This window comes from Cupressus sempervirens, chromosome 2 (assembly GCF_028749045.1).
Source record: "Cupressus sempervirens isolate cs-2001-9-10 chromosome 2, ASM2874904v1, whole genome shotgun sequence".
Taxonomy (NCBI): domain Eukaryota; kingdom Viridiplantae; phylum Streptophyta; class Pinopsida; order Cupressales; family Cupressaceae; genus Cupressus; species Cupressus sempervirens.
In genome coordinates this window covers 393,444,026-393,588,204 of record NC_143119.1, presented here as the reverse complement: position 1 = coordinate 393,588,204, position 144,179 = coordinate 393,444,026, and the positions used below count along the sequence as shown (strand labels likewise).

General features: G+C 35.3%; 1 protein-coding gene across 4 annotated transcripts; it reads left to right on the top strand.

The window, feature by feature from the left end:
- Positions 1 to 57,666: 57,666 nt before the first annotated feature.
- On the top strand, positions 57,667 to 129,120 carry LOC149572790 (protein DETOXIFICATION 16-like). Of its 4 annotated transcripts, none has more exons than XR_016359976.1 (10): positions 57,730 to 58,324; positions 59,288 to 59,832; positions 60,078 to 60,164; positions 60,277 to 60,333; positions 60,468 to 60,706; positions 60,836 to 60,954; positions 124,037 to 124,123; positions 124,447 to 124,510; positions 124,724 to 124,792; positions 128,979 to 129,120. XR_016359976.1 is itself a non-coding variant. In XM_089813862.1 (9 exons), the coding sequence occupies exons 1-9, from the start codon at positions 58,022 to 58,024 to the stop codon at positions 124,726 to 124,728; spliced, it is 1,506 nt and encodes a 501-aa protein (XP_089669988.1). In that variant the 5' UTR covers positions 57,667 to 58,021; the 3' UTR covers positions 124,729 to 124,913. The 4 variants fall into 4 exon arrangements, 2 of the variants coding, with proteins under 2 accessions (XP_089669988.1, XP_089669989.1); XR_016359977.1 differs by lacking the exon at positions 128,979 to 129,120 and adding an exon at positions 76,588 to 76,667 and having other exon boundaries at positions 124,724 to 124,913; XM_089813862.1 differs by lacking the exon at positions 128,979 to 129,120 and having other exon boundaries at positions 57,667 to 58,324; positions 124,724 to 124,913.
- The last annotated feature ends 15,059 nt before the right edge of the window (positions 129,121 to 144,179 follow it).

Below are 144,179 nucleotides of genomic sequence, written 5' to 3'. Positions count from 1 at the left end.
GAGCTCTGATACCATGTAAGAATTTGGCTTAGGCCAAAATTCACCCAAGAACTAAAGAACTCAACACAAGTACATAATAGACCAAAATAGATAGAGTATGATTAGAATAATGATATTCATTCAATATGATAGCTTAGCCAACTTGAGAGTACACTAGGAGTGTCTGTATATAAAGGCCTCAAGAGAGCTTCTAGAATGCATAGAAGTCAACATCATGATATGTCATACAACCAGGCACATGTCCACCAGATATGGGTTATCCTCTATTGAGCACAGGATTAAGTGTGATGATGTGAGGATAAGCCTACAATGGTGTAGCATGCAAATTAGTGGTGTAGAAAACATGTGCTAAATTAGGAGTGTGAATAACTGTGTTGTCAACATGACAACTCAGTGCATACTCCTATGTTGTAGACACCATGTGCATAATTAGAGTTGCATAACTCAATGAGAGTACACAAAATCCTAAGTGTCTCACCTAAATAATAATAAAATAATGCAAGATAATTAAACAATGCATTAACCTAAGTAAACTTAAGTAAGTGTAATAAGTAAATACTTATTTACACCAACAATAACTAATGAAGATCATAGAGCTGTGAGGATATATGAGCTAGAAACCCTTGATGAGCACCACAAGGCTTCTTTCGACCACAAGAGTGCTTATTAGAAAAGGATTTCTACTACCTACAACAAAAAGGTTCATCCCTATGAGTTCCAAGTGGGTGAACTTGTTCTTTGAGAGAACCCCAAGAATAAAAAAAATAGGGAACAAAAGGGTAAATTTGAGCCTAACTAGTTGGGTCCTCACATAGTCACAATGACATTTGGATATGGTGCATATCAAGTCTCTACTTCTAAAGGAGAACAACTTGCAAAGCCTATAAACATTCCACATTTGAAAAATTTCTTTGCCTAAGGCTCTTTAGTCTCATCTTTTTGTATATATCTATTGATCCTGAAAAAAAAAAAAATTAAAAAGGGTAAAATGTCCAAAAAGAATGATTATCTTAGTGAAAACCTCGCAATAGGCACTTTGATGCATCACCAAAAAAATCAAAAAATACAAAAAAAATATTGAAAAAAGTCCTGAAAAAATCTGCCAAGTGGTGAAAACCTAGAAATAGGTGCTACTTGATACCCTCGCACCTATGTCTATTAGTCTCACTCATTCACTCCACAACATATTTCCTAGTTTGGAATTTTCTTTTGTCCTCATCTAGGGGACACAATTTCTTAGCTTATTAGGGTCTTCTTGTGCATTAGGGTTTCTTTGGAAAATCATGCAAAAAAATGTTTCTCAATATCCTCCCCTTGACATTGAGTGTTTTCTCAACACTTTTCAAATAGTCTACCTATAGTCTAGGATGCTACGATATTTCTCACTATCAGATTTAAGTCTTGAAGAAATGGCCATGTGACCACACATGCAAATAAACATTAAACTGACTAAGGTATGATGAAATTTATCTTCTTTGTGTGATTTTTATGCTGATTTCTTTGTTGAGTGTTCCCTCCCTAATAGTCTTTCAAGGATTTCATGGACTAGAAGACTAGGGGCATGGGGCATGTTTTACTTGTTTTCTTCTTGTGGGTATACCTTGTTAATCTAAGGTGTTAAGAGCATCGAGGCTTGTCCTACTTGACACTTTTGGCCTACAATGTATCATCCTTTTCTATTTTTGCAAGACCACACTCAAGGGTTATCCTGTCACTTATGCCTTGATATAGGCGTAATATTTCTATACTAATCTTAGGGAATCTAACTACATTAGTCATCATGACCTACATGTCTTTAATGCTTAGGTTAGATTCCCACATTTATATTTGACATAGATCATATTCATATCCTCATAGTTATATTGGTGATGATTGTATGATATTTCGATGTCCCTAATAATACTCAATGATGAAATTAGAGTCTAAACATTTTGTGTCCCTCACAAATAAACCATTTTGCATACTAGTTTGCATCATAGGTACATTCTAGCTTAGTCTTGCCTTTTGCATATGGGGAGAGCTCTCTCTTCATCTTTTCATGAACACATTAGCTAATTTGATTCATCCCTTCTCAATTTTCTTTCAAACCATGTCTTTCATTCTCTGATTAGCCATATCTAATTTCTTTCTTCTTTTATACCTATCATCACAAGGGATTAATCTAATCATCATATCTAATATATCTAAGTATCACATTTTCAAAACATAATTCTACATAATATACATGAGAGCTAAACTATCCATGAGAGAGATCCATGGGCATATAAGCATGAACGTAAAACATCATATGGAAACATAAACTCAAAATTTGAAACATCCATATACAACATCCATCGCATGAGCATAGAAATGAGATGAGTATACAAATACATTGATCGAATCTCATATCTCATATATATTAAGTGTGTCAAAGTGCATATACAATATGGGATCCAAAATCTGGATGAATGTCTCAAAAATACATATGGTACAAAAAATGTCACAAGGGCACCAACCTAGACCTAGTCCTAGACCTAAGACTAGCTCCCTCCCTCATGAGTAGGCTATACCTAAGGAGGAGCCACTAGTGCCCTCAATGGTGGCTAATCTAATCTATCATCCGTATCTGAGTACATAGGTACCCATCTATCCATAGGAACTATAGAAATGTACACCCTGCGGTAGTAGGTTGCCTTAGCCATCAATCACTCTACCTCTTGCCTAGCCTCTACTAAATCATCCCTCAGTGATCACTCTCTCCTATCAACCTTTACTCAATAATCCACTAGCTTCTGGTCTCTAACCATTATGGTCATCCTCAACTCCTATAGCTTTGCCTCCAAAGCCCAAATCCAAGTGTGTCAATCATCCTCGCCACCTCCCTTAGCAGACTGCTCCTATTGTGGATCCACTCGCTCCATTCTCCTACATATCAATGGACACTCCTCCTCCTCCTCACTCTCCTCCTCTCTCATAGATCAGGCCCACATCTGTCTCACCACAATAGATCAGGAACTGCTCCCAATCTCTATCCATCTCCTACCTCTGCCTCCACCTCTTTCACCATCTCCTCCTATCCTACTACCATAGGTGGTGCATCTGGTTGTGTGAATCATGGAAAAGGATGTCTCTACATCTTATATAAATATGTTGGATCAACCCCTATGTCTGCCAAATTTGGGCAATAGTCCCAAGACTCCCAAATCAAAGTTATATCTCTTAAGGTGGTCTAGTAATCCAACATAGGCAACTAGCCCTATGCCTCCTCCTCATGAAACTGAGCATAGCTGGTGGTCTCCATTGAGATCACCTATCTCTAACCAAACTATCATCATACTTAGCTAATCACCAATTGCTCTACTATATATGAGTATCTCCCCACTAGTAGCTGACTGTATCTCATGTACTTGAACTCCCATGCATCTAACCATTTACGATATTATTAGTATGGCTGCCCAAAAAAGGGTAAGCTCATCAAAAAGGCCTGAGCAGTACCTTACATCCCTATTGTGACTCTAAGGAATGAACCTTGTGTATCTAAAGATGAATGATTCATTCTGCTCTCATGGTTGTACATGTGGTCATATAACTATGATATGCTCTGATGCCCATATCTAGACCAACACTATACTACATGCCCAAGTCTACCCATCTCGGTACACTATCTCATGTAGCTCATTATACATATCTGCTAGCATGGAAGGTCCCCATGCCATCCTCTTAGGCTGCCCAATCAAATTAGCAACCAATCTACCCCAACCTAAAGGGAAGCCCTTCTAGCCCCTGTTAATGAAAAGTGCCTAGGCAACCAATGAACAAAGAAGGAAGGGTAATGGATACTAATATCCATACTCATCTATCAACCTCTACCAACTGAGGTGTTAGTCTAGGATGGTCACATCCTAAAACAACTATTGCATTACCAACCTCCCCTCTGTTGGGGTCTAATCATAATAAAAATGTGACATGCAAAAACTCATATCATCACACCTCATATAGATATTAGAAACTTAAAAAAAATGAGCATCAAAATTTAATGATCATACTCATAGGGTCTCCATGACATGGTACATGAAGGATGAGATATACATCCTCTAAACTGATGGTGGCCTTGCTAGTGGGAAAATGGAAGTTGTTATGCTCATTGTGCCATCACTCAACTAAAGTAGTCAACAACCTATAGTTTTTCTATTTATGGGGCATGCATACCAACCACCTCAATCCCATATTAACTATAATGACCACCTCATCATCCTTTAGATGATGATGCACAAACCCACTACCTTGGGGGCTCTGATCAAAAGGGTGGGAAAGACAATCTACAAGATCAAGTCAAACAAACATTGAAAACATTAGTATTATCTATACATAGATCAAGAACATCATCATTAGATCAAAATGATAGAAAATAGTTCTCACACATGCAAAATTTAACACTAAATGTTCATAAAAGCTCAAAAATAACGCGTGCAATACTTTTCATAATAATCGGACAATACAATTCGTTGAACAACTATCGTGTGATATTTTTTATATTACCCATGCAATACTTTCATTTTGTGTGATAGTTCGCACCATGTCATGTGAAATTTGGGTATGGATAATATGATAGAACTTTCTAAAGCGAGTGATACAATTTGGGTGACAACAGTACTGCACAATACTTCTTAAAGTACCAGTGTGATACTTTTAAAGTATCATAATATTTTTCAAAGACCCTAAAAAATCATTAAAAATGTGTTAAATTCTCAAAAGAGAGTATTTTTTTTTAAGACTCAGCAAGGTCTCATACTTAGGTGGCCAGTTGTGCAACTAACTGTGCTCACAACAGTGTCTGTGGGTCCGGATGCCAAAACAGCCATGATCTCTCTCAAAATCTCTCAAAATGTTTGCAAAATCACAAAAGAAAAATGAATTGAAAATGACCCTTGGACCCCTTATATAGTCCTCTGACATCATTTTTGACCATTTTTCAAACTCCTCTGAATTCCATGAAAATTAGACCCCTAGCTAATTTTGACATCCTAGATCTGTCTTCAAGATTGAAACCAAAATCTGAGTTCATCTTAATAATCAAAATTGCATTTCAAAATTCTACCTTCTTTTATGCAATTAGCTGACCTTTTGAGGTCTAATCTTCAAATCTTTGCTAGGGCATCTTCATTTCTCTGTGTCTTCAACATTTCTACCCTCAGTACCAACTTTAGTCTACATCTTTCTATTCTAAATCATCTTTCTACTATTGGAATTCTTTAGAATAACTGAGAGGGGGGCGAATCAATTATCCAAGTTCCAGATATACAAATAAAACTTTTCACAACTTAGTGAACCCATATCCGTATAACATATTCATCATGCATGCATCCATTAGATCATACAATTGCTTAAACTTGTAGGTTACTGTCAAATAAATTTTGCAAAAATGTAAGCATGAAACATAATAGATTCAATAACACATTTGACACAATGATTTTACATAGAAACCCAATTTGGGAAAAACCACCAATAACATGCTACTTATTCTCACTCTTTTGAATTGATGCCCTATGAAAGGCCAACCCTATTAAAGGTTACAATGCACACTGTTAAAGATGACCTAGTTAGAGGATTTCAATCACCCTGTTAGGAGTGAGCCTTGTTAGAGGACTTTAGATCATTCACTTGGAATGTCACCCAGTTAAAGGGTTTACAAATGACTGTTAGGTCAACTTGAATCCAAAGGATTTATCCTAGACTGGTACAATGATTAGAAAGTAACAGTAAGGCTTGATCTGATAACAACTTACAACACACTTTGTAGATTACATATCTCTATTTTAGTCCTCCATTCTACTTGGCTTTCACACACTTCAACTCTAATAGCTTGAATACCCTTTAACCATCCATACCCTTGAGCCTTCTTGCTTTTCTTGCCAATAGCAGTCTCTTCTCTTTGGTCATTGAATAAAGAAATACTTTAGACTCCTTGTCTTCCTTAGGTTCTCGCACATGACAACCTTTGCTTATAACTAGTTATCTCTATAAATAGAAAATTTAGATCTTTTGTAGTTCATTTTCTATCATCCATTTTAGGGTTAGGTAGGATTATGTAGGATTCAATGAATCTACCCATATTTTCATTTTATTCCCTTCTAGAAACTTCTCCTTCAATCCTTTTTGAATTCACCTCAAAATAGTTTATCTCAAATTTTGTGTTCTAGCTCATCAAGCTTATCTCCCACACAGTTCACACAATCTAAGAAATCAAACTTGTCAGATTAGATTCATTAAATTCATGATATTTCTCATAATGTTGATACTTGACACTAACTTGCTTCTAATGCTTGGCACAAATTGCATCACTCAGCATCCACTATCAAAACACTCAGCATGAACTAAAGTTTATTAGTGTACAACATCAACTAAACTTTACTTGGCTTACATTATATCACTCAACATACACTAAAATTTGACTTTTCTCAGCTCCAACTAATTTTCTAATTGGTTTACACTAACTTTACTCGGCACCTACTATGGCTATTATTACCTCATTTAATCAAATTCTCTTCATCAATCAAACAAATGATAGTACTCAAATCATTTAAGCAATTGTCTTACCAACAAGTAGCAGGTTTGACATTAGTGACAAAACAATGATTAAAACACATTCTCATACTTGTATCAATCTGTTTTCAACAATCTCCCTCTTTGACATTGATGACAAACCAAACTTAATCAGTATAACCAATAGTAATATCAAAAAGAAAATAATTCTTTGTATTGAAATATCTTCCTCTATCAGAAATTTTTCATCTTTTGAATAGGTTACAAAATTTTGTTCTAATCAACAGACAATCAATCAACTCATCCTTATGACTCCCTCTTGATCACTTCTTATATCTTCCTCTCTAGATTTTTGGATTTCTCCCTTTCTTTATCTTTCTCCCTCTATGGATTTCTAGATTTCTCCCTTTCTTTTTCTTTCTCCCTCTATGTCTTTCTGGATTTCTCCCTTTCTTTGTCTTTCTCCCTCTTTGACAACAATGCCAAAGACTTGTCATCTTAATATGTAGATATGAACATTTATAATTTTCTCCCTTTGTCACTTAGCTTGTGACTATTTTGTAGCTTCAGTTCTTTGATTACTTTAGGTAGCTCCTAAAGTAAGATCCACTACATCAATGTGTAACATATGTTGATCATCTTGTTTGATGTAGGGAACTTCTCGTACTTGTTAAATAGCCTTGGATAGGGGTATCACCCCTAGTTTATCTCTTAGATATTCATGAGCATCCTTAGGCAATGCTTTTGTGAAGATATTAGATATTTTCTCTTTTGTATTAACATATTCCATCTTCACCTCTTTATCTTGAACTAACTCCCTCATGTAATGATACTTGATTGCAATGTGCTTATTCTTTGTATGCATCATATGATTCCTTGATATATTTATAGCACTTGTATTATCACAATAAATTATCACAGGTTTAGTGATTTCCTCTTTCATACCTTTGAGTAGTTGTTTGATCCATACAATATTTGTACAATTTATTGCAGCAGCAATATATTCAACTTCAGTAGTAGATTGAGATATGTAGTTTCATTTCTTGCTAGTCCATGTAACTAGCCTTTTTGCTAAGATAAATGCTCCTCCACCCATGCTATATCTATCATCAATATTTCTAGTTCAATTAGCATCAGTGTAGGCTCTCAATTCAAATTTCTCATTTTTCTTCTAGTATAGACCATAGTCCTCTATGCCTTTTGGATATCTCATTATTCTCTTAATGGCCAACAAATGATTCTCCCCAAGATTAGCAAATAATATTGAAACTATCCCAATAGATAATACAATATCAGGTCTACCGTGTTCTACACATTGTAATTTGCCAATCAAAGACCTATACAATGTTTGATTCACCTCAACTGAATCATCATTCTTAGAAAATTTATGTCCTGTTACTATATGTGTGCTTACTGGTTTGGAATCTTCTAATCCAAAAGTTTTTAGTGTTTCCTTTACATATTTTGACTAAGTGATGTATATACCATATTTCATTTGATGTACTTGCAAACCCGCAAATAACTAGATCTCTCCAAACATAGACATTTCAAATTCTTCCTTCATTTCATTTGTAAAAGCCTTACATAAAGTATTTTGTGTAGTGCCTACCCCTAGTTCGCATTTTGTTATCATTGCTGAACTCTTTTAAGAGCTAGTTTCATGTTGATGGTTAGCAACATTGTTTTGAGATTATTAGATATGGTGCTATGGGTTCAGTTTATTATGTGATGAGATTACTTAGACTCTACATTTCATGTATGTATGATGATTATTTTTAGTGTTCACAATTATTGATGATGATCATTACATTGCTTCCAATTATTAATGATGATTAGTAAGATAGTTTATTATCATATGTTTTTTATTATGGATACTTACCCCATACTTGCATGTGTATGGTGTGCGTGTTTGCTTTTGTATGGCGTGTCTGATGTGGTTAAGGAAGGGAGTCGTAGTCACCTGCTAGTCGGGATCTACACGATGCACCACTTCCTACCATTGTTTGTTTAGTTTAGTATATATTGTGCTTGTACATGCATGGTTTTTATGCAAGTTGCAGGTATTGGGTATCGACTTCCCTGAATTGCCAGGATGAGCATACCCTATCACACTATCTCAATGATAAGAGAGGGGAGATAAATTCTCAAGTCCAAATTCCAACCTTTTAAGCCATTTGTTCTAATTGGAAAATTAGGACAAGTATCTGAGTTGAGTACCCTCCGAATACGTTGGATAACGTAATTCGTGATATTAACCCTTGGTTTGATTTTGTATGTATTTTTGGCTATGATAGATTTTCGTATTTTAACTTTGTGAGTCTTTGATGTATTTTCTATTAATTAAGCCTAATTAAAAGATTTAATTAATGGTTTAATTAAATGGAAAAGTAATATGATATTTTAATATTTATTTTATTTAATTAATTGGAAAATTAATTAAATAAAATAATTAAATTTGAAGATAAAAGTTTAAAGTTTAAAATTTGGAATGTGACAATATTTATTTTAATAATAATATATTTGGAGCTCATTTTTAAATAAATGACTTAATAATATTATTATTAAAGCTAATAAATATTTTAGCAATTAAGTTTTGGAAATGAAATTTAAAAGTGGAAGATATATTTAAATTACTAAAAGATTCTAGATTTCATGTGATTAAAATATAAATATAATAAGATTGAAAAGTGGAATTATTAAAGTTTGTGCATGAGATTTAATAAATAAATAAATTAAATACTATATTAATTAATGTGTATTATTTTAATATTTGCTCACATAGGAGTTGGCAAATTCTCGAGAGTTGTCATGTAGATAACACTGGAGTTTGCACTCTAAGTTTGCACAAGTTGTCTACACTTAGAAGTTAGCATTTTTATTTGAGCACATGGTGTCTACAACCTTAAGACTCATCTAGAAGGTTGGAGAAGACCCATGCTTGGTTGTCATGCTTATCTTCTAGTTGTTTCTAGAGACACTCTAGATGCATCTTAGAGGCCTTTAAATTGAGGCTCTCCTAGTGTGTTTGGACAAGCAAAAAAATGAAAGCTTTATGGAAGCGGAAGTAGAAGCGGAATGGAAGCCACAAGCTACAAGCTCAATGGAAGCTACAAGCTACAAGCTTAAATGGAAGCTTCAAAGCTTACATGCATTGAAGAGGATTCATATGCTCGTATATTTTCTATTTGCTTCTATGCTCCTTTTAGCATTTCTAGTCACTTGGATATTTTTGGTTGGCTTGGATCTTGGAAGGATTGCGAATGATGGAAAAGGAAGGGATTTTCCATGGACTTCTGAGGCATGGCGGATTAGCATCAGTGTCCAGGTGCACTCGTGATAATCACATATTCTCTTTGTACCATTTCTCTTCTTGTCTTCATCATGTCTATTTTATGTGTCTGAATACTCTTGTGTTAGAATCTACAATTAAATTGGAATCTAGATATTTTATTTGCTTAAGAAGAAAACATTAGAAAACCCTAGATCCAATTAAAGAGACATTAGATCTAAACGGGTTTGGGTTCGAATTTGAATCAGATTGAGAAAGATGATTTTAAATTTATAGTCAAACCTATTGGATGAATTAATGGATATGTTTAGAAAACAATTATTTAAAAAGGAAAGAATTCTTGTTTAGAAAAGCCTCAAAATCTGAGTGTTTATTTTCCCTTTATAAATTTGCATATAAATAATTATATATATATTTCAAATGCAGTAATAATTGATAGCAATAGTGTATATATATATATACATATACATATACATATACATATACATATACATATACATATACATATATACATATATATATATATACATATATATATATATATATACATATATACATATACATATATATATATACATATATATATATATACATACATGTACGTATATACATATATACATATATATACATATATACATATATGTATATATATTTGTGTAAAGTCGAAATGGAAAACTTTATTTAATAAATCCAAAATTTGCATATGGCTAGATGTTTAAAGAAAATGTTGTTGAAAACGTTTATATATATATATATATATATATATATATATATATATATATATATATTGGGGTGGGCGGGCTTGACCCCGACCGCACCCCCATCCTCCTTACTGTCAGCGGCGGTACGACTTTGCGTATCGCAGGGTACCTACGTACGCAGGGTACCTGCGATCCGCAGGCCGCACGGCTTGCACGTTTAGGCAACGATTAAATCGCTAGCCTTGGGTGTGCTTTTCCCCACCTTTAACTTTAATATGATTCATTTTGAATGATTAGTTTTGTTAAAACAAAACTCATATATTACAAATTCGATATTTATATATATATGGAGTTATTAATATCCATATATAATATTGTATTCAATTTTGGTTAGCATAATGAAGTATTAATTATTATATATATATATATATATATATATATATATATGTATATGTATATGTATATGTATATGTATATGTATATGTATATGTATATGTATATGTATATGTATATGTATATGTATATGTATATGTATATGTATATGTATATGTATATGTATATGTATATGTATATGTATATGTATCTGTATGTATGTATGTATGTATAATATTAATGGAATTGTATTTAAGTTATTAGTCAAGTCATTGAAATCTCAACAAAGCAATATAGTTAGAATTTAATAATTACTTAATTAGTCTAATGACTAATAAGAATGTTTTAAATGAATTAATGGAGATTTTAATGGGAACGATAGAATTGATGGAAAGAGATATATTTATTAAATAATATTCAAAACATAAAATAATTTAGAGATGGTAATTTTATACTACAAAGATGATTTTAAATTAAGAGACTCAAATTTTAATGATATTGGACAATGTGCCATTTCTACATTATAACATCGTTATAACATTGTTATGTTAATATTAATACGTTCGAATTATTAGGTATCTTATTGTTATACCTTAATCATACTAAGAATTAGTTAAATGTTAACTAATGAAGTTTATGTAAAGATTCTCTAGATCGACTATTTATAGTTGTGATTAGTTTATTTATTAATGTTTGTTGGGTCTAACAAACTATTAATAAATAATAAATAGTTTAAATAGATATCAAATAATTTGATTAGAATTAATCTAGAGGAGATTATTTAACGATTGAAGTCTTGTAAAGACATTAGTTTTTGGATTTGGATTATAAAGTGATTAATGAGTTGTCAATATAATTAAATGCAATAGAGATTTAACTAGGAAATGATTATCATAAATACGAAATCGTTAAGAAAGATGATTGTAGTCATTATGGATAAGATTTCTAAAATAACTTTTTAATATTATTATTATTAAAATATTAATATTTGTGAATTGGATTGAAGTTAATTTTGACCTACAAACTATTGTTAGTCAACTAATACTCATTGAGTTGATGGTTTGGTTGTGAGATTATTAATTAAATCAATTAATTAGAGTTAACTGGATTTAATACTTAAGTTATGTAATGGAGATTTAATTAATATAAATTTGTTGACGAGATTGTAAATTATCTATATTGAGGTTGACAAGTCTTATGACTTGAATTATGATTTTAGATATTATATGATTGTCAATGATGAAAAACGATTAATTTAAAAGACTCAAACTTTAGTAACGCTCAATTAAGTTTCTAATTGAAGATTATTAGAATGTTGATAGGTCATGGATGGTATACCTATGTTAATTGATTGATCATTTTAATTAAGTTATAATTCTTCTTATTTGAGGATTGATAATTGGTTCTTTTATAAAAGAATAATGATCCTTTGACTATGTTGAAATGTAGAAATAACATTAAGGAAGAATTAATCAATTAGAATATGGATCATAGATAAATTAAGAAAATTTAATGATGATCAGTTTAATGAGTAAATAATTATCTTTAAGTTATTCTTAGAATGTAATTCTTGATAATGGAAGGATAATACTATCGGGGAACAAATGGGATGACTTGTAGGACAAATGATGAAACTTAGACATTTGAAGTATACTTGAAAATGGAAAATGAAACTCTACACATTTTTCAACCATGAGATTATAGCAAAACCAAAACATGTGTTTGCATCGTGTATTCCATATGCTTCTTGTTTTGAGTTTTTGGGTTGACTAGTGTTGACCAGTCCTAGGTTGTTACCAGAGGCTCGGGGGTTATGAGATGTGATGGCATGTTGATCTTTTTGGTCTTGATATTTATAAGCCCAACCATGGTTATGTGATCGTATTCTCTATGAAATGTTTTTATTTGTTCATCAGTCTTCACGTGTGAAGCTAAGATGTATATGTATCTGAGATACTTGAGCTAATCATTTTTGAGTCATCGATCAGTTATCCTTGGTTTGTTTTCTAGTCACCATGATGGGACTATGATGTGGATTTATTCTTGATGATGTCATGTTGTGACATGTTTGACTCAACCATTTTGGAGTCTTCGATCAGTATGATTTTGAGATATTCTTGGTTGCTTGTTGAGAACCAATGGATATGGTGATTTATTTTGAGATATATCTTGGTTATTGAGAACCAATGGATACTTATGATTATCAGTGATGTCTTCAATTGCCAATAGAGAACTGTTGTGGTCATGATTTTCTATAGATGTTGCTCATGGAGATTTTGATGATTCTTATCTTGGTGATTTGATGATTTTTATGGATATTTGATGCTTTTATCATGGATATTTGATGATTCTTTTTATGGATTTTCTTTACAGTCGCTTGTACAGGACTATGGTGATTTATGATTCCATGAGCATTAGGGTCGAAGCCCTAAGTGGCTGCCAGGGTAACTCATTGTAAGTTTGGATAATAAGTGATAACATTTACACACTAAATGGGGATTAAATGAACCTAAAAAGATAATTGTTTTGGATGTTCTCGCCCATGCCTTGAGCGCTTGTACAGGCTAGGATGGGAGTAGTGAGACGCATGGTTGCGACCTTGCATTCCATAGTATGCCTCGTCAGTATGAGAGGATACTAGTGGTCGCATGAGATCTGTATGGACCCGTGGAGTTTAGCTAACTGCCAGGGTAACTTGTACGAGATAAATGCGATGACACTTTCTCGCTTGCAGAGTAGGTTTCCTACATGTCATTGTGTGCCTCTGGGAATTAGATGTCAGATTTTGTGTGTGTGTTGGAACCTTTGAGTTATTATACTTTTAGGATTCCTGGGTTTAAAGAGATTTATGCTTTGTGGTTTTGATATCCTATTTGGGACTTGAGATTATCTCCTCAGCACGGTGGGAGTGGACCACTTAGGTTCCACATGGTCAGGTGGTAGTGTTTTATCACTCTTATCATTTGAGATCCATTCGAGACACCGTGGCTGGAGTATTCTTGGTTGATATTTACCTTCATTCTGTTAGACGATGTACCTTATGATGGATGTATTTACTGGTATGTTCCTTACATTGATGATTTGCACATGTTAGATGATGGTATCCTATGCTTTACTTTGCATGTTAGTAGGATGTTTTAGGAGTGACATTCCTACTATATTTATAGCCGATGATCTCTTCGGTGCTTTGGAATGTTACGCACAGAGGGATGGCTAGGATCCATGATGGTCTAATGATGCTATTTACGGTTGGGAGGAACCGTGCATTTAGTTAGTTATGTTTGTGATATATGGTTATCTTTTATGATGGATGTTTATATCTTTATGATGATGATGTATCACGTATTGTTATGGTTTCATTATGTCATGGATTAACATTGGATGATGATGTACTTTATTTACATGGATGTTTATTCTTTTAAGCTTTTCATACCTTGTAACATTTATAGTAGATGAATGAGTAATCTAAAATGTACACTTGTATATGGTTTAAGAACATTGGATGTATCATTGTTATTTCATTGTTAAGGATGTAATGTTAGATGAATAAGTTAGGATTTGAAGTAATTCAACGTTAAGGGATTTTTAAAGAATGTAATCTGTTATGTTATGTTATGTTTACTTTCAGTTGGATGTTACTATTGCTTCCACGTATGTTGTGAATGGTTTATCTTTCATGATTAAAAAAAAAAAATTTGTTGGTAAACTTAGTGAAATTCTTTGGATCCCTTGGCGGGGCATTACATTTTGACCTCCAGATATGATATCATCAACAAAAAATTTAGATAGTAAAATACCTTTTTCTTTCTTTGTCTTCAACTATAGATTGATGTTATCATTAGTCCTCTCAAATCCAATCTTCACAAGATAATTATGAAGCCTTTCATACCATGCTCTTGTTGCTTGCTTCAAACCATATAAAGCTTTGTGTAGTCTACATACCATGTTTTTTTTGTTAGCATCAACAAATCCTTCTAGCTATTCTATATAAACCTCTTCCTCCAATATATCATTCAGAAATGCAGACTTAACATCCATTTGATAAACTTTAAAACCTTTGTATGCAGAGTTCTTACTCCTTCCAATATTGCAACAAGAGTGAATGTTTCTCCATAGTATATCCCTTCTTCTTGTGCATATCCTTTACAAACTAATCTTGCCTTGTTCCTTGTGACTTCACCATTTTCATCTAACTTGTTTTTGTATACCCACTTGTTACCAATCACATTTTAATCTTTTGGTCTAGGAACTAGAGTTCATGTCTTATTTTTTTCAATTTGTTCAATCTCTTCTTTCATGGCTTTACTCTAATCCACATCTTCTAAGGAATCTTTCACTATTTTAGGTTCATGCATGCTAAGAAAACATGTATCATTTCTCAACTTGTTCCTTTTCACTGGTCTATCATCTTTGTCTCCAATGATTTGTGTTGCAAGGTGATGTCTCTTGACATACTTTGACAATCTTGGTTATGCTCTATTTTCCTCATTTGGTCTCTCAATTTTTGAATCACTATGTACATATCTATCAGGTAATTCAACATCTATTTCATGTACACTAATCTCAAAATTAGAATGTGCCTCAACTTCATTTTGTAACTTGGCACCTAAATGTAGCTCGATTCTTAAATTCAACTCAAGATTCACAGTATGTGACTTGGCAGTCACTAAAACTTGCTATTAATTTGCAACTTGATTTACAAAATCTTCACCAGTAGGCATACCTTCATAAAAATATACAAATTATTTGTATTCTTCTAGTTCCTTCATAGTTTTAGCCTCATGTACTTTTATATATTCATCAAATTTCACATTTGCACTTTCAACAACTTTGTTAGTGTCAGTATCTAAACACTTACAAGTTTCACTTCTTGAAGAATAGCCAAGGACTATACCTTCTTCACTCTTTGCATCTAATTTAGGATTCCTAAAATCCTTGAGAATATAACACTTGCTTCCAAATACCTCAAAATATTTTATATTGGGTGAGTATCCATACTATAGTTCAAAAGGTGTTGAATGAGTACCTTTCTTGATTTGTACACGGTTCAAGGTATAGATAGTTGTACTTATAGCTTTTCTTCAGTATTTCAAAGAAACATTTTTCTCCATCATGAGTGTCCTAGCATAGTCCATTATAGATCTTTTCCTCCTTTCAACACTTTCATTTTTTGGAGGGGTCCTAGGGGCAAATGTCTATCTTTTGATTCCTCTGTCATTACAAAACATCTCAAACTCATTTGATGTAAATTCTCCTCCTTTGTTAGATCTCAAAAATTTTATACTTTTATTTGTTTCCTTCTCAAATCTTGTTTTATCTCCAGTCATGTGATGTGAACACCCACTATCAATGATCTATCTATCATTCTTGTTCACACAAGACATCGGTGCAGTTACCTCATCCTCATCAGAATCATCCTTCATTGCAACATACACAACTTCATCATCATGATCATTAGATCCATCTTTGGTTTCTTCTTCAAAAATGTAGCAAGACTTCTTGCCTTTGTCTTTGTAATCTTTGTTGTCTTCATCTCTTCTACTTTTGTATTTGTCTCCACCTCTGTAATTCTTCTTCTTTGGACATCTAGCAGCAATATGACCAACCTAATTACAATTGAAACACATGATAAGTAACTTACCCTTGAATTTTCCTTTACCTCTATGAAATATCCTTGCTAGTAGCACTTCAAGTTGTTCTACATCTTCCTCATTTGTATCATTGTCACTAGACACATATCTTACCTTTTTTCTTCTTCTTCTCATTAGGTTCCTTCAATGACATCTTGGCTTTGAAAGTAGATTCAACATTGTCAAATTTGAAATTATCAAAATTAGATAGCTCAAAATTAGTGAGCCTACCTATTAGACCTTTAAGAGTCAGATTGGAACATCGTACACATCTCAGTTCTTGTATAGCAAAAACTCCAATAGCATAGATGGGTAACATTATTCTCACAACTTTTCTTAGTACAGTCTCATCATCTATCTATTAGTAGATCCCCTTATTGTATTGATAGCATCCTTTATCCTAGAGCAATATTGAGAAACATGCTCACCTTCTTGCATTCTCATATCATTGAACTTACCTCTAAGACTTTTAGATTTGGCTCTTAGAACATTTGCATCACCTCCATAGATGGTGTATAGAGCATCCTACATTTTCTTTACATTGTCACAACCATTGATATCATCAAACTCAACATAACTTAGGGTAGAGGCAATCTCCAATATTGCTTGGTTATGTTCTTTCTTCTTTTTCAGATCTTTAGCAGTTAGGGCTCTTGATGGGGAGGATCTTGAACAAGGTTCTAGCCTCAACTACTAGAACTCACTTTAGGCTTTCTCCTAGCCTCTTAGGGTATTTATCCTATACCCTACTCCAAGGGAATCTTCTCTCTATTACCTTATTACACTAATCCTCACCAATCAACTCAAAACTCTATTTCACCATTGGGTCTCCCTAGTGCTCTCATTGCACCATTCTTGACAACTGGCTTCCAGGAGTGCATTCATGGCTATATTGAATTCCAAGGCTTGTATTAGGTCTCATTCAATAGTTTTTAGGATCACTAAGTGAATTGGAGTATTGGATTTCCAATCGATTTGAAGATTGCATAGTTAAGAGGGCTACCAAGACTAATAACAAAATTAGGCCTCCAAAACTGATTTTTGGCTTATATCTCCTCAAACCCTTAAGAAGTACTCAAACAAATTTATGATTTGGATACCCTTTTGGCTCCCCTTGAAGATTTTTCAGGTTTGCAACACCCAGGTCATCTGTACAAGGGATTTCCAAAAATATGTCTATTTACAAGGGTTTCTTGTTTGTATGAACAGAAATATAGAGAGTTCTTCCTTCCACCACTCAAATGGACTCTAAATGATTGAACTCCAGGAATTAACTTCCTTCAATCACCACTCTTGCCTTCCATGAATTTGTATTGCACCCAACACCCCATTCTATGCCCCTTTCAAACACTTATTTGTTGATTTCATTGCCTAGCCGGGTATGCAAACTCGCCTAGGGCCTCTTGGAAAAAACAACAAACCTACTATAAAATCACATGAAAACAGCAACCCTATCAATCCATTAAAGGTGTGGATGAAGGGTGAAATCAAAAAACTGTCATCAAAATGCTCAGTTTGCTCTTCATTCCAATGCCAAAATTTGTACAAAAGCATATGCCAACCCTCAAACTAACTTGGATTGGTCTTAAATACCTCTTACCCACATGAATCAACAGATCCCATAGGTTTCCAACCGATTCTTGAAGCCCTTATAAAGTTTTAGCACTTTTTGTCAATGTTGTCAAGCAACTTTGCAAAGTTGCAAAGTTGCCAAGTGCAACTTTTGCACTATTGTGCATTTAATGACTCCATGACCTCAAACATGGTTAAATGAACCTATTTCCATGTAATTACAACTTTTAATATATTTTCCATGTTTCCCATCCTCCTGGGGTCTTGGTCAGTGTTTGACCATTCTAGGCTCTAACAAGCAATTTAAGCAATTTTGCCAACATAGAAGCAACTTGGAAACTCAAACACAACAAAAACCTATTTACAAACATAACTCACACACTTGGGGCTTTATCACATAGCCCTTATTCATGTGGTCTAGCCAAGACCACTACAAGCCAAAAATGATTTAGGAAACTTGGCATATTTCCTAGGTGCTCCTGCACCATTCTCCCCCTATGACAAAAGAAAACTTAAGGTGGGTCAGTATTCAAGAGATCTTGACTGATACCTCTCTTTTTGAATTCATGTTCAGCTACCCATGTCGCTTCAGATTCAGGCTGGTTCTTCCATTTTACTAAATGCTCCATATAAATTCCATGCCTAGTCTTCTTCTTTACTCTTGAATCTAGAACTTTTTCAGCTTGAGGCTTGGTTTGGAGAGGAATACTGATTTCTGGAATATTCTTATCTACCTCTATGATGTGTTCCTCTTCCATGACATTAGGACCCTTGTATTTAACCAAATCTTGAATGTTGAAGATGGGAGAGATGGCTAGATTGTTTGGCAACTCAATCTTGTAGGCATTTGGGCCATACTTAGCTAGAACCTTACAAGGCCCTATCCTCCTCATTTGAAGCTTGCTTGGAACACCTTTTTGAAGTCTAGCCTTGTTCAAGTGTACCATCACCAAATCTCCTACTTCAAATTGTAAATCTCTCCTCCTTTCATCTACTATAGTCTTTAACCTTTGAGTAGCCTCTATCAAGGACTTCTTGACCTGCTCATGTACCTCTCTCATGGACTGGGCAAAATCATCTGCATGTCCACTAATCTCTTCTTGATTCTTTAATTCTCATAGCTCACAAACTCCTCTTGGGTGATAACCATAAACAACTTGAAAAGGGCTCTTACCGGTAGTTCTATTTGTGCTATCATTGTAGGCAAACTCAGCTTGTGGTAGGACTTGATCCCACACTTGGCCATACTCCTTTGTTAAACACCTTAGAAGGTTTCCAAGCACCCTATTAATTACCTCAGTTTGACCATCAGTTTGGGGATGGTAAGCTGAACTATGTGCCAAGTTAGTACCTAGCCTTCTCCACAAGGTCTTCCAAAAGTGCCCCATGAATTTAACATCTCTATCTGAAACTATACTGATTGGTAAGCCATGAATCCTTACAACTTCTTTGAAAAATAAGTAAGCAATATAGCTAGCATCATGAGTAGTCTTACAAGGAATAAAGTGACTCATTTTGCTAAATCTGTCCACAACTACAAACACACTATCCAAACCTGATGTTGTTCTTGGTAAGCCCACTATGAAGTCCATGCTGATGCATTCCCATGGCCTATTTGGAATGGGTAAGGGCTGGTACAATCCTGCATTTGTAGAAGTTCCCTTGGCCTTTTGACAAATCATGCATTGTTCAACATACTTCCGGATATCTCTTTGCATCCTAGGCCAATAGTAGAATCTTTCCACCAACTCCAATGTTTTGTTCAAACCAAAGTGTCCACTAAGGCTTCCATTATGCTTCTCTTGGATCAGATTTTCTCTCATTGATCCTCTAGGCACACATAATTGATTTCCCCTAAACAACAACCCATTTTGCAAAGTGTAATCAGCAAACTTGCTATGAAAATGATTGTTAAACTCTACACATACCTTGTAGGCCTCTGAGAAGTCTTCATCATCAGCATATAGGTCTTTGAAACCTTCAACTCCAATACTCTCTAACTGTATTTCTTGGATAGTAAGCAGCCTTCTACTTAATGCATTAGCTACTTTATTTATCTGCCCTTTCTTGTGCTTGATGGTGAATGTGTAGGATTGTAGGAACTCCATCCATTTGATGTGTCTTAGGCTCAACTTCTCTTGAGTGTTGATGTAACTCAATGCTTGGTTATCAGTGTATACAACAAACTCTTTAGGTAAAAGATAGTGCCTCCACTTCCTAAGTGCTTGCACCAATGCATACAATTCTAAGTCATAGGATGAGTACCTAGATTTGGATTCATTTAGCCTTTCACTAAAGAATGCTACTGGCCTTCCTTCTTGGCTTAATACAGCCCCAATAGCAATATTACTTGCATCACATTCTACAATAAACAACTTGTCAAAACTAGGTAAAACCAAAATGGGTTTAGTAGCTACCTCTTTCTTCAACCTTTCAAACCCTTCATTGGCTTCTTTGGTCCACAAGAACTTAGTTTTTAGTCCTCCCTTGATGGTGTCTAATACTGGTGCACATATCTCACTAAAACCCCTTATAAACTTCCTATAAAATTGTGCCAAACCATGGAAACTTCTTACTGCAGCCCCTATTTTAGGTGTAGGCCAGTTTAGAATGGTTTCTATTTTACTTTCATCCATCTTCAAGTTACCTTGTGAAACTACAAAACCAAGGTAAACCAACTCTTGTTTCAAGAACTCACTTTTCTCAAGATTAATGGTCAATTTTTCTTCTTGTAACTTCTTTAAAAAAATTGCCAAATGCTTCATGTGTTCTTCTTTAGTCTTGCTGAAAATGAGAATATCATCAAGATAAACCACTACAAAAATGCCTATGTAGTCCTTCAACACTTCATTCATTAGCCTCATGAATGTACTAGGTGCATTAGAGAGGCCAAATGGCATTACTAGCCATTCATAAAGTCCTTCCGTAGTTTTGAAGGCTGTTTTCCATTCATCACCCTCCTTCATTCTGATTTGATGGTAGCCACTCTTGAGATCTATCTTGGAGAAATACTTAGCACCCCCCAAACAATCCATTAGATCTTCTATTCTAGGAATAGGAAACCTATATCTAATTTTTATCCTATTTATGGCTCTAGAATCAGTGCACATTCTCCACTTACCTCCTTTCTTTGGTGCCAAAACAACCGGTACAGCACATGGGCTAATACTCTTCCGAATGAGACCTTGGTCAAGTAGCTCTTGTACTTGTCTTGCAATTTCTTTATTCTGATCTGGAGTCATCTTGTAAGCAGCCTTGTTGGGCAATGAGGATCCAGGAACAAAGTCTATTTGATGACTAATAGATCTTTGTGGAGGGAGTGTGGCAAGTTCTCCATCACTTATGATGTCTTTGAACTGATCCAATAGTTCTTTTACCTCTCTTGGCAATGGTGTTTGTTTGACAGCATCTTTCTCCTTTGGTTTCACAACTATGGCAAACCCAACTTCATTGTTCTCCTTGAAATCATGTAAGAATTCTTTTCCACTCATGAGTAGAACACGCTGATCTGTTGCTGCATCTATGCCTTCCTCAACAAGTGATTGGATTTTGTATGTCACTCCTCCTTTCTTGAATGTATACAAGTTCTTCTTCCCATGATACACAGCATCCCTATCATATTGCCATGGTCTACCCAAGAGTAGATGACAAGCATCCATGGGCAACACATCACAAAGAATTTTGTCTTGATATCCTCAAATTGAAAAATCCACCCAAACTTGTTCATTTACCAACACATTCTGCCCTTTATTCAGCCATGTGACTCTATATGGATGATCATGAGGAATCTTTGTTAGCTTGAGCTTTTGGACAGCCTCTTCAGAGATGATATTATCAGTTGATCCTGAGTCAACAATAACTTTGCAAACCTTACCAAGTATCTTGCATTTTATTCTAAAAAGTGCCCTTCTTTGTTTAGGCTCTTCTTTGCTAGGCTCCTTGATCAAAACTCTTCTAAACATCAGATTTTCTCCCTTCTCAGAATCAAGATTCACTTCTAAAGTTATATTGTTGCTGCATTCTTCTTGAACATATGTTATCTTCTTATCCCCTTGGGAAGATGATGCCTTCTCAGGACATCTATAGGCTGGATGACCAAGTTGTCCAAAATGGTAACATTTCATGTTTGCAAAATGTGAACCCCTGCTGAAATTGTTTGATCTGCCTCTAGCTCCACCACCAAATCCTCTTCCTCTAGTGAAATTACCTCTTCCACTTGTTTCCCCACTTTGCTCAATCAACTTGGAGTCTCCTGTGGCCTTGGGTTCATTGCTTCTTCCCCCATAACCACCTCTATGTCCTCTAGAGTCTCTCCCTCTTCCTCTACCCCTAGAGTTAGAGTCTTGTTTCCTTCTATTCTTATCTTCCACTTTGAGTGCCAATTGAAAACACTTATGAACAGTAGTAGGAGTCCAAAGGCTGATCTCCTCTTGAATACTCCATTTCAAACCACCTAAATATCTAGCCACCTTGATGCTCTCCTCCTCTTGGACCTTGGATCTCAAGCAAAGTTTTTGAAACTCTTCAGTATAGGAGGCCACATCCAAATCTTTTTGCTTCAAGCTTTGTCTCTTCTTGTGTAGCTGGATTTCATAATCTTCAGGCAAATAGTTATCTCTGATTTTTGCCACCATAGCTTTGCAATTAGAGATAGGTTTCTTGCCTTCTCTTTCCCTCTCTTCTTGAATGAACTTCCACCATGTTAGGGCTGGTCCCCTTAATCTTGCTTTGGCAACCTTCACCTTTTGTGCCTCTGATACGCCTTCACATTCAAAATGGTTCTCCATCCCTTCAATCCATTCCATGACCAACTCTGAATTCATCTTACCAGTAAATAGGGGTATCCCCTCAAGAGATTTGCCACCCAATGCCTTGATGGCTTTAAGGAAAGGTTCCTCTTGTAATGGAGGATCAGGTTCAGGCACATAGTCCTCTTCATTCTCTTCCTTTCCCTTTTCTTCATTAATTTCCAACTTCTCTTTCATTTTTCCAGCTGTCTCTACCACTTCATCAAGCTTATCTTTCATAGCTTCTAAGGCTTCCTCAAGGAGCCTATTTTTCTCCCTTTGTTCTGTCACTTCCTTTGCCAACTCAGCATTTGTTACCATGGTGGTTTCTCCCACTGACTCACTTCCAAAATAAGACATACACAATGTCTTGTCCCAAACCTTTCAAGGCTCTGATACCAATTTGATGGGGAGGATCTTGAACAAGGTTCTAGCCTCAACTACTAGAACTCACTTTAGGCTTTCTCCTAGCCTCTTAGGGTATTTATCCTATACCCTACTCCAAGGGAATCTTCTCTCTATTCCCTTATTACACTAATCCTCACCAATCAACTCAAAACTCTATTTCACCATGGGGTCTCCCTAGTGCTCTCATTGCACCGTTCTTGACAACTGGCTTCCAGGAGTGCATTCATGGCTATATTGAATTCCAAGGCTCGTATTAGGTCTCATTCAATAGTTTTTAGGATCACTAAGTGAATTGGAGTATTGGATTTCCAATCGATTTGAAGATTGCATAGTTAAGAGGGCTACCAAGACTAATAACAAAATTAGGCCTCCAAAACTGATTTTTGGCTTATATCTCCTCAAACCCTTAAGAAGTACTCAAAAAAATTTATGATTTGGATACCCTTTTGGCTCCCCTTGAAGATTTTTCAGGTCTGCAACACCCAGGTCATCCGTACAAGGGATTTCCAAAAATATGTCTATTTACAAGGGTTTCTTGTTTGTATGAACAGGAATATAGAGAGTTCTTCCTTCCAACACTCAAATGGACTCTAAATGACTGAACTCCGGGAATTAACTTCCTTCAATCACCACTCTTGCCTTCCATGAATTTGTATTGCACCCAACACCCCATTCTATGCCCCTTTCAAACACTTATTTGCTGATTTCATTGCCTAGTCGGGTATGCAAACTCGCCTAGGGCCTCTTGGAAAAAACAACAAACCTACTATAAAATCACATGAAAACAGCAACCCTATCAATCCATTAAAGGTGTGGATGAAGGGTGAAATCAGAAAACTGTCATCAAAATGCTCAGTTTGCTCTTCATTCCAATGCCAAAATTTGTACAAAAGCATATGCCAACCCTCAAACTAACTTGGATTGGTCTTAAATACCTCTTACCCATGTGAATCAATAGATCCCATAGGTTTCCAACTAATTCTTGAAGCCCTTATAAATTTTTAGCACTTTTTGTCAATGTTGTCAAGCAACTTTGCAAAGTTGCAAAGTTGCCAAGTGCAACTTTTGCACTATTGTGCATTTAATGGCTCCATGACCTCAAACATGGTTAAATGAACCTATTTCCATGTAATTAAAACTTTTAACATATTTTCCATGTTTCCCATCCTCCTGGGGTCTTGGTCAGTGTTTGACCATTCTAGGCTCTAACAAGCAATTTAAGCAATTTTGCCAACATAGAAGCAACTTGGAAACTCAAACACAACAAAAACCTATTTACAAACACAACTCACACACTTGGGGCTTTATCACATAGCCCTTATTCATGTGGTCTAGCCAAGACCACTACAAGCCAAAAACGATTTAGGAAACTTGGCATATTTCCTAGGTGCTCCTGCACCAGCTCCTATAGGATTAGCATGCTCTATGGTGATGGTAGATTGTGTATGATCTCCAAGAACTTCAAGGTGTAGCTTCATCCTACTTTTCCATGTAGGGAAGTTATCTCTCTTAAGAAAATGATTTTGATACCAATTGTTGGAATTCTTTAGAATAACTGAGAGAGGGGGTGAATCAATTAGATCATACAATCACTTAAATTTGTAGGTTACTATCAAATAAATTTTGTACAAATGTAAGCATGAAACATAACAAATTCAATAAGACATTTGACATAATAATTTTATGTGGAAACCCAATTTGGGAAAAACCACTAGTAACATGCTACTAATTCTCACTCTTCTGAAGTGATGTCCTACGAAAGACCAACCCTATTTAAAGGTTACAATGCACACTATTAAATGTGACCTAGTTAGAGGATTTCAATCACCCTGTTAGGAGTGAGCCTTTTTAGAGGATTTTAGATCATTCACTTGGAATGTCACCCAGTTAAAGGATTTATAAATGACTATTAGGTCAACCTTAATCCAAAGGATTTACCCTAGACTGGTACAATGATTAGAAAGTAACAATAAGGCTTGATCTGATAACAAATTACAACACACTTTTTTTTATTACAAATCTCTATTTTAGTCCTTTATTTTGCTTGGCTTTCACACACTTTAGCTCTGATAGCTTGTCCACCCTTCAAGTACCCATACTCTTAATCCTTCTTGCTTTGCTTTCCAATAACACTCTCTTCTCTTTGGTCACTGAATAAAACAATGCCTTAGACTCCTTGTCTTGCCTAGGTTCTTGCACATGACAACCTTTTCTCCTGACCAGTTATATCTATATATAGAAAATTTAGATCTTTTGTTGTTCATCTTCTATCATCCATTTTAGCATTAGGTAGGATTAGGTAGGATTCAATTAATCTACCCATTTTTTCATTTTATTCCCTTCTGGAAACTTCTCCTTCAATCCTCTTTGAATTCACCCCAAAATGGTTTATTTCAAATTCTATACCACCAACTCATCAAGCTTATCTTCCACATGGTTCACACAATCCAAGAAATCAAACTTGTCAACTCAGATTCATCAAATTCACAATCTTTCTCATAATGTTGACACTCAACATTAACTTTCTTTTGATTCTCAGCACAAACTGCATCACTCAACATCCACTATCAAAACACTTGGCATGAACTAAAGTTTACTAGTGCTTGACATCAATTAGACTTTATTCGGCTTACACTGTATCACTTGACATATACTGAAATTTGACTTTCCTTGGCTCCAACTAATTTTTTGCTTGTCTTACACTAATTTTGCTTGGCACCTATTGTGCAGATTGTTAAGCTTGGAAGACATATTTTGTTTTACTTATTCTTCTGAACTTGATAAGTATATCCATCCTTTGCAACCTTAAGTAGATAATCAATTTACTATAATATGAACTATCTTAACTAATCTTTGTACTTCTTTTCCATATCATAACTCAACCTTTCCTCTAGGTGCTATTATTACCTCATTTGATCAAATCCTCTTCATCAATCAAAGAAATGATAGTACTCAATTCATCTAAGCAATTGTCTTACTAGCAAGTAGTAGGTTTGACATCAGTGACAAAAAAATGATTGAAACACATTCTCATACTTGTATCAATCTGTTTTCAACATTGATTTGACCTAATTTACATACTTGGTCAACTCTAGTCAAACTAGGGCATTCTATCACTTCTTTATGGCTACTATGTGGTTCTAATCACACATCTATCATCGTGGACCTTGTTTTATCTCAATTTGATCATATCCTACTCATTTCTACATCTCCTTTATCTTATTTTGATTTCAATACCAAGGGGGCAAAAATACTCTATCATTGCTTGCTTGCTACAACTATCTATTTCTTAGGAGCATATGCTTTATTTTCTCTCGATCTATCTTCTTTGCTTAATGTTATTACTCTTGTTGAGTTTTGATATCATCTCTCCCCTAGTGTTCACTATGGTAGCTACTAGGTTGCACATTCAGGACTTGTTATCTCATCCTGCATCTTGTTCTTTAGAATTAGATCTCTCTCTATATATATTCTTTCCTACTTGCCTTCTGTATTCTTTGACATCATGTGTTCCCTAATCAATCACACATTAGTTAAATAGGGGCAAATGTAATCACCTATAAATGGTAATCTAGATATTAGCCTTCTTCTCAATATTTTGGCTAAGTTAATTAACTATTTGCCTAGGCCAAATTTCTAAAAATCAATTTATTTTATTTTAACCTATAGTTTGACTATAATATCCTAAGTCCATATTTGATTAAAAGAAAATGTCCCCTTTTAATTAAATAAAAGAGCTCATTCTTCCAACCCACTCAAATGTGCACACATAAAGTCTTTTTCCTATTTACAAATTAAAAGAAAGACTTTGTCTCACATGAAAAGTCAACTCCTTTTCATTGGTTGACTTGCTCTTACACATGGATCATGCCAAAATTCAAACCTCACCCTTGATTATCCACTCCTTGATCTTGATCTCAATCATCCATATACCTTTAAAAGAGAGAGCTCTCTTATTCTCAAAGGATCCTATTTTTTAGTATTGTTATGTTGGAGATTTGTTGACAGGTTTCCTTAAGAGCTTTTGTGGAGACCTTCTTACTTCTTGTCTCATTCTCTCATCATCATCCTCGTATTAGCTTAGATTCATTTGCAAGTATTTTATCTTTCTTTTTCAATTTCTTAGATCACCTAGTCAAATTAAAATGGTTGTAATATGTTCATCTTGTTTAGTGTTGTTGTATTCTTGCATTTCATCCTAGTCTAGCTCTATTTCTTGCATTGCATTTTGAGAGTTCTTTGGACACTTGCATTCTTTTTCTTCTCTCAAGAATCTCCCATTTCATGATTTACTAGCAATGACTACATCTCTAAGGCTCATTCAAGAGCTCCTTTCATGCTTATTTCATGCCCCTTGCACTCCATGACTAGGGATCTCTAAGCCGACATTCAAGTATTCTAATTCATGGGATATCTTGGATAGAAGGGTTTAGAGAAGTGTAATTTCTTAGTGTACAGAACTAAAGATTACTGATCTGAAATTGAGCTTGAAGAAAGATGATATCAAAGTTGAGTTAAATCTAAAATCTAAGATTGCAGGTCTAAAATCCAACCTTACAAAAGTTACATTTGAACTTGATTCTGCCAAGTTACAACAACTCAACGACTTTGACCTAGTTTATCTAAGTGGGAAGAATTATTGGATTACATGGTTTTGAGTTAGATGTGATTGGATTACATGCAATCCATCTTTTGCATTGGAAAACACTTTGAAGAAAAATGTTGAAACTATTGATTCTAAATGACTCAATCCTATAGATTATGAACAAAAGCCTTGTACTTCATGATGATTGTGGGATCGGGGATTCCTATATTCTGCACCACTACGTTCTCTTTGATGATTTGTAGTTGTCATTTGTAAGCTTGACTTGATAAAACTTTTTCTCATTCAAATTATTGTGAATTCTCCTTTGTAGATTGGCACGTTCTAGAGTCTCTCACACTTTGAAAACCTTCTCAATGATATCTAGATGTAAACTCAAAATAACTTTCCATTAGAACCTTTAACTCTTTTTTTTCTTTTTTCTTTTAGAAGCAAAGTGCTTGGCGCATTCCCGCATGAACTCAAGTTCTCGGACAAACAATGAGAAAATGGAGAACAAATGAATTAGTGCTTCTTTTGATTCAAAGCACACCTTATTGAAGGGATGTCTCTATTCTTTGAACATATCTTGAAAAGTGCATCATAACATGAAGATGAAAAATTCTTTCAATGAGATTGGATCCATGAAAAAATTGGGATTTTGAGTGTGTATGACAGGTTTGAGAGAACAAGGTGTTCAAAGTATTAATTAGATACTCATGGAACACATGTGATGGCTAGAAATAAACCAAAAAGTATATGGAAAGGGCCAAAGTCAAACTTAAAAGGATGGATTGCATATGGGAAATGATGGACTTTCATTTATATCACCCAAAATGCAAGCTAGGTGCATATGGTTGTGTGTAAATGGAAAATAATGACTTTGGTGTTTAAAGAGATACCTTTTACCAAAATTCGGTTCTCTAGATGTAATTACATGTAAAGTGATATACATGTAATTATTACTTGATGAAAACATGTAGTTAGGTTCAAAGGATGTAATTACATGTAATTGGGTTTGATAGATGAAATCACATGTAAATTTGGATGAAGGATGGATTGTAATTGCATTTATTGGGAAATGGATGTAATATGCCTTGACACATGTTGGTGAAATTTGGAAAGATCTGATACATTTGCATGGAAAGATGGAAAGTGAAAAGGTGTGATATGCTCTTGCATTCTTGGGAAAGAATCCTTAACCTTTTTGAAAAAAGAAAATCAAAACAACAAACAAACAACATGCACAAAGCAAAAAAAAGCATACCTTTGGTTACTAACTCGAACATGACAAAATATCAAGTTTCTCTCCTATATGTAATTTTGAAATTGGAATTTGGGGAAATTCCAAGCATTTGAAAATAGAGGTTTTATCTCATTTAAAGGAAATTTGCAAAATACATTACATATATTTGAACAAGTGTACAATGATAACTCAAAATATGCAACAAAATAGTAAAGTCTTGAAAACTTCAACTTACTTAGAGATCAAAGAGCCAAATGTGGAAGATTGATAGCTTTGAATGATTGACTTTCCTTCGAATTCAAATTTCCAACAAGTCCCTTGACCTTTTCAACACTTGCAAATGATGCATTTGTATAAGGCATTTTTGTATGCAAATGCCCAAAAACATGATCTCAAACCTTCAATATGTCAAACATTTTTAATTCGTGCATTTGGACATTTTTGGAGAAAAGCGTGCCCTTGATTTGGAAAAAAATGAAATATTTCTTATTGAAAAGTGATAAAAATGTGCCTTCTTTTGTATATACACACATCCAAACTCAAAATTGTGTTCTTAAGGTTGAATCAATTAAGCTGGAAATGGAGGTTTTTGCCAAAAATGTGTCTGTCTAATGCATTCAAATGAATCATTTCTACAAGAAAAGCCAATGCTAAATGTATGGAAATGAATCAATTTGTAAAAATGCCCCTTTCTAGATGGATTTCATGCCTTGAAAGGAACAAATATGGTCATTCTCACAAAAAAAATGTGCCCTTGAAGGTGAAGAACATGGATGTTTTTGTTCTTGGAGGCAAAATCATGGTCTCAAATGACAAATGCACAAGTTACAATGCCAAATCACACTCTGTTGGAGGTTTTGCATGTTTTAAAATACAAGTCTTTGGAGTCAAGAGGCAAATTACACTCTCCATGAGCTTTTACATATTTTAAAATGCATATAAGTGGCAAACAATGTAAATCACACTCTTTAGGCTTCATTACATGTTTTAAAAACTTACAATATGGAAAAGGATGCAAATCACACTCTCCATCCTCTGTTACATATTTTAAAAACATGCAATATGTAATATGCATTTGATAATTTTGGCCTTGGAAGGTAAAATTGTGGACTCCAAATGCATTTATATGTTACACTCAACATGTAAAAAACCATTTTGATGCAAATCACACTCTTGGAGGTGTAATACATGTTTTAAAACTTGGCTTTTACTTGTTTAAAGTGTTTTAAAATTGCCTTTCTAGTGCAAATCACACTCTCTCAAGGAAATTACAAGTAAACGTGTAAATAGGTTGAAAGTTGATTTTGCACAACTTAAGTGATCAATGAAGCACATGTTTAATTAGCTTTTGAGAAAATAACACTTAATTGGGTCAAAAATAACGTTTACACTTATAGTTAATATATCATGTGCAAATATTATTCGAAAAACAATATTTACCTTAGATCTTTTGAAATAAAACATAAAGTAACTCAAAAATAAATCAAACTATATAGTTAATAAAGTAACTTAAGTGAAAAATTAAAAAGCAAGTCAACATAAAATGCTCTATAGTCACTTAAGTGATAAAGTAACTAAAAATAAAAACATAACATAGAGTGAATTTATGTTAAATTTTTCAAAAATTGAATGTCATCATTAAAATATAACATGAAATTTTAGATATGCAATTGCATTTGAAGATTCCACCTTTTGGGCACTTAAATGATAATATATTTTGACTGCTAAGTTCAATTAAGCCCTAAGATATAACAAATCAAAGGGAAAACCAAAAGCAACGGATTGACCAAAATCAAAAGACCAAAAGCAAACAAACACGCACTCAAAAATATTTTTAAAAATGTTGAAGGCTTCAAAAATCAAGCACAAACTTATTAAAATAAAAAATGACAACGAATTGACAAAAGCCTTCAGTAAAAAAATTCATTATGCAAATAGGGGTTTGATTGGTTGATCAATATTTTCCAATTAAATAATGAACTATCTTAGAGAAATGTGAAACTAAGTTGAAAATGTTTTATACTATTACCTACATTTTGTGGTGACAAAATGTAGGACAACACTCCTAACATGTTAGATTTCACATATGCAATGTGTCTTTGGGTTAGTAAGGGGACACCCTTCATCAACAAGTTGTCAACTTTCCATTTGCGAGGGCTCAACTTTTCTACCCAGGAAGTTGTCCAATTTTGGTAGTCAAAATTGAACAACTTTATGGCCTTAACAAGTTCCCAAATAGACTCAACTACTTTCTAGATACAAGAGAACACTTGAATGATGGATTTATCCACCCAAAACATTATCTAATTCTAACAACTAGAATTATGTGCATTTGAGTTGGAGTAGTACTAGGATGTGTGGCCTATGGAAAGTCTTAGTGCTTCAGCTCTATGAGTATTACCTAGATAAAATGATTGATGAGTGTCTCATTCATTCTTATAAGAAACATGTGTAGGTTTAATGATGCACAAATTCATAGATCCCTAGATATCCTACATGCAAATAACCTATTACAAGGAAGTAAGAAGGGGGGGGAGGGAGAGAGAGAGAGAGAGAGAGAGAGAGAGAGAGAGAGAGAGAGAGAGAGAGAGAGAGAGAGAGAGAGAGAGAGAGAGAGAGAGAAGTTTGCTGAATAAACAAGAAGATTGAATTTACTTATGCAAAATAGAAAAAAAGAATTTACAACTGATCAATCCTTATGAAGGAGATCAAAAACCTAAAAGGGAAACCCTAAGAGGTAAATGAAATTTACTAATTACTAATTTAGTATTAAATGGAAATGCAAGTGCATAAAGAAAAATCTTAAGAAGGGAGCAAAGGTAATTTAATAAATGAAATGAAATTAACCTTTTACTCTAACACCCCACCTAAAATGAGCAATAATGTAGCTACAAACAATGCAAGGAAACTAAAATGTTGAAAGAAAACTTGGGTCCTAGCAATGAGGTCTATTGAGGTACCCAATTATAATCAAATCTCTTTAAAATGGAGAACTAGAGAAAACCCTACTCCAAAAAGAGATAGAAAAGGATGTACAAATGAAACATGTCAAGAGATTCTCTCAAGACCATAAGTACAATGAAAGCCCCCATGATAGAAGATTGAGACTCTATAGCCGACCCGACCCCCCCACCCCCACAACCTTCCAAATGGCAGAACTCCTATGTCAATGGACATACCATTGTGGCTCCAATCTAAAGGAAACAAAGGTAGTGGACTAGGATGATAAAACCCATGAATATAAGGTAAAGTTGGAAGTCCTAGCTGATGCTCAAAGGAGAATGCATGAGAATCCTGAAATGGAATCTTCAATGGAGGTGGGATAATAGGTGTGCTGAATTTGGCATCTAAGAGGAGATGTGTGTCCTTTGATATATCCTCAACAACTACAATAGGTGGCTCAATGACTGGAGCTCCAATAGTAGGCAATGTTGAAGAGTAATCATGTGCAAGATATGGAATCTAAACGACTTCACCTCAATAGTCTCTCATGAAGAAGGAGAGTGAGTCTCCTATAGTGGATATGGCAGACCAAAATGAGAGGAGGAGGAAAGCATGATCAACAGTCCCTATAGAAACAATATTGTGTGTCTCACTATCCCTAATGTGCACTGAATCCTATGCAAACTCAACTATCTTCCCTATCCGACTATGTGTAATCTGATAAATAGAGAGAAGGTTAGAGGAGAAAGATGGAACACAAAGTGTTGATATAAGATTGTTTTGAAGTGAATAAGGATAATGGAAGAATCATTATTTTGTCAATGATGTCAAACCTACTACCTGTTGGTGAGATAATTTTTTTTTAGTTTGAAAGCTATCATTTAGTTGATTGATGAAGAGAATTTGAAAAGAGGATATAACAATAGCACCTAGAGAAAGGTTGAGTTATTTGGTATGTAAAAGAAGCACGAAGATCAAGTAAGACATTGATGCTATAGTGTATTGTTTATCTAACTAAAGTTTGAAATGAAAGATTACTCAAGTTAAGACTGGAAGAAGATCAAGTATGAAAAGTGTTTTCCCAGCTTTGCCAAGTAGTCAGTGCAAGCTGAGTGATTGTTGGTATATGCCGAGTAAAGTTTAGTTGATGTTGAGCATCAGTAAACTTTAGTGTTTTCTGAGTGAACTAGTGTTGGCTGAGTGATAGAATAGTATAGATGTTAAGTGATAGCATATTGATGCCAAGTGACATCATATTGATGTCGAGTGCCAAGAAATGTGCTAAATCAAAGATTTAACAAATTTGAGATGACTATTCTATTTTCTTCAATTGTGTGAAGTGTGTGGAAGATAACTATGATGAGTTGGTAGCATAGAATTCAAGGTAAACAATTTTGAGGCAAATTCAGTGAAGATTGTAGAAGAAGTTTCTAGAGGAAACAAATGGAAAAGTAGGTAGATTCATTGTATCCTACCTAACCCTAAAATGGACAATTGTGGTTAAGCAGAAAAAGATCTTAATTCTCTATTTATAGAGATAGTTGGTCAGAAGAAAAGGTTGTCATGTGCAAGAACCTAAGGAAGACAAGGAGGCTAGGGTATTGCTTGGCCAAACAAAAGTGATTGTAGTTAGCATACAAAGCAAGAAGGCTTAAGAGTATGAATTCTTGAAGGATGGACAAGCTATCAAAGCTAAAGTATATGAATGCCAAGAAAAATGGAGGACTAAAACAAAGATCTATAATTTGCAAGTGAGTTGTAATTTTTTATCAGATCAAAGCCTTATTGTTACTTTCTTATCATTATATTAGTCTAGGGTAAATCCTTTAGATTAAGCTTGACCTAATAGTCATTTATAAATCCTTTAACTAGGTGATATTCTAATGGAATGGTCTAAAGTCCTCTAACAAGGCTCACTCCTAACAGGATGATTGAAATCCTTTAATCAAGACACAATTAACAGTGTGTATTGTAACCTTTAACGGGGTTGGCCTTTCACAGGGCATCACTTTAGAAGAGTGAGAATTAGTAGCATGTTACTGTTGTTTTTTCCCAAATTGGGTTTCCATATAAAATCCTTGTGCCAAATTGTTTGAATGTTCTTATGTTGTTTCATGTTTACATTTCTGCAAAGTTATTTTGACCTAGGCCAGTAACCTACAAATTTTATGTATTGTATGATCTAATGGATGGATGCATGATAAGGTTTTACAGATATGGGTCTACTAAGCATTGACAAGTTTTATTTGTACATCTGGACCTTGGATAATTAATTCACCCCCCTCTCAGTTATTCTAAAGAATTCAAACAATTGGTATCAGAGCGCCATAGTGCTTAAGAGGACTAGTTTGAAGGTACTAGAAGCAAAAGATCAAGATGTCCAAAAGAGAGGTACCCAAGATTAACAAGGAAAATTTCCCTACATGGAAAAGTCTAATGAAGCTACACCTAGGAGGTCTTGGAAACCATGCACAATCTACCATCACCATTGATCATGTTGACCCTACTGGAGCCCTAACTACCAAGTATCTAAAAAAGAAGAAAGAACACAATTAGATGATGTTAAAAATTACATCTACCCTAAGCTACACTGAGTTTGATGACATCAAGGAATGTGATATTGCTAAAAAGATGTGGGATGCTATAGAAAAGATCTATGGAGGAGACAAAAATGTACTAAGAGCCAAATCTAAAAGTTTAAGAGGTAAGTTTGATGATATGTGAATACAAGAATGTGAGAATATAGTTCACTATTGTGCTAGAGTAAAGGAAATAGCCAATGCTATTAGAGGAGCAACTAGTAAGATCAACAAAGTACTGAGAAACCTATTGCCCATCTATGTTATTCGAGTCTCTGCCATACAAGAATTGAGGTGCACACTTGGTAATGATCTAACCCTTGAAGGATTGATAGGTAGACTCACTATCTTTGAACTCTCAAATTTTGATAATTTCAAATTTGAGAATGTTGAATTTTCTTTCAAAGCTAAACTATCATTAAAAGAACCTAAAGAGAAAAATAAAAAGGTCAAATATGTTTCTAGTGATAGTGATATAGATGAGGAGGATGTCAAACAACTTGAAGCACTGCTAGCAAGGAGATTTCATAGAGGAAAAGGAAAATTCAAAGGTATGTTAATTTTCTTTCAAAGCTAAACTATCATTAAAAGAACCTAAAGAGAAGAAGAAAAAGGTCAAATATGTTTCTAGTGATAGTGATATAGATGAGGAGGATGTAGAACAACTTGAAACACTGCTAACAAGGAGATTTTATAGAGTAAAAGAAAAATTCAAAGGTATGTTACCTATCATGTGTTAAAATTGCAATGAGGTTTGCCATATTACTGTTAGATGTCTAGAGAAGAAGAACAATAGAAGTGGAGACAAATACAAAAGTAAAAGAGATGAGGACAACAAAGATTACAAAGATAAAGGCAAGAAGTCTTGTTACATTGTTGTAGAGGAAATCAAATATGGATTTGATGACCATGATGATGAAGTGGTGTATGTTGCAATGAAGGATGATTCTAATGAGGATGAGGCAATTGTACTAGTATCTTATGTGAATAAGAGTGACAGATGGATCATTGATAGTGGGTGTTCACATCACATGACTGGAGATAAAAGTAAGTTCATTACGCTTGATTATTATGATGGAAATAGTTTAAGGTTTAGTAATGATCCATCCTGTCTAATAAAAGGAAAAGGATCTATCAAACTCATAGAAAAGATCATGTGTGATAATGCTTATTATGTTGAAGGACTTAACTATAATTTGTTTTGTGTGTCACGATTGAATAGTTTAGGTTGCAAAGTTGAGTTTGAGAACAAGATAGCAAAGATCTATGACACTGATGGGAAACTAATTAGGAAAGGTGATCGGACTAGAAGTAATCTATTCTACCTTGATATGAATGATGCTACTTGTCTTGTTGTAGAAATTGATGATGTGTGGTTATGGCACAAGAGGTTATGTCATGTTAACTCTAATAACCTAGTAAGTATCAATAACATGAAAAGAGTCACAGGTCTGCCTAAATTGAAGAAATCTGACAATATGATATGCAAACAATGTTAGTTAGGCATGATGACAAAATCTAGTTTTGAAAGTAAGACACACACCTCTAAAGAAATTTTGGAGATTGATCATACTGACTTGTGTGAACCAATTGATGTGCAAAGCTACAAAGGTGACAAGTACATTATCCTATTTGTTGATGATTATTTTAGGATGATGACAGTTATGTTTCTAAAACATAAAGCTAATGCTTTCGAAATGTTTAAGTGGTACTTAGCTAGAGTTGAAAAGCAGACAAGAAAAAGCTTGAAATGTTTGAGATCTTATAGAGGTGGAGAATTTACATCAAATGAGTTTGAGATGTTCTGTAATGATGGAGGAATCAAAAGAAGACTTCTGCACTTAGGACCCCTCCAAAAAATGGAATTGCTGAAAGGAGGAACATATCTGTAATGGACTGTGTTAGGACAGTCATGGTGGAGAAGAATATTGCTTTGAAATATTGAAAAGAAGATGTAAGTACAATTGTCTATACATTGAACTATGTGCAAGTCAAGAAAGGTACTCATTCAACAACTTTTGAATTATGGTATGGATACTCACCCAATGTAAAATGTTTAAAGGTATTTGGAAGCAAGTGCTACATTCTTAAGGATTTCATGAATGGTAAATTAGATGCTAAAAGTGAAGAAGGTATATTCCCTGGCTATTCCACAAGAAGTAAAGCTTATAAGTGTTTAAATACTAACCCTAACAAAGTTCTAGAAAGTGCAAATGTGAAGTTTGATGAATATATAGAGGTACATGAAGTTGAGCCTATGAAGGAACCTAAAGAGTACAAATCTTTTGTATACTTTTATGAAGTTATGTCTGCTAATGAAAATGATGTAAACCAAGTTGCAAATCAACATTGAGTTTCAATGACTGTCGAGTCACATACAAATAATGTTGAGCTACATTCAAGAATTGAGTTATAGTAAGGAGTCAAGTTGTAGATAGAAGCTGAGGTACATTTTGATTCTAAGATAAGTGTACATGAAAGATATGTTGAATTACCAGATAGAGAAGTACATAGTGATTCAGAAGTTGACAGATCTAGTGAAAAAAGAGGAGCAGAACCGAGATTGTCAAAGTATGTCAAATGACATCACCCTACTGAACAAATTATTGGAGATAAAGATGCTAGACCAATGAAAATAAACAAAATGAGAAATGATACATGTTTTTTGAGCATGCATGAGCCTAAGATAGTGAAATATGCCTTAGAAAATGAGGACTGGAGTAAAGCCATGAAAGAAGAGATTGAGCAGATTGTGAAAAAAAAGACACAAACTCTAGTTCCGAGACCAAAGGACAAGAATGTGATTGTAACCAAGTAGGTGTACAGAAACAAGTCAGATGAAAATGGTGAAGTCACAAGGAATAAGGAAAGATTAGTTTACAAAGGGTATGCACAAGAATGATGAATAAACTATGGAGAAACATTTTCCCTTGTTGCAAGATTGGAAGGAGTAAGAACTTTGCTCACTTACTCTGCATACAAAGGTTTCAAAGTTTATCAAATTGATGTGAAGTCGACATTTTTGAATGACATGTTAGAAGAAGAGGTTTATATAGAACAACTAAAAGGATTTGTTGATGCTAACAACAAGAAAATGGTATGTAGACTACAAAAAACTTTATATGGTTTAAAGCAAGCCCCAAGAGCATAGTATGAAAAGCTTCACAATTATCTTGTGAAGATTGGTTTTGAGAGGACTAATGATAATAACAATATGTACTTGAAGACAGAAGGAGGTAAAGGTATTTTACTAGCTAAAATTTGTGTGGATGATATCATATTTGGAGGTCAAGATACATTATGTAAGGCATTTGCAAATGAAATGAAGAAAGAATTTGAGATGTCTATGTTTGAAGAGATCAAGTTCTTTGTTGGTTTGCAAGTATATCAAATGAGATATGGTATATATATTACCCAGTCTAAGTATGTGAAGAAAATATTGAGAACTTTTAGATTGGAAGATTCCAAACTAGTTAGCACACTTATGGTGACAAGACACAAGTTGTAAAAGAATGATGATTCAATTGATGTGAATCAAACATTGTATAGGTCAATGATTGGAAAATTGCAATATATAGTACATAGCAGACCTAAAAATTGCATTATTTGTTGGGATTGTTGCAAGATTCTCTACAAACCCTAAGGAGAATCATTTGATGGTTGTTACAAGAATTATGAGATATCTAAAAAGAACATAAGACTATGGTCTATACTACAAGAAAAATGAAAAAATTGAGTTGAGAGCCTACACTGATGCTGATTGGGCTAGAAACATTGATGACAAAAATAGCACAAGCAATGGAGCATTTTTCTTAGGAAATAGGTTGGTTACCTAGACCAACAAGAAAAAAAATTGCATATCTCAATCTATTGCTGAAGCTGAATATGTGGCTATTATAGTAAATTGTTCAAATGTGGTATTGATCAAACATCTACTCAAAGGTATGAAGGAGGAAATCACTGAACCTATGGTACTTTTTTGTGATAATACAAGTACTATAAATATACCAAAGAACCATGTGATGCACACAAAGACTAAGCACATTGCAATCATGTATCATTACTTGAGAGAGTTAGTTCAAGACAAAGAAGTGAGGATGAAATATGTGAATAAAAAAGAACAGATAGTTGAAATATTCATAAAAGATTTACCTAAGGATTATCATGAGTATCTAAGAGGTAAAGTAGGTGTGATAACCCTTATCCAAAACTACTTAGGAAGCATAAGTAGTGCCTTACATCAACTGAGCTGAATGTTGAATCTTACAACTTGATGCAATGGATATCACTTTAGGAGCTGCCTAAAAGTAATGAAGGAGTTAAATTAGAAGACTTACAATCACAATGTAAGGTGATAAAGGAAAAATCTAGAATTGATTATATCTGCATACAAAGATGACTAGTCTTTGGCATTGTTGTCAAAGAGGGAGATAGTGTACTTGAATTACTAGAGAGAAATTATTACTAAATGGAGATAGAGTACTTGAAAATAAGAATGACGGAGAAATACATATACATATACCTAGTAAGAGGGAGAAAGTACTGAGGGAGATATAAGAAAAAAGTAGAAAGAGATAGATACCTAAATATCAGAAAGTGGGAGTGATACTCTAAAGAGGCAGATATAAGAAAGAAGATGTCATAGAAAAACTTGACAAAGCTCACATTACCCTACATAGAGGAAAGAAATATACTACACTAACAAAGGGAGAAATTTCAAATATTTTTTTTCTTTTTGGTCTTATTGTTGGTATTGGTTTTTCATCAATGTCAATGAGGGAGATTATTGATATAAGATTATTTTGAAGTGAAGAATTTTAATGGAACAATCATTATGTTGTAAATGATGTCAAACATGCTACCTACTAGGGAGACAATTGCTTTTTGGTCTGAAAGCTATCATTTAGATGATTGATGAAGAGGATTTGAAAAGAGGAGATAACAATAGCACGTAGAGAAAGGTTGAGTTATTTAGTATGTAAAAGAAGCACTGAGACCAAGTAAGACATTGATGCTATAGTGTATTGTTTATCTACTTAAACTCTTAAATGAAAGATTGCTCAAGTTAAGACTAAAAGAAGATCAAGTATGAAAAGTGTCTACCAAGCCTTGTCGAGTAGTCAATGTAAGCCAAGCAGAAATCAGTGGAAGCCAAGTGAAAATCAAGAGGTGCAAAGAAAAGATGAAAAATAGTGCAAGCTGAGTGATTGCTAGTATATCCAAGTAAAGTTTAGTTGATGTTGAGAATTGATAAACTTTTTAGTGTTTTCTAAGTGAATTAGTATTGGTCGAGTGATAGAACAGTATAGATGCCGAGTGATAGCATATTGATGTTAAGTGACAACATATTGATGCCAAGTGTTAGTAAATGTGTTAAATACAAGATTTGATGAATCTGAGCTAACTATTCAATTTTCTTGAAATGTGTGAAGTGTTTGGAAGATAACTATGATGAGATGGTGACAAAAAATTCAAGGTAAACTATCTTGAGGTGAATTCAAGGAAGATTGTAGAAGAAGTTTCTAGAGGAACCAAATAGAAAAGTGGGTAGATTCATTGTATCCTACCCAATCCTACCTAACCCTAAAATGGACAATTGTGGTTAAGTAACAAAATATCTTAATTCTCTATTTATAGAGATAGCTGGTCAAAAGAAAAGGTTGTCATGTGTGAGAACCTAAGGAAGACAAGGAGTCTAGGGTATTGCTTCATTTAGTGGACAAACAGAAGTAGGAGTATGAAAGCTTGAAGGGTGAACAAGCTATCAAAGATGAAGTGTGTTAATGGAAAGCATAATGGAGGATTCAAATAGAGATATGTAATCTACAAGTGAGTAGTTATTTATTATTAGGTCAAAGGCTTACTGTTGCTATCTAATCATTGTATCAGTCTAGGGTAAATCCTTTGGATTAAACTTGACCTAACAGTCATTTATAAATCCTTTAACCAAGTGACATTCTAATGGAATGGTCTAAAGTCCTCTAACATGGCTCACTCCTAATAGGGTGATTGAAATCCTTTAACCAAGTCACATTTAAAAGTGTGTATTGTAACCTTTAATAGGGTTGGCCTTTCATAAAGCATCACTTTAGAAGAGTGAGAATTAGTAGCATGTCACTGGTGGTATTTACCAAATTGGGTTTCCATGTTATATCCTTGTGTTAAATTTTGTGAATGTTCTTATGTTGTTTCATGTTTACATTTTTACAAAGTTGTTTTGACCTAGACTAGTAACCTACAAAGTTTATGTATTGTATGATCTAATAGATGCATGCATGATAAGGTTTTATGGATATGGGTCTACTAAGCATGGAAAAGTTTTATTTATACATCTGGACCATGGATAACTAATTCACCCACCCTCTCAAGAATTCTAAAGAATTCCAAAACAAAGTACATCATGAAATGTACCATCATCAATGGCAATAGAACCTTTCCCACGTACATTCACAACATTGTTATTCCCCATCAAAATGTGTGGTGTAGGAGAAGCCTCAAAAGAAGAGAACAAATCCTGAGAAGATGCCATATGGTGTGAAGCATCTGAATCTAGTAACCATCTAGAAGAGGGTGGATTAGAGTTGTACATAGTACATGACCATTTCCTATATCTTTACCATATGATTGAAATGACGATGATGAAGAAGATCTATGAGAAGAAGAAGGAATATCAATGTTTCTCTTCTAAAGGAGAGCTATCAAATCTGAAACTTTTTTGACATAGCCATCTAATTTCTTCTCATAGTAATGTGACTCATCATGATTAGGCTTGTTACAATAAGCACACTTTAGTATTTCTAGTTTTGGTTTAGCCCCCTTAGGAGGAGATGAACCTGATAAACTATGAGTGCTAGAATCAATCTGAGACTCTATAGAATGAGATTTCTATGTCTTCTCCTTCATTCCTGAAGATGGTCGAGATACCAATGCATAAGTTTTTGAGCCCATAAGAGAATCCAATTAAGAGAGCTTAGCTTTTTGTCGAGTTAAAAGATCACAAAAACCCTTAAAGGATGGCATGGTAAATCTATTATCCAAAGCATCTTTGGTGGAATAGAAGGTAGAAGAAAAAATATTGAAGTTTCCATAAAGCTTAAAAAGAATTAGGTAGATGCACTTAGTGTCAGTCTTGATTTTCCCACAACCCTACAATAAAGATATATGTTGATTGAACTTCATCAAGAATTCCTCAATCTAGAAGAAAAAGAATATGGTATAAGAGAGGTAATTTTTTCCTCAATTTGAAGTTCCCTGAACCCATTCACTATACCCAAGAAGCCATCAAGCTTAGTCTACATAGCTAGAGGAGTATTGCACCCATCAAGATGAAAGTGTAGACTGTTAGATAACTATAAAGAAATCAACCCCATTGCCTCATCCATCTTGTTCTTGTGTTGCATAACCTTAGAAGGCCTCCATAAAATTGGTTGCACTAATCTAAACAAGGCCACAACCCTTTTGATCGGAGAAGCTATGTCATTAAGGTCTTCCATGTGTGATAGTTATGAGGAGTTAGAAGTTCTAGACAAGAAGAGGTCTTGGCCATTGTTTTAGAAGCTGTTGGATTTTTTTTTGAAAATTTTTGGTTTACTGATGTAAATAATAGAAACAATAATACAAAGCACCCCCCACAATACAAAAATCCAAACCCCAACTGCTAGAAGGAATGTGTAAATAAGAAGAGAGAAAAAAAACTTCAATTTGAGAATCACATGTACTTTTGAGAAATACTGATGAAATAGTAGAGAATCTAGATAGGACTCAAGAAGAGTTTTCTATTGCTTTTTCTATATCAAAAAATGGAGCTATAATGAATAAGTTATGCCCCCCAAAAGATTGAAGACATCATCGAACTTCAAGCACAAACATAGGTACTAAATTGGAAAAAAAATCCAAAAAATAACTGTACCATTGTGTCCGTCTTTGAATCAACTTTCTTACACTTCTTTTGGATCGAAACAGACCCCTGTATGTTCAAGTTAGAGCCAAAAAACTAACAAGGCCTCTAGAAGGGAAAAAAAAATTTGAAACCCCCAAAAAAAACTTGGCCCTCGAGCCCCCTATGTGGCCATGGGCTGGTTGGGGAGGAGTGGAGGTGGCCTAGTGGTGGTGCTCGGGTGGAGGAGAGGTGGTGATGACATGTGTTGACTGTCTAGCAGTGGTAGTTTGGCAAAGCCGTAATGAAGCTGGAGCAGTTGGCGATCTGAAGGCCACTGAGGTCTGGCTGACCGTCTGCAGTCACTGTGATGGTTTGCCAGGACCGCTAGCAGTTTCAAATACCGTTGTGGCTTTTTAAAATTGTCGATGGTCAAAAAATGCTAAAAATATAAATTTTTAGATTTTTTTTGTGATTTTTTGTCTCGGAGTGCGTGAAGAGGTTGTACGACCCTATTATGCAAAATATTTTCCTGCCCAGTCAATATTGTCCAAAATTGATAAACTTTATATGAAGCGGGTTTTGATGCCTTCTGAATCCAACTGTGATGTCTGTTTGGCTTCAAAGTGCTTTGAAAATGAGAGACCCCTATATTTTCACAAAAAATAACTATAAAACACTAGATCTATTATGTCAAACCCTAGTTCTTCTTTGCTTCAAACAAGAATAGGTAGCCACAGGCAAGGCATTGATACCATTTAGAATTTGATGATGAACAAATTCATAGATCCCTGAATATCTTGCATGCAAATAATCTGTCACAAGGAAGTAAGAAGGGTAGAGAGAAGGGTTTGCTAAATAAACAAGAAGATTGAATTTACTTGTGCAAAACATAATGAATGAATTTATAATTGATCAATCCTTATGAAGGAGATCAAAAACCTGAAGGGGAAACCCTAAGAGGTAAATGACATTTAATAATTACTAATTAATTATTAAATGAAAATGCAAGTGCATATAAGGAAATCTTAAGAAGGTAGTAAAGGTAATTTAATAAATTAAATTAAATTAACTATTTACTCTAAGACCCCCTCCCCTTAAGATGAGACACAATGTAGCTACAAACAATGCAAGAAAACTACAATGCTGAAAGAAAACTTGGGTATTGAAAATGAGGCCTATTGAGGTATCTAATCACAATTGAATCTCTTTGAAATGGAGAAATAGAGAAAACCTATAATGCCCCGCCTGAAGATCCTTGGAAACAAGGATGAAATACAAGCCTATATATATATATATATATATATATATATATATATATATATATATATATATATATATATATATATATATATATATATATATATATATATATATATATTCAAGTATGAATGCACATGACAACAACATACACGAATCACAAAGATCACAACGAAAGACTTAACCACCATCCTGACAACCAACAAATCCCCAAATGCCACTACTGACCAAAACGACTGATGACGAAGAACACATAACTGAATTTGAATTGAACACATTCTGAATTCAAAGTGCGACACCAAAGGACAAAAGAATGCCTAAGAGGGTACCCCAAACAACTCCTAAAAAGTTTGGATCAAACCAAAAAGTGCCCGATGCCTACCCGCATAGGTTTTTGCAAAAATTCAGGTGATACTTTAATATAGCACTAGAAAGTATCGTGTGACATTCCTAAGCAAGGAAGGTGAAACTTTTAGGGACTAGGCAATACTTCTCTTGGAGGCATGCGATACTTTGAGGGTATCATATGAAAATTATTACAAGGAGGTGTGATATTGGAAAGTATCACACAATACTTCTCCAATAAGCATGTGATAGAATCAAGGGAAGCACAATACAATTTCAATGGGCACGTGATACAATATTGTATTGCACCATGCTAATAAATGGTCACCTAGGAACTCAAGAAACACTTAAAGACAAACAATAGACTAAAATAGAGTTCAAAACCTCCACATTGAGAGTACCCAATGCACATAGATCGAGGAACAAACACTCAAGTGCATAAACAACAAGATGCCATGATCAAGAAGGAGAAACATGTATCCATCTAAAACCACAGTATGAAAAAGAATGAATTGAAAGCAACATCATAGTGAATAGAAGTAACATCACAATGTACAGAAATAACATCACAATGACTGAACAACCAAACTAAGTACACGATTCCTCCCAACCATGAATAGCATCATAAGACCATCATGGATCCTAGCCATCCCCCACGCATAACATCTCAAGCCACAAATCAAATTGTCGATACTATTGTAATAGGGACGCCACTACTAAAACATGTTATAATATAAGCATAAGGAAATATAACATGCTAGTAGTAAAGCATAAGATAATCCTACAAGTAGATAACATCACCAATCACATGTTGATCATCATAATAAGGAAATCTAACATGCTAAACCAATAAGCAATAGATAATCCAATACAACAATTCATATCATCTAGTCATATGCTAAACATCATAATATGGGAATGCATCAAATAAAATAACATCATCTAAACATGATATCTAATCATTCCAATGAAAGCATAAATCACAAGAAAGCATACTCTAGAACCCAAAGTACCAAGTGAAAACATTTAGCAATAGTTGCACTAGGATAAAAGACTATCTCTGTACACCGGTCCCTAGCAGTGGTGAAGGTAGCTATGCCTCCCAACCACGTGGCACTCGTAGGTCCACACCCACCATGCTGATGGAGATAATGATCTAACCACAAATACACAAAAATAACATCCATGGCTAACACTCATACCAAATAGTATGATGGTTGTAACCAAGAACCTAAGACAATGCAAGGAGAACAGGTCCTGGTTAGACACTCAATAGGCTACTAAGTAGGGGCTGACATCCTGGAGAGTCACTTGGCATCGAAAAGCCCAAGCTTGGATCATGTGTGGCAACACTCTCAAGGGACTCCCTTGGAACCATCACATGAATGTGGAATTTTTCTTTATCTTAAGTTTTATTAACACTTACACATTTTAATTTAGTTATCACATACTTAAAACTCCTTATCCTCCACCAACCTCTGGCGCCATGATCATCGAGCTGCAAGATAGAAACCCCCTCTAGATGCTACCCTACCCTACCCATGCTCATCCTATGACAAGTGCCCATGGGCATGCATATTCCCAACCCAACCCCAATGATCATAACTTTTGAAAGTACCATGGAAGATCAGGACTCGCAAGTCCTCTGAGAAATGTACATGCACGTACTCATGTGTGGTGTACCACCATCACAAAGATCATAACAAAAGGACTAGATGAGAACACAATGCAAAGTAAAAAACCCAACCGAAAGCAACTTGGGAGGACAAATTCTACATGAATCCCAAAGCCAATAAAACCATACACCATGAAATCACTCCACCAACCTCAATCCAAGAGTATGGATTCTACACGAATCCCAATAATGTAATAAGAGCAAACATCATGAACTCACTCAACTGGCCTCAATCTGGGAGTATGGATTCTACATGAATCCCAATGATGTAACAAGACCAAACATCATGAACTCACTTAATTGGCCTCAATCCAAGAGTATGGATTCTACATGAATCCCAATGATGTAACAAGACCAAACATCATGAACTCACTCAACCAGCCTCAATCTAGGAGTATGGATTCTACACGAATCCTAGTGTCCACAAAACAAAACAAAAGGTCCAAAAGAAACCATAACACCACGTATAAAATGACTCAACCGAACACAACATCGGGAGTACAGATGTGACATGCATCCCAATGCAACATAAAAGTGTAATAGTGGTCTAACTAATATCCAAATGGATCATCCAAGTCCACAACCCACATTGTGCCAAGAAAACCCAAGAAAAATAGGGCAGCATGCAAAACGAGGTAAAAACCCCAAAATTTTGGAAAACTTTGAAATTAAAAACCATTTGGCCTTTGGGTACAAAAACCCCAAAAATCTAAAAATAATCAAGTTTGAACATTGTATGCAAAAATGGCTAGCATAATAGTGTAAAACCCCAAATCCTCATCTTGAAAAGTAGGGAATTGTTCATACCCACCCAACCAAGTAAAACTAGCATACAAAAACGGAGGGGAACGCTAGTTCTCAGCCTCCAAACAAACGGCTACCAAAAACAAAAGTTGAAATGGAGCAGAAACAATAAAATAGAAAAGCCCTACCTCACAACCAAAAGGGCAAAATGTGAATCTGAACCATAAAATAAATAGCCCATAGAAGTAGCTAAAAATCGTGGCAATCCAAGGTTTCTCTGAGTTGGATCCAATGAGCTCAACCTCGCGACGATCCAACGCCCATAGCTCCCATAAAGAACAAAATAGTAAATTCTCATGGAGAGGATTTTGGGTTTTACTCTCCAACTTCCTAATTCAAAAGTGAGAAGTTAGGAATTAAATTCTTTTTTGGATATTTATTCAGTTTTCAAGTGAATAATTGATTAGGGCAAATAATCAGCTAACCTAGTTAAATCCTGAATTGACCCAAACAAAAATAAGATATTCCTATAAATAGGAATTCATCTATGGAAAAGCTACCAGAAATTAAAATAAATCAATTAAAAAGCCCGAAAACCCAAAAAACATAAATTTCCTTAACACTTTCGTGACAAAGTGAACCTCTAATGCACATACATCCTCACTAGTCTAATCGCATAATGCAAATGAGTTTGGATTTAATAATCACTAAAAGGTTTAATTTTAAACATTTAATTAAGGATACGTGGACCGTATAGGGATGATATTGGTAAAATATGAATAGCTAAATCACTAACTCCACGTGCCACTGCCAGGGATATAAATCCTACACACTAAACAACATGATCAAGTGCAATTGCATATAATAACATAGCCGAAGAAATAAATGCATTAAATCACCTAATTTAACCATTTATTTAACTATATCAAAATAGTTTATTTACATCACTCACGTTCACATAAAATATAACAATGCAGGAATGAAGTAAATAAACATAACATTAAATCCATCACATAACATAATCAATGATATGTCCAACTACCAGATAACTAGATATCATCATAAAACACTCTGTCATCTCAAAATAGCATCATCATGCAATATGATCAATTGAACACATAGTAATCTAACATCTATGATATTGAAATCAAGGTAAAACATATGACCCTTAGGTCATCTCAAATGTAAAACATAAGTAGATATCCACAACACATAACCAATGAATCCAACATGGACAATTTGTTTCTAATTATTTAAGAATTTCTTAAAGGTTGTTAACACAACCAGAAATGGAACTTAAAACACATAAGTGAACACAGTTAGAAACATGACTAACCACTACTATAGGAACCTAGTCCAGTGTAGCATGGTAAAAGTACACAGTGCAATCTCTACACACATCTCAAGGTAATCATAGAATAACCTCATGATACCACATCGATCTTGGTAACCACTGGCACAAACCTCAGTGAACCAAAAATCACATCATAATCTCATAAATCAGTCATAAGCATAATCAAAGAAACTAATACAAAAATAAAAATCCAATCACCTCAATGGTGTAGACCACTCATGGTCACAATCATGATCCATCACAACAAAAGATCAACAAGGTTGCATCCATCAGGATGATTTATAGAAGTCAAATGGGAGAGGCACTACAAAACCCACTAGGAAAAACCCTACTCCAAAAGAGATAGAAAAGGATACAAAAATGAAACATCTCAAATGACTCTCTCAAGATCATAAATATAATGAAAGCGCCCATGATAGAAGCTCGAGATTCCATAGCCCGAGCCCTAGAATAGAAGAACTCTTGTGTCGATGAACGTACCAATGTGGCTCCAATTTAAATGAAACAAAGGTAGTGGACAAGGATGACAAAACCCCTGAATGTAAGGTAAAGCTGGAAGTCCTAGCTAATGTTCAAAGGAGAATGCATGGGAATCCTAAAATGGAATCTCCAACGGAGGTGGGATAATAGGTGCGTTGAATCTTTCATCTGAGAGGAGATGTGTGTCCTCTGATATATCCTCAACAACTATAGTAGGTCACTCAATGGCTGGAGCTCAAATGGTAGACAATGTTGAAGAGTAATTCTATACAAGAGATGGAATTTGAACAAGAGGTGGAGGTGTAGAAGTCATAACACTGGTCTTAGGAACAACACATAAGTTCAATCAACTTGACTTCACCTTAGTAGTTTCTCATGAAGAAGGAGTGATGTAGCAGAATTGAGATTGGATTTTTGTGGATTTATGATTTTCATGGTTAGGGATGTGTTGGAGACACATTGGAGAACCTTTCCTCATGATTGCATAGAGATTGGATGGATTGAGTTGAAGTTTGAGTCATTTTACTTTGCTTCTAGAGATATATTATTTTGGTGCATGTTGCAGGCAGTGTAACTAATTTTCCACAATGATTTAGAGGGTGAAAATTTTAGGGATTGAAGAGGACCTAGATTTATACCTATGGTTTGAAGCACAAAGTCTAATTCAATCAGAGCTAGGAGATGTCACAATTTTACTCAGACATCAATTTTGGGAATTTAATTGTTGTTGTAGGCTGACTTGTGGCATTTAATTTATGTATTTGTATTTAATTTGTGTTTTGGGCCAACTTGTGGCTTGGATTGGTATAAGTAAGGGTTGTGGGGAAGTCTTTAGTCATTATGCATCCATCATGGAGAAGAGGAGTCGCCGAAGAGAAAGTTTTCTTGAGTCTATGAATAGAGTGCCAAATGTGAGGCAATTTACAAAGGATTGTGATGGAGTTGTGAATGTGTGGATAGAGCACTGAATGTGAGGCACTTTATACTTGGATCTTGGATGAAGTTGGAGTAGACCTAGTAGTTGTGGCTTGGAAAACAAGGAGATTTCTTGGTGGGCTTGTGAGCACAAGTTGAGATCTTCCTTGAAGGTTTCTATGAGAGTGTGGACCTAGACTAGCTAGGGTTTGGATTAGATCTTGAGGGATCTTGTAGAACTATTATTTGCTTTATATTTGGCCATAACTAGGAAGGCTTTATAGCTCAGCACATTGTATGTAATCAGTTATATTTTATGAATATATTATTGTAATTTGGTATCAGATCTTGCATTATTGCTTCTTGCCATCATGTTTCCACTATGTGGTTAATTGTTGGCAACTAAGACATCTCCTTTGGGGATACTCCTACCTTGCACTATGTCAGGTGGTATCAAAGTGAAGGTTGTTCTTGAGCGTTTAGATAGATTGCTGAAGTCGAGGTAGTTTGCACCAGGACTTGGGTGGAGAAGTAGATCTAATTTGATCTTGATCTGGTGGTGGATTTTCTTTCTAGAGTCCTAGATATCTTGGTTGTGAGGTGGAAAATCGTAGTTTTGACTTTCAATTGTAGAGGGCTTACAGATGGATCGATGGATGCAAAGATGGAAGGTTGATCTTGTTGAGGCATTATTGTAGAGAGTTTGTGGATTGTAGATCCATGGTCCTGGACTTGTGATGTGGTTCTTGATTGTTCATGCGAGGTGGCAGGTTACGATTTGACTTGCAAATAATTTGAGATTGTTACAAGGAGTGTGGGAAGGATTTGTTGCATAGGGTTTATGAAGATCTTGGGAGATGGCTCCAAGAGGATTGGACCTTGAGACAATTGTGAATCTCCGTGATGTGGTGGAGCAAAGGTTTTTTGAGATGTCTACTTAGTTTGAAGCTAGCTTGGCTAATCAAGTTAAGGATGGGGCGAGGAAGGAATTCCATAGATGTTTATGGAGTTGGAGTCTACCAATCTAGAGGAGAGTTGTCTGGCCAGTTAAGAGACTTGTTCGTGAGAGAAGATGGCATAGCGAGGTTGAGGTTGGTTTTGTTGATTAGTTTGTGGAGTCTGATATAGAACTTGTAGAGCTATTGGAGGTTGTTGCTGAAGATATTCCTAACCTTGTTGATGATGAGATGGACATTGGTTTTCATGATCAGTTGGTTGAGTCTGACATGGAAATTGTAGAGCACTTGGTCGTGGATGATCTGGTTGTTTTTGGTAATGAGTTGTATGTTGCAGAGCATCTTGTTGTGAGAAATGAGATTACTAGTGTTGAAAGTTTGGCATGTGTTGATGGAAATCTATATATTGCTACTGATGTAGAGTTTGTTGTTGCTGATGTGGAATTTGTTGCTGCTAGTTGGATTCACTAGTTGCTAATGTGGATAAGGATTTTCTGATGAAGCATTATGATCAGTTTGTTCCTAGGTGTGAGCATGATGATTGGATGGTTGAGATTCTAGTGTTTTATAGAGTGATGCAGATGTGGATGATGAGTAGATTGGTTTTCTTGTCCTTGTTGGAGTGGAAGCCTTTGGTGAAGATGAAGATGGTTGTTGCTCTTTCTTTAGGCATCAAAGTGTGGGACACACTTTTCTATTTATTTGGGGAGTCTGATGCAGGAGCATTGAGCTTGGATTTTGGTGGATTTATGCTTTTCATGGTTAGGGATGTGTTGGAGACACATTGGAGAACCTTTCCTCATGATTTCATAGAGATTGGATGGATTGAGTTGAAGTTTTTGAGTCATTTTACCTTGCTTCTGGAGATATATTATTTTGGTGCCTATTGCAGGCCATGTAACTAATTTTTCACGATGATTTAGAGGATGAAAATTTCAAGGATTGAAGAGGATCTAGATTTCTACCTATGATTTGAAGTGCGAGTTCTAATTCAATTAGAGCTAGGAGATATCACAATTTTACTCAGACATCAATTTTGGGAATTTAATTGTTGTTGTAGGCTAACTTGGGGCATTTAATTTATGTATTTGTATTTAATTTGTGTTTTGGGCCAACTTGTGGCTTGGATTGGTATAAGTAGGGGTTGTGGGGAAGTCTTTAGTCATTATTCATCCATCATGGAGAAGAGGAGTATCCGAAGAGCAATTTTTCCTGAGTCTGTGAACAAAGCATTGAATGTGAGACAGTTTACAAAGGATTGTGATGGAGTTGTGAATGTGTGGACAGAGCACAGAATGTGAGGCAGTTTACACTTGGATCTTGGATGAAGTTGGAGCAGAGCTAGTACCCATGGCTTGAAAAATAAGGATATTTCTTGGTGGGCTTTTGAGCACAAGTTGAGATCTTCCTTGAAGGTTTCTACCAGAGTGTGGACCTCGACTAGCTAGGGTTTGGATTGGATCTTTAGGGGTCTTGCAGAACTATTACTTGCTCTATATTTGGCCATAATCGGGAAGGCCTTATAGCTTGACACATTGCATGGAATCAATTATATTTTATGAATATATTATTGTAATTTGGTATCAAATCTTGCATTATTGCTTCTTGCTGTTGTGTTTCCACTATGTGGTTAATTGTTGGGGGCTAGGACATCTCCTTTGGGGATACTCCTGCCTTGCACTGCATCAAGGAGAGTGAGTCTTTGATAGTGGAGATGGTGGACCAAAATGAGAGAAGGAATATAGGCATGAAGCATGATAAACAATCCCTGTCGCAACAATATTGTCTGTCTCATTATCCCTAATGTGCACTGAATCCTGTGTAAACTCAACTATCTTCCTTGTCTCACTATATGTAATATGATAAATGGAGAGAAGGTTAGAGGACAAAGATGGAACACAAAGTATATTATGAAATGTACCATCATCAATGCCAATAGAAACTTTACCACATACAGTCACAACATTGTTGTTCCCTATCAAAATGTGTGGAGTAGGAGAAGCCTCAAAAGAAGATAACAAATCATGAGAAAATGCTATATTGTGTGAAGCACCTGAATCTAGTAACCATCCAAAAGAGGGTGAAGTAGAGTTACACATAGAACATGACCATTTCCTATATCTTTATCATTTGACTGAAATGACAATGATGAAGAAGATCCATGAGAAGAAGAAGGAATATCAATGCTGCTCTTCTGAAGGAGAGCTGTCAAATCTAAAACCTGTTTGGCATAGCCATCTAACTTTTCTCATAGCAATGTGACTCATCATGATTAGGCTTATTACAATAAGGACACTATGGTCTTTCTAGTTTTGGTTTACCCCCCTTAGGAGGAGGTGGACCTAATGAATTGTGAGTGCTCAAATAAATCTAAGACTCTGTAGAATGAGATTTTTGTGTGTTCTCCTTCATCCCTAAAGGTGGCCGAACTATCAATGCATAAGTCTGTGAACCCATGAGAGAATCCAACTGAGAGATCTTAGCTTGCTCTCGAGTCAAACAATAAAAAAAAAACATCAAAAGATGGCATGGTAAATCTATTAGCTAAAGAATCTTTAGCAAAACAAAAGGTAGAAGCAAAAATCTAAAAGTTTCCACGAAGCTTAGAAAGAATCAGGTAGATGCATTCAATGCCAATTTTAGTTTTCCCACAACCCTGTGATAAAGATCTCCTTTGATTGAACTTCATCAAGAAGTCCTCAATAGCAGGAAAATAATTTGGTACAAGATAGGTAAGCTCTTCCTTGATTTGATGTTCCCTAAACCCATTCATTGTACCAAGCAATCCATCAATCTTGGTCTACAAAGCTAGAGGGGTATTGCACCCATCAAGATGAAAGTGTAGATTGTCAAATACCTGGAAAGAAATCAATGCCATTGCGTCATCCATCTTGTTCCTATGTTGCATGACTTCAGAAGGCCTCGCTAAAATTGGTTGCACTGCATCTAAACAAGACCATAATCCTTTTGAGCGGAGAAGTTGTGTCATCAAGGTCTTCCATGTATAATAGTTATGAGGAGTCAAAATTTCTAGAAAAGAAGAGGTCTCAGCCCTTTTTTTAGAAGGTGTTGGATTGTTTGTTGAAAAGGTTTTGGTTTACTAATGTAAATAATAGAAACAATAATACAAAACATCCCCCATAATACAAAAAACCGAACCCTAGTTGCTAGAAGGAATGTGTAAACAAGAAGAGAGAAAAAAGAATTCAATTTGAGAATTACACGTACCTTTGAGAAATACTAATGAAAATAACAGATAATCTAGATAGGGCTTGAGAAGATTTTTCCAACACTTTTTCCAAATCAAAAAATGGAACAATAATGAACAAGTTATGCCCCCTGAAAGATTGAAGACATCATCAAACTTCAAGTACAAAAATAGGTACTAAACTAGAAAAAAAATCCACAAAATACCTATATCATTGTCTCCATCTTTGAATCATCTTTCTAACACTCCTTTTGGATTGAAAAAAGACCCCTGTATGCTCAAGTTAGAGCCAAAAAACTGACAAGGCCTCTAGAAGGGCAACACAATTGAAACCCCTAAAAAAACTTGCCAAGGGGCTAAAAACTTTGCTCTCAAGACCCCCACATAACCGCAGGATGGATAGGGAGGAGTGGAGGTGGCCTGGCAGCAACACTCAGGCAGAGGAGAGGCAACGGTGGCATGTGTTGGTTGATCGATGGTGATGGTTTGGCAGACCTACAATGAAGCTAGAGTGGTTGGTAGTTTGAAGGTCGCAGCTGTCTAGTTGACCATCTGTGGTCACAATGATAGTTTGGACTGCTAGTAGTTTCAAATACCCATGTAGTTTTTTTACATCGTTGATGATAAAAAAAATAAAATTGAAAATTTTATTTTTTTTTGCAATTTTCTCTGTCTTGGAGCGCGTGTAGAGGCCATACGACCCTATTATGCAAAAATTTGCCTCCCCAATCAATGTTGTCCAAAATTGTCAAACTTTATATGAAAATAGGAGTTTTGACACCTTATGAATCTAACTGTGATGTCTATTTGGCCTCAAAGTGCTCTGAAAATGAGTGAGCCCCCTATTTTCACAAAAATACCCAAAAATGCCAAATCTGTTCTATCAAACCCTTGTTCTTCTTTGCTTCAAAATAGAATAGCCAGCCACAGGCAAGGCTTTGATACCATGCAAAATTTGATGATTAACAAATTCATAGATCCTTGGATATCTTGCATGCAAATAACCCGTTACAAGGCAATAAGAGGGGTAGAGAGAGAAGGGTTTGCTAAATAAATAAGAAGATTGAATTTACTTGTGCAAAATAGAATGAATGAATTTACAACCGATCAATCCTTATGAAGGAGATCGAAAACCTAAAAGGGAAACCCTAAGAGGTAAATGACATTTAATAATTACTAATTATTTATTAAATAGAAATGCAAGTACATAAAGAGAAATCTTAAGAAGGGAGTAAAGGTAATTTAATAAATGAAATGAAATTAACTTTTTACTTTAACAATATGCTCTTGTGCACCACTATTCATGTAATATGGATAAAAAAATTTGACTGAGAAACTATACAATTGATCCTAATAACAATACCACATAATAAAAACTCAAAAAAGAGAGCCTATCAACTACTATTCTATGAATAAATTAAATTACTTAAAAGGAAAAACAAAACTCTTTAAATTAAGATACATGTTCCCGTTTTTGAATAATTTTGATATTATTTTATAGAATAGGGTAAAAATTCTTTGGACATAGTTAAAATAAAAAAAATCTAAAGCTAAGGCTCCATTAGATCCTATTATTATTAGTTTCGCCCATGGCAGGTAAACTATTGGATTCATTAGGTTCTAAAAGTGTAATTAATCTCACCAATCGAATCTTAAATTTTGTTTGTCTATCATTTGTTATAAGGTTTGAAACATTTCCATATTTATTAAAGTAGAAAAAGACCATTTATCTAAAATCTTATTGGCTCCTTTAAAAATTAGCAAAGAACAAATTAAATTTTGAAAAATAAAATTCTAAAAATTATTGACAAGACTTGTACCAATTGCATTGTTGTGCATTTAATTAATGTTTTTGATATAAAAAGCAACCAAAAACAAGGGGCGGGGGGGCTTACAAACAAACAGTTGGTAACTAGGGCATTACCAACATTGTCCAACAGCAAACAAAAAACTAACTAAAGCTACACAAAACCACATAACCTTAAGAAAGTAACTAACCAGCATAAACTTAAGAACAACTAAACTAAATTAAAAGACCAAAAGATCTAACGACTACTAAAGGTCATCAAAATAACTATTGGCAAATCAAGCCACCCCAAGTCTTAGTTACAATTGCATACTTGTAGAACAAAAAACAATAGAATAACATAAAAGTCTTGGATCCGAGGATCTCATTAAACTAAAAAACTCATTAAACAGAATTTGAGACCATACATCAGCAAGGAATTGAAGAGGAGCTTATGGTCCTCCATATCCATCCCAGTATCTTCCTTTTCCTGTGTCAGTAGCTGGAGGGCGGTGGCTGCAACGTGGGTGACTTTGAGGGCAAATTTAGAGAAGGTAAAGAACCCTTCCTCTAAAATTTTAACCCTCTTATCCAAATTGGCATACACCTCCACCTACTCCTCGGTCTCCTCCTTTATATCTGTTTCTGCCTTTTTTGCTTCCTCCTTTGCTTTCTATACCTGGATATCATCCTACAAAACCCTTGGATTAGTAGAAATCTTAGATTTTTCCTTAGCTGGGGATGAGATAGTTATGGGGGAGGTGTCCACTTTGCTGCTTTCTTTACAGAAGGTTATGGGCTGGAGTGTGAAGCTAGCGAAGACATGGGTGATCTCCGTGGTAGCAGCATTGTCAACTGACACCTGAGTTTGAGCATTTTCAATGGAATTATCCTATGAGTTAACACTTTTTTCCACCTCCTCCTTTCATTCTTCTCTTTTAGAATTAGAGTTGTCTTCCTCCTCCCTTTCTTCTTTATTATTTTCTAAGCTTTCCTCCTCAACCTCCTCAACTCTGAATTTGTTGGATTTCTATTTGCACCTTGCTTGAGATTGGGCGAGTCTTCCAGATCTCCTCCTAGCCTTATCCCCAGTCTCCTTCTCCAACTTCTCCTCTTCCACGTCAACAAGTTTTTCAACTTTTATCTTTTTGTTGCCCTTTTGTTCCGCAGTCGTATCAAGTTTTTTCTTTTTCTTGTTTTCCTAGCTAGGGGAGGGATGGGGGGTATGAATTTTAGTGCCAGTACTGGTTGTCAACCACCACCACCCTATGGGGCATAGGGCAAGGTGGAATTGGTAGAGGCGAAAAATTAGTCCTTGATGGATTATGGTAAAGTTATGCCCTTTATTCCTCTTTTCTCTAACATCAGCTACCATATCCTCAAGAGAATGCATAAGAGAAAACAGGATAGAAATGGAATCCCTATTCCTAAAATGATTTAACAAAGGGAAATGGTAGTAGTAGCAAACATCCGAACCTACCCTCTAGTGTTAGATATCTCATGAGAACCAAGCACACATCATCCCATGGGGTTGGCAGCTTGTCCCTTTTAAACCCTCCTCTATATCGAACTAGTTCCTCATCTTCCACAAAGAAATTGTTCATACTGACCTCATCAGCAGTTTTAGTGACCTTTCTCCATTTTTGCCCTTTCATTGAAAGGCCAGTCACCATGGCATTTAATTAATGTTATTAGAGCTTAGAGCTTTTTATTTTTTGTATATATAAAAAGAAAATTCACATGACAAAAGGATGACATGTGTAATACTAGTAAAGTCAATAATCATAATTAAGACAATAAATGTCATTTTATTCTAATAAAGATGACATTCAATAATTGAGTGCAATGTGCATTAAGCAAATATTTGAAAATATTTGTTCTTTTTCATAAATATTTAGTGTCTTCAATATTTAAAAAAATTATAAGCTTATTTTTAATAGACAAATCATAATTATATAAATGAAATTATATTTGAAAACATAAAAAATTTGAAAATAAAATATCAACTTTCAAACTAATTTAGAAAATAGAAAATAGTTTTTGTTTGTCTAACATAGATTTTTATCTTAATGACTTTCTAACTTTATTATTTTATAAATCTAAAGATTAAAAAATAAATCAAACTTCAAATATCTATAAATTATAAATAATTATATATTTTTAATTACATTTATTTTGACAATATTTTTTCATTTTCAACTATTAAATAAATGTTACTAATAAAATTGAATAATTTATTAATTTAATTTAAATATTTCTTAAATGACATAAATATTATAATTTTTAAAATTCTCAGTCGTAACATATTGATTTCCTTTATTTCATTTCCATATATACATTTATACATCCTTCCGTTCCGTTTTTGATAGAAACTTTCACGCATTGTGTCTCTTGTTGTAATATAAAAAAATCAACCGCGTAGCTGTCGAATCAATTATAAAACAAATGAACGTCAAAGATGAGAAGGATCTGTTTATAGGCGTGCAAATATCCCTGACTACTCTTCCATGTAGCCTGGTTAATATTTTGACCATAGAATATAGAAAGCAGTCTGTTCGAAACTGTGTCTGTATAGCACAAAAACAGATAGAAAGCTATGGTGGGCGGTCAGTTCAATTTTTCATACCGTCATCTCCACAAGCAATACGGAGTTTTAAAACTGTGCGATCACCTGGAAGATTAATTTTTTTTTGTTGTGATCTTCATCTTTCTTCTAAAGACAGACGATTCATATTCTCATTACAATCCGGCTTATAAGTAAGTTGACTACAATTATTCCTTTCGATTAACCATGGAGAGAGGTGATTCAAGTCATAGTCATGGGCATGAGAATGCTATGCAAGATCCACTTCTGGCCAAGGAGGACACAGTTGTATTTGGGTATGAGCAGGACGAAGTCAAGTGCAGCAGAGCTCTAGTATGGGAGGAAGTAAAGAAACAATGCTGGCTAGCAGGACCTATGGTGTCAGTGAGTTTGTTACAGTACAGCTTGCAGGTGATATCTGTTATGGTGGTAGGGCATTTAGGCGAGCTTGCCCTCTCTAGTGCATCTATAGCTACTTCCTTTGCAAGTGTCACCGGCTTCACAGTGCTGGTATGATTTTAAAACCTTACTTTGCTTTGGTTCTCTTTTATTTTAAGACATTATAGTTTTAATACTTTTCCGAGATCCTTCCTCGTTATAGTCCCAAAAATTAAATAAGTTATAAATGTTTAAAATTTAAGCATTACCAGAGAATCTGGACTCCTTTCCCTTCGGCTGTCTGGTATCCTTACACTCTTGGTTGCATTGAGTCCTAACATACACCAGTGACCAGTCCATAGATCTTGAATTGGCAACTGACGATTGTAATGCCTACAATATAAGACATCCAATTGCTCTGTTTTATAGATAAGTCATTCTTCCAACCCACATTTGATAAATGAATTAAGCTTTTGAATTGGGGTTGCAAGTTAAGTGGACTTGAAAATGGGTGACCAAGCTCCTGGGAAATGCTAGTTAATGGAATTGAGTTTAGGACAAAGCAATTTATCAATGGAATGTAAGTGATTCACTAAATTAACCTTTTCTTTAAATTAGTATTGCTCAGCAGATAGAAATATCTTTACGAGTTTTAATCTTGTATCGCACAACTAGAGCTCTAAGCCTTGGGAAGCCAAAAGCAAATTTGTTTTTTTTAATGTCCTCTTGGTGTCAGAAAAGAAGTTATTTAGAGGTTGGTAATCTGTTTTGAGGAATGTAATATAATGCTATATAGCAAAATAAATCAATATTAAATTATTGTAGCATTATAAATCAATATTAAATTATTTAAGATATCTTCTTTCTTGAATTGAACAACAGTCAACTTTTCCACTACTCAATAATTTTGTGGAAAACTAATGAAAGATGTAACTTGATTCGGTCTGAATACCTTCCATTGTGAATTGGCCCTAATCTCAAACAGTTGTTATGGTCACTTTTTTCCGCAAATTGTTGAAGTATATTATAAGCATATCTATTTCAGCAAAGTGAAGATCTAAGAAGACCGACTATTTTACTCTTCATTCTGTACAGATGGGAATGGGAAGTGCGTTGGAAACACTATGCGGACAGGCCTATGGGGCAAAAGAATACCATCTGCTTGGGAATTATGTGCAGAGAGCAATTTTTTCTCTTTTCTGTGTGAGCATACCGCTTGCTGTGATGTGGGCTTACATGGGCAACATTCTAATTGCATTTGGACAGGACCCTTTAATATCTTTTGAAGCGGGCAAATTCGCCAGATGGCTGATTCCCAGTCTATTTGCTTTTGCAGTTCTTCAACCCCTTATTAAATTTCTCCAGTCACAAAGCATTGTCTTTCCCATGATGCTATGCTCTGCAATTACTTTGTGCATCCATGTTCCCATCTGCTGGGCTCTGGTATTTAAAACTGGATTAGGTAGTAAAGGGTCTGCCTTGGCAAGCAGCATTTCTAACTGGGCCAATGTGACACTTCTTTTTCTGTATATTAAAACATCACCCAAATGCAAGAGGACATGGACATCCTTTACAAGAGAGGCTTTGCATGATGTTAAAGATTTTCTCAAGCTTGCCATTCCATCTTCATTGATGATCTGGTATACTACTTCAATATCTTAGCTGCAAGATTTAGTCCAAGTTATATACACAATACGTCAAAGCACCTTTGTTGTTAATATACTTTAACTCTTCCAGTACTCAAATTTCATAGCATGTGAAGAACAATTTGGCAAATAGCTTAGATCAAGTTTTGTTCACCATATCATGTTAACAATGCATGGCAGAATACCAGAATTTTTTCTAAACTTATTTTATCAATTCATTATTCTATGGCTGTGAAAAGCTTGGAGTACTGGTCCTTTGAAATGCTTGTTCTCTTGTCAGGCCTGTTGCCCAATCCAAAACTTGAGACATCAGTTCTTTCAATCTGGTATGTATGTTTAATGTGATAACTTCAGTTACTTTTGAATTGAAAATTTTAATTATGAATGAATTTTGGTAAGAGCATTGTATCGTGTCTACTTACTTTTCTTACTTTGCAGCCTTAACTCTGGTAGTCTAGCATATATGATTCCCTTCGGTTTTGGTGCCGCTGTAAGGTTAGTTCATTTTACACCAACTGGTAGAGTTCTACTGCTACTGTTGTAGTTGTAGAAGATGTTAGGATATGAATTATGTAATCCAATCATTTTCAATCAAAAGTTTTACTTCATTTTTAATATTTGCATGGCAGTACACGAGTTTCAAATGAATTAGGAGCTGGACATTCACATGCTGCTCGCTTTGCAGTGTATGTAGTGTTCTTTATGGCAATCACAGAGGGAATCCTGGTGGGAAGCCTTTTATTCTCTATACGAAATGTTTGGGGCCATGCTTACAGCAATGAAAAGGAGGTTGTTGATTATGTTGCAAGCATGATGCCACTTTTAGCAGCCTCCTCACTTCTGGATGGAATCCAAGGCACTCTTTCAGGTTCAGATTTGCCCTCTATAATCATCTTTGAAGCTACAAAAATAGTCGTCTTGGAGTACTGATAAAATAAATGAAAATTGCAAAAATGTTATCCATTGTAGTAATGGTTTTCTGAAAATAATGTTTCAGGTGTTGCTAGAGGATGCGGGTGGCAAAAATTGGGTGCTTATATTAATCTTGGAGCATTCTACATAGTTGGCATTCCTATAGCTTTTCTTTTGGCCTTTGCACTGCATGTTGGTGGCAGGGTCAGTTGCCCTATTCCCATTGAATTGACTTTCAAATCTCTGAAATTAATGTTTTCAATGCTTAAGCATTAGTTCTGGAGCCACTATAGCTTTCAGAGTATGATATTTGACAGATAAAGATATAGAACATTGTATGCTGAAAATAAAACAGTTATTGCAATTTTAGTATTGACATTCTGATGCAATGCCAACTCAAAATAGAAATGGTCAAAGTTCCTGTTTTATTAGATCAACAGTTATGGAAGAAAACATCCACAGGTGACAGTATATAGAAAATATCAAGCAAATCTTTTATTTATAGATGAGAAAAAGACTATATATTTAAGTGAGGATTCCCATCTCAAATAAACTGCTTCACAGAGAATTCATTTCCCTATCCTTCCATTCTAAATCATTACATATCTTCTACTTTTGTTTACACCTCCACTCAGCTTATTCCCATTTCCTAGTTTGTTACTTTATAAAATTAGCATTCTATGAATGCTTTATATTCCAAAACTCCCAGTCTTTCAACCACCTCTAAATTTAGCAAATACAAGTTGATGTGCCTCCTGATTTGGAGAAATTGATTTGTCCTGCCTCTGAATTTTGAAAAGTTGTTTTACATCAGTCTCCCCTTTTTCAAAATTTGGTTTAAAGCTAATTTATGTGAAAATGAACTTCAACAAAGTTAACACACTAAGAAACTTATGATATCAGCTTTAACAAAGTTAACAATTACCGTATATATATTGGTGATGCAACATATCTTTTACCCTTTGATGCTACTTCATTGAACATCCAAGTAAGACTTTGGGCCAGATAATAGAACCATTCTTTTGACCTAAAGAATAAAGCCACGGTCTTCCCTTCTACCAGATTAAAGTTATCTTTGCAACACTTCAATTTTTTCCTGTAAGAGGTAGTGCGCAATGATCTAAGAATTTGTATAGGAAGTTCTACACCATGCAATATCTGGCTGAAGATGTATTGAGCCAAGATCTAGGAGCTTTAATGAAAGCACAAGAGAGATCAGATATGAGAGAATGATATTATTCTATCAAAGGATACAAATATACAATGACAATGGTGAATCCCTTGGTTATATAGACTAAGGTGTGATATAGAGTTGCAAAACAATTATAACCCGTGTCTAAATCTTATGTCTTGAGACATAAAGTGTTTAGTATCCTATGTGTACTGCAAGTAAACATAAGTGATAAGTTTATTTAGGACATAGGGGATGAACCAAATAGCAGTTTGTGTTAATGTTTATGGTAACTATGAGAGAGCTCCTTCATACCTGCAATCATTTGAGTAAATCTGCAGAGATATTTGAAGGGTCACCGCACATGAATGATGTGGCACCATGTGTTTTTTCAAGAGTCATCCGCATGGAACTCGAATAAGCTTGAGTATTGTCATTCAAGAGTCACCCACGTGGGGCATGAAGAGGCACGAGTAAAACCACGTGAAATGGTCAGTTACACATTTGAGAATGGGAAGAGTCTTCTTTTGACATGTGTTGAGACTCTTCAGTTTTTGCAGTCTATAACAGTTCAAGCATTTAAGGGATGCTATTGTTTGGGAATGATATTCATCTATTTATGAGCTGCTGTTATCATGTTGCTACTGCTGGGACTTACTGATAGTTTGTTGTTATACTACTGTATTGTGGCTGCAGCTGTAGCATATATTCCAAACAATTCATTATCGTGGAGATTCATTGTTGATTATTATTCTGATTAAGTGTTTCGGAATATTGAAGTATTGTATTAAATTCATTCCATCATAATAAAGGAGATTATTTTGTGGTGTGGCTGGATTTTCCCTTGAGTAGGAGGGTTTTCCCAGGATAAATGTTTTTGTCTGCTGTTCTTGTTTGTTTTGAAGTTTTAGTATTTTTTTGAATGCTATTTTGGTTCCTAAATCATAACATGGTATCAGAGTAAGGTTTAAGGAAATGATTTGAGTCAGAATAGGAATATTGGGAATTTAAGGAATGTAATGGTTTAACGAAATTGTGAGAAAGTTTTTGTTTTTGATGGTTGGGAAATAGAGGGAACTTGAGGCTTAGCTAGGACAATGGAAGTGAGTGATAGAGACATCCATCTTTATCCAGGGACCAAAGAGAAATTGTAGAGATGGAATTACTATCTGTTAAATTTGAATGAGGAATAATATCATTAGATATGACACAAATTTAATGCAAAGCAATCAAAAGAAAACAATGCAATTATCCTGGGAAAAACCCTTCTCAACGAGAGAAACAACCCAAGCCACCAAAATATTTCCTTCATTGAAATCTTCAAAACAGATTACAAAGTCTCTACTCCTGTTAAGTTCTTCAATACTCAATGACCATACTTGGATTAGAGTTTTAATAAATTATATAGGTTTAGGTAAGACTTGATACACTCAAAAATGAAATCTCTGAATATAGTCTTTTTGCACACACACAAATAAAATCCACAGACTAATATATGACGCTCATACACCAGCAAGAACAACATGATTGAAATCTTCACCAATCTTCAAAAAACACCCACTATCAATGTCTACAATAACAAATATATTAATTTTGCCAAACTTGACGACTTAGCTATGTTGAAGACCAGCCGCACATTACACCTTGATAATGCCAAAAAAAGAATGCATCTCCAATGATACCAATCTTCTTGAATGAAGGAAACATGAAAAACTTCGCTGCAGTTAACAAGAGTACACGAACATGACAGCAAAGAGGCAATATTAAATAATAATCAATATTTTCTGACAGAGCCAAGAGAAGATGACGAATTTCAGTCGTGGGCATAGTCAATATTATAAGATGAAATGCCATCTAAACGAAATGACACAATGGCAAATGATATATCAAGAGACATGGTGCCAAAGAAATAAATGGTAAACAATGAAAGATACTCCACCGTGAATAATGCCATGTCAACAGATACTTGACATCCATGTCTGGAGGAATATGGCCCGATGCCAGCAATAATACAGACCAGAAATAATAAGCATGAGCATGAATAATAACCCGCCAGTGCTAGAGAAACATAATATCATAACACATAACTCACAAAAAGAAGTCACGGACATAAATAAATATAGATGATGAAGCCTCCAAGTCTTTGAGAAGAATGTAACAATTTTGAAGAAGGTATACTTCAGAGATGAAGAAGCACAAGCAAAACCAAAATTGAAAGTCATCACAGGCAGATTGATCTCTATCGCAACTACCAAAGTCAACACTCCCTCTTAGCAAGAGAGCGATCAGCATTATCAGATTTCCACAATCCATTTGTCATATGAGATTTGCTTCTGGATTCAAGAGTGTGATCCAAAATGTTGATGCTAAAAAACACACACAATCGAATCCAGAAGCAAATTTCATAAGAGAGAGATCTTTAGAGTGCTTTCACATGGCAAGTGCAAATAGCTGCAACTAGAAATAATGTTAATAAAATCTCATCACAAATTTTCTCAAATTTAAAATTGTTATCTCAAAGCTACTTTTATAGGTTGAATAGAAAAAAATATAACAGTGAAGTCATGGAGTCATGCATAACTTCCACCGTGCTTACTCACAGAGGGTGGATCCATCATGCCTACTCGCAGAGGGTGAAATGAGGGCTTTCAACTCAGACTTCTACCTGAGAAGAATGCATTACCATGCATGCTTGTAGAGGGTGGATCCACCTTACCTATTCGTAAAGGTTGGAACAAGGAATTTCACCTTGAACTTCTCTCGCCAAGAACTCATTAACAAGAGACGAATAGTTGGAGCCGAGACTTTCTCTTTGCAAGAGCATCATTCTCTACAATACCTAGCTTATCCTAGAAGTAGCAAAACTTCAGTCACAGAAGTGACTTTTTGAGAATGTCCACAATCTACTCTGTAGAAATGTACTTAAGCTCGATGACTTTTCTTTGAACCATATCCCTTAGATAACGGTATTTAATTTCCACATGTTTTGTCTGGTCATGAAAAATTGGATTAACTGAAAGTTTCACACAACTTTGATTATCACACATAATCATAGTAGGTTCAAAATGTTGTCCGAATAAACCAACAAGTAGTTTTTGAAGCCACACAACTTCCCTTGCAACCACACAAGCTGCAACATATTCTGCTTCAACGGTACTTTGAGCTACACAAGATTGTTTCCTGCTGCACCAGAAAATCATTGCTGAACCCAAGCTGAAACAACATCCTTAAGTTCTCTTCCTATCAAAGACACACCTTGCCCAATCTAAATTATCAAACCCCTGTAAATTCAGCTCAACATCTAAAGAATATTTTTAACCATATCCTATTGTACCACAACATATCTCAAAATATGTTTGGGTGCCTCAAGATGAATCTGCTTGGTTCAAAGATAAATTGACTCAATTTATCTACTGCATTGACATATATCAAGTCTTGTCTTAACTAAATATATTAAGGAACCAATTAGCTGCCTATATATAGTAGGATCAACTAAATCTGAAACAACTGTATCGTCATGTTATTTTTCTAGATTTTCTTTCATATGAGTAACCATAGATTTACAGTCTAGCATACCAAATCTTTTCAAGCTATCTATTGCATATTTTCCTTGACTTAAAATAATTTCACCTGATTTCTACCATACCTCAAGCCCAAGGAAATAATGCAACAATCCAAGATCTTTCATTTCAAATTCTGATGTAACCCTATTTTTATACTCAAAAATAAGATCATCATCACTAGTTAGGAACATATCATCAACTTAAAACACTAGAATCAAGATTGTTATCATTCACCTTAAAGTAAAAATTCTGATCTGCATCATTATTTTTAAAGCCCAAGCATAGCATATAGCTACCAATTCTCTAATACCTATTAATGTTTGATATCTTCAGCTGGATAAACCTATTATATATGTTTTCTTTATATTTGAGATATAAGGTTAAATGATTAATGAATAGACATGTCCTATGAAGGGACATGTCTATTCATGGCCTATTCTCTATATATAAATCTAAGAGGATGTTGCATTTGAAACATACATACCAATCTGGCAGTGCTTAGTACATTTGCAGCATAACCAAAAAACCAACATGGTATTAGAGCCAAGTTGGAAATGAAGATGATAAAGAAAGAATCCAACTCAACAAAGATGCCTAATTTTAGGAAGATGAAGTTTGGGAGGGTCTTGCGGGTTCAAGCTTTGGTGGTCTTCATTGGTCTTGCGGTTACCTGAAATTGAGAATCCAGAGATAAATTTCACTTATCAGAATAAATGTGCAATTAGTTGCAATAGTACACAAAATGCCTTCCAATAATAGTGTATCCGCATTGGAAGCTGCAGCTACAAAAAATGATTGCAGTCTGGAGTATCAACGATGGCTCTATCAATAAATTACATGTTGAAACTGAAACAGATCAAAAGAAAAAGAAACCGCACCCCACACTGTTGAACAACGGTTCTAGTCACATGATAATTGTAGAGAGGGCTTCAACATCATCGGCAAACAAATGGAGCTTTGAAAGGATGCATTTTGCTCAGTGCTGGTTGGTTATGAATGTTTAAATTTACTTTGGTTGTCTTATGAATTCTTAGTCTCTTGGCATCTCTTGATGGAGTTCAGAATACCATGCCAATGATCTGCTATAATTAGTCTGTCCTACGTGGTTATCACCTTCGCCTCCTTGGCATAGCAGATAAGGCATTTTTACCCCTATTGCATGGTCAAATAAATATTTTGATGTCGTTGTAAATTTTGAAAGGTAGGGACCACTATGATAATCATAGCCAAATCTAGTGCCGACTTGGATAAAGGGAAATAGCATCAAAACAATGATTGACATATGTTAGTCCCTTGGTTACCAACTACTTCTAAAAGTTTTAATTGAGATGAAGAAAGGTGGCGATGATTATATATATGAAGAAAGGTGGTGATGATTATACATATATATCTTTTAGTAGGGCTTTGAATATTATAAAAGGAAAATAGTTTACTATCTAAGGGGATGAGAAACTAAAAAAGGTGAACCATTATTGACTCGCAAAGGATACAATAAACCGCACACATCAGCCACCCTAGGTAATATATATATGTGGTGGTACATTCTGGTTGGCCTTCAAATTGGTAAGGTGAGTAATTATCATTTCTATTATTGTTGGACTTCTACGATAATACATATATTTATATGAATATGATATGGTGAAATAACATAGTTTGTATTATTGAATAATTTGATATGGGATGCAACTTAAGTATAATTATAAATTTTGAATATGATTAGTCATAAATAAGAATGTCATTTGGATATTAAAGAATAGAATAATTTTCTTGCTTCGAGGTAAGGATCAATATTACATCATTATGATGAATAGCTGATTATTCCTAATATTATTATTATCGTTGAGAATTGTAGTAGTCTCTCTTATTTTTGTATTTCATTACGTACTATAAGAGATCTGTGCCTAAATCTTTTCCCCCGAGAATGTTATTCCAGGAAGAGGGAGATTGAGATTTAGAAGGTGCCTGACATTTCATTAGAGGCAACCTTGAAAGAGAGGGAGCAGACAAAGGATGTGATTCAGTCAACCTTTAGTGATCTCGGTCTTTGTTACATCCCAAATTTTTGACCTTTTTAAAAACTACTTTTTTTTTCCTTGTTCATGTGAAAAGGGTAGTTATATGTAACTGTTGTTTCATATGAAATTGGTTATCATCAATTATTATGTATAATTGTTTATTGATGATGGTAGTTAACCGTTACTTGTCATTTGTTGATGATGGTAGTTAGCAGTTGCTTCGTTTCTAGATGATGTTTATTAACTATTTTCTTTACTATTATCTATGTTATATGTTGATATGGATTTATCATGGGAACTTGTTATTATTGTAGAAAATGTTGCACGGGTAAATGCAAGAGCAGACGAAGGGGAAAAACATTGCTTAATGGGATCTACAAAATGGGGCACTACCTTAGTCCATTTGTCCGTTCGACAGGTATGACCTCTAGCTATCTTGGTAAGGACCTAACGACTGCATAACAGGGTACATTCATTGGACACGCATGAGCTATTGGACAATCATTAAAACATTAAACATTTTAACATAATCAAAATACATACCTTTAATGGTTATGTTGACATTCTCATCATTTCGAATAATACATAAATATGTATATGCACATAAGTATAAAAGTATGGTGCCACCATAGTATTAAATTATACAAGCTCATATCTATTAATATATGTATACATAAATATGCGTATACCTTGAGAAGATATGAAGATAAAAACTTCCAAGTATACATGTATTTAGATATGCGTATCCTAATAGGTATAACCTTGGACAAAATAATAATAATATGATGGCACCATTCGAAATAATATTTATATATGTGCACACACACAGATATATGTATAAAATTTTAAGTTATTCTTTTGTTTAGGAAACCTTCGAATTCTTCCTCATATTTATAAGTCTCTATAAGAGACGGGAAGTACACTTGGCATCTCTTTTTAAAAACCGGTGAACCAAGAAGCCGACTATCCTTTTTTATAACTGCTATCAAGAGCCGTGACTTCTTTTAAGCCTCTATTATTTCCATGACTTCTTGCTCGAAACAAGCTTGAGAACCAACCCTGAATTTTGTAGCTCTACCTCCGTTCCCTCATTAAATCTCTTTTCTTATTTCTGCGATTGGCATTGAAGATGAATCAGGGTTACTGATTTCGTCATTGAATGGTCTTCGATTTTGAGCTCCGCATATTGAATAATCAAATTTCAAGAGCCAATTGTTCAGAGTTAAGCAAAGTTCCATATCTTTCGTTGATTAGGTTATGTGATCAGCTTCCCCAAATCTTATTTGGTATATGTTATGCATTCAATAGTATAGATACAAGGATAGTATCACTGATTTCTAAATATCGATGCTTGACTGTGATATCGAATAGCACATTTCATGAAGCTATCTCACCATGTTAAGTCTAAACCAAATACAAATGTCATGCTAAGATTACCTCTTTGTTTCAATTGGTTTTCCAGATTCAAGTTTTAATTCTTTGAAGTTCCTTAAGTGAAGTTCTCGAGTCTTGATAACTGTATTGTAATAGTACTGATTTTATATTATTTTTCCCATCAGCTGAGTTTCAGCAAATGAGTTGATATCCTCTGAGATTAGATACCCAGGACTCACCTGGCTGGATGGCCAAGAAAGAGGGTGAAGAGGTGGATGAAAGTTTTGCAAAAACAAGAGAACAAAATCATAATTGATATGATAAATTTATTATTAAAAAAAAAAGAACTAATCAATAGCTCATGCATGTCGATCCAATTACCCTGTTGTCAAGTTGAGTGGTGGTGATTGGATACTAGAAACTCATCCAAAAACCTTAGCCAAGGTCGTTGAAGGTATGCTTGCCTTCTAAAGATCACATGATGTTGGTAGTGTTAGTTATTCAGACATGTCCATCTATAACTAAGCAGACATTCTAAACATCGATATTGCTCAAATGGTTGGACTAGTAGTGCCCCAAGCCTAGCTTTGGGGTAGGGAGGGCCTTTCTTATCAAAAGATTGTGTGGGGATTGATATGGTCCACGGTTGGGAGGTTAAGCCTAAGCTAATTCTTCTCCTCTTATCTGGAAGCCAAGGCTTGCACAACTAGTTCAAGACTCTTTTGTTAGCTTTTTGTATGATCATTTTCTATCCTTTACTATGCATTTACTTTCTCTTGCGAATATTGAATATCATAGTATGCACGGTAATGATTTAATTTGCTTCTGTATAGATGATAGAAAAACAATTATTCAGTTAGTAGTTATTTCAGTTGAATGTTAATTCAGTTAATGTCCCATGAAATAGAATTAAAAATGTTATATTTTAGTAGTTAGTTGAAGTATTACTTTCATATCTATTTGAAATCAGATTTTAGCTCTAATCTTTTTAGTTAAGAAAATTCGTTTGTTACAGTCTGATTGATTTAGAGAGAGTAAACCATGTTCAGATGGATTCTCTAGTTATCAATAAATTGTAGCAGCCAATAGGATTGTGATTCATGAAATACCTAATGACTATGTGATTTTAATGGGTCTACCCCCATGTACATCATGAGGACGTGACAACTTCCAAAGGATGCCACTTGTATTTGCAGAAGCTACTGTAAGGTGACGATCTTACAATAACCTGTATTATGAGATCAAACAAATTGAGTACATGGTGAATGTCTTGCATCTCAACATTTTGGAAGGTCATTACTCAAGAGTATTTGGGAAGGCCATTACTCAAAAGTATTTGGTGAATATTATTGATATTCTAGGAGGCCAATAGTCTTGATATTAGATGTGATATCAAACCTTAGTTTGAGTATTTGGTGAATATCATTGATATTCTGGGAGGCCAATAGTCTTGATATGAGATGTGCTTTATTTTGAGTACTTGGTAAATGTCATTGATATTTTGGGAGACCAATATTCTTGATATCAGATGTGATATCAAATTCTTTTGAGTACTTGGTGAATATCATGTGTTGATATTCTGGAAGACCAATACTCATCATATCGAATGCGATATCAAATGATGGAAATCTTCCGAGATATCAAATGAGAGATCCTTAAAATTGTTATTTGTAATATTACATTGAAGTAATATTTATTCTTATGTGGTTATCCTCCTAAGCTAAGAGGGAGTGTTGATGTTTGATAGCTTCAGTTGGATAAACCTATTATATATGTGTTCTTTATATTTGAGATATAAGGTTATTGCTATATGAGAGAAATTAATATAATACAATATAATATGTTTATATATGATTGAATTTGATTAATATCAATTATTTGATTAATGAATAAACATGTCCTATGAAGCGACATGTCTATTCATGGCCTATTCTCTATATATAAATCTAAGAGGATGTTGCATTTGGAACATACATACCAATCCGGTAGTGGCAGTGCTTAGTACATTTGCAGCAGATCTGAAAAACCAACAATACCTAACACAAGGGCCTTACTTAAGGCTATATAAAGCCTTTTTCAGCTTGCACACATGTGACTCTATCGTGAATTACAAACCCTTCAAGATGCTCAATGTAAACTTCCTCTTCATTTATTCCATTTAAGAATGTTGTTTTTACATCCATTTTATGAAGTTTCCAACCCTTTACACTGTAATAGAAATGATTGTCCTGATAGAAGTATAACATGCTATAGGTGCAAAGGTTTCTTCATAATCTATATCTTCTTTTTGTGAGAAACCTCTGGCTACAAATTTGGCCTTGTATTTTTCTATACTACCATTAGCAACATGTTTAATCTTCAATAACCATTTAGAAGAAACCACAGATTCACATTTTGGTCTTGGAACTATAGCCCATACATCAATTTTAATGATAGATTGTTATTCTTCTATCATAGCATCCTTTTTGCACTTGCTGGTTTGGAGCTTCTTCAACACTGGAAAGTTCAGATGCAATTATGTGACTCATTAATACAACATAACTGGCAAACTTTGGAGGACTTTTATTTTCTCTGAAATACCACAAGGAGCTGCATAATTTTTAACTTCTTCCATAATGTTTCTAGCCCATAAAAGTCTTTCCTTATTGGCTGGAGTAGTATTGGAACCTACTGAAGTATCTATAGAATCAACTGGATTAATTGGATCAGCAAGATCATTTGAATCTGCATTCTTCCTTTGAATTTTTGAAGGTGGATCCAGATCAGTCATGACTAAGTCTTGAGGATGCACAAATTTTCTTCATTATTTTCGGTGTTAACACTCTTTGGATAACTAGCAAGTCACATCTTCATCAAATGTAACATCCCTATTGATTTCAATTGGTTTTTGCTCTGGAATATCTAAATCTGCATTCTCCCTCTGAATTTCTAAAGGTGGATCCAGATCAGTCATGAGTAAGTCTTGAGGATGCACAAATTTTCTTCATTATTTTCAATGTTAGATTCTTTCAATAACTAACAAGGTACATCTTCATCAAATGTAACATCCCTGTTGATTTCAATTGGTTTCTGCTCTGGAATATATATTCTGTATGCTTTTGAAGAATCACTATAATGAACAAAGATGCTTTTCTTTTTTGAAGGTTCCAGATTTGTTCTTCTCTTTTGGAATGTAAATTTAAACTAGGCATCTAAAAATTCTGAAGTAACTTATATTTGGTTTAATACCTGAAAAAGCTTCTTCCAGTGTCATGTTGTCAAGAATTTGACAAGGACTATGATTCTAATGTGAATTGTTGTCCTGCAAGCTTCAACCCATAAAAATGTTTGAAGGTTTTGATCATGAATCATCGTCTTCACCGCCTTATTAGTTTTCCCATTCTTTCTTTTAGCCACACTGTTTTGTTGAGGATTATAGGGAACACAAAACTCCCTCTTAACCCCAACTTCAACATAATAACTATGAAAAAGGTCGAATACATATTCTCGACCATTATTAGACCTTAGGATCTTAATCCTTTTGTTAGAAACTTTTCAACTAATGTTTTGAATTTTTTAAAGTGGAACAACACCTCATCAAATTCCTTGGACTTAAATAGATCCAACACTTCCAGGAAAAATCATCTATGAATGTAATTAATACTAAAAGCACAAAGAGATGCAACAGACATGGGACCACATAAATCTGTATCAATTAATTCCAGTATATCTTTAACTCTGGATTTACTATTATGAAAAGTGCTCTAAATATTCTTACCTAGAGTGCATCCTTTGCAAACTCCTTCATGATTCTGATTTATCTTTGGAAGACCAACTACGACCTTCTCCATAGTGGCATAAGTTTTGAAATTTATGTGCCCAAACCTCGTCCCATAGATCATTTGAATCTGAAGTATCATGAGAAATCATGGATAGGACGAGCTGAAAGCTTGTAGTGGCTATCATGATGTACCCCAATTCTATGAGCTGTTTGAATATTAGAATTATTTTTCCCTGCCAAAACTTTACCATGAGCAAATGAAACATGATAGCCTTTGTCTTCCAAGGCTGATATAGAAATTGGATTTCTTTTTATGCCTGATACAGATAATACATTACTTAGGTGCAGTGGAATACTAGATCCCAATTTGAAAGATGTAGAACCAACACTTTTCACTATATAACTTGCATCATCACCAATAATGACTTTTAAATGTGAATCATTTTCCTTCAAATTAAATAGGTGTTCTTTGAGCCCACTGATGTGACGAGACACACCACTGTCAAACAACCATGTATTGCTATTTGTGGGAACATTGCTGTAGAGTACAAAGATGAATAAGAAACCTGCAAAATTATTGCTAGACTCTCTTAGTGGATAAGAATTGTCAATCTTTATAGCAACAACAAAAGCATGAGGCATTGGTCTTGTGGTGCAATCTCTTACAAAATGACCAGATTTATCACACCTGAAACACTGAACTCAAGAGAGGTATCTCTTCTTTTTCTTGAAGTCAAGGGACTCAAAACTCTCGTTTCTAGACCTCTTAAAGTTTCCTTTATTCCCTTTTTCTTTGGAAGTGTGAGCTGCAAATATGTGGTCATTTTAATGGTGGTTCCTTTGACCATTTCCTCCTGCTTCTAATCTGCACTCTTCTTGAATGCAGTCTTCTTTTAATTTGTCAAATTTTGGAAGCTCATCTCTTCCACCAACAACCTGAATGAAGTATTCCCAAGAATGGGGAAGTCCATTCGTAGCAAGCACAACTAGATCTTTGTCTAAAAACGTTTCACAAATTGCACTAAGTTGGTCCTTCAGTTCTGTAATATTTACAAAGTATGAACCTACAAATTCACCTCTTCCCATCTAAACATGCAACAATTGTCGCCTCAATGGAAGTACTCTACAAGTATTGTTAAACTCATACAAATCCTCAAGAGCCTTGAATATCTCCTTGGCTGATTCCAATATTGAGATGACAGGAATCAAATGATCTTTAATTGAATCAATCATGATCTTCTTAGCCATAATCTTGTTCTTCTTCCATTCAGTTTTCTCAACATCATCAAATGATTCTGCAACATCAGAATTGACATAATACAGAAAGGTCATTCTTTTCAAAAGCTATCGAAATCCTGGGCTTCCATGAAGCAAAATTTGAAGAGCTACCTAACTTATTGTCAACTTTCAAACCTTTTACCATTTTTACACTTAGAATAACAAATTGAAATCAAATAGCACAAATGCAGAATATTTCTGGTTCTGGATCTAAATTCTTTTGACCCGCTTTCATACCATGTTAAATTTGAACCAAAAAGAATATAAACAGATATGACACAAGTTCAATGCAAAGCAATCAAAACAAACTATGCAATTATCCTAGGAAAAACCCTGCTCAGTAAGGGAAACAACTGGACCCACCAAAATATGTCCTATATTGAAATCTTCAAGATAGATTACAAAGCCTCTGTTCATGTTAAGTTCTTCAATACTCAATGATCATACTTGAATCAAAGTTTAATAAAATATATAGGTTCAAGTAAGACTTGATACACTAAAAACTGAAAGCTCTAAATATAGTCTTTTCACACACAGACACATAAAATCTATAGACTAATACATGACACTCATACACCAGTAATAACAACACGACTGATATCTTCACCAATCTTTAGAAAACAACAACTGTTATTGTCTTCAATAACAAATATATTAATTCTGTCAAACTTGACGACTTAGCTATGTTGAAGACCAGATGCACATTACACCTCAATAATGCCAAAAAATGAATGCTCTTCCAATGATATCGATCTTCTTGAATGAAGGCAATGTGAACAAATTTGCTTCTATTACAAGAGTACATGAACATGACAACAAATAGGCAATATAAAATAATAATTAATATTTGTTGACAAAGCCAAGAGGATGTGACAAACTTCAATCCCAAGCATAGTCAAGGATGAAATGCCAAGTGAAGGAAATGGCACAATAGCAACTGATATATCAAGAGACAGGATGCCAAAGAAAAAAACAGTAAACAATGAAAGATACTCCACCGCCAATAATGTTATGTCAACAAATACTCAGCATCCACATTAGAAGGAATATGGCCCAATGCTGACAATAGAACAAACTAGAAACAATAAACATGAACATGAATAATAACCTGCCAGTGCCAGAGAAACATAATATCATAACATAAGTCACAAACATCATTAAACAGAGATGATGAAGCCTCCAAGTCTTTGAGAAAAATGTAACAACTCTGAAGAAGGTATATGACAGACAAAGAAGCACAAGCACGACTAAAATTGAAAGTCACCATGGGTAGATTGATCTCTATCATAACTACCAAAATCAACATTATCATTGTTGGCAAAGACAACAAAAATGCTTTTGGATGTACCATATTGAGGAGTGAGCTTCCTGGAAAAATCTAAGGCAAAAGAAATTATTTTGTGAGACTCTTAGAATGATCGAAGAATCACAACAATTCAAGATTCCTTGCACGCTGGGATCTATCTTGAGGAAGATTAGACAATAAAAAGATAAGGATTTTTATTATACCTTTGAATATTGTTTATGAATTTTATGTAGTTCATTTATGCTATAATATTGAGAATAGTGAATCATCTATATCTTTAGCATTGATCTTTATATTTCTCTTCACATTAGTTTAATTGTTTGAACTAGTGCTAATCCCTCCTCAAATGCTTCTAGGATAGATCGAGAAGCAATGGGATGATAAAAGATTACATTCAAAGTCATGCAAGCTGTAAAAATGTAAATGGAGACATTGTGTGCAGCCATAGGACTGAATTTGTGTCACATAACTAAATTATAGAGGAAGATCCTATTCAGTTCGTCATTTTGATTTGTTTCTTCAAAGAGGAAGAAATGAGATTCACAGGCAGCTTGTGTGACAGAGGAAGAGTGTCAAATCCTTTTGCGGAAGATCTACAATCTCAAGTAGTAATACAACTGCTAAAGCTCCTTGTTTGGTCAAACTTGGAATCAGTTTTTTTTTGGTAATAACAAAAGCAGTGAGAATGCTACCCTTGTTGAGAGGGAGTCTCAAGTTTCATGATTCTTATACATGTTAATGAGTTCTTTGAGAGGGAGAAGTTCAAGTGCAATCCCTTGTTAATGAGTTCTTCTCTGTGATGGAGAAGTTCGAGGTGAAATCTCTTGTTAATAAGCTCTTATCTGTGAGAGAAGTTCGAGGTGAAACCTCTTGTTTATGAGTTCTTCTTTGCGAGAGAAGTTTGGGGTGAAATCCCTTGTTCCACCCTCTAGGAGTAGCTATGGCAGATCCACCCTTTAGGAGAAGCCATGGTGGAAGTCACGTGTGAGACTCCATGACTTTGCTTTCTATTCTTTCACCCTCTTGGAGTATTGTTACATTCCAAAATTTTGACCTATTTAAAATTATTATTGCTGTTGAGATGAATAGTTAAAAACTATTGTTTTTCCTTATTCATGTGAAAAGGGTAGTTATATGTAACCGTTGTTTCATATGAAATTGGTTGTTAATCAATGGTCATGTATAACCGTTTATTGATGATGGAAGTTAACCGTTACTTGTTATATGTTGATGATTGTAGTTAGCAGTTGCTTGCTTTTTGAATGATGGTTATTAACTAATTTATTTGCTACTATCTATGTTATATGTTGATATGGATTTATCATGAGAACTTGTTATTATTGTGGAAAATGTTACACATGTGGTTGCAGGAGCAGACGAAGGGGGGAAGCATTTCTTAACGGGATCTACGGAATGGGCCACTACCTTAGTCCATTTATCTGATTGACAGGTATGACCTCTAACTTTCTTGGTAAGGACCTAGCGACTACATAACAAGGTACATACATTGGACATGCATGAGCTATTGGACAATCAATAAAACTTTAAACATTTAAATATAATCAAAATACATACTTTTAAATGGTTTATGTTGGCATTCTCATCATTTTATTTTTTTAATATATATATATATGTATGTATATGTGCACATAAGTATAAAAAGTATGGTGCCACCATAGCATTAAATCATTCAAGCTTATCTACGTTAACATAAGTAGACACAGACACACACACACACACACACACACACACACACACACATATATATTGAGAGGATATGAAGATAAAATAATCTCTCAATTATGCACGTATATAGATATGTGTATCCTAATAGGCATAACCTTGGACACAATAATAATATGATGACACCATTTGAAAATAACATATAATGTGCAAATATATGTGTATAAAATTATAAATTATTTCCTTTTGATAAAGAGATCTTCGAATTCATTTCCTCATATTTATAAGTCTCTATAAGAGATGAGTACACTTGGCATCTTCTTTTAAAATTGGTGAACCAAGAAGCCGATTTTCTTTTCTATAACTGTTATCAAGAGCCGCGACTTCCTTTTAGAACCTTCTATATTATTCCTATCTGTTTTTATGCTCGAACATAAGTCTGAGAGCAAGCACCCGATTCTGTAGTTCTACTTCCGTTCCCTCTTTCCTTTTTCTTTCCTTATTCTTGCGATTGATATTGAAGATGAATCCAAGCTATTGTTCTTGTCATTGAATGGTCTTCGATTCTGAAATCCGCATTTGAAAATCAGATTTCGAGAGCTGGCCAATCGGAGTTAAGAAAAGATCCATTTCTTTCATTGATCAGGTTATGTGAACAGTTTTCCCAATCTTATTTGGTATATGTATTGCATTCGATAATAGATGGAAGGATAGTTTCAATGATTTCTAAACAATGATGCTTGGCTATGATATTGAATAGCACATTCAATCAAGCTATACATTCGATCAAGCTATCTCACCATGTTAAGTTTGAACCAAATACACATGTCATGCTAAGATTTCCTCTCTATTTCAACTGGTCTTTTAGGTTCGAGTTATAATCCTCTGAAGTTTTCTTAAGTGAAGTTCTTGAATCTTAAGGGCTGTAATGTGCCAGTACCAAAATATTATTTCTATCAGCTGAGTTTCAGCAAATGAATTGGTATCCTCTATGATTAAACACCCAGGACTCACCCGACTGGTTGGTCAAGAGAGAGGGTGAAGAGGTGAAAAGAAAGTTCTGCAAGAACAAGAAAACAATATTAGAATTGATATGATAATTTTATTACTTTTAAAGAACTAACCAATAGCTCATGCATGTTCATCCAATTACCTTGTTGCCAAGTTGAGCAGTGGTGATCGGGTGCTAGAAACCCATCCAAAAACCTTGGCCAAGTTCGTTAAAGGCATGCTTGCCTTCTATAGATCACATGATGTCGGTGGCGTTAGTTAATTAGACATGTCCGTCTATAACTGAGCAGACATCCTAAACACTGGTATTGCTCAGATGGCTGGACTAATAGTGCCCCAAGCCTAGCCTCGGGGTAGGGAGGGCCTTTCTTATCAAAAGATTGTGTGGGGATTGATATAGTCCATGGTTGAGAGGTTAAGCCTAAGCTAATGCTTCTCCTCTTATCCAAAAGTCGAGGCTTGCACAACCATTTCAAACTCTCTAGTTAGATTTTGTATGTTCTTTCTCCATCTTTTGCTATGCACTTAATTTCTCTTGTGAATATCGAATATCAGAGAATTAAAGATAATGATTTAAGTTCTTTCTGTAAATATGATAGAAAACAATTATTCCAGTTGGTGCTTATTTCAGTTGAATGTTAATTCAGTTAATTTTCCCATGAAATGTAATTAAAGATGTTTATTTCAGTAATTTAGTTGAAGTATTACTTTCATACCTACTTTAATTCATATTATAGCTCTATTCCTTTTAGTGAAGAAAATTTGTTTGTTACAAGTATCCATGGTGATTGTCATGCTGAGATGACTATATTATGTTGAAAAAATTTGTGATGAGATTTTGTTATTGACATTTTATAGTTGCAGCTCCATTTTGCTTGACAACTTGAGGCACATTGTGACATATGAATGATCTCTCTCTCTTGCTAATAGGAGTGTTAATGTTAATGGTATCCACAACAGAGCTCCTTCATACTTGTGTCCTTTTTTAAATCTGCAGAAAATTTGAAGGGTCACTGCACACAAATGATGTGGTATCATGTGTATTTCCAAGAGTCACCCACACAGAACTCGAAGAGGCTTGAGTATTGTCATTCAAGAGTCGCCTGTGTGGGGCATGAAAAGTCACAAGTAGACCCACATGGATATGGTCAATTGAGTCTTCCATTCAGAGAGCCTTCTTTTGACATGTACTAGAGTAAAACTAGGATGGGTGATCTCCCAGGAAGTCCCAGTGCTTCACTTCTGTGAACATCACCTAGATCCAATGAGTGCTAAGTGTTTCATTTATTCTTATGAGAGATGGATTCATTTGTGAATCACTACTCATGAAATATGGGTCAATAAGTTTGACTCAAAAACTACATAGTTAAATCCTGATAGAAATATCACAATTTGACTTGCTGTGGAAAACATCTCCTACTTATCAATTCTATAATAGTTCAAACATTCGAGGGATGCTATTTTTTTGGGAATCATATTCATCTATTTATGAGTCACTGTTATCATATTGCTACTACTGTGACTTATTGATAGGTTGCTGTTATATTGCTGTAGTATGCATCTTGCTAAGCATGTATTGTGGATGCAGTTATAGCATATATTGTGAGCATTTCATTATTGGAAAGATTGATTATTGATTATTATTTTGATTAAGTGTCTTAGAATATTGAAGTATTGTATTAAATTCATTCCATCATAATAAAGAGATTATATTGTGGTGTGGTTGTGTTTTTCCTTGAGTAGGAGGGTTTTCCTAGGATAAATGTTTGTCTTTTGTTCTTTTATAATTTGAAGTTTTAGAATTTTTTGAATGCTACTCTGGTTCCTTAAACTTAACCGTTTGAACATGCAAGATGTAATAAAGTGGATGCAAAGATGGATCCAAGCTACTACACCATTTTTAGGTACACATGTACAAATGCAAGCTCTGACAAATAAAGAAAATGAGAAAACCTTGTGGGACAAACCTACCCTCCAAAAGAGAAAATGTAAAATATTGCCAAAGAAGAATATGAATAACCAAAACCCATGCAAGGAAAAACTTCCCTCTCAAGAGGAAAGAAGAAGAGAGACCATGCAACACTTCTTCAAATGCCCAACAAGAAAGTTGGAGATGATTCAATCCCATCGAACAAATTCCTCCCCTTAGGAAGGAACAAAACCAAGAATATGTGCATGATGCCTTCCATTCTAGACAGAAATATGAGGGATAAAGATCAAGGTATATAATGTCTCTAAAGTCTTCTTGTGTCCCCATGTTGATATTGAAAGCTATCATAGTCAAGTACTTGTTCTAGGCCACACTAATGAAGATGACCTTTTAGATTCTAGTAGATATGAATGTATGGAAGGATGTTCTAATTCTCTCCATGAAGATCCTTGGACACAAGAATAATCATAGGCTAATATATATATATTGTTGAGTTAATAGACAACATGCACACAATCATGCAAAGATCGCAATGGAAGACTAGACACCAAACCACCAAAGATCCCCAAGCATCACTACTTCCAATGCGTTCATTTTCATCTACATGAATTAAGGATACAATGTTCATTCCTAAGTACAGGCTAACATTTATTACGATATTCATTTTAATGCCCAAACACAAGTTCTTAGGTCATTGATCCATTCAAGTCTATTAACCAGTTTAACACACAACGACGGTTTCATACCCTAAAACATCTGATAGGTGAACTATTCTGCATTGCGAAGATACAACTCCCAAAAGGGTATCCAAATCCCAAGATTGCATCCTCTGAACATGTCAGGATGCATCCACTGTTTGGGATACGAGATTTCCCAACTAGAACCATATGATGAAACTCCTAAAGCCATACGATGAAACTCTAAGCTGCACATGATATTGAAGTATTGTATGATCAAATGCTTAAACTGGGTACGATAATTCCCAACTCTATATAATGAAACTTACAATTGGAGTATGAAACTCTAGTCTGGGTATGATGATACTCTTTCATTGTTTCATCATATGAGATGTTGACCCAAGTTTCTCCCAAAACTTAAGTGCAAAATGTTAAACTATTCTAAGACAAGGGTAGAAATTCCACTGTTACATCTTAATTTTTGCCTAATTTTAAATTGCTCTTATAGCCATTGAGTTTAATGTGAAATCAGTTGACAGTTAAAATTAGTTATGATCATGTGAAATGGTAAGATGGTTACTCATTATGATTTCGTGTGAAGATGACATGCTAGTTAATCGTTAAGATGTTATTATATTGTTATCTTGAAATATTGGAAAGTTGGTTATTCATTGATGGGAAGTGAAATGTAACTGTTATGATGTTTAATGAACAATAACTTGTTATAGTAATTATGATTATTTGAGGAATATGATATTATCGTGGATAATTTATTTTCTTGCAAGAGTGCGTCGAAAGGGGGGAAGCGTTGCCGAAAAGGAATTGAGTAGGGGACACCACTTCACCTATGAGATGATAGCTATGAATTCTAACCACCAAGGCTAAGGGGTAAACGACTAGGCAAGCAAGAGTACACTAGGGACTACCATGAGCTATGTGGTCAATAATTATGCATTATTAAGAAGATCATTGGACATTAAATTAAAATGTGTTAGCTTATGGATTTGATGATCTCAGAGCTTCATGTGATATTGCCATGCCTTGATACAGTAATGCCATATTATCTATGTATGCTTGCTTGTGTGTGTGTGTGTGTGTATATATATATATATATATATATATATATATATATATATATATATATATATGTAGGTATGTATGTATGTATGTATGTATGAAATAGAATAAGACATATGTATACGTCCACATAATATAAGATGTATACGTTAACTATGTTGTTATAATATCATGCATATCTATATATGTATATATATATATATACACACACACACACACGTATAGGTAGGTGGTGTATGATATTATTATATTAAGGTGATTAGCACGGGTTAATATTATTCTTTGACAATAGTTTATCATTCATCTTGAGCAGCTATATTTCTATATTTCATTCATCGACATTATATATTTTTTGGTGGCCACATTAATTTTTTTTTGGCTACATTGAACCGATGGCCTTGTATCTTGTAACTCCTTTCTACCTTCGCAATTTTTCTCATAACTGAGCATGCAGCCAAGAAGGCAACGTTTATGGTACGAAAGCCCATTGAGGATACAACATTCTTACCTTTGGCAGAAAAATATACCATCAGGATAAGAATTTCCTCTCTTTTCTCACTCTCATTTTGCTTCACAATTATCTCTACAATCTCTATTCGCACCTTCTATAGGCGTTGAGCTGAACATAGTCAATGCTTTGGTGCCTAATTAGAATGACAGTAGCCAATTGTTGCTCCCTTGTTTCCATAGCCTTCGGTGATTGGGCATTCCAAGCATTATTCATAAATTATTCAGGCCCGAGCAAGAACAACCTTCAGTGAAGTCATAATATCACCACTGGTTAGGTTATGTTTTTTATTTTCAAATGATATAGTGAGGCATAGTTAAAGCCTGCTTGAAAAGTTTAAGTAATGTTGATTAGAATCAATCAAGATATGAACCAATGTTCTTTCTTAGGCATACATTGTATGAATGCTCTAGAATTATGACATTTCTCATTTAAGAAATCCTCTTTTTAAGAATCATGAATAAATAAAGTGCGACTTATACAAGGATATTCAAAAAGTACTTCCTAAGATAAGAAAACTGCATCTTGTAAATCAAGAATAGCTTTTTTGAATTCCAAATTTCCTCTTATAGTGCCAAGGTTAGAACGACAGATGTGTTGGCTGTAAATGTGTCGATATTCAATTTATCTTTTAAAATGCCAAGATTGACATATACAATGGCAGTGAGTATAAAAAATTGAACATTAATCATCTTTTATAATGCCAAGGCCAAATTGACAAATACAATGGTAGTGAATATAAATGTTTAAACAATCAAATTATCGTTTCTAATGCCAAGGCCAAGTTGGTGGATACATTGGTTGTGATTACAAATGCTCATACATCCACCCAATGATTCATCAAGGAAGGCCAACATGGTCGAGATGAAGGGTGTGAAATGGAAATCATTGAACTATGGTTATACCTACATGATAAAATAAAAAACCATCAATAACTTAAGCAAGTATCATGAAATTCTTAAAAGTTCATGTCAACTCATGATAGTCCTTAGTATAATCTTGTTGTCCAGTCGAGCAATGGGTGATCAGGTATATAGTGCCCTCACAAATCCTTGGCCAAGGTAGGTTAGTGCCATGCTTGCTATTGTGATCACTAGTGGTTAGAGTTGCTAATAGTTGGCTGATAGGTGTATGGAAGGTATCCTAAGCCTAGCTGGTTGTTTAGCCGAAACTCTAACACCAGGATGCTCAGTGGTTGGATAGTGGTGCCTTAAGCCTAGTTTCTAGGGTAGGGAGGGCCTTTCTTACTAGAGATTGTGTGGGGATGCTTAAGGGTCCACAGTTGGGAGGGCCCACGACATTGCTTCTCCTCTCCCCCAGTAGCCAAGGCTTGCACAACTCAAGGTCAAAGTCTATTTGCAAAACATTTGAAATGTGATTACTTTATTTTATATTAATGTTCTGCATTTTCAGTTATGTATTATGGTTAGATAATGTGGTTAGTTTCTCTTTATTTGGATTAAATGTAGTTAAATTAGTTATTTCCTTACTTGATTTGTATAAATGGAAAAGAAACAATAAGCATGCATAGGTAGTTATCACTATCTTTCATGATACTTAGAAAAGAAATGTTATTTTTATATATTTTCAATTCATTAAATTAGTATAGAATTTTAGCTTGTTACATATGGTATCAGAGTGCTGGGTTCGACACTGAACCTCGAGCTCATCACCATCCTAGCTAGAGGACTGAAAAATGTAGTGTTAAATGGAAAATGTGATGTATATCTAGTCTACTCCTTGAAAGAAACTTTGTCACCTTGTATTCTTCTACCTAATTAAGAACATGCCAAAGTACGACTACTCCCTCTGGCCCGTATCCAAGGATGATGAGACATTAGCCCAAGCTCTACTTCGGATTAAGAAAGTAAGAGTTGGATGGACTTCTGCAAAGAAGGCAATTTTTAGAACCAAACTCATTGAGGCATGGAATGCCAAGAAAACAAATCCACTCATGATTTTCCATAAACTTTTTAAAGGGTAGGATAAGCCCAAAGAAGGAAACAAATAGAATGCCCAGGGATAGGGTGTCCAATTTCTTAAAAATATCTATATTGAGGTATTTTTTATGTATCCTCAGGAGAGGAAATTTTGTAAATAAGATTGGTTGCAGTTGCAACAATATTCTTTTATTTGTAATAAAATATGTCTTTTTGCACGTAAATTGTTTGAGCAAATAATTGAATCTTCTCTCTTCTTGAATAAATGTATGAAAACATAATATTGATAAAAGAACCAATTGTATGTTTCAGGCAAACAAATATCATGGAAAACAATGGGAACAACGTAGAGAATGAGATGTCCAGTGGGACCATTCCTCAAAATTCTGTTCCACAGACTTTTGTTCCCCAAAATTGCGCTCCTTCAAACCCCACGGACCTGTTGGTACAATTTTTGCGGGAAACCCAAACCAGAATGGAAAATATGGGGAAAATAATGAATGCCCTAGCAACTCAACTTGGGCAAGGTCAAGAAGACACCCACTCCTCTCCCTCTCCTACAACTGAGCAGGTTGTCTTTGCTCATAGTGAACATGAAACTAAACCTCCTAGAACACAGTCTGAAAAAAAAAGAAACAAGACATAGTCAGTGATTTGTCAGCTGACATTAAAAAAAAAAAGCTCCTATATTTTTTGGATTTGAATTCGGTGAAGCCACAAAGGCTTGGCTAACTGAAATGGAACAGTACTTCGAGATCAAAAGTTTTTCTAAAATCTTCAAAGCAATTTGGGGGAATTTATCACCTCTCAGGGAGGCAACCACATGGTGGGGGGAACACCAAAATAGAAGTAATTTTTAAGACTACTAATGTCATTTGGGACAGGTTTGTCTCCATTTTTAAGAACAAACAACTTCCCTAAACCTTTTATGACCAAAAGTTGCTGGACTTTCAGAATCTTAAACAAGGAGATATGAGAGTACATAGGTATTGGGAGAGTTCACCTGCCTCCTAAAGTATGTTCCCCCATATTATTAGGATAGGAAATTGATGGTTAGAAAATTTCTCATAGGGTTAAACAATAGGATTGAAGGAGCAATTCATGTTCTCACCCCACAAACCATGGAGGAAGCTCTTGAAAAAGCCATTCGTTAGGAGCACGAGGTTAAAAGGGATGATTCCATCCACGATAACAAAAGGAAGACAAATTGGAGTATCAATGATTCTGACTCTGGGTCACACAAGAAGAGTTTAAAAAAATTTAAGCCCAACAAACCTGAATGCAAGGGGAACAATAATAAAGAGTTTAAAGGCAACTCCAGCAGTGAAAATGGTAATAAGGGAGGTGAGAGGAAAGGACTACCTAAGGGCTGTTTCACTTGTGGTAGAGACCACTACGCCAACCAGTGTCCTAATAAGAGCATCTCTAATCAGCAATCATGACTTCCTTTACCTCCTCAACAGGTTGTTTTCTAACAGAACATCTATGCAGCCCTGGATAATTGATAGGCAGAGAAACAACTAGGTCCTATAGAGACCCTTGGTAAGATAAATAGAAACCCTATCTCTATTTTAATTGATACTGGAGCCACTGAATGTTTCATCTCCCCAAAATTGTTAAGTAGATTTTCCAAGAGAATAGGGTTTATGGTTCAACCTTGGATTGTTGAATATGCAAACCAATCAAAAGCTTGAGTAGATCAATGTATGTTCAAGGCACAAGTAGACTTCGCAAATTTCTCTACCAAGGTTATTTTGTACGTAGCACTTCTAGGGTCCTATGATATCATCACGGGGATAAATTGGCTCAATGAGCACAAAGCAAAGGTAGATTATCTTGCAAAGACGGTAGAATGTCTAGACGACTAGAGGAATCTTGTGAGCATCCATGAAGTAAAACCTCGTTAGATCTCAACTATGCAACTTAAGAGATGCAAAAGGAAGGGGTGCAAATTTTTTGCAGTAAGGATGGAAGACTTGAGAGAACCCTTAGAAACCACTTATCAGGATGATTACATCTTTGAAGATGGGGAGGTTAGAGAAAGAATGAAGGAATCTTTTGAAGAAAAATATCCATATCTTAGAAATTTCTAAGGTGTATTTCCAAAGGGGCTTCCCGGCCTACTCCCTTCCAGGGTATTTGATTTCACTATAGACCTTGTAACCGGGGCTGAGCCCATATCAAGAGCACCGTATCACATGATCACAATAGAACTGATGGAATTACAGGTTTAGTTACAAGATTTGTTAGAGAAGAAACTCATCCGATCAAGTGTTTTACCTTGGGGAGCCTCAGTTTTATTTGACAAGAAAAAGGATGGAACTATGAGGTTGTGCATTGATTCTAGGATGCTTAAAAAAGTCACCATCTAGAATAGATACCCACTCCCCAAGATAAATGATTTATTTGATCAAATGAAGGGGGCGGTGATATTTTCCAAAATTGACCTAAGATCGGGTTATCATAGCTTCGAATTAAGGAAGAGAATATTCATAAAACCGCTCTCAGAAACTCATTATGGGCATTATAAGTTCACAATTTTACCCTTTAGATTAACTATCGGCCTTGTTGCTTTTATGAACCTCATGAGTAACATATTCCAAGACTGTTTAGACAAGTTTGTGCTAGTTTTTATCGATGATATTCTCATGTATTCCTAGAATGAGGAAGAACACTAGAAACATCTTGAGGTAGTATTGCAAAAATTACGTGAACATAGGTTGTATGGAAATCTATCTAAGTGTTCTTTTCACCAGAAAGAAATCTAGTATTTAGGGCATATTATATCAACAAAAGGAATAGCAGTAGACCCCACCAAGATCAAGGCAATCAAGGAGTGGCCGGCTCCTAGGAATGTGTTAGAAGTCAAAAGCTTCATGGGTTTGGTAGGTTTCTATAGGAAAATTGTTAGGGATAGCACATCCCATCACCACCCTACAAAGAAAAGGGAAGAAACTTATATGGTTTGAAAAATGTCAAGCAACCTTTGAAGTTTTAAAGGATAAGTTGATCTCTGCACCGATTACTTAGGGTACCAGAGCTTGAGGGCCTTTTTGTGGTTAGAATAGATGCATCAGGAGAAGGACTAGGGGGTGTCCTGATACAAGAAGGCCAAGTCATTGCTTATGAATCTAGAAAGATGAGAAACTATGAAAAAAATTATGCACCACATGGTTTAGAGCTAGCAGCTATTGTCCATGCTCTACAAATGTGGAGACATTATCTAATTGGGAAGCCATTTGAATTCAGAATGGATCATTATGGATTGAAGTACCTATTCACCCAACCCAACCTTTATGCTCTTTAGAGGTGGATGGAATTCTTAGCAGATTATGATTTTGAGATTACTTATATTAAGGGCAAATTGAATAAAGTAGTGGAGGCATTGAGCCGAAAAACGCATATTTCAGCCATGGTAGCAATAAATGCTAGGCTTAGTGAGCAGGTACTGCAGTGTTTGCCAAGAGATGACTTGTACACGTTTATCGAGGAGTGGGCTCTCGACGCATCAATAACTCTAATCATACTAAACCATGAATTACATTGCTACTCTAAGCTGCAATATACAACATCATAGTAAAGAAATGTATAAGCAAACAGAAGATACACTATCTAAAACATGATATCAAATGCTTCAAAGAATACATAAACTGCAAGGAAACATACTCCGAACATCTGAAGAATCCATGTGAAGCATCAAGCTTCGACTCTGAACTAGAAGCAGATTGTCTTTGTACACCAATGCCCAACAGTGGAATAAGTAGCTATGCCTTCCAACCATGTGGTACCCATAGGCCCACACCCGAAATACTGATGGAGATAGTGACTCGACCACAAACACAACTTACAATCATCCAAGGGTAACATTCACACCAAGCAGAACATGAAGACAACACCATGATCATGAGGACTATGCAGTACAATAGGTCACTAGTTAGACACTATGGGATAACTATGTAGAGACTCTAGTAGAATGCCTTTACTTGTCTCAAGTAGCACAAGTAGCATCGAGCCTTCATTCCCACTCCTATTAGAGGCCAGACTCAGAAAGTATCTTTGTTTCGACGCCCTCAGGAGACCAGATACTGTGTCTTCATTCCAACTCCCTTTGGAAACCAGACCCACAATTAGGTGTTCAATGATCTTATCTTTCAATAATTTTTTGTTATCCAAGTATATATTTTGGTTTTCACTTATTCGAACTTTTCACATTACCTTGTCGGTCACTTCCCGACCGGGGTACATGAGAGAAGCCACTCCATATGTCTACACTAGATACTTATGCACATCACACAATGAGTGCCCATAGCCAGTGCAAATTCTCAACCCAACCAAATGAACAATATCTCAATTGGCCTATATTTGGGAGTTCAGGTCTCGCAAGATCCCTTCATACACAAATGCATGTGCTTGTGTGAGCACAACCAACTTCATGAAAACCAAAGGAACCAAACCAAGGGTTGGATGAGAAATGACAACAAAACACCAAGTGTAAAACTCACTCAACTACACACAAATCCCAATGCACACTAAGTAAAACCATGGTTGCATTGAAAATCTAGCAAACATTCTAAATCCATGAACCAAACTTGTGCCAAGAAATTCTCACAAAATCTAGGTGGCACACAAAATGAAACGATGCAAACATAGTTCAACTTCTTGTTCTCGGTCACTAAAAAAAATTTTCTTGGCAAATATTGGAGAGAAATCGGCAACTTCTCGGGAAAATATCGGGAATTTAAAAAATGACTTTAATTTAATTAAAAATGCATTTTTTTCACAAAATTCAATAAGTAGATGCATGTATTGAGTTAGTAAATGAGTAAACAAACCAAACAAGCTGATCTAGATATATATAAATGCAATGAGTAACAAAATCACATCCTCATGTGGAATGCCGATGTAGTAAACAAGCTACAAATAATAAATACCGAATTGTCTTTGTCAAAATATAAGCAAATACAAATGTCAAGTTCAATATGAAACTAGTCTACATCTTCCTCTTCCCCATCCTAGTAGTTCTAGAACTTCTAGTAAAAACTATGGGAGAGGGAGGGGGTCTAGCAACTCTAGCTGTAGCAGTTGTTTGTGGTGGTGTTGGTGTTGGCCCTGGCAAGGACTCCTCATCATCCTCATCCTCATCCTCAATATCATTGTGCTCAGTGTCATTGTCCTTAGACTCCTCATTCTCACTACCCTCCTCCTGAATGTCGTCTAGTCCCACTGCAAAACCACCCTCCTCCATAGCCTCCCTCTTCAACTCATATATTTCATCCTTAGTGAATAGTGAAGGCTGCTCCCGTGCTGTCCAATTGCCAAAAGGATCTATGTCATTCAGATCAAGTGGCTCAGTTGTTGCTGCCATTACTTTTCTTATGTGCAACTTGAGGTTATAATGCACAAAGACAAGGTCATTTAGGCATTTTTGTGCCAACTTGTTCCTCTTCTTTGTGTGAATAGATTCAAACAAGCTCCAATTACGCTCACAACTAGATGAGCTACAAGGCTGACATAAGATGCGAAGAGCAAGCTTTTGCATTGCTGCCATTACTTTTCTTATGCGCAACTTGAGGTTATAATGCACAAAGACAAGGTCATTTAGGCATTTTTGTGCCAACTTGTTCCTCTTCTTTGTGTGAATAGATTCAAACAAGCTCCAATTACGCTCACAACTAGATGAGCTACAAGGCTGACATAAGATGCGAAGAGCAAGCTTTTGCAGATTTGGGACATTACCACCCCAATTTCGCCACCAAGCATCTGTGAGATAAATATAAAGAGTTAAAAAGCAAGATGAGGACAAGTTTTTGTAGCTTATTTATCTACTTAACATGCATGTGAGAGACTCGAAATTCCAAATATTGTAATTTGTACCCGGTGTCTGAGTCTGTCTGCCTTTCTTTGCCAAGGCTGAGGAGAATAGTTTGTTTGTTGCATTTTGATACATTTCCATCTCGGCCACAATGAGGTCTCTCACCACAATGTCGGGTACCATTCTCTGCATGCATTCACTAAAGCCCTCCATGACCTCTCCATTGGAATCCGCATATGATGGAGAGAAGTGGTAACAAGGGTTGAGGAAATACCCTGCTGCATGAATGGGTTGGTGGAGCTGATTGCTCCATCTCCTATCAATAATATCAGATAAGGGCTGAAATTTTAGGCTCTCTCCCCTTTACTTATTTCTTACAGCCTCTTTTGCCCTATCCATGGCCTCATAAAGGGACCCCATTGGGGTTTGTTCCCCATCTACCAAGTGGAGAACTCTAACCAAGGGCTTCACCACCTACAATTGAAAAGTAGAAAACAATTATTAATCAGAGAGTAGGGTTATAAAATAATAATGAAAGATTTGATTAATAAGTACAAAAAAAAAAAAATCAAATTTTGAAGTTTCCAACTCACATCCACAATTTCTGAAGCTCACTAAAAAACTGGAGAAAAACACAATGCGTACAACACTCTGCCCATCGACCTTCTTTGAATAACTTGATTGTAGCCATTTTGGACACACAAACATCTGCCTCAAAGGATTCATATGTTTAAGAACACTTTGCAACGTTAAAAAAATCGTTGCAAATCTTGTGATTGCAGGTCTAACCAACTCCTCGTTTTTAGTGTAGTCTCTCATCAATTGAAGGACCCAAGGGTGATTGTAGATATATTTTTTTATTGTCCTTGCTTCCTCTACAACCAGTTTCACCCAATCCAATCTCCCTATATCCTCCAAAAGAAGGTCAATAACATGCACTGCACAAGGAGACCAAAAGAGTGTGTTATGCTTTTCTTGTAAGATCCTACCCGCTGCCACATATGCTGCTGCATTGTCGGTTATGATTTGCACCATATTTTCAGCCCCACCCTCTATCACAATATTATCTAGCATTCGAGCCAAAGTCTTAGCCGTCTCTATCTTGTCCAAGGCATCCAAGGATTTAAGAGAGATCACTTGATCCTTGCAAGAAACTAAAAAGTTGATGATGGTACGGTTTCTTCCATTCGTCCATCCATCTGAAAGTATGGTGTAGCCATACTGTTACCATTCTAACCTTTGCTCTTCAACCACTTCTTTACCCCTACAAACAACATCTTTCAACAATCTACAAGCACAAAATGAAAAATGAAATTCACTTTAAGTACACGAGTTCGATTAAGAAAAATTACTTTCAACAAAAACAAGTAAATTGTAAAACTGTAAAAGTATTAAAGTTTGAAACAAGTAAATTACCTCCCACTCAAGGCTACAGGAGTAGGTGGTTTGTAGCCCTTTCTTGCTAGGTACACCCAGTCACAAAATTCAGAAAATATGGACTTGCTGCAACATTGAAGGAGAGCTTGTTAAAAAACCAAAAATCAGCACATTGAATGTCAAGTTGCGCATGCACATCACGGTTCCATCCAGTACCCTCCAATGATGGTTGTGCTCCAAGTGTGTTTCTATGCACAAAATAACCATCAATAGAAGAGTTTTGCGGTCTACTAGACCCAGCAGATGTGGAAGTTGAGCCCAAGGACCTGCCACGAGTAGGTGTGTTTCGTATGCGGATCCTTGGGCCACGAAAAGAGTCCACTATCCCCTCAACTACTACTTCTTCATCAAGGGTGGCTGGGATACCTAGTCACATGACACAACCTACATCATCTCATTATGAATCATGATAAATTGATAATTGTTTAGCACAAGCATTAGTCGTGATTAGAAAATAATAAATGATTGTTAAAAGGAAACATACCTTGCGATTTGTAAATGGCTGCCCTCATGGCCAATTTTGCCCTTTCCCTTTTCAACTTCTTCTCTTCTTGGGCACTAAGCAAAGCAATCATCTCCCTTTTTATTTCCTCCGTAGTCGCATCATAAATCCTTGTGTCACGCTTTTCTATACCAACAAGGTGGTACTTCAAACGAAATATGCCTCCACGGATTTGTCTTTCACATTTAATGCATATGACACTATTATACTTTGTTCCTTCAATGACATATTTCCATGCAAAGTCTCTAGCCCCTTTAGGGCGCGTGTCTATGAATCTAGATGGACATGCTACGGGACCACTGGAAGATGCTGCTGCCCCAGATGAAGAGGAAGCCATATTTGCTGGAAAATCAGAGAATAAAATAAAAAATGTATTAGCCTTAAAGTTTTGAAATTATTGAGAAAAACTTGATTGTTTTTGGGAAAATTGCAAAAAGATGGTGTTAGGTCTTTGACTCTTTGTCATGACTCATTCACTCTAAAACCATAAAATGTATTAGAGAACATTACAAATGCAAGATATGCAAGTATGGGAAGACAAAAAAAAGTTTAACTCAAAAGATTTTTTTTTTTGAGAAACTTACTTGTGGATCCGGATTTGCTTGGAAAGAGCTTCGAATTCGCTTCGAATCCGCTCCGAATCCGCTGGAAATTGCTACAAATCACTGCCAAACACCTAAGTGCTGCTCCAAAACCCTTCTCCTCCACCCAAGATGCCAAACGCAGCAAAGGAAACAATGAAATTGCATTTTTACAAGCGTGGGTATATACTGGACGCCGCCCGTGAGAAGACAGTTAGTTATCGCAATAAGTTGGTGATATATTGCCGTTTTCTCGCCGCAAGAAGTTTAACTTCTCAGTGCCCTAAAGTGGCGATAAAAACTTGAATTTTCTCGCCATGAAAAACTTCTCGCGAGAAGTAGACTTATCGCTGATAAGTTTGCGAGATTTTGAACTATGGATGCAAAAATCACTCAAAAATCAAAGTTATTGGAATTTAATAAAATTGAAAACCCACTTCCAAAATGGGATAAAACACCCAATATCAAATAAAATTTGAGCTACAGGCTTCTATGCACATTTCAGCAGCATAACGATACTAAAACTTACAAATTGAATTACATAAAACCATAGTTCCAAGAATCGCCTTGAAATCGCCTGAATCGCCGGTTTGGCGATTTGATTCAGGCTAGGCGATTTTTTATGAGTCGTGAATTGGTTCAGCCGATTTTCTCCCATGAATCGCCTAAATCGCATATTCATGTGATTCATGGAAAAAATCGCTTGAATCAACTCCATGAATCGGCAGAATTAAAAAAAAAAAAAAAAAAAAAAAAAAAAAAAAAAAAAAACAAACTAAGAACCATAGTCACGCCTCTTACACATTTGACTAAAATAGAAACCACCCACTAAGGAAAGGATTCAAAATCTCCTGACAATGTCAGGATTTGACAACTCAGAAAGAGAAACATCCAAAAAATATGTACTCTCATACATGTGCAAGAAATACAATTGGGATAATTATATCAGTGGTGTCATATAGAAGAACAGTGAGGCAACATAGTTCCGAATTCATATGGACCACTAGAACATTGGATATTCAACCAAACAACACTCTCCCATTCTTAGCAAATATAATACATCTAATAAATCCAATTACAGAAATCGGGCGTAGGACTGATATATTAGTAATATAAGTTATATTCAATAAAGGGTGCATGAAATAAGTTTTAAATTGTTAAAATCTCTAAACTTAAAGGGTTTTTTTAAATTTGCCGATTCATAGCCGATTCGATTTCGATTGATGGCCAATTCACAATTGGATTCAGCCTTGCCGATTCCGATCCGATTCCGATTCTCATTACTTTGCATAAAACACATAAACATTTGCCCCCGTCCATTTGGGCCGAATGGAAGTATGAAAATGGAAGGGAACACTAGTTCTCATCCTCCAACCATTTAGCAACAAGAAGCAAAAGCTAAAATAGAGCAAAACTAATCAAATGAAAAGGCCCTACCTCATAGCCAAAAGGGTCAAAATAGGAAACGCAACCACAAAATAAGAATCTATTGAGTGCGATGAAATGCTCGACAAGCAAGAGTTCCCCACTACGAATCCAATGAAACCAACCTTGCGACAATCCCCCGAGCCAATCTCACTCAACAAACAAATCAAGAAAATGGAAAGAAGAGGGTTTGACAATTCTCTCTCCAAAACATGATATAACAAAGTAAAAGTGAACAATAAAGTTTATTTTTGCCAATATAAGCACTTTTCCAAAGTGTCCTACAAAATAGGTTATTAAAACAACTTAATAACTAATTGGCCCCATTTCCCAAATAAATTAGGCAATTTCATTTACTTGGAATTCAACTATGACAAATTAGCCGGTAATTAAAATAAATTAAATCAATATAAAATTTCCCTTCAATAATTAAACTTGCATTTCTATAACATTTTTTGCGACAACTGTGGAATCCTAAATGCACAAACACGCTCATGGGTCTAAACACTATATGCATCATGAATCCATATTTACTAATTACCAGAGGATTAATAATATCATCTAGATAGATACGTCACCCATACAAAGACGACATTGGCTCAGTATGAACGGTCAAATCATTAACTCCATCTGCCACTGTCGGGGTATAAGTTCATGTACAGTAAACAAACATCATCAAGTGTAGATGCATAATACATAATAATGGAAGCATCAAGTGTGTGTAATTGCATAATAAAGCATCTAATCAATTTCATATAAATATTCCATTTGCATCATTGCATAAGTCTACTGAAAGAACAAGATAAATATCCATAGCACAGTCACACCATCAATGAACCCAATAATATCCATTAGGTAATCATAAACAATAATCCATGTCCAAATAAAAAAGAGCCAGATGTAATAAAGCACCATGTCACATCATTAGCATCATCATGCATATATGATCAAACTGAATCAACAATGTATGTCACAACATTTGAATAAATTGATACAAATCCATAAGAGGTAACATCAAAGACTGCTATCCTTGGCAACCTTTGGCTGATGTTTTTTGGGCTGCTAGACATGTATTGCTTTCCTGTGGCAGCTTTTGACTTGTGTATAGGGTTTTGGGGTCCCTTTAAAACCTGTTTTTACAATTAATCGAAGTCTACAAGACTGGGGTCATAAAATAAATATGGCATTTCTATAAGTACTCACTTATCTATAAGAAAGGATATCCTATTGGACTGAATCATTAGAACCATACATGTAGCAACACTAATATCATGTAAAGCAATAGTAGATGGAGAAGATGGAATACTAACACGTCTCTAGAACCTTAGTAGATGGAAAACCATGATTCAAATGACCATATTGTATTTATTCAAAAGTATCCACACTAAATGCTTGAGTCTATACATCAATTAAATTCAATAATGGGAGCAACATTTCAGATGGCATGCACTCAAAATTTGTGATCAACATCCCTATTGCAATTATACCTCTCAATAAAGACCAACAAGAAGTAATCTCGCAAGCTCTTATACCATGTAATAGTTGTTACATAATGCTCTATACCATACAAGATTTGACCCAAAGATATAGTTACCCAAGATTTAGGAGCTCAAATGAAAGCACAAGACAAATGAAACATGAGAGAATAATGCTTTTCTATTAAAAGATGCAAACATACAATGGTAATGATTCAAGAATACAAGGAGGACCCCTTAGTTATAGAGACCAAGGTGAGACATAGGATTCCATAAGACTATAATGTGTGTCTTAATCTTATGATTTGAGACATGAAGTGATGATTATCCTGTGTGTACTCTAACTGAACTTAATATGAATATGACCCACATGATGAACTAGTTAAGTAAAACAAACTATTCACACCAACACTTCTTTTCTTCCAAGCTCTTGTTAGAACATAGAGCCTCGTCCAATTTGCTCTCTCTTTTCCAAGTTTTCAAAGGTTTAGTGTTCCTCCATTGAAAAATCACAATTCCTCCCCTTCTTTAGGGTAAGAGAACACTGTAGGATTTGATAATGAACAAATCCATAGATCTCTAGATATCCTGCATGCAAATAACTTGTTACAAGGAAGTAAAAAAGGCAGAGAGAGAAGGGTTTGCTCAATAAACAAGAATATTGTATTTACTTGTGCAAAATAGAATAAATAAATTTAGAACCGATCAACCCTTATGAAGGAGATCAAAAACCTAAAAGGGAAACCCTAAGAGGTAAATGGCATTTAATAATTACTAATTAATTATTAAATGGAAATGCAAGGTGCATAAATTGAAATCTTAAGAAGGGAGTAAAGGTAATTTAATAAATGAAATTAAATTAGCCTTTTACTCTAACACCCCCCCTTAAGATGAACAACAAAGCTACAAACAATGTAGAAAAAACAAGGAAACTACAATATAATGCTGAAAGCAAACTTGGGTCCCGACAACAAGGCCCGATGAGGTACCCAATCACAACCAAATCTCTATGAAACGAAGAAATAGGGAAAACCACATGGGAAAAACCCTACTCCAAAAAGAGATAGCAAGAAAAGAAGGAAGGAATCATCAATGAGACCACCCAAGGACAACTTCCTTCACCCCAAGCATAGAACACAATTGAAGATACCATGGGGATGGAAAAGGTTTAGTGAAGATGTCTGCAACTTGCTCATCAGTGGGAGTGTACTCAGCACCGTCTTAAATCAGATGCCTGATGAAGTGCATGTGAAGCTCAATGTGCTTGGTCCGTTGATGCTTAACTGGATTGCGGGAAATGTATATAGCACTTTGATTGTCACACCACAGAAAGGTGGGACTATTAGGAGGAAATCCAAACTCTGTCATCAACTGTTGAAGCCACAAAACCTCCTAACTAGCTCGCACATCTGCCCTGCACTTTGCCTTTGTAGATGATAATTCGCGAGCATGCTACTTCTTGCAAGCCCATGTGATAGGACCAAAACCAAGACAAAAGACAAATCCAGAAGTAGACTTGTCATCATCAATATCACTAGCCTAGTCTGAGTTTGTGTAACCAAAAATGTGAGGATCCCTTGATGTGTAGTGAATGCCATAACATGTACCTCGAATGTACCTCAAGATACTTTTGGAAGCTTGCTAATGACAAGTCCAACCGCAAAGGAAATATTAGGACATGTGTGAGTTAGGTACACCAAACTACCTACAAGCTATCTGTATAAAGTGGAATCCATTGTAAGAGTAGTGCAAGTGGTAGATAAAGCAACATTCGACTGAAAAGGTGTGGGAGCAAGCTTGCAATGAAGCATGTTGAATCTCTGAAGCATATCAAGAGCATACTTTTGTTGGAGTATGACTATCCCATCCGAAGATTGAACAACCTGTAGGCCCAAAAAATAGTGCAGAAGTCCAAGGTATGTCATCTTAAACTGCTCTCTCAAGGCTCATTGAACACTATATCATGGAGGATGAGCTACCTGTAATGATGAGATCATCTACATAAAAAGCACAAGTATCAATAAGTTAGCCCAATGATGTTGAATGTAAATTCTAGGATCGGAATGACATCGAGTGAATTATGAAGAAAGCAAGAAGGAATCCATCTTCTCATAACAAACCCGAGGGGCCTGTTTGAGACTGTATAAAGACCTCCAAAGCCTGCATAACAATGAAGAGTCCTACACAAAATCATGAGGCTGCTCCATATTGGTCTCCTCATGAAGGTCTCCATGCAAAAAGGCACTCTTCACGTCCATCTAAAAAATTGTCCATCCCTATGAAGCTGCAAGAGTACAAGGTGAATAGAATTCATCTTGGCAATAGGAGCAAAGGTCTCGAAGTAATCAATACCCTCAACCTATGGAAAATCCTTTGCAACAGGACGTGCCTAGTACCTATCAATAGAACCATCTGCAATATACTTGGTACAGTACACTCACCGGCACTGAACCAACTTTCTTCCTTTTGGAAAAGGACAAAGATCCATGTGTGGTTCTTCATCAAAGAAGAGTACTTCTCATCCGTAGCCCTATCACACTCTAAGTGTCTTGTCGCCTGTGAAAAATTCTGTGGATCATTTGAAATGGCATGACTTAAGAGTCTACTACTAGAAGTTTGAGCACGAGTGCAACGGGAATCTGTAGGATCACTTGCCATAGGTCCTATTGCATCAACAATAGCACAAGCCCACTTGGCAGTCGCTGAACAACTGGTGGAGGTGGTGAAGGGGGATCAATATCAAGGTCTTCCTTAGAGGATGCATAATCTTGAGGAGTAGAGGAAGTAATGGGTAGTGAGGGAGAAGTTGGTGATGTTGGCTCCATCTAAGGATAACGCTCATCAAATTGAACATCTCACTAAAACAAGACATCTCTGGAATCAGGATCAAACAACTTGTACGCCTTCACATCCTCACAGTAGCTACTACATCCCAAATTTTGCCCTAATTTTTAATTTGGTCATAATTGTTGGTTTACGAATTATTTTTCTTGATCACGTGAAATGAGTTAGTTATTTATATACGTTGTATCAATTGTTAACGAATTATTTCTTTTCCTGATCATGTGAAACGAGTTAGTTATTTATATACGTTGTACCAATTGTTAATGAATTATTTCTTTTCATAATCATGTGAAATGAGTTAGTTATTTATAGAGATTGATGAAATGATCAGTAACCTATAACTGATATTAGATGACTAGCAGTTGCTTGATTTGAATTAACGATCAATATATTTTTGAATTAATGTTTTGGCGAGAATGTTTTGCTTGGGTGATTGCAGGAGAATACTTAAGAGAGGGGAAGCATTACTAAACGGGATCATCAGAACATGATGGTTGTTTGGTTCAGTCATCAGAATCGACAGGTATGACCTAAGACTCCCTTGGAAAGGATACGAAGACTTGTCCACAAGTTACATTATGGGACTGCATGGCTTATTAAGGAAACAATATAATAAAAACATAAAATAATCTAAACTAAAATATAATTCATACCTTTAGAAATTTATTATTAAATTTTCTTATTTTATCATTATAATAAACACTTAAATACAAACACATAAATATAAAAATGAAATGGCACCAATAAATTATAATAATATAATCTAATGATGTCACCTCATCGATATACTTATGTGAACGTATATAAGAGCATATTATAATAATAAAATAAGTTTAAAACTCTTCAACTCCTTTCCCTCTTTATTTCTCTCCTTTTCAAATTCGAATTTATGATGTATTCGAATGGTCTTCTTGATAACTGATGGTAGCCGAGGAGTCTCGGCCAACCATTAAAGAATGCCATGAATCGATTTGGAGATCAATCCTTTCTCCACTCTTTCTTTCTCTCTTTTTCTTTTTGCTATGAAATATTCCAGGCTGAGTTTGGATGTTCTCGGTAGAATAAGCATCCAGTATTTCATACTCCCAATTTCCCATTTTTCCTTAACTCTACCGGTGATAGGAAGTCTGAGAAAAGTATCATACAGCGGGTGAACAAGAGTTCCAGCCGCGGGAGGAAGAGCCATATTCATATCACAGGTCATGTGTCTTGTTCTATTTTATTACCTCTGCTAAGTCTAAGCCTGATTGTAGACGAATTTCCCTCTTTAAATGCTGAATGGTATACCAAGGAAGCAATGCTGTTCATAGTTCGATTTCACTGATTATAATATCTGTTGCTAGACCGTATAAATAATAGGCTAAGATTAAATGCGTTTTCAAGAACATAACTCTCTTCAAATCCATATCCAACCATAGTCGGCTTTACATCCAGTCTGAGATAATTTTTGGTACCTTGCTATTAATTCCGTGTATTACATTTAGATCCTTTCATATCCTCATCAAGTATCAACATTTATGAATTCAAATGGTAGCTGTAGAAACCTTGATTGAAATGTATGAATCAACATCAATGCACATGTTATCACAATTTTCAAACACATTCAGAGTACTTGTAACACCAAGGAATTCATCGACAAGATGCCATAGAATTGGTGAAGAGGTGTAAATAATATCAGAATGTCTATAATCTTACGAACACCGAGGAATTCACTAGTAAATAAGCCATGGAATGGTGAAGAGGTGTATATAATAACAAGGTGATCATAATCTTTTAGACACCTAGGATTCACTTGGGCATAGAAGCCACGGAAGGGTGAAGAGGTGGAATTAACCTGCAAGAATCAACAATGGAATCATATTTGAATAATGAATAATTAATAGCTCATGCATGTCCCGGTAATGAAATCCGTTGTCAAGTCGAGTGGTGGAGATCGGGTTCACGAACTCAACTGAAATCCTTGGCCAAGGTAGTTTTAGGCATATGTGCCAGTCTTAAGATCTTTTGTTTGTCCATAGACGTCAGTTATATAGGTATAACTGATTGGGCACTCAACCACTTGGTAGCTCGGATGGCTGGACTAAAGAACATCCCAAGCCCAATATTGAGGTAGGAAGGGCCATTTTGATAAGTTAGGATGTGTGGGGATAAGTATGGTCCGAGGGTGGGAGGTTAAGTGTATGTCAATGCTTCTCCTCTCACCAATGCCGAGGCTTGAACAACAAGATAAAGGGATTCTTCTATTATTACTGTATGTTTCTTTTACACTTTTACTTTTAACCCTTAGAAGAATAATTAGATAATTTAGTTTTCTAGATAAGTAGATATTGACATTTACATTGAATAAATATTTCAGTTGATATAATTTAGTTAAGAAAGTTAGTCGTTACTTTATTTTCAACTGAATATGATATCACTTAGAAATGGTTAAATTGTTAGCAATGTATTTGTATATTTTTATTTATTCCTTTTGATCTTGGTATATCAGTTGAACGTGAAACATAGTTAGATTAGAAAAAATTACTTTTATCATAGTTATATTAAGTTAATGGAAGTCATTGTCATGTGAAATAGAATCAATTACTAATTAAAATTGATTATTAGGAGATTTAAATTGGTTATGAAAATTCGTTTGTTACATATGGTATCAGAGTGCTGGGTTCGACATTGAACCTAGGGCACCCTACCTTCTATGAAACTTGAAACTTCTGGACTGATTGCACAGGATGCAAGTACGTAAAACACCCCGCAAGAAGACTCGACACCCCATCTTTCCTTATTTAATTAAAAACATGCCAAAATATGACTACACCTGCTGTTCCATGCCCCAAGACAACGAAACTTTGAACCAGGCAATACAACGAATGAAGAAAGAAAGAGTTAAGTGGACTCCTGCTAGCAATGCAACATACAGAAACAAGTTGATCCAAAACTAGAACGCTCGGCAGAGCAATTCTCTTTTACAGTTCCATAGATCCTGGATGGTGCGAGATATGTACCAATTTGAGCCAAAATTAAGTGCTGCAAAGCAAGACTAATTAGTTTTGATGTAAACATCCTCAATAGAGGAAATTTTGTAAATAGGGTTGCTCTAAGTGAAGCAACAAAGTATTAAGTTTATTAAGTTATTAATTCTTGCAATTCATGAACTTGTAAGACTCTTTCTTTTTTTTTTTTGAAAATTTCTTCTTTTCCCCACTTAATTGACACAAATTTGTTAAATTAATAGGTGAAAACAGTAAACTTAAAATGAACAACAATGAAAATGTTGTAGATCAAGACATAATTCGTGAGAACACTCAATCTTCTAATGACTTTTTACTTCAGATCTTGCAAGAAACGCAACTGAAGTTGGAAAACATGGAAAGAAGAATGAATGAAATGGCAGCCCAAATGGGGCAAAACCGTGAGGAAACTCAATCCTCACCACCTCCTAGAGCAGAGATGGAAGTCTCCGAGCATAACAAGAAAACTTTCTCACCCAAACAATCAGAAAAACAAAAGAAACAAGAAATAGTGGCTGATCTGTCAACAGTCATTAAGAAAATCAAACCACCCAAGTTTTCCGGTTCTGAGTCCGGGGAGGAAGCAGAAGTTTGGTTAATTGAGATGGAACAATATTTTGAAATTAGGAATTTCTCTGAAACCTCAAAAGTAGTTTGGGGAATATATCATTTTACCGGAGAAGCTGCAACCTAGTGGGGAAACACCAAAGTTGAGCAAAATATAAAGACCACTGAGATCACCTAGGAAAAATTTGTAGCCATTTTCAGCAACCGCTGGTTGCCTGAAACTTTTTATGATCAGAAACTTTTAGATTTCCAAGCAAGGAGACATGTCTGTACATAAGTATTGGGAGAAGTTCACCTGACTGTTAAAATATGTACCATCGTATCAGCAAGACACCAATCTGAAAGTAAGAAAATTCATTATGGGATTGAACAATAGGATAAGAGTTGTTGATGTTCTCGCTCCCAGAACCATAGAGGAAGCTTTAGAGAAGGTTGTTCAGCAAGAACATAAGATTAGGAAAGATGACTCCATCCGAGACAATAAGAGAAAAAACCTAGAATTCAAAGGGTGCTGATTTTGGACTCCAGAAAAGGCAATTTAACGACTATAAGTACAACAAACTAGAGTCAAAGGGTAATGGGGTTAAGGATGTTAAAAGAAATTTCAATACAAATAAGAATAACAAAAATAATGAAAAGAATGGACCATTTGGAGGATGTTTTACCTGTGGAGGAGATCATTATGCTAGTAAGTGCCGCAGTAAACCCAACGCCAACCAGCCACAACGACCACCTCTACCGCAACAACAACAAGTTTTTCAGCAGAGGATTCATGCAGCCTTGGATAATAGGCAGGCGGAACAACAGATAGGCCCTATTGAAACTCCGGGTAAGATCTACAGAAACCCTGTGTCCTTTTAATTGATACTGGAGTTTCTGAATGTTTTATATCACCTAGACTGTTAAGTAGGTTTTCAAAAAGATCTAGTTTTATGGCAAAACCATAGACAATCGAGTATGCAAACCGGTCAAGGGCTAAGGTAGAGCAGTGCCTATTTGAAGCTTAGGTTGACTTTCCAAATTTTTCAATAGAATTGAATTTGTATGTAGCACCTCTTGGGTCTTACAACATTATCATAGGAATAAATTGGCTCAGTGAGCATAAGGCCAAGGTAGATTGTCTTGCCAAAATTGTAAACTGTGTGGATGATCAAGGAAGACCAACAAGCATTGCAGGGATTAAACATGAAATTAAATCAAAATAGATTTTTGCAATGCAACTTAAAAGATATGGAAGAAAGAGCTGTGAGATCTTTGCAGTCAGAATTGAGGACACAAGAGAACCTAAAACAACCACTTATGGAGACGACTATATTTTTTAGGATGGGGAAATCAAAGAAAAGTTAAAAGAATCTTTCAAGGAAAAATATTCCTATTTAAAGAATTATCAAGATGTGTTTTCTAAAGAACTTCCTGGACTGCCCCCTTCCTGAGCATTTGATTTCACCATAGATTTGATACTAGGAGCAGAACCCATATCTCGGGCACTATATAGGATGACAACTATAGAATTAATGGAATTATAGATCCAACTTCAAGATATGTTAGATAAGAAACTGATACGGCCCAGTGTCTCACCATGGGGAGCCCCAGTATTGTTTGTGAGGAAGAAGGATGGAACCATGAGATTATGCATAGATTACAAAATGCTCAATAAAGTCACCATCAAAAACCGGTATCCATTGCTAGGGTAGATGATCTCTTTGATCAAATGAAGCGCATGATAGTGTTTTCAAAAATTGATTTGAGGTCAGGTTACCACTAGCTTCGTATAAAGGATGAAGATATACATAAAACCGCGTTCAGAACTAGGTATGAACATTATGAGTTTATAGTATTGCCATTTGGGTTAACCAATGCCCCAACAATTTTTATGAACTTAATGAACAACATATTTCAAGACTGCCTGGATAAGTTTATGTCGGTCTTTATAGATGATATTTTAATCTATTCTAAGAACGAGGAAGAACATCAAAGGCATTTAGAAATTGTTTTGCAAAGATTAAGAGAACATAAGTTGTATGAAAAATTATCTAAGTGCACTTTTTATCAAAAGAAAATTTAGTATTTAGGGCACAACATATCAGCTCAAGGCATAGCCGTACATCTATCAAAAATAGAAGCAATTAAGGAATGGCCTATACCTAGAAATGTATCAGAAGTTAGAAGCTTTATGGGATTAGCAGAATTCTATATAAAATTTGTCAGAAATTTCTCAAGGATAGCCTATCTGATCACATCGCTTCAAAGGAAGGGGAAGAAATTTATCTGGACAGAAAAATGTCAATCAGCCTTCGAGTTTTTGAAAGAAAAACTAACTACAACACCCATATTAAAGGTACCCAATCCCCAAAAGCAGTTCGTAGTTATAATAGATGCACCTGGAGAAGGATTAGGAGGTGTGTTAATATAGGATGAATAGGTTATTGCTTATGAATCTAGGAAACTGAAATACGATGAACATAATTACGCACCTGATGATTTTGAATTAGCAACTATTATGCATGCCTTGCAAATGTAGAGACATTACTTAATCAAGAAACCTTTTGAACTTAGATCCGATCATCACGGTTTAAAGTATATCTTCACCCAACCAAATCTAAATGCTAGACAAAGGAAGTCGTTGGAATTTTAAGCACATTACGAGTTTGACATAAGCTATATTAAAGGCAAGGAAAATAAGGTGGCAGATACTCTAAGTTAGAGAAGACACATCCCTGCAATAGCTACTGTAAACTTGATGTTAAGGGATCAGATTTTACAACACTTAGCACATGATGAGTTCTATGCAAAAATTAGTCTATCTCTTATTAAGGATCCACAAGATTCCAAGTATTCAGAGTTTAGTTTAGAAGAGGATGTATTTTTAAGATATCACAATAGGATCTATGTACCCAACGACCATGAACTCCGAAAATTGATTTTAGGAGAATTCCATTCAACCCCATATCCAGGACACCCGGAGTAACAAAAATGCTATCTGATATAAAACCCCTATATTTTTGGAAATGGATGAAAAGGGAGATAATAGAGTTTGTTGCAAGTTGTTTGGAATGCTAGAGAGTAAAAGTAGAACATCGGTACCCAGTAGGTTTGTTACACCCTAATGAGGTACTCGAGTGGAAATGGTAGGTAATATCCATGGATTTCATACAAGGATTACCTATGACGTGAAATCGACACAATACCATTTTGGTCGTGGTTGATAGATTGACAAAGGTTGCTCATTTTATACTAGGGAATTTAACTGATGGAGCACCAGAGATTGCTCATAAATTCATGAAAGAAATTTTCAGATTACATGAAATTCTAGAGAAAATTATTTCAAATAGGGATGTTAGGATAACTTCTAGATTTTGGCAAACATTATTTTCAGCTTTGAGTACTAAATTAAACATTAGTTTAGTTTATCATCCTGAGACAGATGGTCAAATGGAAAGGGTGAATCAGGTATTAGAAGATCTTCTGAGAGTATACTGTATGGACCGATAGTACCAATGGGAGACATACTTACACTTGGTAGAATTTGCATATAACAACTCCATCAGTCCACCATTAAGATGGCTCCCTTTGAGGCCTTGTATGGTTGTAAATGTAGAACTCCGGTGAGTTGGAATCGGTTGGAAGATAGAATCATTGTTGGACCTGAAATGCTTCAAGAAATGGAAGAGCAGGTAATCTAGATTCATCAAAGATTAAAGGAAGCTAACGATAGACAAAAAAGTTATGTTGATGCTAGAAGAACACCCAAAGAATTTTCAATAGGGGAGAAGGTATTATTAAGAGTTAAAACTCAGAAGAGTACCATCAAGTTTGGTAAGAATGCTAAATTAGCTCCGAGATATGTGGGACCCTTTGAAATACTGGAAGTTGTAAACCCAATAGCTTACAAAATTGCTTTACCACCAGCCCTTGCCAGGATGCATGACGTCTTCTATGTGTCATATCTTAAAAAGTACATTACCATGATCATATGATCGATTGGAAATTATTGCAGGTGCGAGAACCAAGGGTGGTAGAGGTAAGACCACTTCGAATACTCGAGGTGCGTAAGCTACGCTTACGAAATTGGGAGGTGATTCAGTGCAAGGTCCAGTGGGACTAGTATGCTGAGGATAATGCCACTTGGGAGGATTATCATGAAAATTTTAAAAAATACCCCCATCTTTTCTCTAGAACTGGAAACTGAATATTTCTTTTCTTCCGTATAAAGTTATAAGCTGATCAAGTATTGCTTAAGTTTTGTTGTTAGGTTCATCGAGGACGATGAAAAATCTAAGGGGGAGGGTATGTTACATCCCAAATTTTGCCCTAATTTTTAATTTGGTCATAACTATTGGTTTAACGAATTATTTCTTTCCCTGATCATGTGAAATGAGTTAGTTATTTATATACATTGTACCAACCGTTAACAAATTATTTCTTTTTATAATCATGTGAAATGAGTTAGTTATTTATAGACATTGATGAAATGATCAGTAACCTATAACTGATATTAGATCAGTTGTTTGATTTGAATTAACGATCAATATATTTTTGAATTCATGTTTTGGCGAGAATGTTTTGCTTGGGTGATTGCAAGAGAAGACTGAAGAGAGGGGAAGCATTGCTAAACGGGATCATCGAAATGGGATGGTCGTTTGGTTTAGTCATTAGGATCAACAAGTATGACCTAAGACTCCCTTAGAAAGGATACAAAGAGTTGTCCACAGGTTACATTATGGGACCGCATGAGCTTTTAGGGAAACAATATAATAAAAACATAAAATAATCTAAACTAAAATATAATTCATACCTTTAGAAATTTATTATTAAATTTTCTTATTTTATCATTATAATAAACACTTAGATACGAACACATAAATATAAGAATGAAATAGCACCAATAAATTATAATAATATAATCTAATGATGTCACCTCATCAATATGCTTATGTGAACGTATATAAGAGTATATTATAATAATAAAATAACTTTAAAACTCTTCAACTCCTTTCCCTCTTTATTTCTCTCCTTTTCAAATTCGAATTTATGATGTATTCGAATGGTCTTCTTGATAACTGATGGTAGCCAAGGAGTCTCGGCCAACCATTAAAGAATGCCATGAATCGATTTGGAGATCAATGCTTTCTCCACTCTTTCTTTCTCTCTTTTTCTTTTTGCTATGAAATATTCCAGGCTGAGTTTGGATGTTCTTGGTAGAATAAGCATCCAGTATTTCATACTCCCAATTTCCCATTTTTCCTTAACTCTACCGGCGATAGGAACTCTGAGAAAAGTATCATACATCGGGTGAACAGGAGTTCCAGCCGCGGGAGGAAGAGCCATATTCATATCGCAGGTCATGTGTCTTGTTCTATTTTATTACCTCTACTAAGTCTAAGCTTGATTGTAGACAAATTTCCCTCTTTAAATGCTGAATGGTATATCAAGGAAGCAATGCTGTTCATAGTTCGATTTCACTGATTATAATGTCTGTTGCTAGACCGTATAAATAATAGGCTAAGATTAAATGTGTTTTCAAGAACATAACTCTCTTCAAATTCATATCCAACCATAGTCGGCTTTACAGGCAGTTTGAGATAATTTTTGGTACCTTGCTGTTAATTCCCTGTATTACATTTAGATCCTTTCAAATCCTTATCAAGTATCAACATTTATGACTTCAAATGGTAGCTGTAGAAAGGTTGATTGAAATGCATGAATCAACATCAATGCACATGTTATCACAATTTTCAAACACATTCAGAGTACTTGTAACACCAAGGAATTCACTGGCAAGATGCCATAGAATTGGTGAAGAGGTGTAAATAATATTAGAATGTCCATAATCTTATGAACACCGAGGAATTTGCCGGCAAAGAAGCCATGGAATGGTGAACAGGTGTATATAATAACAAGGTGATCATAATCTTTCAGACACCTAGGATTCACCTGGGCATAGAAGCCATGGAAGGGTGAAGAGGTGGAATTAATCGGCAAGAATCAACAATGGAATCAGATTTGAATAATGAATAATTAATAGCTCATGCATGTCCCGGTAGTAAAATCTGTTGTCAAGTCGAGTGGTGGAGATCGGGTTCACGAACCCAACTGAAATCCTTGGCCAAGGTAGTTTTAGGCATATGTGATAATCTTAAGATCTTTTGTTGGTTCGCAGACATCAGTTATATAGGTATAACTGATTAGGCACTCAACCACCTGGTATCTCGGATGGTTGGACTAAATAACATCCCAAGCCCGATTTCGAGGTAGGGAGGGCTATTCTAATAAGTTAGGATGTGTGGGGATAAGTATGGTCCAAGGTTGGGAGGTTAAGTCTATGTCAATACTTCTCCTCTCACCAATGCTGGGGCTTAAACAACAAGATAAAGGGATTCTTTTGTTATTGTTGTATGTGTCTTTTACACTTTTATTTTTAACCCTTAGAAGAATAATTAGATTGTTTAGTTTTCTAGATAAAGTAAATATTGACATTTACATTTAATAAATATTTCAGTTGATATAATTTAGTTAAGAAACTTAGTCGTTACTTTATTTTCAACTGAATATGATATCACTTAGAAATGGTTAAATTATTAGCAATGTATTTGTGTATTTTTATTTATTCCTTTTGATCTCGATATATGAGATGAATGTGAAACATAGATTAGAAATAGTTACTTTTATCATAGTTATATTAAGTTAATGGAAGTCATTGTCATGTGAAATAGAATCAGTTACTAATTAAAACAGATTATTAGGAGATTAAAATTGGTTATGAAAATTCATTTGTTACAGTAGCCAACAAAGATGAGTGGTCGACTCTTCCTCTCCATGACTTTCCGTTGAGCATCTGGAATAAATTTCCAAGCCTCACTACCAAAAATGTGGAAAGTAGAAACATTTGTCTTGGCATGAGTCCAAGCCTCCTCAGGAGTCCTGTGTCGCAATGCCTTGTGAGGCATCCAATTTTGAATATAATTGGCACAATTGGTAGCCTCAGCCCAAAATGAATAACTCATAGCTCGAGACTGTATCATACAATTGGCCATCTCCTGTAATGTCTTGTTCTTTCTTTCTACAACCCCATTCTGCTGAGGGGTATCGGGAACTATGAACTGATGTTATAAACCATGCTTAGTGCAAAAATCTTTGAAAGATTGATTCACATATTCCCCCCATTGTTAGTGCGTATACACCTAATAGATAGACCAGACTGCTTCTCCACAAATGTCTTAAAGATTCGAAATGAATCAAAGACATCAGACTTGTACTTCAAAAAGTACACCCATGTGCGTCTAGAGAACTCATCTATGAAGGTAAGCACATATCAAGCACCTGGAAAATATGGAGTGGGGAATGACATAAGATCACTATGTATTAACTCTAATGGTGCCTTAGCACGTGCGGATCTACCTGCTGGAAATGGATCTCTGTGATGTTTGCCAAGTGCACAACCTTGACAAATATTGTCAGTACAAGAGATCTGAGGTAGCCCAATCACTAGCTCCTGTGTACTCATTTAGTGTAGATATCTGTAGTTGACATGGCCAAAATGCTCATGCCAAAGCTTGCTCACTGTGTCTGCAGGAGCAATGAGACAAACACCTGTAGAATCAGAGCTCTTAAAGCCATCAACCTAATATAAGTGAGATTGAAGATCAACACTCCTAGTAGCAACAACCAGATCAGGATCATGGAGGTCTCGAATAACCACATCATGTGGTGAGAACTAAACTGTCTTACTAGAGCCAGAATGACAAATTTGAAAGATAGATAGGAGGTTCATAGAAATGGCTAGAACCAAGAGACCATCCTGTAGTGAACCACCCTCAAAAAAGATAGTTCCTAAAATTGTGACTGAAATTTGTGTAGAATCACCAACTGCAATCTGTGTAGTAACACTCTGAGCAATTGAGGTAACCAAATTAGGTGACTGTGTCATATGGTGTGAAGCACCCGAATCAAGAATCCAAGTATTTGTAGAAGACAATGCTCGTGCAGAATGAGCATATCCTTTCCCTAAAGGAGGAGGTGGTGGCTTCAGAGAAGCAATACTATCTTGCTGCATGGCCTCCTCTAAAGCCTCAAGACGTTTCCAACACCTGGAAACTGGATGTCCTTCCTTGCGACAAAAACTACGAGGATCACTTGGTACTTCATAGTCTTGGAGGAAGACTCACCAGACTAAAAAGATTTACCCTTCGAAGAGGGTTTCTGAGCATCTGATTTAGGAGTAGGCTTGGGGGAACTCTCATTGCCTATTGAATCTGTCTTGGGCTTCGATTTTTGCTTTGGCTTCCCTATAGATGTTTGAGCAACCAATGCCTGTGTCTTTGAACCGGTGATAGTATCCAACTATGTAAGCTTGGACTGCTCTCTAGTCAATTGATCACAAAAGACCTCAAAAGTTTGCACGATAAATCTGGGACCTAAGGCATCCATAGTAGAATGGAAAGTAGAAGAGAAAATCTGGAAGTTTCCTCGAAGCTTTGATAGAATCAGATAGATGCACTCCTTATTTGTCTTCTCTTTCCTGCATCCCTGTAACAAAGTACTTTGTTGTTTGAACCTCACAAGAAATTTCTCAATAGAGGGGAAAGCATTAGGTACAAGAGAAGTAAGCTCTGCCTCAATATGAAGTCTGAACTCGTTGATGGTACCAAACAAGTCGTTGAGCTTGTCCCACATTTCTTGAGGAGTGGAACACTCATCAAGATGAAACTATAATCTGTTTGAAACACTCAAAGAAATTAGACCCATGGCTTTATCCATCTTATTCATGTGCTGCAAAGTCTGATATTGACTTTGAAATGCTAGCTGCACTGTATCTAAACAAGACCACAAACCCTTTGAACGGAGCATCCACTGCATATGAGACTTCTATTTGTGATAGTTGTGTGGGTTTAGAAGTACTAGACAAGAAGAGGTCTCAGCCATTGTTTTAAGAAGAGGTTTTGAAGTTTTTTGATATACTACTATTATAACAAAAAATAATGAAAAAACACCCCCCACATTTCAAAAAACCGAACCCCAACTTGCAGAAGGAATGCGTATACAGTAATAGAGCAAAACGACTTTAGTTGTGTATCAAAAATACCTAGTATAAAATATTGGTGAAATGATAGAGAATTTGGAAAGTGCTTGAGAAGAGCTTTCTGATGCTTTTTCCAGATTGAAAAACGGAGCTATAACAAGCAAGTTATGCCCCCAGAAGAGTGAAGACATCGTTTGACTTAAACCAAAAAAATAGGCACTAAACTGAAAAAAATTTCAAAAAATACATATACCATCATCTATGTCTTTGAATCAGCTTTCCGGCGCTTCTTTCGGATTGAAAAAATACCCCTGTATGCCCAAGGTAGAGCGAAAAGACTGCCAGGGCCTTCATAAGGCTTGAATTTAAAAAAAAAAAAAAAAAAAAAAAACCTGACCGGAGCTCAAGCGGTGGTCGAGCTGTTACATCCCAATTTCTGACCTAATTTAAAATATAGCCATTGAGGTTCACATGAAGTCAGTTGACAATTAATTTGGTTATAATCCTGTGAAATGGTAAGATGGTTAGTTGTTATAATTTCAAAATGAAGATAACAAGTTAGTTGATCATTTGTCATGAATTCATGGAATTGAGAAGATGGTTAACCGTTGTGATTAGTTATCATTAAATAATTTATTATGATAATATAATTTAACTACGGAGAATTTCTTTGCAGAAAACACGTCAAAGGGGTGGAAGCATTGTCAGAAAAGAATTAGGCACAAGAGCATCACCATCATTGGGCAGATGGGTTGAGAACCTAGCGACTTGAAACAGTGTACATCTGTGGGACCCGCATGAGCTATTTAAATAAATAAATTGAGAAATATAAAATAATTGAGTTAAAATATAATACATACCTTTAGAGATTGTTTATTAATTTTTATCTTATCATTATAATAAACACTTACATACGAACACATAAATATAAAAATGAAATGGCACCAATAAATTATAATAATATAATCTAGTGATGTCACCTCATCAATCGACTTATGTGAACGTATATAAGAATGTATTAAAATAATAAAATAAAGTCTATAACTCTTCAACTCCTTAATTCTTTTCCCTCTTTATTTCTCTTATTTCCAAATTGAATTAATGTTTGAATTCGAATGGATTCTTTCTTTGAAACCGATGGGAGCCAGCGAGACCTATTCTTTCATTCACCGTCTACCTTTTTAGAAGATCGGCCTTCCTTTAACTTGAGCCGTGTATGAAGTTTGACATTTATTTATTTTATGCTCGATGGCCTTAACGTTGAGTCTTGTTCTTGAAATGATTTTTCCGCATATCTCAACTCAACTTTTTACTGCATTTCTTATTTCATCAGCCTTCCATTTCTACGGCGTTCATTGCTTTTTTAACATTTTCGGCATTGAATCCACATAAACTCATGAGCCGAAGTTCCTTCCATTTACTTCCAGTCTATGCATCCATTTTGCAATGGTTGTTCTGCTGTAAGAACTCAGACTTTGGAGTAAGTATGCATTGATACGTCGACAACAAAAGAGTAGAAGATTCCAATTCGAAATTTCAGGGAACTCAAGCATATCCAGTGATTACATCAGGTCATGTATGACATTTCCATATTTTATTTACCTTCCAAAGTAGCCAATCAGGCATCTAAGTTATTTATCATTTCACAATTAATATGAGATGCTACTTATTCAATGGGCACCCTTATTATCAGTCCTTTTTCCTTAAACTTTCGTAATAAATTAGATACAATCCTCTTATGGAAGCGTTTTTCCAAATGCATTGAAGTCTAGAATGAAGTATACTATTCAAGGATACTTTCCAAATAGTCTCAAGAACCTAATCTTCTGGTCACAGTTGTGATAAGCACAACGAATCTACGCATAGAACGGATTGCAGCAAGTTTCAATATTTATCATGATGATATCTTGTTTGAAATTACAGATTGAACTTCTTCAAATTAGCCTTGTTCATGACAGGTGATAACCAAGTAACCACAGTATGGATCCATAAATCATTTTGCCACTGGATAATAGAATCACTTCTGAAATCTTTAAGAGAACATAATCATGTAATCATAGATTGTGAAATGTTGGATGCATGTAATCTTCTTGTATAATTGACAGAACCGGTTGTTTTGAGAATTCCGAACACTTGGGACTCACCCAGCTGTGTAGCCAAGGAAATGGGTGATGAGGTGAGAGAGAAATCTGCAATAACATGAAACAATAATTAGTTATGACATCAATGTTTATCATTTTTTTAATATGAATTATTTAATAGCTTATGCATGATCCTGTTAATGTAACTCCTACTGTCAAGTCGGGTGGTGTAGATACCAGGATTGCTTGGTAGATGACAGATGTTCCAAGTCCAAATTCTAGATAGGGAGGGACTTTCTCGTTAGAGATTGTGTGGGGAATAAGTTAAGGTCCAAGGTTGGTTGGTTAAGCCCTTGACAATGTTTCACCTCTCCCCAAGTTGTCGGACGTACAACAAACAAAGTAAGCTATACATTCAATTGTTGTCAAAAATAGGTATTGTTACTTTTATGACGTACATGCAAGATGAAGGTAAGAATAATTGAGTTATATCATTGTTATAGTTATTTTACATTTAGATGCAAGAGAGATTTATCTGATAAATTGATATATCAAACTTTCATTTATGTGAATAATAAACATGAGCATAACTTCTAATCTTGAGTTATTGTCACAGTTAAGCAATTGGAAGGAAAGGAATGATATAGTGGTATTTGATGCCCTAAATGATCCCATGGTAATTGAAGCCCCAAGTGATACTGTGGTATTTGAAGCCTTAAATGATCCAATGGTAATCGATGCCCTAATTAATACATTGGTATGCGATGCCCTAATTTTATATAGTGGTATTTAATGGTAATCAACATTTGATTTTGATAGAGTGGTACTGAATGGAAGTTATTATATGATATTGTTATAGTAGTATTTGTGGACTAATTTGGGTGATTGTAGAAACATCCCTACAATGATTTATTGATTCAAATTCCATGGTATGTGGATTTTAATTTCTATAGTAAATTCATTGATGATGTTTTAAGTTCTTAGTTAAGAAATTTTGTTTAATTGTTTTTAACGGTAAATCTCTTTCACATGAATATGACTGATATAACTGTCTTCCTATGAAATTGAAGTAATAACTAAATTTCTCAAGTATATTACTTGTTATTTAGGACCGGCAAATCGGGTTGTTACACGAGCGGTGCGGCCTTTGGTGGTGGCTCTCGGGTGGTACTTTGGTTGAGCATGGGATGAGCGGAGGTACAGTGGTGGTGAGGCAGCGGTGGGATGGCAGTGTGGTAGTGGTTGCTGAGCTATGGAGGCAATTGTAGTTAGTGTAATTGTGGTAATCAAAAAGCTGCAAATTTGCAAATTTTTTTTGCAATTTTAATGATTTTTATTGCCTCAAATTGCGTGTAGAGGCCGTACGGCCCTGTTATGCAAAATGTTTTTGCCTCACTAGTCCATGTTGTCTAAAATTGATAAATTTTATATGAAAATGGGGGTTTCAATGCCTTTTGAATCCAACCGTGAGGTTTGTTTGGCCTCAATGTGCTCTGAAAATTAGAGACCTCTTAATTTTTGCATAAAATACCTAAAAAATGCCAAATCTATTCTGTCAAACCCTTGTTCTTTTTTTTTTCTAGATACTGAATAAGCTACAATAGATCCGACTCTGATACCGTGTAGGATTTGATAATGAACAAATCCACAGATCCCTGGGTATCTTGCATGCAAATAACTTGTTACAAGTAAGAAAGGCAGAGAGAGAAGGGTTTGCTTAATAAACAAGAAGATTGTATTTACTTGTGCAAAATAGAATAAATAAATTTACAATTGATCAATCCATATGGAGACCGAAAACCTAAAAGGGAAACCCTAAGAGGTAAATAACATTTAATAATTACTAATTAATTATTAAATAGAAATGCAAGGTGCATAAAGTGAAATCTTAAGAAGGGAGTAAAGGTAATTTAATAAATGAAATGAAATTAACCTTTTACTCTAACAAACACTAGTCAATCCCACTCATCCTCTTTATCTTCATCCAATCCATGTACCTTTTATTACGATATTAGATAGTTTCGATTTACTCTCTCTTCCGTCTTTTTCTAACGATCACTCTTTTTGTAATGTTTCCGTAAACTCTTCTGTTCGTTATGGAAACTTTCTTTTTTACTCTTAAAGAAAGTTTCTATTTCCTCTCTCTTGTTCATTATAGAAGCATTCTCTTGTATCTTGTATACATAGATCTTTTATGATCTCTATTTAATAACACATTCATTATTTTACCATAATATTGTATAAGAGCGAATTCCTGGCCTCTTCGAAAAAATTTAATTTCTTTTTTGAAATTTTTAGTTAAAAATTCTCAAAATATTTGCCCAAGTGTGTTTAAAATTTGCATCTTATGCAAAATCCCAAGTCAATAAGATAATATTTTTTCCTCAAGATTATGGGCATCTTCCTTCTGTTGTAGAAGTGTCTATGACTTCTGGTTGTGTTTTTCTTGTTTCTTATCAACGACTTAGGTGTTTTTTGGTCTTCTGCAACCTCTTTTATTCACCCACGGTCTCTTTTTCTGCAAAATGCGCAAATTTCATTGCCATATTTAGTGTTTTTCTGCTACGTTTTTTCTCAAATGTGATGCTTCTTTGACCTTTCTTGTGATTTTTATGTTCATCTTCTGCCTTCTTCAGCTAACACAACCCCATGAACGAATTAAAATCTGCCTTTTTTTTTAAATCCGCCATCTATTAAAGAAATTTGCAAATTTTTTAAAGTTTTTTAATCCAACAAAGTTTTTTTTGAAAACCCTTGATTCCTATGTTAGATTAACAAAAATATTGCATATTCCTAGTGGACTTTTGCAAATCTCAACTAGTTTAGTCTCTCTTTTTTCTGGGTTTCCATGCCTCAATTTTGAGCTAGCCTAATTAAAAACTAACAACAGATTCTATCTGGGTTTTTTTAATCTCTTCTAGGTGTCCTTTCATTTTTTTTGGGTCTTCTGTCAATCTACCTCAAAGTTCATGCCATTTTTGATGTTTAAGTTTTTTTGCATCAAAAAATGTGTCATGGCATCTCTCACCAATATTCTCTTGGAAGGCAGTCAACGATACAACAGAAAGAACTGCAACACCTGGAAGCAGAGAATGATGACGATCTTTGAGCACCATTGCCTTGAGGTGCTTGTTTTAGGTATTGAGACTCGTCCTACTATAGTCGATGCTACTCGAGAAGTTTGATGAGAGTAATCGTGAAGCGGTTATGCTTATTAAGCATTCAGTTATTGATGATCAATTGCCTCAAGTACCGTCTGGGAAGACAACTGCAAAGATCTGGACAACACTAAAGGATCTCCATGAGACATCAGATAAAAGAAGAGCCTTCTTTCTGAAGAATTGTTTATTCTCTATTATTATGGATGAGCACATGTCCTTACATGAACATCTTCTAAAGATTAAGGAGATCAGAGATCGGCTTGAAGCCATTGGTCGTACAATGGAGGAAGTGGACATGGTGGTCATTACTCTGAAAAGCCTACCATCGTCCTATGAGCACTTTATTGAGACGCTCAACACTACTGCAACTAATGTTGACTTGGAGTTCTCAAATCTGTGCACCAAACTTTTGCAGCAGGATCTTTGGAAATGACAGTTTGGTAGTATTACTCCTCCGTCCTCCCTTGAACAAGCGTTTTCAGCCCAATCCTTTCACAAGGATAAAGGCCCATCTCATTCATCAGCTCCGTCTTAGGATAGCTCCAAGAAGAAGACCATTCAGTACAATTACTGCCACAAATTTGGTCATGTGCTTCAAGATTGTAGGACTCGCATTGCTTTTGATCAATGGAAGCATGGGGGATTGCAACCACAAGCCAACATTCAATCCCCAAGCCAACATTGTAGAACATGCAGACCTCTTTTATCAAGTCGAGGCTGCCTTTTACGCTTTTTGAGGACATGCAAATTTTTGTTTCTTGAAGATAGATTGACCATTAAGGGAGGGTATTATGATATTAGATAGTTTTTATTTACTCTTTCTTCTGTTTTTTTCTAATGGTCACTCTTTTTGTAATGTTTCCATAAAATCCTTCTGTTCGTTACAGAAACTTTCTTTTTCACTCTACAAGAATGTTTCTATTTCCTCTCCTGTCCCTTATAGAAACATTCTCTTGTATCTTATATATATATCATTTATGATCTTTGTTTAATAACACATTCATTATTTTACCATAATACCTTTGCTCTTTGAAACTCTTGGAAGATCACATTCTTTGATCCACTAACAATGTTACCGATTCTTCAAGCTATCTAATATTTCCCTTTTCTAATAATTCCAACCATTAGCTATTATAACTTTTCCCTCTAAACACAACTGTTGTTCGTAAAGTGATTATTTATCCTCACCGTTCTTTTTCATCTTATCACAACTCTTCAATGCCTTCTCTTTAGATTTCTTTTTCTTTACCTTCTCATTATTCCATGCCTCGTACCCCTCCAACATGAACCATAACTCCTCCTACTCAAACTCTAATTTTCACAACTCTTTTTCCTGTCATTGGTTTGATCATGCTTCTGCCTTTGTCTGATTCTTTTCTTCCAGTTTGGGTATCCTCTTTCTTACATTATGATAAAACTCCATCAACCATAACAATATCTGCCCACTAGGCCAATAAAATTCTTCTCACAAAGTCTTCTAGAACTCTAGCTACTAATGCATTGTAAATATGTAATTTCCGCAATCCACTTTGTTTGTATTTCATCCATGACAATAGTCTTCCCCACACAGACCTGCCTAGAAATAAGATGCTCTTCCACAAGGTAGAAGGTAACAGACCATATCAATGGTCCTCCATTGCTTGGCCAACTTTACACGTCAAACCAATTATCACACCTCTTTCTATTTTAAGCTCCTAGCAAAATTGTTTTTCCTTCATTAACATATAAATAGATGACAACATTCAGGCATTCCCATATAGCAGCAACATTACAAGATGAAAGGGATTATATCTTCCCACACAGTCAATAGCATTCAGAGGTTCTCTCCCACTACATCTAACTTCCTCTGCACATGGTTCTTGTTTACAGACAGATTTCCTCATCAACCCAGACTCTCTACTTATTTGGAGTCTAGATTTCTAAGATAGAGATCTTCTTTCTTCTTCAGTTCACAAATCTCTCCCTAAAAACACCTCCTTGCAGCTTAAAATAAAATCATTCAACCATACCTTGAAACAAAATTCTTCGCACATTATTGGTTGTTGTCTTGTTCCACTTTCCCTCGTACTGGTCTTCTCTTTCCTCTTATGCACATCCCTTTTCTCTTCCTTCGTCCTTTTCTTATTTCTTCATGTTCACAGTTCCTTCCACTATTTGTTGCCTCTCTTTCTATTCTCAAACCACTCTCTATCAAAATCTCCTATTTTGTCTCTTCTTAGGGCTTGGTGAGATTCAACGAAGGTGGTGAGATTTTCTGCCTTTGACCATTAAAAAGACCATCTCTCTCCTTTGCTCAGTTGATTAGCATAAGGCTTGGAGATAGCTGTAAAATGCATTCCCTCCCTCTGTGAAATCCTTGCTGTGCATGTGTATTGGGATTCTCTGACTTGCCTGTGCCTAGAGCATCTATGCAAGATTGTTGAACATTGTTGAGGATGACTGGCAATGCCTTTTTCAGCTTGGTTCACATTGGATTTACTACATCTCCACTGCCAAAGAACAGTTGAAAACAGAACTTAAGAGGGTAAAGATCTCTGATTGCTCTGATACCAACTAATGCAGCACCAACACTAAAACTGCCACATAAGAAAATAATGACAGTAGACAATATATAGTAGCAAATCTTATATTTATAGTTTAGAAAAAGATATAGATAGATGAGGGCTCCCATCTCAAAAAAATATGTCTCACAGAAAATTCGTTCTCCTAAACTTCCATTCTAAATCATTGCATACCTTCCACTTTTATTTTCACCTCCATTTGGCTTATTCACACATTCCAGTTCAATACTATTTTTTTGAAAATAGCATCCACATTACTGTTCTCTCCAAAAGTCCGAGCGGTTAAAAAAATCAGTTCTTAATTTTCTTTTAGCAAATACAATTCTACGTGCCTCCTGATTTTGAGGATTTGGTGTGTCCTGCCTCCTAATTCTGAGGAGTTGGTTTGTTTCATTGTCAAGTGGCAAAATCATTCTCAGTAGTAGCCTGAAAATATACCTGTTATAGAGAATGCTGTGAAGCATTCACACCCAAAGATGGAAATATTAGTCCATTTATTTCAAAGTTGTTCATTCAAAATGAAATGCTAGAAATTAGAAATGCTTAAAAATCAACCAGTGTACTGTCCAAAAAAGTAAACCTAAAATTGTGCTCATTTTGGGACCATTTTGAGCCTACTGTAGTGTATGTTTCTTGTGGTAGGACTTCATATTGCACTTACATGCATATCTAATTCAAATATTGGTCTTCCTCCTCCTTCAATCTTGTTTGAACTCGTGGCTGGCTCTAACTTTTATGCATGATTTTCCATTTTTCATCCTATTACATAATTCATTTTCCACCTAGAACCTATGCATTCATTGTCGGATTACAAGATTGATCTCCTGGCAAACTTTGATTTCTATCCTGACTTCTTATTACACTCCCCAACATCCTGGGAGATTTCAAGGCAGATTTACTATTGATCGCCAATTCTTACATTACACCTAGTTGTAACTTGTAAGCATAAAGCTAAATTCATATTATATTTCCTTAGTTATTAATCCTAGTTCTTGTACAGGTTTCGATTTCGAATCCAATTCCGGTTTGGGTACACAAGTTTGGCAAAAAGAAAAATTCCTTGGGTTTTGGTTTGGCATATATATATATATATATATATATATGTCATTACATAATGAGAATTCAAAAGTACAAGCCATATTTTATATTTAATATTCTAAGTTACCATATTTGCTAGTCAAGCCTGGAATTGAAAGTCGATTCGGTTGCCGTTAGTATGTAGTTCAAAGTCGATCCAAATTTGCTTTTTTTTAAAGTCATTTGCTGCAAAATTGCTTCGCAAGCCCTTGGTTGAATGTTTGGCAAATTTGGGGAATTTCACGTGATAGTGATGTTGTTTTTGTCTTCTATTAAAGATTGTTAATATTGTTTTTTTGTCTTTAATGAAACCTAAAAGTCACGAAGATAAGCCATTCTATTCTCGAATACATGACATCCTCTTTTCTACGGGAAAAACACAAGCATCAAATACACGGCGAAAACGCAGGCATCCAAGGACAATATATAGGCACTCAGACAAAAATAAAGGCCACAGGTAATACACAACCACTCCAAAAATGTGGGCTAGAGGCAATACATGAGCCACAAGCAATACACAACCACTCCAAAAATGTGGGCCATAGTCAATACACAGGGATTCCAAAATTATGTTTTTTGAGCAGCAACTGTAAGGTCTTCTGGTGTTATGCAGAGCCAATGGGTAGCTACAAGTAAGTTTTTTACCTTTTTTATTTAATATTTTATTTGCTTATAATGATTCTTTTACGTTTTTTAACAAAATGAAATGTTTGAATATGCATATTCATCCATAATTTGTGACTGATATTTTTTTTTGTATTTTTTACAAAACTAAATGATTTTCTTAGTTTTATTTTCTTTTTTCATTTTTGTTTTGTTTCATTGTTTGTTGTTTGTAGATTCTACTTTCCAGCAATGGATTCAAGTTCTTCTAGCACCGGTAACCCTTGCTTCAAAATAGACACGCGCTCTCCATTACGACAATTTGTGAAAATGGTTTGACCAATGCCAAGTGGAGAAGGTTATGGGCGGATTTGCAGCCACTACAAAGAGGAATCTAGTACCTTTTATAGTAGAGTGAAAGCATATTTGTGCTTTATTCCTCAAAAAGGCATTAAATTTTGTACAGGGAAGCCAAGATTTGATGGAGTGCTACCTAAAACCCTCCTTCCAAGCTGCATTGTGAAAAATACATCTAAGAACGAAAGCAAGCAAACAAAGCTGCTAGGAGGTAAAATTCTCATCCGTTGCAAAATGCTAGGAAGAAAGGAAAAACATCGTCTATTGCTTCAACGACCACTCCCAATGAACGAATCACATAGGGCCATCCATTCTTGCGTTCTTCTCAAGAACCAATTGCAATTAAGAGAGAATAGTGCCCTTGGAAACATCATTTCAAAATGAAGCTAGAGACATTGTTGATCAAGCGATAGCAAGATGCGTCTCTGCAAATAAATTCTCATTTAATATTGTTCGCTCGTCTTGTTGGCAAAAAATGGTGAGAGCAATTAATGAGGCTCTAAAGGGGTTTAATATAGAGCATAGTAATGAGAATTGCGACGATTCATGTGATTCATGCGATTCGGCGATTCGATTCAAGCCAAATGATATTTTTTGAATCGGTGAATCGAATCAGCAATAAAGGGTTTATGAAATAAGTTACTCAGTAATTTTCAAGGGTATTTTTAATTTGTCGATTCGTGGCCAATTTGATTCCGATATGGCCGATTTGCGATTCGATTTGTCCTTGATTCTCGTTACCTTGGCTATAGAGGCTTCCATGCAGCCCATCAAAGATTGATGGATGGAAACAGGTGTGATAATAGTATCTGATGGATAGAACGATGTGAGAAATTTTCTTTTGGTGAATGTTATTGTAGTGTCTACAAGTTTTGAAAGCTATGGATTGTGAAGGAGAGGTGGAGGGTGGTCCTCATTGCAAACTGTCTTGTCCAAGCCATTGAGCAAGTTGACCCACAAAATGTTGCTTAGTTAGTAACTGACAATGCCAAGAATTGTAAGGCTGCCAGCATATTGGTTGAGGAGTGCTTCAAACACAGTTTTTGGACACCTTGTGTTGTGCACTCACTCAACCTAATGCTACAAAAAAATGGCACTAAGATTGAGTGGATTAAAAAAATGTATAAAGAGTCATAGGAGATCCAAATGTTTGTCATGAACCACCATATGACGCAAGCCATATTTAGACAATTCTCAAAATTGGAGCTCTTGAAGGTAAGTTCAATTGTTTAAAATCTAAACATGTTTGAGAAATATAGTCACTTTAGTTTAGTAAACTTTCTATGCTTTTAAATTTTAATTTTAAACTTGATTTTACTTTGATATTGTTTGGATCTTGAAATAGGTTGTTGAGACCCACTTTGCCTCCAACACTATTGTTTTGAGACGCCTTGTCAAGATTAAAGAGGCATTCTCTAGAATGGTAATTAGTGCTAATTGGAGAATATGGAGGCAATCCAATAATGCAAAGACAACTACCATTAAGGCATTGACTCTTGGTGGGATTGCACTGAGTACCTTCTGAAGTCAATCGAGCTTATATTGAGCATGGGCCTTGCTTGGGTGAGGTATATGATGGCATTGACTCCATGATTGAGGATAATAGAAATATCATAAATGAGAGAGAGAAAGATCTTAATTGGAAGTTCTTGAAGGAGCTACAAGTAATCATGGTAGAGAGATGGAACAAGATGACTACCCCTTTGCATCTATTTGCCTTTGCATTGAGCCCAAGGTTCTATAGCCAATCAGTCCTCAAGGGGAGTACCACTAGATTTGCCCAATATAGCGATCCTAAAGTGGCTCATGGTACAAGGCAGCCCTTTGAAGACTCTTTCCCAAGCACCTACGACCTGCAATGAGGTCTAAATTTATGAGTTTTGTGAGCACCGATGATTGTGATCTTGAAGCTCTTGAAGACAAGAATAATGCAGATGCTCATAAATTGTGGTACTTCTACGGACAAATGTACTAGTGCTTGCAATCCATTGCCATCAAAATTTCTTATTTAATCTTAAGATTCTAATTTCTAAATTCTTGTTGATGAATATCAAAACTTTTAACTAGTTGATTTCAAAATTGTAAATCTTGACAGTTTGCTAGTTCATCATCATTAGACAGGAACTAGAGCACATACTTGTTCATCCACTCAATAAAACTCAACTAACTAAACTCGAAAAAGGCAGATAACTTGGTCTTTGCACATTCAAACTTGAGGCTCACAACACACAAAGAGAATCCTTACAAACAAGGGGAGGCAAAGCATTGGGATGTTGAATCCGAGTCTGCAGAGTTGGAAGCCCACTTTGATGCACTTGCAATTGATGATGGTTATTGTGAGATATTTAGAGATGTTGAAGCTGATCCTAAGGCTGGGCCTGAGGCTGCTAGTGGCAGTATTTGTGCTTCTAATTTGCAAAATGCCAACATAATGATGATGATTAGTTTGATGATTTTTGATGATTTTGATCACACAACTGTTTGATAATGTTGACATTATTGTTTTTGAACATAAGCATTGATATGGTGGTGCATTTTGACATTTTGTTATGTTATTTGAATTAAATCATTAATATGTGGTGGTGTATTTTGCTAAGTTCATTTAATATTAGCATAGTGGTGTATGAACTATGAATGTATTTGCTGAAGCATAGTTTTACATAAATATAATTTTAAAAAAAAACTTGTACGGACTAACCCAAAATGAACCTGAACCTAGCACAAATTTGTTTTGAGCGAATGTCAAACCGGAATCTCGAACCTGCACCTGAACCGGAATCCAAAATTAGTTAATATACATTTTCAACTTCATTATGATCAAAGGCATCAAAGTCAGCATTTGGTTCAGCTTCATTTGAACCACACTCCATGGTACTCACATTAACTATGTCCATGTCATGTGCAAGAGCTGCCTCTTGTTCATCTATAGAGTCATAGACCTGGGCAAGTTGTGCAACTGTGACATCTAAATCAGCATTCTTGGCAAGTTGTGCAAGTTGTACAAGGAGAAATGATTTGGGTAGAGGACAGTGTGATTCGTACACAGGTTCTGCCTTGGCACCCAGGTTCCTCCCATAAGAGTCCAGGTCAGACCTAGAAGAGAACCAGACTGGAACCAAGCTCCAACTGGAACCAGAACTGGAGCCTGGCCTCAAACAGGGAAGCCAGTAACTCAGTATATTTTATTATCTAGAGTTCATTGCTACATAGTTGTAGACTATGCTACACAAAAACTATTGCCATCAGAAGCTTGCCTTTTCTCTAATATGACATATAAAATCATAAATCAATTGCCAAAGAAATAAATATGGAAGAGATTTTTCAAATGTTTCCTATATCATATTTTTCCTAGCAAAAGTAACGAAAGCACATATTCTGTATAGGTTGCAGGCAAAATTCTGCTATTTACAAATTTGAAGTTTTAACATTATTCCTTTTTAAACATTTTAAATGTTGCTTATGCCAAAATTTTTATGGACATTTCAGGGACTTTGGCTCGGAATTATCTGCGGTGGTTTTGTGCAAACAATTCTACTATTCCTTGTGACATCATGTACAGACTGGGAACAAGAAGTAAGTTACTCCAATGAGAATAGAAGACATGAATTGTGTTAATTTTTTGATCTGCATCAATGAGGGTGTATATGAGTGAGATGGTACTACTTGGATGTGAAATATGGATGACACACAAGAATGAATATTAATGGCATATAGCAGCCTATAATGAATTATATTCATAATTTAATGTAAGATAATTTTCAATTTCATTTTGAGGTTGAAGTTTATCCACATGATTTAACCATTTTGATCTGATGCACATTAGGTCCACATTTACATGGCATCTAGACCAATAAATTTGTTTGCTCTCACATGAACGTTGGCTGTCTTATGGTCAGGCAAGAAATGCAAAAGAAAGAGTAAATACATCAGTGTTACACGTGGTTACTGGTGATAATGAAGGTATGCTTTTTTATTCTGCTTTTTTTGAGAAGGCTTCTATTTAGGAAATTTCTTTCAAATTAAGAATGAAAAACTTTGTGAGATCAAAGACATGGTGAAAAGCATTTAAAGAAAAATGCATTCATGTTTCTGTGCTGGTCAAATACTACAAATTTAATTTGCTGTATTGTCATAGAATGTTATTAATTTACTACTATGTTGGTCATCAAACAGGATGATAAATGTTATCGCCCTCGATGCCGACAAGTTTTGTAGTCGATTTTCAAAGTCTTGGAACACAAGGTTGAATGTTGCTTCCTTGAACTTGAGAATGTGCTGAAGCACTTCAGCTGTAATTCATACAATGCCATTGTGAACGAGAAATTTTCTTAAATTTATATAATATGTTCGAGATCTGGGAAAAGTGGCTTTCATTTTTGGAAAGAGTGGTTACTTGCATGTGAATGGAAATCACTTATGTTGGAAATTCTGATCAAATTCAAATCAATGTTCACACAATTAAGAGAGAAAATTGTAAGAGACAACAAATAATGAGATTTTCATTAATTCCTTCAAATGTGCAATCTTCAATCCATTAAACATATGACTCCAGCAAAATACCTAAGTTACCGATTCGGATGCGGATTCCGAAGCGGATTTCGGAAGTGGATACGGGATGCGGGGATTTTTTTTTTTGGATGCGGATGCGGGAGGAAACGTGTGTGTGTGTGTGTGTGTGTGTGTGTGTATATATTGACATATGCAATGAAATGCAAGAAATATACAAAAACAAATCATTTGATAAAGCATAATATGACTATGAATCTATGATACTTAACAGTTAATTGAACCCTTAAACAAAATTCAAGATATTTCAAAATTCATATGATATTCATATATCAATATCAATATGTGCTTGTCCAACATTAGCGTTTAGTCTTGACTCTTAAACAATAAGTTCAAATAGGTCATGTTCAAGATTCCAACAAAATAAAATTTAAAAACATGGTAAATGATTGAAGTCTGAAGATTCAATCAATCAGAGTCTGGCTCTGAATCATAGGGATTTGCAAGAAAATTCACATTCTCATTGTCATCTCCAACTGCTGAAAGATCATTTGAACCAAGCATGGTTCCACTTATGCTAGATGCACCACGTGCCACACTAACATCATCACCGTCTCCAACTGTAACAAGATCATGAAGTGTTACATCCAAATCTGCACACTCAGGGGCTACATCCCAAAGCTTTGTTGCCCCTTCCTTGTAATGATCATTCTTACGTGACAAAAGACACAAGTTGGTGTGGACAAAGACCAAGTCCTTAACTTTCTTAGAGCCTAACCGGTTGCGCTTCACCGAATGGATAAAGGAGTATGTACTCCAATTCCTTTCAGCAGCAGAAGAACTAGCAACCTATATAGTTGTCACAAAACATACAAATGAAAAGAAAATAAATTTTATAAAATGTGTGAAACACTAAATTCTACAATGCAAGTGTAAACATAAAATTTTAAAACAAATTTACAAAACAAAATAAAAAACTTACTTGTGATAGGACTTTGATTGCAAGAGGTTGTAGATGCTTGAAAGGTTGACCATACATGTACCACCATGTGATAGCTCCCATTCTATTTTGGTCCTTTAGTGCAAATGGAGAATGCTTTAACCCCGAAGCAAACAACCCAAATTCTTCCCTCACTTTTTCATGCATTTCTTCCAGTGGGAAGAGTCTTGTAAGGGCTTTGTGACACCCCTCAGCAACCTCCTCATCCGCAAATGGTGCAACTCTACTCGGCATACCAACTATCTCCTCACTATAGTACCTAGGAGATAAGGCATATGCAAGGAGGTGCAATGGGGTAGTCATCTTATTCCAACGATGGTTGATAATTGCTTGCACTTGTTTGCATAAGGCTTCACATTGTGTGGGGTCACTCTCATGTGCTTGTATAGAATGTTTTACCTTCTCAACCATGGTGTCCATGCCATCATACACATCCCCTAAGCAAGGTGTATTTGTATCAGCAAAACAGAGCATGGTCATGATGGGCTTGGTGAAATCCAATACATATGCCACACGAGCCCACCAACTCTCATTCAAGATCAAATTCCTGATCCTTTGTGCTCTTTCTGAATTTGAGATCTTCCATACACCCCATTGATGACCGATGACCATTTGACTTAATGAATCTTTTACCTTGAGGAGTCGTCTCATAACGATTGTATGAGATGCAAAACGGGTCCTAGCAACCTAAGCAAGTTAACAATATGTCAATTGACAATATAATTATAAATTTTAATTTTGAACTAAATTACAAAATCATGAAACTTAGTAATTTAAAAAAATTAATTTACCTTCAGCAACTCCAATTTGGAGTATGTTCTAAAAATGGATTGTGACATGTGGTGGTTGGTCACAAACATCTGTATGTCCTCCCCCTCTTCATATATTTTCTTCACCCAATCTACTTTAGTGCCAATCTTTTGCATGATCAAGTTAAGGGAGTGAACAGTGCACGGAGTCCAAAAAATATGGTCATACCGACTCTCAACTAAAGCACCCGCACCCTTGCAATTTTTGGCATTGTCAGTGACCACCTGTACCACATTCTCACTACCCACCATCTCAATGGCCTCAATGAGAATTCTAGAAATGAATTCCGAATCCTTCACTTGCCCTTCACAATCAATGGCCTTCAAAAACATTGCCCCTTTGGGGGAAATTGCAATCACATTAATCAGTGGTTGGTTTCTTGTATCCTTCCAACCATCTGACACAATAGTTAGACCCGAAGTTTTTCAAGATTTTTTGATTGGTTGAAGGTCTCTCTCTATATGTGCCCTCTCTTGTTGCAATAAAGTTGTACGCACCTTTTCATAGCCCGGGCTTGTGTAGTCAGCTGGTGATTCTTTGATTGCTGCCACCATTTCCTTCCAATATGGTGATCTCACCAAGTTGAAAGAAAGCCCATTCGCATAGAGGCAACGTGCAATAGCTTCATCAGCGCGGTCTCTTGCCCCCATTTTAAATGCGGTGTCCAATGGGCCTCTTTTACGGGTTGAAATTTCCACTTCTTCCTCATCCTCTTCTGGCACAGGTACCTGCAAGAATGGGTGTTGGGAGGATGCCATTGGTTCAGTGTGTGTCTTTGGCTTGCTCTTTGAGGAAGGACCTTGATAGTAGCTTTTTTTTGATCTATTGATCAATGCATCAACAGCTTCTTGTTCTCTTACAAATGGAAGTATTTTCGCACTAGTCATCCCAGTACCATCTTTGCCTTTGCACATTCCAAATCCTTTGCCAGCAGGGCCCATAAAATGAAGCTTCACTCGAGAATATGAGCTATTGAAAAGTTTTCCTTTGTTACTTTGACAATAATTGCACTTCAAATAGTATGAGCCACCTCCTGAAACCTGTGATATCCGTGTTGTATGTCTCCACAAAGGAGAACCTACATCAATTTTGAAATTATCAGTCCCTTCCCCTCCTTGGCCCCCCACTGAACTTTGACTAGCACTACCACCGGTATCCATTCTTGCCTAGTTTTTTGCAACCTATTTTATAAGAAAATAAATAAATTTTAAATAGTTCCTAACAACGATGAACATCAATGATCATGCATACAAGTGGAAAGAAGTGAGAAAAACTACTAAAATAGATACCCAAAGTTGCTTCTACATATCTTTCAAAAAAAAAAAAATTGAAAAAAAAGTTTAAAAAAATCCTCAAGAACTTAAAAAAATCATCAAAAACTAAAAAAAATTCATCTAAATACTCAAGAAAAGGATTGATCACTTATCTTGAATGGTTTAAACTTCTTTGAGAAAGCTATCTCTCCCTCTTCGATCGATCCTCTTCGAAAATGCTAAACTTAGCTTCACAATGAAGGAGTGGCTGTAGGTGCAAACAAAACTCTAAAATGACTCTTGCGAATGCTTCTATGTTGTCTTCTAGGGTCGTTTTAGGGTTTTATTGTGAAAAAATGCTTTAAAAAATGCTTTTAATCACATGTTGTTTCATAGTTTTAAGTTAAAATATACTTTATTTTATTGGTTTTCTGCCTAACTCCCGTGGATGCGTTTGGATGCTCTCGGATTCCTTGCGGGTGTTGCTCGAAAGCCACCCGCAGGCTTCCCACATCCGTCCGTATCGGATGCGGAAGCCAGGCACTAGGGCCACGAATCAGTATCAGAGCAAAATACCTATAAACTAATGTATATTTACTATTGTCTAATGAATACAAAAAGCAAAAGTTTTAGAACATTTGTGAATCAATCATGAATGCCCTTTATAGAAACAAGGAGCAAAAACAAGCCTTCGGTTGATCACTGCTTGTCAAATAAATGATAAAATCTCATAGAATATTCCCAAAGGCATATTTTTAAAACCATAACCATAAAGAAAATCAACCCTCTACAAATGACCCTACTTGGAAAACAATGCTGACAAGTTTTGTAGTCGATTTTCAAGGTCTTGGAACACAAGGTTGAATTGTGGCTTCCTTGAACTTGAGAATGTGCTGAAGCACTTCAGCTGTAATTCATGCAATGCCATTGTGAACGAGAAATTTTCTTAAATTTATATAATACGTTCGAGATCTGGAAAAAGTGGCTTTCATTTTTGGAAAGAGTGGTTATTTGCATGTGAATCGAAATCACTTATGTTGGAAATTATGATCAAATTCAAATCAATGTTCACACAATTAAGAGAGAAAATTGTAAGAGACAACACATAATGAGATTTTCATTAATTCCTTCAAATGTGCAATCTTCAATCCATTAAACGTATGACTCCAACAAAATACCTATAAACTAATGTATATTTACTATTGTCTAATGAATACAAAACACAAAAGTTTTAGAATCTTTGTGAATCAATCATGAATGCCCTTTATAGAAACAAGGAGCAAAAACAAGCCTTTGGTTGATCACTGCTTGTCAAATAAATGATAAAATCCCATAAAATATTCCCAAAGGCATATTTTTAAAACCATAACCATAAAGAAAATCAACTTTCTACAAATGACCCTACTTAGAAAACAATGTTGGCCACGATGAAGGACACATGCATAATAGACAAATAGTGGAGTTGATGAGGCCAAATATTGGTACTGTGACTTGAAAAAAGAATACGATTGAAGATTTTGCCTAGCTAAATGAGCATAACTTGCAACCATTGTGTAAAATTTCTAAATCAACCACAAACAACCCATGACCTATGACCTGACATATGCTTGATCACTAAAAAACACTTTATCCTTGTTCTTCTTCTTTCTTCTCTAGGTCCACATCTTCCATTTGGTAGTACTTCTCATCCCAATTGTGCATTGTAAATCCTATGGCTCATTAAAATTCTTTGATAACTTTGATCCTGCCTAGAGATTTTTTACACTTGTTATCCATTGTTGATCTTACATCTATATTAAACTTTGTATAAGATGTATGTATTTAGATCAATTTGTCTATTTCATTGTAATACATGGCCTCAATGAGATAATCCTTGCTTCCTATCTTTTGAACAACAATATGTACGATTCCCTCATATTCTGCCTTCCATTCATTAAAAGCCTATATCTCTAAACTCTCCTTTTGCAAGATAGGGATGTTCCAATGCTTCATTTCATTAAATATCCCTACATTCTCCATTTTTCCAACATTTCCTTCAAAATATGAATCTCATTCAGAAGATCATATGTTTTGCATAGGTTCTTAATTTGTTGAGGCGTTCCCAATGTGTATCTGGATGAAACCTTCTTATCATTGTAACTCATTGTGCAATGCCTTCAACATGAACATTTGACCAATGGATCTTTTGCTGTCTTATTTGGTCCAACAAGTATACTTCAATTAAATTCCATCTAGGCATTAGTAACATACCTCTCTCCTTTAAATTGTCCTATCCTTATCTAAATTTAGATGGCTTAGAGAAATGTCATCTAGAGTTGTGCTCTCTAGAATCCCTTATGTTGGGCCCCTCACTTTGAAATAAAAGACCTTGAGTTTTGGTTTATTTATAAATGCAATGAGCTTTTAACATCCTCGACCTCCAAAGGAAATTGATAATCTAGATTTAGGATGTCTTTTGCCTCTTTATTTACTGGCCATTCTCTAGGAGATGATGCCAATGGTTTTTCCACCTCTTCTTCATTGGTATATTGGAATTTCACTAGCATATTTGTTGCTTCTTCTATTTCTCGACTTTAAGAAACCAATGAGGGAACTTGAGCTGCCCTTTCTCCAAGGACATGCAAAGGCCAATTATCTCAAGATTCCTCAACTTCCTATTCTCGCCCTTGCTATTTTGTCCCTTTTACCCCAATCTCCATCTTGCCTTAGTAAATGTCCATAAAATTACTTATCATCTTCTCGATCCTTTTAACTTCATTATTTTCCTTATAGAAACATACCTTGAAACTAGGATACCTCCTCATCTCATCCTTAATTTTTACATGGATCAACCTATTGAAGTTGGTAGCTACATTAGAGATCTTCAAACATGTTTTATTGATCATGAGTCCTTTTATTGACATCTTCATTGAACTAAAATTTATTCATCTGTGGTTCCTTATATTAATCAAGTTCCTTATATTAATATTCTAACAACAATGATTATGGATATTATTTATGAGCATTGGTTATACTATGGAGGCATCATTCATCCTCCTAATTGCCATTGTTGTTTCTTTAACTCCCATCTATTGCTATTCATGGGGTCCATGTTTAGGTATCGTGTGTTGTGTTTCAATATTATTTCAAGAAAAGACAAAAATAGAGTGCTTCTTGCTTGCTTGAGTGTGTCCACGACACTAAATTTTTACCTTTGTAATATATATTTGTCCTATGCATCATGGTCTACTAGCTTGTTTGGGTATTGTAACTTGCTAGCTTGTTTGAGTATTGTGAGTTGCTAGCTTGGCTGTGTATCAAGAGATAACGATGTGGTTATGTGTTAAGTTTTAGTTATATGTACTATCCCATGTCTATGAGAAAGGCTCAAAATGAAGTATTGAAGATAGAAACACTCTTTTAAAGTGATAAAATTATAAAATGGCTCATTGATTGGCTATTGAAGACTTCAATCATAAATGAGAATACTTGTATTTATTTTGAGATATAAATAAATGACGTATATTTTGGGTGTGACTTAGTTTTTCTCTCAAATAAGAGGTTTTTTTTAGGGTAAATAATGGTGTCATTTGTATGCATTTTCAGTTTTTTTTTTTTTTTTGGTGTATTGTGTTTATATTATTCTGGTTTTAAAATACTACAATGTAACCAAAGAAGGTCTAAGAAAGCTATCCAAACTAGAATAAGAAAATTGAATTCTAGATGTGATGACTAACAAGTGTCAAATATGTGGTTCGATAGATTACTAAATACTAAGAAATTCTTCCTAATTGCATCTTGATGGAAATTTAAGAGAAACAACATATTCATATTGTCAGAGCAATTAGTTTCTTTGAAGAGGAAGAAATGACATTCATAGGGAGACTATTCAGCTGCAAAAATCAAATTCAGAGTGAACTTGCATGGTAGATGTAGAATCTCAAGCTCTTTGTAGAGGATCAACAAGCTTGTGTAGTAATGTGAGTGTAAAATCTCATTATTGGACAAATATTGGAGCCAAATTCCTAGCATTGTGATAATCAAATCTTTGAGAATGATTCTCATGTTGAGAGAGAGTCTAAGCATTCAGATGATCCTTTATGCACTTTAATGAATTCTTCTTTTCAATATTGTTATGTTGAGATAACAATTTATATTAAGAAAAAAATGTGATGAATTTATTTTGTTAACATTCATTTTGGTTGCATCTATACATTCTTGTCATATGATGAGTTATTGAAGATCTCTCTCTTGCTAAGAGGGAGAGTTGAAGTTGTTAGTTAAGACATTTCTTATTGATCACAAGTCCCTTTGTTTGCGATGTCTTCACTTAGCTGAAATTTATTCATGTGTGGTTACTTATATTAATCAAGTTCATCATTCTTTTTGTCCATTGAAAGAGTTTTGTCATGCCATCACTATTGACTTGGCATCATTGTTCTTTTGTAATACTTCTCATAAATGACTTGACATCCAACTTAGCATCATGCATGATTGTTTTAGTTTTGACTTAATGAAACACATCCTTACTAGGTTTTTTTTTTTGTATTGTGTGCCGTTTTAGTATTATTGGAAGAAAAGACAAAAGATATATAGATCTTTATTCTTGATTGAATATGCCAATAGCATTGAAGATTTACCTTTGTAATAAATATTTCTTTTGTGTATCGCGAGCTGCTAGTTTCACTGTACTGGGAGCATTCACCATCAAGTAATGATGTTATTGGAGTTGATAGATTCAAATTCTAATGATGCCAATTATCAATATTCTTCATGAGTGTTGTTTATACTATGGAGGTATATGTTCATCCTCCTAATTGTCATTGTGGTTTCTTAACTCCCATCTATTGGTTTTCATGGGGTCAATTTTTTTTTGTTTTACGTATCAATTTAGTATTATTGCAAGAAAAGACAAAAAGATGGTTCCTTTTCCTTCTTTGAGTGTGTCAATAGTGCTGAAGATCTACCTTTGTAATATATATTTATTTTGTGTATTGTGACCTACTAACGTGCTAACGTGTTTGGGTATCATGACATATTAGTTTGTTTGAATATTGTGAGCTACTAGCTTGGTTGTGTATCAAGAACTGGCATTCTGGTTATGTGCTAAGTTTTATTGATACTATTATATGTCTATGCGAAAGATTCAAAAGGAAGTGTTACATATAAAGACATTCATATAAAGTGATCAAATTGTAAAAGGGCTTACTAATTGACAATTGAAGGCTTCAATCATAAGAGAGAATACTCATATTTATTGTGAGATCTAAATAAATGATTTATCTTTTGGGTGTGGCTAGGGTTTTCCCTTGAGTTGGAGAGATTTCCCAAGGCAAATATTGGTGTCATCTATTGTATGCTTTCTTGCTTTTCTGTATATCGTATTTATATTATTTTGATTTGAAAACATTGGCACAACCACTCATTTCCTTTTTGGGTTATTGATGTTAATGCTATACAATTTTTTAATTCCATCTTCACTAAAATATACTTTGTAGACATATGGCCTCCTATCCAAATGACCATTCTTTAGCCAATGCACGAACCACTAAGGATCATAATTCTTATTCTATGCAACACCCAAAGAATATATTGCAATAATATTATTTTGGACTTTTCCCAAAGCTTTATCTTCGAGACTAAAATCCAAATATTTGGTATACCATGAAAGAACAATACTCATTTTTAACCTTGCATATGCAGTCTATGCATCCACATAAACTACCATATGGATTCTACAAAAGCCAATTTTGGGGAGACATAGTAGGGGAGCTAGTGAGGGGGATGAGGACGAGAATATAACTCATGAGTGTGTAATAAAAAAAAAAGAACCAATCTATACCTTCTTGAAATGGAAGCACCCATCTTTCAGCTCCCATCCTTTAGTGATTTTACAGTCCATGGATGCATTTGTGTTCAAACAACTCTTTCTCCCTCTCTTATTCCTCTTTTTCAGCTCTGTCTATGTAGTTTTGTAAGACCACATGATTATCCCTCCTTGGGACAATCCTCTTTAGGTCAACCCAGTCGACCTGCACCCCAGCCATTTTTGGTCCTAGGGCTAGGTTTGTCTCAAGAATTTAATTTAGAAATTTAGGTGACCATGTTGACTTGCTTTGTTTTCAATCCCAAAAACTAATATAAAGGGAAGCTTAGAAACTTCATTTTCACGCATCTAGACATCCACTATCAAGCACAAGAAATCTATACATGTGAATTCAAGAATTCTTACATCAAGAAAAGATTTTCAAGGCATTCATCAAGCATTCAAGGTGTTCTCAAGATCCAAGGATCCTTTGAGAGCATTTCCTGTTCAAGATCTAGCATTTTGTTAGCCATCAAGGGAGGAGATTTATATTGTTACTCCATGGCTCCAAGATTTGGTATTGATTAGGTCAATTATATTTGTGGAAATTTCCTACATTCCTATGGAATATTCAATCTCAACAACATCTAACAATAATGAAGGGTTTCATCAAGAAAGGTGAATCATTGTATTTGTCTTATTATTTTAAGGTTAATTCCTAAATGGGGGCTTGATCGAGGACACCCCTCCCCCCTTGCCCTAAAAATAAAGAAATCATTTTTCCTTCTACGTAGAAATGAGTTATCAACATTGCAAATTTAAATCCATAAACTTACAATCAAGAGATTCTTGGAGATCTGCGGTCAATTTTATTTCTATCCTCCAAGAACACATATATCATCCTACAAACCTATTGGTTGACCAGGGAAACTTGTACTTAGAGATCTAAGTTTTTAGGGCTTTTTGATTTTTTTGTCCTAGTTCTAGATCCACGGTCAAATCTTCTGTTATAGTCTCAAATCCATATTTTTATGAGTAGAAAGGCCTTTCCCTATACATTTTGAGGTCATATTTCTTCTTCATTTCATGTCATACATATGGTTTCCTACTTTAAGTTTATTGATTGCATACATATTGTTCCTAGATCTATTAATTCATCTTTGTCATTTAATCGATAGGATCAATCTACTTTTACATTGCACAACTAAGGTTAACGAACAATGCATAAAAGAGATCTTGCTGCCATGCTTCCTTAGTATAATCTAGGTTTATATTTGCATCTCTTCATCTTATTTGGGTTTTTCTAATCTAACTTGAATTATATTGAGAGTTATGTTTGGAAGCTCCTCTTTCTCTTGTATTGAATGTCTTAGGATGAAGATGTTTAGCTAATGGACTCATCTCATCTAGTTTACATTGTTAAATTTAGTACTTCCATTTTCCCTCTAAACATTGTGGTGAACATAATGCATAACACTTCCTTCTTACATGTTGAAGTTAGATTTTATCATCTTGGGAAATTAGATTGTTATCTTCTCTGTGCATCTAGATCTACTTTGTATGCTCTTATTTGCATTATGGTAATTAGATCTTATTTTTTATAGATCTCATTAGATTATCTTTGTTTTCATTTTATGAGCTTTATGACATTAAGTCAAACCTATAGAATTCCCATTAGAAGAAGTTGGGTCTCATGGGCTTTGTTAGGCCCTTTTCAAGTATGCAAAGAATTATTGAGCCAAGTGTAAAAATTTGTTTGTGATTATTCAGGACTGGTTATTACAGTATGACCCTGCTCAAGAATTATTCTAAGTGTTGGTGGAACCCCAAAGAAAAAACCTTTGCCTTGTTATATTTTCTAGTTACCTTTTTTATGACTTCAAGAAAGTGTTGTTTAATTGTTGAAATGAGAACTTCATGCTTGCCTAGTGTACAACTTATTATTTTTGATTAAGGAAAATAGGTTTTGAAGGGTGCCTGAAACCCTTTACACAAAAGATTTTCAATGGAGCCCAACCAAAAGATACCACAAACAAAAGGAGAAATAGGTCACCCAACAACAAAAGGTGACCAAGGTGGCCCTACAGATATCATAATATGTTTCTGCCACCAATTACAACTCAAAATAGTTAAGATCTCCTACTCCCAAAAGAGTGAGATCTAAAAAATGGTTCGAGGACTATTTGGAATGTTTGTATTTTTCACCTCTAACCTTTGTCTAACCTTCCTCCACTCGAGAAGCCTCCTTCTTCCAAACCAAAGCTTCACCTTCTGACCCAACCGGAGAACCAAGAAAGATCACATCTGAAACTTTGTCCAATAGAACCCAAACTGCAGAGGCAGGGGTAACTGCAGTAGCCATATCCAACAAAAGATCAAGATTTGGTTCACCCGATGTAGGGTTGGCACCATCAACATCCACAAATGAGAGGGCATCCTTAAGAGCATACTCTTTAAGGATGGATTAATGATGAACCAAAACCCTAGACCACTAAGAAGGTCTTTTCTTTGATTTCCTAACTTCTGCAGGACAACGCACAACAACATGACCAGTCCTGGAGTAGACCCTACAACAGAAAGGAATTCCTTCATAGTTTAGAGTCTAAATCCAAGAACTATTAGGGATCTCAAATTTTGATCTTCTCAAGTAGTCCCTTTGTCATATCCACCATCACAAGGATAGAAGCATAAGTAGTATGCAGGATATCAGATGATTTGGAGTCCACCATTTGGAAGTCACCAATGGCATCTCCCACAGCTTCAAGAACCAAATCTAGCCACATATGAAGGGGAAGATTAGGTAGTCTAACCCAAAGAGGTATATGAGAAAAAGATTCCATTGCAAGATTAAAACCCTCATGCCAAGGTTTGGCCAACAGAGGGTAGCCATCCTCCCAACTAAAGTGACTACATAAAATAGCCCTCCTGTCATTAGCCGCATCAAATTTTACTATGAAAAATCCCTTAGCCATAGGGAAAATATGGATAGATTTAGAAATTAAAGGGTCCCAGTGCTTAGAGATCCAAGCATGAAGAGCTTGTAGTGAAGGCCAAAATCCATGTAATTTGAAGATAGCAACCCCTCGAGAGAAATAAACTTAGCCATAAGAACAATTTCATTGATGATAACATCATCCAAAACTAAATGGATTAGATTGCAAACCAAGAAAAGTTTTGTAGCTGAGGACAAGATCAGACGATCCACATCCAGAATCCCAAACCATAGACTGTAGCCTCGAAAGCTGCCACATTCAAAAAAGATTTTCCCCCAATAGTAGGAGCAGCCCTAAACCCTGAATAGACTCTGGAAGAAGTTGACCGAGCAAACACATCCCCAAAAACAAGAGGATCCATCGAGGGAATTCCTGGAGGGGCCATGGCTAGAGCAAAGAGCGTTGAACGGAATAACAGTGGCGAGTGGGAGCGGGAGGTTAAACACTGAGAGAGAGTGAATTGAATTCTCTTTATTATTTTAATTCCAAGCACTTTTCAAAGTTTTATCTGTTATGTTTACATATTGGTTTGTTTACATGCAAGGGTTTGTTTATCTTTTCCTAGGCAAACATCTTTAATGGTTGGGTTGCAAGTGTATATTGAAAGCTCAAAAAATACACTACTTGGGTCCATTAATTTTCTTAACAATTATTTTGTTTCCCCTAACCACACAACATTATGTCATTCGATGAAACATGTCTTAGAAAGTGGAATGGACCCACCATAACACCCAATTTCCTAAGAGTCAAATCAAGGGAAATCCAATACCTGGCAAGATCTTGAAATAAAAAGTTACAAATTGTCTACCCATTGTGAGTGAAATAAATGTGTCTCTAGGGCCTAGTGTAACTATGATTAGATCTAGTCAGATCAAAGAAAATTTGACAGTGGTTGTAATGTCATTCTAGAAAGGTGCAAGGAAGTTACTCAATGCAACAAAGTAACATTGCAATGCATGTCCATTGTGGGACCAAAGGGAGATTGAAGCATAAAAGTTTCATCTGTGTTTCAATGAGTGCCACATGTCACAATCTTAGGCAGTAAAGTGGGCCATGAGGAGCATGCATAAAGATTAAATTTGGAGTGCCCAAGTCATGATGATCTAACTGATGTTGCGTTGTTGCTATTACAAATTGTAGATCTTTAACCATTTTGAGAATGCAAAAATATGACGTGTGTCCTGTGGTAGGCCAACTTATTAGAAAATATTAAATGGGTGATCATTCTCTAACTGTCAAATCATAGTTAATCCAATGGTTGTCTCTTTGTCGCTATGAGAACATGCATAATCTTTGTTCATCACAACAATGTGACGTTGCAACATGTGTTCCAAGTGGGGCTTGAGGGTAATGAAGGGAAGATGAACATTGAAGTGAATGAGAGATTACCATGTGTCACATACAGGGCAGCCATGAAAGCTATCAAAGACAAATAAGGTGTTTCATTCTTGAGTGTTCAATTTGATCTAATTTGAGGGTTGGCACGATGTCACTATGTAAAATTGTAGGATCTTTAACCATTGCGACATTGCAACATGTTGACATGTGTCCAAGGCAATTCAAAGGTTAAAGGATGACCCACGGTACCAAGGTAGATTACGGTTGTCATTTTTTCATTGGTTTGACTTTCTTGTTACTACAAGAAAATTGATTCAACATTCACAGATTAGACTTGAGCCATTAATTTGTGTTTCTTGAGGATATGATCAATGGTGTAGGTTGAAAATTGATTCATGGTTCCTTTGGCCCATTGTTTGTAGAATTGATGGCAAATTAATTCAAAATTCATGCAAATGTAAATGAGATCAACTTGTGCTTATATCATCAAAATTTTTCCATTTTAAGTGTAGTAAAATTTTGGTATGAACACAAAAAGAAGAAGCATACAGTTCCAAAAGGAGATGCAAAAAAACTAGGGTTTTTGTGACAAGATATTGCATAAAATGTGAGCTCAAAATGGGTAAGTACTCTTGTCTAGGTCATATAATTTACTTTTGCAAAGAAATTGTCATTGATTACCTATAGGTGAAACATTGTTATAAACCCAATAAATGGTGCCTAGAAGGGATTTTACAGGAAAAATAGATTACCACGATAGGAATGTTTGTGACAATTTTTTTGGAACAATTGGACATGTCAACAAATGATTATTCAAAGGTTAGTTAACTTGTTCTGAATTCACCTTGTCTTCACATTGTTGAGGATTTGTATGATAAAGGAAATTGGGTGTGGGATGATAAAACAATGATAAGTGTTTAGAAGTTATTCAAACACTGGTTCTCATAGAGAAATCTATGTGACCCATATAGTAATGTTTAGAATTTTGATTTAGGGAAATTGGCTATACTTGAGTTTTTTTATGCAGACCTCCTAACCCTAATTGCAAAGAAATATGATCTAGTGATATAATTGGTGCCAAATAATAGTGGAGTTGTCCTATTAAAAATTATAGTAGAAGAAATTTGTGAGGTTTTTATGTTGGACCCACCTTCTAGTTCTTGTCAGGCCATTGATTTTTAGAAGTTGCAAGAAGTATATGAAGCTCAAAGGGTTGATCTGAGAAATGGTACTTTGAAGTTCGCACTTTGCAGATGTTGAGAATTTGTCTTTGGTTGTACCATCAACCCTTGAGCCTTTCTTGAATACCCATTTTAATTCTTGAGCCCTAACAATATATTCATCTTTATGTAAAATATTTAGTGAAGATGAACAAAACTATATGCCTATTCACTTTATGTACATGATGGTTTAGATCCTCAATTATGGCGTTGAAGTAAATTTTGATTTTTCTTTCTTACATTGTTGAAGAGATTCATAATGACCTAATTGGAATTGAGAGATCAAAGTTGGACAAACCTTTTGGATGGTATTCCATGCTTATACATATGTGCTTGTTTAAGGGATCTTCTTACTTTGGGAAACAAATAAAATTGACAATAGAACAAGATGGAGAAGTGTTTCCTATCCATTTGTGGAGTAGAAATATGTCATGGGATAGGGATGATGATAGTTTTGTAAGATTTGATAGATATTTTTCTTCCAAGTTGAGATTATTGTCACCACTTGAAAACCCTAGGATTCCTAAAGCATTGTTGGAACTCATTATACCAAAAGAATTTGCTAAAGATCTACAAGTCATCTACAATTGGGGTGATATTATTCCTTATCTAGTTTCCACAATTCTTAGAGTATATGGTTTTCAAGGGATTCCCCATGGATTTCCCTATCAAGTCCCCCTTAAGATTGGTGTTGCACAAGTCTTTTTATCACAGATTGGTGCATTAGAGGAGGAGTTAGCAAATAGATCAAGAGGTACAATTTTTCCTTCTTACACTATTGCACATCAATTTATAAACATAAAAGAAGGATTGGTACATTCCAATAAAGTATTGGACCCTTGAAGGATGGCAACATCTCATGCTAGATTCTTAGACCTAGAGGGATTCTATGACATGTTCCAAAAGAAAACTAAGGCTAAAAATCATGAGCACCAATTCTATTATCCCAATGATATAACCATAAATGAATTTTCTTGCAAGAGGATGAAGTCAAGAAAGAGAAATGGAAGGTTTACAAGAAGGCCCTAGACTTTACAAATGCTTTTGATAAAGATTATAATTAGTTGAAGGATGCAAAGGCATGGGCTGATAAATTGAATAAATTGATGATACATTTTGTGAAATTATTGAGGTTATAAATGAGAAAAGAGCTACACTAGTTAATGCATATCCTCATAGATCCAGAGAAGTAATGAAAAGACTTGCACTTACCCCTATAATTAATCCTAGACAATACACTCTCCAAAAGAAGATAGGGTATACTATTGTGAGATCAAATAAAGATATTACTAGGTGAGGTAAAGGAGTAGAGAGTAGACCTTCACTACCTCATGCAAAAAATATCCCCTCTATCTCAACACATATAAAATCTTTGTTAGAAAGATATCCTTTGGAATTTTCTTCAAATAAACAAAGAGTGGAAGAGGCTACTTCATCAAGTAAAGTGGTGTATTCACCTTGCCAATCCTCAATGTATTTAAATGAGCAAGGAATAGTACAGAAATTGATGCAATTGGGTATCCAAAGTGATATTTTTGTCACAATGACCTAATTAGAGGAAGGGATGCCAGAAGAGCCCCTAATGCTAGTCATGGAATTCACTATAGAGGATTTCAAAGGAAAATAATTAGACCCTGTTATTGAACAAGCATGTAAAAAATTCTTATCAAATGATAATTTTGTTAGATCTAGGTATTTAATCCAATTTTCTTGGAGATTGAGTAGATCCAAATTTGAGGCTAGATTTAGGAAGAGGCAAGTAAAGAAACCTAATGAAGAGGAATCTATTATAAAGGATGAAATAAAAGAATAAATGATTGAATAATTTGGAAATATTACCCTAGAGGAAGGAAACACGATGATAAAAGGAGTACTAATTCTTCCTGAATGAGACACTACATATAGTATGGTTTTGATGCTGTTAGAAAAGAAACACACACTAAGTATAAAACTGAGGAAGAGGCCAAGTTAGCAACTAGAGGGGTAAAGTATAGTGATGATCATGATGCATTAGTCATATGGTCTTTACAAAAGAGAAATAAATCCGGACAAAATGAATCATCTAATACTAATCAAGTGGGAAGCTTAGTGATGAGAAGAGTAGGTTAAGATTTAGGAGTTGAAGATGCTCTTATGAAAAAAGAGACTAGAGATTTTGCACTGGCTACTACTAAAGAAGAAATACACAAATTAAATTATTTAAATCTCAAGTATGAAAAGGTCTTGGAAGCCTATGATGCAGAAAGAAGAAAAAATAATGAGTTATCAAAAATAGTGGCTATTTATGAGAGTCAACATGTGAGACAGATGGAGGTGAGAGAATATTCTTAGAGAATGATTGTATCATCATTAGCTCCACCACCTCCTCCATGTCCTATTATTGAACCACCTTAGACACCCTTGCATCTTGAAGAACCATTTGATGAAGGAATTGAGGATGAAAAGGCTAAGCTCATAGTCACACAAAAAGAGGTAGTACAAGGATATGAAGAGAAGGTACGAGATGCAATATTGCATATGGCATGTAATGTTGACACTAGAATCCTCCACTATTGGGTAGCAAAGCTCATGGATATTAGAAATTCTTTTAGTAAGAATGATATTTTATTGAGGTAGATCTTGGACAAATTGATCAATAAGGAACAAGAGTTGAGTGAGATTTATGCAATAACCAAAGATAAACAATAGGTTGAGGAGTTATTTGAAAAAATATATAATCAGGTAGAAAACCTATTGGAATTTGATATTTATAGGGAATTATTGTGGATGAGGGTAAGGTTTTATTCTTTAAGTATGTAAATTTAGGTTTTGACCTTTTCCCTTTGATCATAAAGGATGCAAATAATATAAAAGCTTATGGAGAACGAGAAAGAGAATTGAGTATTCTCCTTAATGTTAGGATGAATGACATTATAAATAATGATGACAATATTATGTTCACAAGAACTATGGAGGAGATTGTGAGAGAAGAGATATATTTTAATTCCTTCAATTTTGAAATAAAACAGTTGAAGATGAAATGGAAGGATAGTGTGATAAAAGAAACTAGAGAATATTTATTTTAATTGGCCTAATAATAATTTTTATAATGAGTGGATAAAAAAAATGACTCTAAAGAGGATAATATGTAGGAGTAAGTTGATTTTCAAGAGCTAGATAAATCAGAATATGCTACACCACCACCTGAAGCTATTGCCCCACCATCACTTTGAGATAGTTAGACAACATGCTGGATATCATTAGTAAATGCCAAAAAAAGAAGGAAAATTATCAAAATAGGATGTCTTACTTTTGCGGTTAATCTTCTATGGACATACCTACATGATGGGCACACAACCCAAGCATAGAATGGACACAATAGGAAAGGGAAAATTTTATTAACTATGAAAATATGCTAGTACACTTAGTGCAGAGAAAATAGACTTCAAAACATGCCCTAAGGGCTTACAATAGCATAAATCTGGAGATAATTTCTTCTCCCAGTACCTTCTCTCAAACTCCACTCCAAACTGCCTTTTACAATATCAGAAATGTTCTTAAATAGACCCCGAAGGGTTAAGGATTAGGAATACATTCTAGAAAGTGCTAGTTGGCATCCACCGACCAAATATAAGGCTCTAGAATTCGCATTAGAAGTTGGCACAAAATTAGAAGAATCCAGAAACGGTAATCGAACTTTCGGGAGGCATAACTTTTGAATCGTAGCTCCGATTGACGAACTGTTTACATTTTTGAAAAGCTCTCGAAGCGCTCTATAACCCTATGGACCAGCTTTGCTTGTCCCCCATTTTTTGGCTCTGTTTGAGGTCATTTAATGCCCCTAACCTGACTTTGAAGCATTCTTAGGAGGTCTCCAAAAATTGAAAAACTATGATAACTTTCAAACCGTAGGGCCTTTTGACCTGATTCTTTTTCTGGAATGCTCTAAATTACAATTAAAATCATCCGACCAATTTACACCTTCTAGTTCACCAAAATGATGGCTCAATTACATACTCCTATTTTTTTAGCATTTACACATATCCCAAGGTGATTAAAAACTCTAACCTAGAACACTGATAGTGGAACTATGAGAGTTGGAATCTTTATTTGACCCAAATGGGTATCCAGAAATGAAAACACATGAAACATAAACTAAGTCTAAGTACATTTTTTTGGGTGACACAGGATTGCCCGTATACCTCTGGATGCTCCTGCATCAGACACACAGGGTAGATTGAAAAGTGACCCTGTCACTTTATGAATGGTAGAGGAAATCCCAAATGGGAAACCTCAGCTGCTGAAATCCAAGTTGTGTCCTCTATCGGCCATCCTTTCCACTTGACCAAATACTCCTCATACTGCCTATTTCTGGTACTCCTACCCACACGATGATCTAGAATGTCTTCTATCTCCACCTTCTTAGAAGCAGGAATTTGACATGGCTCTAACATCGACTCCTCATCTACACCATCATCATGATACTCTGTTAAGTCTGCAATGCTGAAAATAGGAGAAATGTGAATACCATCTGGCAACTCCACCTCATATGCATTTCCTGAGTCATGTTTCTTCAGAATTTTGCAGGGGCCAAATTTCTTCATTTTCATCTTGTTGTAAGTACCAGCTGGAAATCTTTCTTTTCTTAAGTGTACCATGACTAGATCCCCTACTTGAAATTCCTTATGTCTTCTCCTTTGATCAGCCCTAGCTTTATACTCTTGATTCATCTTGGTAATGTGTGC

Bases quoted from the DNA above. Each gene is read 5' to 3' on its own strand.
- LOC149572790 (XM_089813862.1), top strand. From the start codon at position 58,022: ATGGAGAGAGGTGATTCAAGTCATAGTCATGGGCATGAGAATGCTATG. The intron at 60,707-60,835 runs GTTCAGATTTGC...ATAATGTTTCAG, and splicing joins AATCCAAGGCACTCTTTCAG to GTGTTGCTAGAGGATGCGGG. The intron at 124,124-124,446 runs GTAAGTTACTCC...TCTTATGGTCAG, and splicing joins GTACAGACTGGGAACAAGAA to GCAAGAAATGCAAAAGAAAG.